The sequence below is a fragment of the Strongylocentrotus purpuratus genome, unplaced genomic scaffold (assembly GCF_000002235.5).
Source record: "Strongylocentrotus purpuratus isolate Spur 01 unplaced genomic scaffold, Spur_5.0 spur5_scaffold_18, whole genome shotgun sequence".
In the NCBI taxonomy this organism is placed as follows: domain Eukaryota; kingdom Metazoa; phylum Echinodermata; class Echinoidea; order Camarodonta; family Strongylocentrotidae; genus Strongylocentrotus; species Strongylocentrotus purpuratus.
The window spans coordinates 24,605,019-24,749,197 of NW_022145603.1; the positions used below are offsets into that span (position 1 = coordinate 24,605,019).

The 144,179-nt window shown below is 37.2% G+C and overlaps 5 protein-coding genes and 2 long non-coding RNA genes across 7 annotated transcripts in view; 4 read left to right on the top strand and 3 right to left on the bottom strand.

The window, feature by feature from the left end:
• The first annotated feature begins 22,025 nt into the window (after nt 1-22,025).
• Nucleotides 22,026-50,135, top strand: LOC100892036 (FAD synthase). Its single transcript, XM_030988871.1, has 8 exons — nt 22,026-22,353; nt 23,645-23,739; nt 24,754-24,877; nt 28,295-28,410; nt 45,980-46,120; nt 47,774-47,925; nt 49,110-49,198; nt 49,918-50,135. The coding sequence occupies exons 1-8, from the start codon at nt 22,206-22,208 to the stop codon at nt 50,133-50,135; spliced, it is 1,083 nt and encodes a 360-aa protein (XP_030844731.1). The 5' UTR covers nt 22,026-22,205.
• A 1,154-nt stretch (nt 50,136-51,289) lies between these two features.
• Nucleotides 51,290-55,659, top strand: LOC115925522 (FAD synthase-like). Its single transcript, XM_030989552.1, has 4 exons — nt 51,290-51,397; nt 53,488-53,589; nt 54,939-55,060; nt 55,499-55,659. The coding sequence occupies exons 1-4, from the start codon at nt 51,318-51,320 to the stop codon at nt 55,642-55,644; spliced, it is 450 nt and encodes a 149-aa protein (XP_030845412.1). The 5' UTR covers nt 51,290-51,317; the 3' UTR covers nt 55,645-55,659.
• Nucleotides 55,660-61,119: 5,460 nt separating this feature from the next.
• LOC100889294 lies at nt 61,120-64,600 on the bottom strand. Its single transcript, XR_004064605.1, has 4 exons — nt 64,565-64,600; nt 62,673-62,847; nt 61,948-62,009; nt 61,120-61,353 (listed from the first exon to the last, which is right to left on the bottom strand). It is a non-coding gene; the product is annotated as an uncharacterized LOC100889294 (long non-coding RNA).
• A 13,353-nt stretch (nt 64,601-77,953) lies between these two features.
• LOC575718 (gastrin/cholecystokinin type B receptor-like) lies at nt 77,954-87,571 on the top strand. Its single transcript, XM_776103.2, has 2 exons — nt 77,954-79,176; nt 87,376-87,571. The coding sequence occupies exons 1-2, from the start codon at nt 77,954-77,956 to the stop codon at nt 87,569-87,571; spliced, it is 1,419 nt and encodes a 472-aa protein (XP_781196.2).
• A 22,096-nt stretch (nt 87,572-109,667) lies between these two features.
• LOC100889660 (trichohyalin) overlaps nt 109,668-144,179 on the top strand; it is a 40,359-nt gene continuing 5,847 nt past the window's right edge. Inside the window, exons 1-14 of the mRNA XM_030989555.1 lie at nt 109,668-109,733; nt 110,851-110,970; nt 113,888-113,945; nt 123,959-123,981; nt 124,631-124,691; nt 125,585-125,683; nt 128,395-128,472; nt 137,630-137,749; nt 138,313-138,534; nt 139,134-139,177; nt 140,020-140,049; nt 141,431-141,476; nt 142,642-142,746; nt 143,257-143,376. Of these exons, the coding sequence (XP_030845415.1) occupies nt 110,888-110,970; nt 113,888-113,945; nt 123,959-123,981; nt 124,631-124,691; nt 125,585-125,683; nt 128,395-128,472; nt 137,630-137,749; nt 138,313-138,534; nt 139,134-139,177; nt 140,020-140,049; nt 141,431-141,476; nt 142,642-142,746; nt 143,257-143,376 (1,089 nt within the window). The 5' untranslated portion in view covers nt 109,668-109,733; nt 110,851-110,887. The remainder of the gene's footprint in view (nt 109,734-110,850; nt 110,971-113,887; nt 113,946-123,958; nt 123,982-124,630; nt 124,692-125,584; nt 125,684-128,394; nt 128,473-137,629; nt 137,750-138,312; nt 138,535-139,133; nt 139,178-140,019; nt 140,050-141,430; nt 141,477-142,641; nt 142,747-143,256; nt 143,377-144,179) is intronic.
• Nucleotides 119,042-121,555, bottom strand: LOC115925525. Its single transcript, XR_004064763.1, has 2 exons — nt 121,222-121,555; nt 119,042-119,680 (listed from the first exon to the last, which is right to left on the bottom strand). It is a non-coding gene; the product is annotated as an uncharacterized LOC115925525 (long non-coding RNA).
• On the bottom strand, nt 121,721-123,874 carry LOC115925524 (putative nuclease HARBI1). The gene is made up of 2 exons (XM_030989556.1): nt 122,639-123,874; nt 121,721-122,168 (listed from the first exon to the last, which is right to left on the bottom strand). Exons 1-2 carry the CDS (start codon nt 123,625-123,627, stop codon nt 121,859-121,861), a joined length of 1,299 nt encoding a protein of 432 aa, XP_030845416.1. The 5' UTR covers nt 123,628-123,874; the 3' UTR covers nt 121,721-121,858.

Consider the following 144,179-nt stretch of genomic DNA (forward strand, 5'->3'; position numbering starts at 1 on the left):
GGTGCATGGGTATCGGCGCGGATTCAGGATTTCTCAGGGGGGCCCCAAACTTGAAATCAATTTGAAATTTAATGTGCTGAAATAAAAAAAAAAATCGTGCCGGCCGATATTTCACTCAGTGGTAGAGGGGGAAGGGGGGGGGGGGGGGGGGGGGGGGGGGTGGGGGGTAGAGAGCACTATTTTTTTGTTTGGCCCTCGAAAATTTGAAAAATCACCCCCCCCCCCCCCCCCCCACATTAATCGCCAGGGGCTAGCTGGCAATCGACAGCTAGCTGGCAATCGACAGCTAGCTGGCAATCGACAGCTAGCTGGCAATCGACAGCTAGCTGGCAATCGACAGCTAGCTGGCAATCGACAGCGTAGCCTGGCGGCGGTAGCGGGTAGCCCCAAAGCCATGTCCATTTAAAAACTGCATTCAAGAGCCTCTTATTGCTAGGTTTACAACGTTGTTTTACATTTGCAATTATAATTTCCTAGTTTTATTCACTCTCTACAGTCCCGTACTATCCCCTTTTCAGTCTGTAAACAACTTTGCAACACGAAAACAATGATGAACAGGGTTTTACTTCTCGTATAAATCTATTAGAAGTGCCCTATGTCATTTTGCACGAAGTGATACAAAGGGCCTTTTAAATTTAAGTCTATTGAAAGCATTCCCCCACCTAGCCTGTATGACCGAGCAGAATCATTTAGTGCTCAACAATAAAATCCACAGTCTTGGCTAAAGAGGTCCATTATTTGTTTGTTTATTTAGTTATTTTATTTAATTGACATTGTACAGTACTATTAAATATCAGGTATATTGGATGCTCTGTTTTAAATACAGTCAAGATTGCCGAGCAATGAATTACATCCTGCTTCTTGTCCTCAAACCATATCTTTCTGGTTTTTAAAACGGTATCATTTGAATTTCCATTTCCAAGCATTATTTTGAACTGTCCCGAAATTGTTTTCCTTTCTTGAAATCAGACTACAGTCCCTGTCCTAGACAAGGAAACAGAGCCTCTACATAATAGACTTCGTTCGTACGCCATTTGCTTTGAATATTCATTCATAGTATTTCGATAGCATTACGTCATCTTTCATACGCCTGTCCGGCATGCATTTCGAGGAACTTGTACTTTTCTATCGGTAGCGTACATAGAGATACATACTACTAAGCAAAGAGATTCGATCATACACAGTATGTCCTTCGTAAGAGGACTAGAGGGCCAACTAAAATCGTGACCTTTGACATTTCATAGGTTTTGCATTGGATGAATTATTGGGGTTTTGTCCGATTTGAACGACGGTTTTGGAGGGTCAATGAATATTCATAAGCAATGACGTAAAAAATACGCCAACTACTGTTCGTTGATTGGCCATCGACAAAATGTTTTATGTATTAGGTAATGCATAAAACATTTTTTTCATTCCCAGAATTCCCTACGATTTGAGCACGAAAATGGCGGTTGTATGAACTGCGACTTTCAAGTTATTCAATTACGAACAATGAAACATTTTTCTTTTAAGTGAATTTCTATTATAATAGAAGTTTGTCAAGTACATCTTAGTGAAGCAGAAAATTTCAGGCGAACATTGACATCGAAGTGATACCCTATGATATCAAGAAAAGTAAGTAAAAAAAAAAATGACTTCCATCTACCAAAATTCACTAACTCATTTTTGCAAAATAATCAATTAGATATCAAGGTCCTCACAAATGGAACTCCATGTCAAGTTATTTAAAGGGTATTAAGAACCAGAACGCATTTAAACTTAAACTGAAAGAACAATACTTGCCACTTATTGATTTATTGAAATACATAATTGACTCATATATTTTGTTAGCATGAAACATTATTATCATTGTATTGTATTGTATTGTATTGTATCGTATTTCATCTTATTGTATTGTATAGTATCTGTATGTTCTTATGTTTGGGTTGCTTGTTTACAAGTTTTTAACTTATTTTAGCAATCCCGGTATTTATTTATAATGATTTCATTTGTAATGATTTCATTTTGATGTTTTTATCTTTTGCCGAATAAATGTGAATTTGTGTGAAGTAAAGATCCATTTTGTTTGAAGGTCTCTGAAATTATTGTGATGTGTTCGTCATTGCAGTGAGCGGCTCCCCGCATTGTCACAACGTATTACCCGGTTAACCCCCCTACCCCATCCTCTTTTCTTTCTTCTGACCAAAGAATATTAACTGATTGAATGAACTCTAATTTAAGTCATCGACGGTAATATTTTTAGAAACAATCAGAATTTTACCGTAGGTTATTTCATTAGAGCGCATCTCATAATTTTAAGTTCAGTTCATAGCTTGATTACCGATAGTAATCGGTCGTAGATGTGGATCTGTTGTAGACTGCGCAAATGGCTCATTGCTAGTCCAAGCCGATGAGATCTCGTCGAGCAGAATGTGATTTTCAATCCGCCGGTGCTAGCCGGCTGAAACACCAAGAAGCGACTGCGTTTCCTGAGCTGGCGCGGCTATGACTTTACAGTGTGTTAGTGTTACAGTAAAGCCTAGATCTAGACTAGTATTCATAGCATATTCTAGCCTGAATTTTCTGTCTCTTTCGTTCGTTAGCCTCTGATTTGGGTAGGGTCGGCTCCTCTCTTTAGCCGACCCTACCCAAATCGGAGGCTAACGAACGAAAGAGACAGAAAAATTCGGGCTATGCAGGCCTAACTTTAGATCTAGCAGTTGCACTGTCTTAAGTAGATCTAGAAGTCTATAGAATTCTAGACCTAAACAGCATTTAACCCCGAATCTAGTAGGCCTATAGATCTAGGCCTAGATCTAGGGCTAGATTCTAGGCCTAATGTACTCTAACAAAAATTCTAAATAGATCTAAATCAATGCCTGATGTAGATTTCCTCTAGATCTAGGTGGATCAATGTGGAAGTTTAATATGGAGGGGGGGGGGGTGCACAATCATTCTGTGCCCCCTTTTTAAGATGTGGCATAGCCATAGGGACGGGTCTAGATCTAGGTCCAGAGCCACCTACTAATAATATTAAAAATAGGCAATTAGATCTAGATCTATAGCTTGTAGCATAGACTTCCAAAGCCATGGGTCTAGGCTCGTTTTTGATTCACTAGACTAGACTAGTCGTGCACATGTGTCATTATTGTGATCCAGGTCCAGATTCAGCTTAGTTTTAATGTAGATCTAGGCTAGATCTACCAACGACAACAAAAACAAAACAAAAAGGTGTCTCCCCCCCCCCCCCCCCTCCCCACCTCCCACTTCCCCTGATTTCGCTCTTAGTTATGTCATTGTGCCTTGTTTGAAATAATTAGTTTATTTTCAGGATTTTATGCCACTCCTTAGTTTTATGTTGGTGAGAATTCTGGATCCAACCCTACATATGACATGGATATTTCTTTCTCTAAAGGACATGAACAAAGTTATAAACAGATAACTTATGCATGCATTATGATATTAGCAGGAACCTTACTAAGTTTCTGTTTTCTTTTAATTGTAGATGCTATGGAACAAAGAAGCAGATAATGATCACAGAAGTGCAACAAAGAGCACCAGGACCTGATCAACAAATGTATCTAATCAGGAACAGGACACCTAAGACCTAAGTTGAACTTTGGCAAGGTATGTTTGTATGAAGTTCGAAAATATTCAGGCTGTATATTAAATCTAAGCCCATGCGAACACCACACTCGACTTGGACTATATACAAAGATTTGGGGAACTGTCATCTTGTGTTGCATTATATCTTGTAATTCTCAATTATTCTCTAGCTTTTTATTTAGGTGACAAACTATGGTGTTGCTACAGTTTATTCTCTCAGCATATTAAAAGATGTACTCAAAGGTACTTTTCCTAAATATTACATTATATCTAACAAACTTTTGTTCACAAAAGTCTAGCAAATAATAACTTAAAATAAATTGGAAATTACTTTTAAAATAATTGGAAATACATTTAAACCTTTACTCTTCTCTTCAAAAAAGGCCCTATCAGATAGACATAAGTTTATCATTTTTTAATAAAATTAAAATGCAACACCACTTGTAATCTTTAGTATTAGTTCATCTTCGTGAAAGGCTACAACGCCTTTTGAAGATTACCAGAAGAATAAGAAGATATATCGAGGATCATGAAAGTAATCATATCTTCTTTTAAATGCGTGTACATGGAATATAGTTTTTTGATATTTAATCTTAAGTCAAGTTCTGACAAAAATATTAGGGATGCTGTACTGGATAGTAAATTGAAGGGGGGGGGGGTTATAAATTATGTAGTTCAATAGTAATACTGTAGTAATATAATTATACACTGTCGCTCATAAAGTTGGAATATTTTTGTTTTACCCTAATTTATGGAATTATTTTAAATATAATTTAAAAATAATAGATCTAGATAATAATATACATTCTCAGATCTTATTTTTAAATTATTTATAAAATAATTCCATAAATTGGGGTAAAACAAAATATTCCAACTAATAGTAACAATAATGACAATGATCATGATAATAGTAGTAATAATAATGATAATACAGATAGTAGTAAAAACAACAACAATAATGTCCAATGTAAGATAAAGTACTCATAAAACTCAGTATATACCTGTTCTTTACATAATAAAATAGCATGTTGATATTATTGAATATTTTTTTCAAAATCTACAGTAAACTTTTACAACTGAAAAATTTGAATTCAAGAGACAGCCCCCCCCCCCCCCCCCCCATCCATTTGCCATCCTTTTGTTGATGTCATGTTGGATTTAAAAAGATCTTTATAGAAACAAAAAAAATAAAAAAAATAAATGAGTTCATAAATGTTAATAAATTAGGGGAGCCTTCCAAAGTTGCGACTGTGCCCGGACGCGTCGGGGCGCGATGAATAGAACAGTCGCGTCCCAAGAGACGCATTGAGGCGCAAAGGGGCGCGAAGGGGCGCAATAGTCACCCTCACCTGATTCTTGCATATGAAAAGAAACCGTCTATTGTTAGTATAAACCCGCTCTATTCTTCTTGCGCCCTTTTGCGCCCCACCAGGCGATGGGAGATTATCTCTCCCGTCATTGTTCTCGCTCGTGATGCGCGGTACAGCTTAAACTTGATATACAGAAAGTATTTCTCGGCCAAAGCCTGTCTTCCCCTCCTCCGGTTTTCGTTCTGATAAACTTTCCATTGTTTGTACAAAATTGATGTATTCTTCTCGCGTCGCGATCTATTCTTCTCGCGCCGTTTTGCGTCGTAACGGGCGGGGTATTACCTTTCCAATCATTGTGGCGAAGCTTTGCGATGTACATTACTACAGCACAGCATGAACTTCTCTGGTGGGATCGTCTTTGTTTTGGGGGGCAATCAACACACTCGTTCATCTTGATCAGAATACATTATGATTTATTTTTGTTGGGTTTAATACGCCTCCTTTTAATTTTTGTGACGACTGTATGAAATGTGAAATAAAGATGACTATGTACGATTAATGGTTGTTTAATTGCGAGCTTAATTGTCCCCAACAACAAAAAATAAAAGACGAATGATGTGAATGACTACATGTATGCGGTTATAGTCGGCAAATTGATTACTGTTTGAGTCGCTTGTGTATGTTTGTAATTTGAATGATTATCAACATATTTGTTTAATTCCCACATCGCGATATGATTCTAGCATCGTATAATGGACAAAGGAATTATCTTTCTCTCCCGTCATTCATATTCACGCTACGCGTTGCACATCGCCACAGCCTGAGCTTGGAAGAATTTATATTTTGTCAGTCAAATCCTTTTTTTTCTCCTCCCATGACTTGGTTCTAATAAATTGAAGGTTTGCTTATTAGGGATAAGAAGGATAACATCAAACAAACGATTTACTCAAGATGACGCTCTTTTCATTTCACCTCGCTGTTTGATAAAGTAGAGTTTTACGGAGCGAATACAAAAGAAAAGTTCGCTCTAAGGCCAAATAAAAAAATGTTTTATTAGTGTCCTGTTTTTTCGAAAACTAGGAAGGAGGAGGCCCTCTCTTTTCTTTTTTTTTTCTTTCAAAATGGCCGCTCAAAATGGCCGCTCGGTACATTTTCCTGACAGTCGGGCTAGTTTTCAAGATGGCCGCCGACATCTTTTAACTTTTTAAAAAAAATCAGTAATAGATACATTTTAGTATTGTTTTTCATGTTTTTTTTTCAAAAATTATTTTAAAAAAAAATTAAATAAAAAAAAAAAATTAAAACAAATTTCCCCCAAAATAAAAAAATAGGAGGCGGCCCCCAAAAAGAAGCAGCCGGACGCTAAACATGAATATTTTGTTAAGTGGCCTCAGGGAAAAAAAAAACATAAAATGCCGTGGCAGGATTTCACGCCCGAGATTTGCTTTCGAAAATTGCCCGTCCAAAGGCGTTTTAAATCATAATAATTCCATAGCTCTTTTTAAAAGTGGAATAAATAGACAAAAGAGTCCGGGAACTATATCGAGATTATAAAACATGTTTGTCATGAAGATGTAAACAAAAAAGCGTAGCCTGATGGTGATAAAGTTGAGCAGCAATTGGAAATGCAATACAAAACATTAATCAGTTCATGATGATAATTAATCATTCGACACAAATACAAACATTGATTTCTGCTCTAACATTCGAATCATTTATTCGTAGATTTATATAATTAAGTGGCGAAAGTGAAATTTTGTAATCTTAATGCACAGATACAAAAAAATACCAAACATGTTTTGATTCTTATTCTAAAAAAAAAAAAAAACCGGCAAATTTTAAAAGATCTTTTTAAAAGGAGGAAGGCGCTATAGCCCAGTGGTAGAGCAGAGCAGCTCGTAACCGGGAGCTCCCAAGTCGATATGCTATTGTAAGGCATAACTCAACATTACATTTCGTTCGGAGAGGATCTTAAACCCGCCGGTCCCCTGTTTGCGTAATTCAGAGCATACACATGCTTCATATAGCAGTCAGGAAAAAAAAGCGAACGGTACAGGAAGCTACCTTTTATGGATATGCCTAAATTGAAGGTTTGGCTTAACTAGGGAGAAGAAGGATAACATCAAACAATAGATCTACTCATGATGACGCTCTTTTCATTTCACCTCGCTGTAAGATAAAGTAGAGTTCTATGGAGCGAATACAAAAGAAAAGTTCGCTCTAAAGGTAAAAACATAGAATGCCGTGGCAGGATTTCACGCGGCCGAGCAAGACTATTGTTTGATCGCTATAATTGTCCGACTTGCTATAGATTCTTGTTTAGCTACACATTAAGGTTGCGTATTATGTGTGTGTGTGAGGGAGGGGGGCGGCGAAGTGAACGGCCGGACCCCAAATGGCAGAGGTCAATCACGAGGGCTCCGCTCGCTAGTTATAAGGACCGCTATTCATTGGACAACTATTCATGAAGACCGCTATTCGTAATTTGAGAACATGGTCATTATGTATAAGGGTCATGAATTCGTAATACGACATCCCCCCTCCCCAAAACTAAATAAATAAATAGAAAACATGAATAGATTAATAAACTTAACTAATGATACAATAAAAAATAATGCCCGGTGATTGGGAATAGCCGCCTATGAGCGGAACAATGGGCGCAACAACTATTAGCTGCTCAAAGAGCTGTCTTTTGTCATTGCGTTGCAAAAACAAAGTGCTTTTAAAAGTTACATGTACTATAATATCCGTATGCTATATAACACCCAATGTGAACATGACGTGTTCAGGCCTTATAACTATATACAGTGCACGTTAAAACAAAGACTTTACTAGCGCTAGCTAACACATATGAAACGTCAAAACGTCACGAACATTGAAGATAACAAATTGTTGAGACAAATGACACCACCAATAAAGTTTCTTCGCGAAGAAATATTCGATCGAATTTCATGTTTGGAACAGATAGGCGATTTCGAATTGTTCCATCTACCGAAACGTTTTGATGATGCAGGCTCCCGACAATACGACTATCATTTTTGTAATATCTTTAATTTGCAGATGTTTGTTTTGTATGACATATTTATAAACGCCCTATAATCTTATTTCAAGCAGAATCTTTCAATCTCTTTGATTATAAGTATCATTTTTAAATCACGGGTATTTAAATACAATAGCTGATTTTGCGAAGATTTAGAGAACCTACGTTTCTATTCTTTAAATCGATCTTGCATGAGAAAGAACAGAGTGATGATATAGATATATGACCTATTTTGATCGGATGACAGAACAAAATAAATGTAATATGAAACAAATAATGTGTCAAAACATACAGAAGGAATACAATTATACATATCGTTTTTGTTTTGTTCGTGAAAAATTAATATAATACAAGTATTGAACACATTAATGAACAGAAATGAACAATCATAACAACGTCAACGCCTACACAACTTCGATGTTTGGGAGGAAAATAACAATCAGAACAACAATCTAAATCAATGTCTTGTACGTAAAATAATAATAAAACATATCAGTAGCCAAAGTGAAAATTTTAGAGTCAAATCTTTCAAGACGAGAGCGGACACACACGCGGGGATTACATGAATAACTAATGCGTAGGAACGGGCGCGAAAGCTTTTCAAATTCACAAATTCACATTCACAAAAAGCGCTTCGCCTTTAAGCGCACCCCTCCCCCCCCCCCCCCCCAACCCCCGAATGAGTGTTATGTAGGGTACGCATATGCATTTTCCCTCCTTTTGAAAACAGTCCCGTAAGTCCGGTGTGTCAAGTCAATACGGGCCGGATTTGTGTGTACTAGACGAGCCGGACTTTGGTGCGTGAAAAGTACCCCTTTACCAGCCCTTTACCAGATAGTAACAATGAGTCTCCAAACAATAGCCAGATTTGATATTCATATTGTGAGCATGTGCTTAGTTATATCAGGATTCCCTGGTTATATTGAAGACGTGGGCTAATATCTGTTTGCCCAGTACTTCTCGCTGATTGTTTGACCAACATTAAATTGCTATTGTCCAGCTGAGTTTTCTAAAGGCTTTTCTACCCTCGGCGCTAAAGGGATTGCGGAAAATTTCAACACTATTTGTGTTTCTTGATGACCCAGTAGAAGAAGAATAAGGGCTACCCTGCCCCCCCCCCCCGAAAAAAAAATGTCCCAAAACAACCCAATCATTATTAATTCCGTTTACCAACACGTGCATGATGGATCCCCCGGATGGATCCTTATTTAGACAGTGAGACAGTTCTGTTACGAGAAGCAATTCAACGAAATGCCATGGCTTGTATTTGTTCTAGAACGTACTACGCTCTTTCGATAACATGTGGCCCCTATTCAGCACAATATATACGCATTTTAGTTATTCTTAACAATGACCTAGATCTAAAACTGGCCGCGGATGTAACCCCCCCCCCCCCCCCCCCTTCGTCGCAAAGAAATATTCGATAAAATTCTTTGACACAGAATGATAAACTAATTTCTTCTTGAGATATGTTTGGGGTGAAATTTCAAACATCATTTCCTGGTAACTCTCTTCTTTGTTAATGTAGCTCTATTCTTACGATTTAGGCATAATTTACTATGTTGATTTGCATTTGATAATCTCCCTGGGAGTTTTGCGATATCCCCGATGATACGGGTACAGTGTATTTAATTTTGTTCGTAACATTAGTGTTTTGCAAAGAAAGAACATTCTGAAAATGAGCGTCTTCCTTCTAACGAAACATATTGATGATGTTCCCGACAATACGGATATCATTTGCTTAAAAAAATCGTAATACAGATAAAACGCTTTTTAAATCCAATTCAAGGAGAAACTATGACATTCTTGATTAAGTATCATTTTCAACATCACGGATTTTAAAATCGTTCTCTAATTTTAAGAAGATTCAAAGGATCTATGTATTGAAATAACAGACTGATGATATAATTATATGATTTATAATGATTATACGACAGAACTGTTTACAAGATGCAACAAAAATTGTTTTTAAAAAAAACAAGAAAATCGAAACATGCGATAACATCGCTATAAGGAAATATAAAATTACAATTAAAGTGTCAAAACATGCACGAGGAAAACAATGTCAGAGAGAGTGGGGTAAGTATAAAATAAATTTGTTTTTTTTGAACAAATCAATTTGTATTAAAATTGATACAGTATATTGAACACAATCATGAACAGAACAGGAGGAGATGAAAAAATGAACAATCATGCCAACGTTAACGCCTACAGAACTCCGATTTTGAGAGGAAAATAAACAAACATTGTAACCAATGTCATGTACGTAAAATAATATTAAAACAAATCAGTAGCCAAAGTAATGCTTTTCAGAGTCAAATCTCGCAAGACGAGAGCGACACACAAGCGGGCACTACATGAATAACTAATGCGCCGGACCGGGCGCGAAAGGGCGCGAAAGCTATTCAAAGTTTAAGCTCCCATTCACAAATGTCAAGTGCTTCACCGGGGCGCGCCCTGGCGGGGTAATTTCGTAACAATGAGACTCCAAACAATAGCCAGATTTTAATGAGCTGGCAACCAACTGAAGTCCTCTCCTATCCGACGCAAAAAGGCGCTAATGGGCGCATAAAGGCGCCTCCTTTGTTCTCATATCCTGCTCTGCGCCCCGACGCGTCGCGGCACAGTCGCAACTTTGGAAGGCTCCCCTTAGTTGATACTGCTTAATTCTGTTCTTTTCATTTTCTTATTTTGTGAAATATATGTGATGATGCTGGTGATTATGATGATGTAGGCACTCTGTAATGATAATGCTGTATGACTGAGGTGAGATGGGGTCTGATGCAGTCTTGTGTAGAATTGAGTATGGTGTTCGACCTTTTGATGTTTGTTTATATCTGGTATCAGCGAGATAGATTTAACCATCTTTCCTAATGAGAGAAAGTGGAAATGTAACAAGAGAGTGGGCAAGACTAATGTATAAATACAGTATAAAAAATGGTTTACAATAAAGATGAGGGGGGGGGGGGTTAAATAAAGAATAAGTCAATGCCAAATGATGAAAGCATATAGGTAATTGGGGTGTGGATGGGGGAGGGAGGTTAATAGACCCTATGGAAATGTCAATATTGGAAGGGGTCCCTGTATTGAAAATGTTACTGTTTGGGGGGGGGGCAAATTTCCCCAAAATCAGTGACGACGAATGCAAAAATTTAAATTTCATTGGGGATGGGGCACAATATGAAGAACATTGAAGTCGAGGTGAGAATGATTCATTATTTGGACACTTAAAATATTAATATATCACTTGTTAAGTCCGCTAAATGATCAGTGCAGTTTTTCTGATTTAAAAACTATTTAAGTTAATAAACAAACAAAAAAAAGGGGTAAAAAATGAATTGAGGTACAACAGTGAAATGGGGTCATTATTTTTGCCTTTTAACTGAACTGAATTTTTAAAAATGTACTTTCCATCGATCCTGGTGACAGTGAAGTTTGTGGCCCTAACTAAGTCAACCATTTAAAAGTTTATTACCCCCCCCCCTCCCCCCCCCCAACACACACACCTCCACAACTCTGCATGACCTTTGTTCTACATTTATCCGGCCCAATTATAGCCTTTAGTCAAGGCACTCGTGCTGTATTTCCCTAAACGCGCCTGAATACATAGACTAATCGCGCGACGACTGTGATCTGTGGGACGAGGTGCGTCAGCAGCTCGGCCTTTACTAACCTGAGTGGTTGTTGTAGTTTATTTCTTTTGTTTTGTATTATATTTCCGCTCCCGAATCAGGAGATAATTAGATGCAAAGTATCTTACCCAGAAAAACCGGCCAAACCGCCCCTTCCAATCCGACGCACCAATCAGAGTAGACGATTCGAGAAAACTTCATGCATATTCATTATCAACATGTATAATCATAAATACATTTTTGAGCGGTTACAGAACGACGAAGGAGATCTCTTATCAAAGAGCCTTGAATATGCGGTCGAAAGGTTGAAATTATCATCTTTTAAGGAGTTACAATCAAAAGCTATAAAATCAGCAGTGAAAGGGGAAGATGTATTTGTTAATCTTCCAACGGGTTATGGCAAATCTGCGATTTTCAAGCCATTTCACTGTGCAAGGACTTCTTTGTGCGGACGACCACAGTCGCTGCCAGCACACCATCCCCATCGGCGTCTACTCCCGAAGCTGCCCAGAGTTCGGGGGCCGGGAGGTACTACTCACACCGCACTGCACTGTCCATTGAAGTTATCGTTTCACCTCTTATATCTTTAATGAAGGAATGTGAACCAAACTTGTCACACACAATAAAATGATATATTCAGTATAAGAAATAGCTAGGAAAACTCTTGCACAGGAACCATGCAGAATGTACTGCATAGAAGATATCTACCCTTTTTTGCACATCTATTACATTATAGACCTAAGCAGAATTACCAGAATTTGATGTCCTTTTCATTATTTTAATTCACTTGCATGCAGCTAGCTCAGCAGCTAGCCCTGCAAATTCAAAGCTCCATGAACGCATCGTTTTCACACGTACACAGATTCGAGTGTTGTACAATAACAATTCCGACCAGCTGATCGTGCGAACCACTATGCGTAGGTTAAAATGAAAAACAAGGGAACAAAATTTTACTATAAATCTACTAAAGTAGCAAATAATAAATACCCTAGTCAATAAGTAGAATATTGTTTTTGATAAATTCATATTTTATTCGAAATTGAACTAGATATTATTTTATTTTTTTTAGTACATTTGAATACCGATTCCCCCACAATTTCATGGACGAAGCCATTTTAAACACCGCGCGGTTAAAACAATTAGGATTGGCCACGATCATCACTAGCTGCTGTATATGTAAGACCCTCATGCATAATTATGCACATAATGATGAGCTCCGCAATTTAGCAAAGGCCAAGCCGCTGAAGCGGCTCGGTCCAGCAATCACTGCTGTAAAGCCACACTGCGTTAGTCTATTTTCAGACCCTGCTCGGCAGACAAGCAGCGCGCGAGGCCTTGTCCAAAGGCTAGCCCAATTAAGGATTATGTCGATATAGTAACGCATGGGCATTGTCTTTTTTTCATTGCGATAATATGCTAATAAGTGGAAAAGAGTCATGAATATTCAAAATTTTAATTTAAATATTTTGCGCGCTACGCGCAGTCCAAAATCCCCATTTCGCTGGTGCACTAACAATTTGTCGTCTTCATAGGCTAATACATGAAAAGTGGAAGCAGTGTGCACTTTTGACCCTCCAAAATCTCCCCATGGCTAGACGGATGCAGAAGCGGAGTTGAACTAATATACTAAGTATATATCTCTATGGTAGCGTATGGACATGAATAAACATGATTATATATGACGTCATGATACGTCATCTGCATTGCTCAACTTGCGCTGTGCACTGCACTGCGGTTCAGTAGCTTTGTAGCAGTCCTATGTATTCACTGAAATATGTTTCCTTGTCTAGAAGTTTAGTCATTGTTCTTAATCCAGCATTGCACAAGCCTATATATCCAAAAGATAATATGGAACTGTCAATGACTTCATAATTTGAATTTATAGAATTATTGATAGATAATTATGACTATTGATATGTAACCCGTGGCATAGTGGCAGGGGAAACCACTTTTAAATTATTATGCCAGGGTTCAGGTAATAATAATTATCAAAGGATTGACTGGCTTTACTCACATAGACCACCACACATTCTCACGTCTTATGTTGAGGTAAGTAGACTTTTAAATAATGGTCGATAGGAAGTATAATTATATTTACTTAATACATGGTCCTTTAAAAAATATATAAGTATAACATTCATCATCATCAACAACAATCAAACAGCAAAATATCAATCTCATTTTAAATCTACTCACGGTACCGCTACTTAAATCAAGCGAGGGGGTGCGCGCGAGAGCTCTCTAAAAGTTCAACAACGAACTGGATCCGATTCGAAGTGCGATCGTGGTTGTCGTCCTCTGGATGTCCAGTTGCAACTCCCTAGCTACGTCAGTCATGCTTCTGGGCCCGTATTCAATAAACTTCTTAAGCTTGAAATCTAAGTACTTTTTCTTAAATTTTGGCTAAGAAAAAATCTTAGCCAAAAATCGTATTCTATAACAGCAATGGGGACTTAAGAAATTTGCCTTAAGATTAAGAAGGATTCTTAGATTTTATCTAAGAAAAAGGACTTAAGTAGCATGTCGTATTCTAATACAATCGAGATATCTAAGATAAGTAAGAAATCTACCCTATATTTAAGCATACTACGAGGATGCTTAAATGGGGCTTTGGCACCGGCAGCTCAGTGATGCTGCAAGCAACCGCTTCGGGTTTCGATCAAATGGAATAAAAACAATGCATGCAGCGCGCGCAGCGCGAGCGCAGGTTATCAGTTGACCTAACAACGTAAGCTTCGCGTAATATACAGCGTCGACGGCGCAGCGCGCAGGAGCGCCATAGGCTCTTTGTACTTGTACTAGTATGTTTGTTTGTACACAACTAAACGAGTAGTAGCATAAGTATGCATAACACTAAATCATGACATGGCTGTCGTATATAAAGAAACCGTCTCTTACTTTATTAGTCTTTAGCGCTAAAGTATGGAAACAGGGAATAATGTGCAATCGGCATAATATTAGGTGAGACAAAATTTGTTATAGGGTCTAGTATGAGTCTGATAAAGGTTACATCTAGCCATTTGATTAATTTTAGGCCATCATAACAGTAGACGATGTAAAACAATGAAAGGGTAGCTCCAAATCCAATGCTATAGCTAGCGCTGGTCGGCCGGCTAGCGACGGCGCTCCCTTCATACTCACAGACCTGCGGCTGCGACATAATAAGTAAGCCTGGTTGGGCTCCTCGGAGTTGTTTGACAGAAAAGTATAAAAAGCCTACAGTGGATGTTAGATCTAGCCTCAGGTGGTCTTGACTAGACTGTTTTAGTGTCAGTTGGTCAATCCCGAAATAATTATGTGAGCATCGTTCCTCCCTTACGCTCTCCCATACATGTTAGTGTATAATTTTCGTGCGGTGCGATTTTTATTTTAACACGCAAATTACATAGGCAAATCGAGTTGCAATTAATTCGCTCGAGTCGACCACATCAACTTTCCCACATGACGTCATCGGGTCTAAGAATTTGTCTTATCTTTCGTCTTGGCTAAGACAAACTGCTTTACGTGTTTAGAATACGGCTAAGGCAACTTTCTTAACCTAGACAAATTCTTAGACATTTTCTTAGACTTAAGAAAAATGTCTTAGAAGTTTATTGAATACGGGCCCAGCAGATGATTAGGCAATCACCACGAACACCGTCACTGCAACTTGTTGAATCAATGAAGTTCTGTCATTGACTTATGAAGTTTCGTTCAGCATTCTGTGGCCGTCAACACCCCTTTATATCGACTAGCGAAGAACGATGCTTTGTAGTTGTATTCTGATATGTTGCTCAGTAATGATCCCATTCTGATTCCGCTTCGGAATCTGAGTTCTTAGTTCTGGGCTCTGTCACTATTCTCGGTATTGATTCTCAATCTGACTGATATAGTTCTTCTCAATTCTTCTAAAAGTCTGAGTTCTACATTTCGATTCTCAACCCGACTCTAACAATTATTCTTGTCAACTCTTCTCCGTCGATTATTCTTCGCCGATCATTCTTCTGAGGAGCTCTCCTCCTTACACGCACTTATACCACATTTACAATACATGGACCAGTGTAGGACTTTCCTAAAATGTTATTGGACAACAGCAGTGGCGTACCTGGGGTACTCCGTCAGGGGGGGGGGGGGGGGGGCAAGCGACCGAAACAAACAAAAAAGGCGATGCTAATTTTCACTTCTGGCGAGCGAGCGAGCAAAAAAAAAATCTTTAAGTAACGTTTGGTATATAGCTGGTATTGTTGCAAGTTGGGGGTGGGAACATTCACTTGTTAGCGACGTTAATTTCATTTCTTTGCAAACGAGTGTAGCGAGCAAGAAAAAAATCACTTCTTTTTTAATAATTGCCACTTAAACTTGGTTCAATTGTCCCATGCAGTGCGCGGGAACAATATAATATTGTTCCCGCGCACTGCATGGGACAATTGTGTTTAGGGTGATTTTATACCCATTTTAGCTAGCGAGCGAAAATACATCTTTCTCTCAATGAATTGCTATATAAAATTTGTTTCATTGTTGCAGGTAGGGGGCGGGCACAATCATGTTTAAGGCAATGTCAATCCCATTTTGGCGGGCAGGCAACCCCCTACATTTCTCTTTTTAATGATATTGTAGCAGGTTAGTGGTGGGCACATAATTCCACGAGCTAGCGAGCGTAGCGAGCGAAAAAAAAAAATCACTTCTCTTTCATAGGGAAAATATGGTACATAAAACTTGGGTTCATTGTTCCATGTCAGGGACGTGATTATTAAAAGCGGTGTTATTTCTATTTTTGCGAGCGAGCGTAGCGAGCAAGCAAAAAAAATCACTTCTCTTTTATAGGGAAAATATGGTATTTAAACTTGGGTTCATTGTTCCATGTCAGGGACGTGATTATTAAAAGCGGTGTTATTTCTATTTTGGCGAGCGAGCAAAATTTTTGTAATGATAATTGGTTCATAAATTTCAGATTTTTTTGTGTTTTTTTGTTTTGTTTTGCAGGGCAGGGCTTACACAACCATGTCTAAGGTGATGTTAATTCCGTTTTGGCGAGCACGAGCACACCAAAACTTCTTTGAATAACGTTTGGTACATAATTATTAACTGGTTGTTGCAGGTTGGGGCGGACACGTTAGCAGTGGCAACTCCATTTTGGCGAGCGAGCATAGCGAGCAAGCAAAACAAAAATTTCTCTTTTAATAGAAATTAATAAATAAACTTGTTTTTATTGGGGCAGGTCAGGATGGACGCAATCGCGTTTAACGCGATTCAATTCCTTTTTGGCGAGAGGGCGAAAAAACTCTTCCATTTTTAATGATATTGTTGCAGGTCAAGGGTGGGCACAATTGTTTCCAAAGCAATGTCTATTCATTTTATTTGCGAGCGAGTGTAGCGAGCTAGAAAAATGAATTAGTCTCTTTTAGCAACATTTACATATACAGTGCGTCCCAGAAAAAAACGAAACCGAGAAGTATCGATGTTCTATCATAACTTAATCACAACTATAATTAATGAATGATACATATTTGGAAAGCTTAGAGTCTCCTCTTTCATGTGATGCTACTCAGATGATGCATATTTCACGCATGAGTGATTAAAAGCAATTTGAAGGAAGGAAACCAACATATTGCTCCGATTGTCTCATTTTCGCTCGCGTGAACATTGCCAGCACAAACCACTGACCTCTACCTCCTACACGGATCATCGCACATTCCCATTCACTATACGTTACGTACTAAAAGGCTGTATTGTCTGACCGTTCATGAATATTCATGTTTTTGCTAAACTCGGCAAAATGTTTGCTTTTACTAAATGGAAAAATTACGGTGGGGGGTTGGATGAAATGGACAAAACGAAATAGGCAGAAGTGATCTATGATAATTCATGCTTTTTATGTTTCGTGTGCTCGACCTATAATCTTCAAATCGCTTGGTAAACTGAGTCCAAAGTTAGACTTGTTTCACATGTGTTTTATAGGCAATGACGAGCTTGCAACCTATTTTGAAAAATTACGGTGGGTGAACTTTCAAAAGTCAATTAGACATGAGGGCTCCAATGAAAGAGCTAGTGATAACGTACGTCGGGGTGGATGTGCTTTTCGTTTAAACAAAAAATAAATTTTTAACGATTTTTAAAAAAAACGTCCATAGGCTAACATGTTAGGCTGCTGAATCTGACCATGCTCTGACGATAGGGGGCGTTGTGAAAGGAGACTAAACGGAGCCATATGAAAGACATTTGGCGGGCGGTATCTAGATTTCGAGAAAAAATTCACATTTCTAGAAAGTTGAGTTTCTGCCCTTTTATATGACACCTCAATCAGGAAAAATGAGCGAGGAATGACAAAGTTCTGTTTGTTTAAAGTAGTGCTTGCATTTCCATAATTTTATTAAACGAATTCGTTTTCACTGGCTGCCTGCCATATCAATAAACGAAATTAACAAAAGACTTAACTCCGTTTCATTGACAATCAGCCGTAGACGAGAGTCTTCATGCATGGCTGATTGTCAACGAAACGGAGTTAATATAAGTCTTTTGTCAAATCTGCTTTTTGCTACGGCAAGCACCCAGTGAAAACGAATTCGAAATTCAGATACCGAAATTCAGATACCGCCCGCCAAATGTCTTTTTGGTTTCCTTCCTTCAAATTGCTTTTAATCACTCATGCGTGAAATATGCATCATCGGAGTAGCATCAACTGAAAGAGGAGACTCTAAGCTTTCCAAATATGTATCATTCATTCATTATGGTTGTGATTAAGTTATGATAAAACATCGATACTTCTCGGTTTCGCTTTTTCTGGGACGCACTGTATTGTGTGTTATTGTTGCCATGGTTGCAGGTCGGGGCAGGCACAATTGTATTCTAGGCAATACTAATCCTTTTCTTTTTTCAGGGGGACGAGCAAGTGAAAACATTTAATACAAAATAGGCTAGCAAGCAGTTCGCGCCAGCGAAGAGTTTCGAATTTGTTATATCACTTATATTTTCCTATTTTCATTTGTTTTAATTTTTCAGGGCCGTATGCGGAATATTTTTCTGGTGGGGGAGGGGGAAAGATGCGTTAAAAGTTTTCGAAGAATCTCAAAAGCAAAAGGATCGAGTGAAGGGAGTTCGAGCGACCGAACTGGTCAAGAGGGTACTTTTGCATTTTCAAAAGTAGAATTGAAGGATTTGGTATAGGCCTACACTACATTTTCAGGAAAAAAACTGTACGTTTTCAAAATATCTGGGGTCAACTGCCCCCCCCCCCTGGTGCGTACGACCATGGTCTTTTTTTTAAAAATTTCCCCATTTTTATTCGTTTCCTTTTCTTTTCCCTTTTTCTTTCTTTTCTCTTCTTCTTCCTTTTTTCTTTCCTTTTTTTCCTTTTTTCTCTTTCTTTCCTTTTTTCTTCCCTTTTCCTTTTTTCTTTTTCTTTCCTTTCCTTTCTTTTCTTTTCTTTCCCCTTTTTCTTTTTCCCCCCCTGGAGCCCGTCAGGGGGGGGGGGGCACTCTGCCCCCTGCCCCCCATAGGTACGCCAGTGGGCAACAGTTTGAGAAAGTGGGAAGGGTCATACAATATTAAATTCCCATTGGTCAACAGGTCCACTTCCTTTCATGTTCCCCCCGAACTTGAATTCAGGGAAATCCTACCAGTCCTACAGTATAGCCCGAAACATGACTCATAACTTTGATGGATTAGGCCATTTGACCAGTCTGTATTCCTGGCCGAAACCAAAACAATAATAAAATGGTCAAGGGTGTATTCCTCTTTTGTTATGTACATAACAAAGAGGAATACAGCCATATAATGATACTGAGAATCATGACGCCTACTACTTTGAAAACATTGAGAATGGCTGTGTAGAAAGACATATTGCCCCCAGGGGTAACATAAACTCACCCCTGACCATACGAAATTTGAAAGGAAATGGACATGAGAAAAGCACCTAACTAGGAATAACAAGCACTACGTGCAAAACGAATGCGATTTTCTGACGAAGATAAGAAGAATATTTATGGGGCAGAATGTGAACGAAAACAAGGCAATGACGAAGGTCGTCATCATTGCAATAACATGCAGCCTTTTCACACACAGCTAAAATTCATCGTATCTAGAGATGATTAGTATAAACGTGTTTAACTCAACAGTTTTAAACATGTTTATAGAAAATTTTCCCTGTGTGAACATCGTTTATACGATGTTGGGATAGATAATAATTTTACCCCCCCCCCCACCCTGAAAATGATCTCCCCCTAAAAATTACCCAACTTATTATCGGGGTTGACTTCCCCTTTTATTGTTCTTGGTTGTCCCGGGGGGGGGGGGGGGGGGGGTCAATGTCCTATATAGGGGTTAAGTTTCAGAGATGGGGGTAATCGTCATCGGGGGTAATTTTCTGGGCGTAGTTTGAGTCGTCGAGGGGTAATTGTCATTTGGGTAATTATCCTTGGGAGTAGTTTTCTGGGGTGTAATTGTCCTTATTATGATAGGCGAATAAGGTGGGAGGCCGGGATTGAAGCCCCCCCCCCCCCCCCCCCTCCCCCCGAAGAATGTTGCAATGATGTTTGGCCGTTCGTTCGAGCAACCGACAATTTCGGGTAACGATGTGGTCTATTGATTTGTAATTTAATGTAGGCCTACTAGTCATGAAGTTAAATTTTGTGACAAAATTAGATATGATTGATATTAAGAAATGCTTGAAGTTCGGTTCTCCGACAGTGATCCCAATGACAAAAAAATAGGTCCGGCTTTTAAAAAAGTTGCCAGGGTTGGTATAGATTTGCAAAAAGTTTGTATTCATGTTGTGTCGCCTTTTAATCCAGCGTCGTGGCTTTGTAGCGAAAAGAGTGCTTGTTTATAATACGATACAGGATGTTTCTTCGATTACACCCCTCCTTTTCCCCATTTTTCTTTTAGTCTCCCTCTTCAATTTTATATCCTTCTTTCTTAATACTTCTATGCTTTAGGCTATAATTATTTTTCAATTTTTTTTCAATTGTTTGTGTGTTATCTAATTTTACCAACATGACCAACATGAATCATGACATTTTCGCTGCCATAAATTTCCCTCAGTTGACTGTGAATAAAATAAATATAGGGGTAGAAACTAAAATCCCAGTCTGTTGTTTCATGTGAAATAAACCTATATGAATGGCTATCGAAAGAGTAGTATAAATAATACATTAAGGGCATACGCCTGTCAGGCCTTTCAAATTGCTAAGGTGATTCTTACGTTGTTAGTTTTGCGAAAGTTTTATGGCGAATAAAAGGTGAACATTTTTCATCTCTATCCATAACATAAATATCTCTCGGCAATAAAATGAATGAATATTGAATAAATAAATAGATGAATGGATGAATTTAACATGTAGCATTATGTAGAAAATGTGGGGGGGGGGCAGTGGCGGATCCCGGGGGGCCCGGCCCCCCCCCCCCCTTGAGAAAAAAAATCATGTAAAATCACGTGATTTTTACCTTTTTGGGGGGTGCAAATTGAAATTTTTTTGAGGATCAAAAAAAAAAAAATGTGCTCACTACCCCCCCCCCCCCCCCCCCCCCCCCATGGAAGTGAATCGACGACTTCGTTTTCAAGATCATTTCGGAAAGTTTTATCTTTCAAGTTGAACTATTATTATTGAATGCATAAAATACTGCATAATTTAGAACAACTAGAAAACAAAAAACACAACAACTTGAAGTCTTGAACAAATAATCAAACAGGAAACCACATTTGCGTCACATAGGCCTACCCTAAAATTGTAATGATGATGATTAAGACGATGTCGGCGATGATGATAATTCCTATGACGAAAATGCTATGCTTTTCCAACCAATATCCTAAAAATATACGCTAATTTATTTTTTAATCAAGATTTGAGAGATGTCGAGAATAATTTGCAGTTTAAAAAAAAAATTTAAAAAATGAAGTGCCATTACTCTCTTTCCAAAGTGTTTACTTTAATAGTGGTAGTTTTTTTTTGACAAAATGTTGTTATTGTGGATTTTTTTTTCTTCCCCTCTCCCGATTAGCGATAGAACACTTGATTTGAAGATTTGACTGAACACATTATTAAAACATCATAGACAAGTCGCAGGATTTTCCAAAGGCAGTAAAAAATTGTTTTTCCAGATCAGAAACTGATAAATAACAGTGCACTTGCATTAGGCCTACAGAGGCAAGGGAAGAAATAAAGAAAGAAATATCAATTATCAAAATAACATGTAGATCGAATTCTACTGGGAAGCAATTTGATTTGGCCTAACGTGTACCCGAGATGTTTCCTTTTTCTATACTTTTGATGCGCGCCCACCATCGGGCGGAATTAGGGCGGGTCTAGGCGGAATTAGGCAAGAAAAATGCCTCACGCAGACGGCGCGCTACGGACAATCGCTTATGATTTCGGGCGTAAGAATGGCATAGCTAGATTTGCTAGAATTTCGGCAACAAATTGGTATACATTAGCGCCTGTATAATTCATTTTCAGAGACGTTATCTGAGAAAAACTGCCCATCGGGCGGAAACCGGGCAGGGTACGGTACGTCAATAAAATAATTTTCCTTCTTTTTTGCGTGTTACCAGTTACCATCAAGATAATATGTAACCCCTTCACCGGCGTCAATTCTGCTCATGATACTCTAAAATTCCGAAAGCATAAATATTTTCCAAGGTTGGGGATTCTGGTGTTGTTTGATATGATTCTGATGAGTGCATTTACAAGTTTAAGACGAGTTTCAATCCTTAGTCGCCATTTTGTTGGCGTTCAACAAACGTCTAATCGACTACGTGCTTTGAGCAGGATGGCGGTGAACGAAGACGGGAAACCTACGGCGGGGATCATAAGTGAGTATCCGTCGTGTTTCGGTTGCGGTGGAGGAATTTGTGGGGCGGGTGGAAATATCAAGTGAGAAATTGTGGGTGCTTTGTCTGCTTAAAGTTAAGAGTAGGCTTATGCGAGATGATTTTTTTTGGGACAGAATATTCTGTTAGTTTAGTTTACTTTAGATGTCAATAACCAGTGGTTCTCCTTTCCTTCCAACCAAGATTCAAGGTTGAATTTATCATAGGCCTAATGATTGAATGAATGATTGTTAGAAAAACACACTTTTAAACCTGTTAAATACTAAGATCACATTTTTTTTGGGGGGGGGGGCAGGAGGTTTATTCATAAACCGGGAGATTCTACATCGTTGGCGGGAGAGCGGGAGGAAGGCGTGGTGGCGGGAGTCTCCCGCTACAAGCTTTTGGGACGGCGGGAGAATGATCGTGGTAGCGTGAGACTCCCTCCAAATGTGGGAGGGTTGACAGCCCTGCAGAAGTTGATTTCCAGGGACAGCAAATTTTACATGTGATACCAATGCATATGATTATGATAGACTAATTTAGTAGATATTAGCACGAAGACTAGTCCAAGTCAAGTGACATTCCTGACATAAACCTCATTCCAACCACTGGGCCATCTACACATGGGAATCCAGACAAGTTTCAGATCCCAAACATATTGAAAGACATTCTTTCCTGATGTAATCAGACTATGGAACTACCTCCCCTTGAGTATAGTCAACAGCACCTCCTTAGTGATCTTCAAGCAGGGGGTGCTTCGCCACTTTGTTAAGCCTCTTCTGTTTTTTAGCCGCACATACACTGTACATGTAGTATCAACTTGTGAGATTTTTACTAGCACTATTCATTTGGGCACTCGTCAAGCACAAGTACGATAACTAATACGCCAACGGCGGTCTGTACTTAACCGGAAGAAGAAGAAGAAAGAAATGAACAACACCTCAAGTTCATTTCACTTCTCTTCTAAAGTCCTAGACTGGTCTAGTCTTCAAGTGGTTTCTTGAAACTTGGCACAATTACAAATTTTTCTTTTTTATTCAAACATCAGAGGAACATTATTCATTAATGCTTAATGGGATCTTCACTGCATTTTTACACATTTAGACTGTAACTATTTTTGTTGTGGTTTACAATACATTTTGAGTGGACTTGGGATGTTATAACTAGTTTAAGTAGTAATTTATTGATGAATGTGGAGAATAGATCTTGTCTATAGACTTTTTTTGGAGAGTGTTCCTAAATCCTATTTCTAAATGAGATTATTGATCAAACTGTTATATTTATTTTCCAGTCATTGGTGATGAGATCTTGAAAGGCCAAACACTTGATACCAACTCACACTTTATCTGCACTGAACTCTACAAGCTGGGGGTCAGAGTTGAAAGGGTATGGATGATGTGTCATATAATTTGTTTTACTATTCCTCGGAATGGGAGACGGTTTCGGTGATTAGTCTGCCTGCCCCATTCCTGGCACCTTGTAAATGCTCATGGGAATCATGATAATGTTTTTAAAAAAAATGATTTTCATCCTTTGTTTTGTCCGATTTGTTCTTCTATGTAATTCTTTTGTACACTTTGTTTTGCTGAATAAATAATAATAATTATAATGGTAATTGCAAATGTAGCTCTTCATAGATCATGTACATCATGGTCTACATCATTTTACATGTATATAGAACAATATTTATGTTACTTCTAATACCAGGGCTCGATACTTTCAAGTGCCTAGGACACACAGGCTGTGAAATCTAAGTCTGCACCCCCCCCCTCTCTTTTTAAAAAGTTTATTCAGAAGCTCAAAGGCAAAGACAGAAAATAGGAGCTGATGCATACAGATGCTAAATTTTCTATGTTTAAATCATGATGTACTTCATTTAAAAAGATAATACTTTTGATGTTTATGTAATGAAAACTTTTTAAAAGCCACATCCTACAATACATTCTCACGGAATTTCAAAAGTAACAGGCTCAAGACCAAATGGCAGTCTATGGAAAACTTGGGAAAATATTCTGTCAAGACTTTTGGACCTTTTTTTGTGGACATAAGAGATTGGATGTCCTGGAATAGGGAAGTAGAAGTAATTGAACATCCCACATTGTTGGAAACACAGACAATAAAAAGAGAGTACGGTATGAGGAATGATAAAATGTGTTAATACAGTCAAACCTGCTTTAGCGACCACCTGTATAGAAAGACCATCTGTCTATAAAGATCATATTTTTTGTTTCCCGTGAAAGTGGTTTCTCATCGAAACATACTAAAGGAACCTGTGCATAAAGACCACCTGCCTGTAAATACCCCTTTTCTTGTCTCCCTTGAGCGGTTTTCATATACAGGTTTCACTGTATTAAGTTTGCATACAGTGTAACTTATTTTCCTAACAAACATTTTCTCTAGGTCTCTGTAATCCATGATGATTTATCAGTTATTGCTGAAGAGGTTGCTTCTTTCTCCAAACGCTACACACATGTTATCACATCAGGGGGCATCGGGCCTACGCATGATGATGTCACTTTTGAAGGTCAGTTAAATTTCTCTTTGTTGTAGAGGTGTTGTGGTCCATTGGATGTGGGAGTGTCGTGATGCAAAGGGCGAGGGTTCGAATCCCGACACGGCACTAATATCCTTTGGCAAGGTATTAACCTGCACTTGCTACTCTCCACCCAGGTGCTAAATGGGTACCCGGCAGGATGCCACTGTCATTGTTGGTCAAACAGTTTTTGAGTGTCAAGTAACGCCTGGCTGGAATGCTCCCCAGGGAGTGGAGATTGTGCACACAGTGTACGCGGGCAATCTCTGAATCCAATGACCGGGGTAATAGTATATTTGTAAAGTGCTTAGAGACATTTGTATTAAGCGCTATATAAAAGCTAAATATTGTTATTATTATTATAAGGCTCCGGACTGTGAACCACAAGGTACAGGGTTCCAATCCTGCCGCGGCACTAATGTCCTTTGGCAAGCCATTAATCTACATCCGCCACACTCGACCCAGGTGTAGTAAGTGGGTGCCTGGTAGGATTCATTCCTTGAATGCATTGAGCGCTACGGTTGCAGGAGGTAAAGCTAGGGGTAATAATATCCAAATTCCTTTGGACTTGCATAGAGACGTTATTATAATGCGATATGTGCTACATGAGAACAGCGTATTATTATTATTATTATTTGTTGTTGAACAACTACACAATATTCCACTCTCCTTTTCACAGGACCTTCTTGATACATGTATAGTGATTCTCCGGCGGGACCTCTAATTACTGAGGGTGTTTCACAAAGATCCTAAGTTGAACTTATCTCTAAATTGGACCGAACAATTATTATTATCCTTGAAAATAGTTTGTAAAAGTTATTTCAAAAGGCATACCATGTTGATTCAAATCATTCATATTTTCTATTATGGGAGATTTCATGTTCTTGATGTGGAATTTACGAAAAGTCTAACATACTTGAATTTTCACTTTTGAATATATTTCATTACAAGGCTACAAATGGCTCTCCATAATATTTAAGTCCAACTTAGAGTTAAGTTCGAAAAAGAATCCTTGTGAAACACCCCCTGGTCTATGGGAGTGGTTTAAGGAGCTTGACTTGAAGATGCGAAGGGCGAGGGTTCGAATCCCGACACGGCACTAATATCCTTTGGCAAGGTATTAACCTGCACTTGCTACTCTCCACCCAGGTGCTAAATGGGTACCCGGCAGGATGCCACTGTCATTGTTGGTCAAACAGTTTTTGAGTGTCAAGTAACGCCTGGCTGGAATGCTCCCCAGGGAGTGGAGATTTAGCACACAGTGTACGCGGGCAAGCACTGAATCCAATGACCGGGGTAATAGTATATTTGTAAAGTGCTTAGAGACATTTGTATTAAGCGCTATATAAAAGCTAAATATTGTTATTATTATTATAGGGCTCCGGACTGTGAACCACAAGGTACAGGGTTCCAATCCTGCCGCGGCACTAATGTCCTTTGGCAAGCCATTAATCTATATCCGCCACACTCGACCCAGGTGTAGTAAGTGGGTGCCTGGTAGGATTCATTCCTTGAATGCATTGAGCGCTACGGTTGCAGGAGGTAAAGCTAGGGGTAATAATATCCAAATTCCTTTGGACTTGCATAGAGACGTTATTATAATGCGATATGTGCTACATGAGAACAGCGTATTATTATTATTATTATTTGTTGTTGAACAACTACACAATATTCCACTCTCCTTTTCACAGGACCTTCTTGATACATGTATAGTGATTCTCCGGCGGGACCTCTAATTACTGAGGGTGTTTCACAAAGATCCTAAGTTGAACTTATCTCTAAATTGGACCGAACAATTATTATTATCCTTGAAAATAGTTTGTAAAAGTTATTTCAAAAGGCATACCATGTTGATTCAAATCATTCATATTTTCTATTATGGGAGATTTCATGTTCTTGATGTGGAATTTACGAAAAGTCTAACATACTTGAATTTTCACTTTTGAATATATTTCATTACAAGGCTACAAATGGCTCTCCATAATATTTAAGTCCAACTTAGAGTTAAGTTCGAAAAAGAATCCTTGTGAAACACCCCCTGGTCTATGGGAGTGGTTTAAGGAGCTTGACTTGAAGATGCGAAGGGCGAGGGTTCGAATCCCGACACGGCACTAATATCCTTTGGCAAGGTATTAACCTGCACTTGCTACTCTCCACCCAGGTGCTAAATGGGTACCCGGCAGGATGCCACTGTCATTGTTGGTCAAACAGTTTTTGAGTGTCAAGTAACGCCTGGCTGGAATGCTCCCCAGGGAGTGGAGATTTAGCACACAGTGTACGCGGGCAAGCACTGAATCCAATGACTGGGGTAATAGTATATTTGTAAAGTGCTTAGAGACATTTGTATTAAGCGCTATATAAAAGCTAAATATTGTTATTATTATTATAAGGCTCCGGACTGTGAACCACAAGGTACAGGGTTCCAATCCTGCCGCGGCACTAATGTCCTTTGGCAAGCCATTAATCTACATCCGCCACACTCGACCCAGGTGTAGTAAGTGGGTGCCTGGTAGGATTCATTCCTTGAATGCATTGAGCGCTACGGTTGCAGGAGGTAAAGCTAGGGGTAATAATATCCAAATTCCTTTGGACTTGCATAGAGACGTTATTATAATGCGATATGTGCTACATGAGAACAGCGTATTATTATTATTATTATTTGTTGTTGAACAACTACACAATATTCCACTCTCCTTTTCACAGGACCTTCTTGATACATGTATAGTGATTCTCCGGCGGGACCTCTAATTACTGAGGGTGTTTCACAAAGATCCTAAGTTGAACTTATCTCTAAATTGGACCGAACAATTATTATTATCCTTGAAAATAGTTTGTAAAAGTTATTTCAAAAGGCATACCATGTTGATTCAAATCATTCATATTTTCTATTATGGGAGATTTCATGTTCTTGATGTGGAATTTACGAAAAGTCTAACATACTTGAATTTTCACTTTTGAATATATTTCATTACAAGGCTACAAATGGCTCTCCATAATATTTAAGTCCAACTTAGAGTTAAGTTCGAAAAAGAATCCTTGTGAAACACCCCCTGGTCTATGGGAGTGGTTTAAGGAGCTTGACTTGAAGATGCGAAGGTCGAGGGTTCGAATCCCGACACGGCACTAATATCCTTTGGCAAGGTATTAACCTGCACTTGCTACTCTCCACCCAGGTGCTAAATGGGTACCCGGTAGGATGCGACCGTCATTGTTGGTCAAACAGTTTTTGAGCATCATGTAACCCCTGGCTGGAATGCTCCCCAGGGAGTGAAGATTGTGCACACAATGTGTGCGGGCTAGCACTGAATCCAATGACCGGGGTAATAGTATATTTGTAAAGCGCTTAGAGACATTTGTATTAAGCGCTGTACAAAAATTTAATATTATCATTATTATTATTATTTGCAGGTGTAGCCAAGGCCTTTGGAGAGGAGATAGTCCCACACCCTGAGCTGGTGAAGTTATGTAAAGATTACTTTGGTGCCAACAGCTCACTGGACTCACCGCAACTCAAGATGGCTCTGGTAAGAGGGAAAAAATGAGGACAGAGGAGCTAGGGTATAGGGAGGGAGAGAGAAAGAGAGAGAGAGAGTGAAAGAGATAGAGAGATGTGAGAAATTGATAAGCGGAGACAAGGTAGAGAGCGAAAGACAGATTGGAAACAGAATGGAATAAGGAAATGACATATTGTTAAAAAACTTTGCGTTTAATTCTGTATACTTTAACAGATTGGACTGGCTTTGTATCATAGCTGCCCAAAATGTCCCATTTCTACCAAGCACCCATGTCAGCTGCCTAAATGCATAACTGCACAATTTCTCTTAAAATATAAAACATCATTTTGTAGTCTTCATATTAAGCAAAGCTCATGAATACCCTGACAAAGCACATAACTGCGTCAGTCAGAAAATAAAGTAAGTAACAAACATCAGTATTTATTAGTCTTCTCCATAGCATTGCATATCGATGCAGTAAAAATAATGAGGAAGAATCTAACGACCGAACGACCGCACTGAAATTTTCTGAAGCTTTTCTGAAGCAAAAACTGCATTTTATGTACTGGATTTTATTTACTGGAATTATTTTGACTTTATATCTGCAATTGCATATTGTGATACTTTCTGGATGATTTCATGGATTTCTAACCTCAAATTTATGGATTTTATGTGGTTTCGTCAAAGTTTTGCGACTACCCCAAATGTGTTGGCTATGTACACCGTACAGCTGTCGTAGACCCGCACTTGACAATATATGTTCTGGAACTTCTGGTACGTAACTCTTGAACCTGGCCTGTGCATTTTGTTATAATGTGATATTTTTGACAATTGCATTTTGGAATGCACCTAAAGATTATATCCTGGGTCAACTACATTATCTGACTTTTCACCTTTCTTGATATTTATGATTTTAATGAACCATTTCATAACACCGCTTATAATATCTCTGCTATCCCAAACTTCAGCTTCCTGTGACTTTTATGTTACATATTGCAACTTTGGATATACATAGGCCTTGTCCGTTGTCTGTGTATTGGCTTAATTTTCCACCATATCTTCATATTTTACTTCATTTTGTCATCTAAATCGCAAAGCTTCTACACCCTTTTGCATTTTACCGCCATCATGCCTTCAGATTCATCACGTGATACGGAGAAATCCGTTGCTAATGACGCTATCCAGCGGTACATAAAGGGAGAAGAATTTCTTAATTCAATCCGACAAACAGTCCGTGAAGCCCTTCATGAAGAGATCAACGTGCTTTTGAATAGAATTGATATAAATGAAGGGAAGATCATGGACCTAGAATGTTGTTTCAATGAAAGGGAGAAGGAGATCGTTGATCTAAAAAAGTTGATTGAAGACCAACAATCATCGCTGACCAGGGTCCAGCGCACAGCCAACATCCAAGAACAATACTCGCGACGCAATTGTTTGCGTTTTTACGGTGTCGCACACAAAGAGGGAAAGGACACTGATGACCTCATTTGTGAGCTTGCTCGAGAAAGGCTCAAAGTGACCTTGAAGAAAGAGGACATCGAACGATCACACCGCCTGCCTACAAAGACTACGGAATCTGTGAATCCCCCTGCCCGTTCAACAAGAAGCAACAAACGCAATGACGGAACAAAACCTGACGTCATCATCGCTAAATTTGTGTCGTACCGTATGCGGAGTCTTGTCTTGTCAAAGTGACGCGAACTGAAAGGCACAAGAATGGGGATCGACGAGGACCTTACCAAGACAAACGCTAACTTACTAGCAAAAGCGAAAAATTATGAGAAGACACTTACCGCATGGTCTTCCGATGGCAGAATACTCGGCCTCTTCCCAACAAGTGGAGGCAAACAAATTAAACGATTAATTACGAGCGAAAATGACTTAAAGTGACTATTAAAGACTTTTCTCTAGCACTGAAGCTATCACTGACTCTACAGAGACCCATTTCCCCATTGTTATCAATCATGCAATTACTGTGGTGCATTCCAAATCTGCAGTACTCTGTACTCTTAGAACATTTTTTTTTTTTTTTTTTTTATGTAATAGTAGTAATAACTTTGGTTTTGTGAATATTTATTCTTGTGTATTTATGTGTATACGTGTGAATGATGACCCTTCGGGCATCATATGAACGTGCGATCAGTAATGTTGATTTGAGTACAGTTTCCCATATTTTGTCACCTATGATTGGAGATAATGAGACGTTTGGAATAGATCAATCTTTTTATTTGCCTGATGACCTTAATTCTACCCTTTTGAAATATTCTTTGAACTCGACAAATTTTTCCATATTACATATGAATTGTCGTAGTATTCTAAGTAACTTTGATGGTATTTCTGCTTTGTTAAATAGTCTGAATTTTCAGTTTTCTGTTATGGGCGTAACTGAAACTTGGCTGAAAGACAACTCATTATTGTGCAATATTCAAGGTTTTAGCTTTTTACATAATAGTAGAGCTGAGAGGAGAGGAGGGGGTGTTGGTGTGTTCATTCGGGAAAATCTGATTCATAAACATAGAGGTGATTTAGATATTAACAATGGAGTAATAGAAAGTATATTTATTGAAATAGAGAATGTATGTAATAAGAACATAATTATAGGAGTAATTTATAGGCCACCTGATCAGTCTGTGCAAGAATTTTTAGATATAACTGGTTCAGCTCTTCATAAAATAAACACACAGAATAAAATTGTATATCTGATGGGAGATTTCAATATTAATCTATTAAATACCACATCTTGTCATAAAGCTAATGACTTTTTAAATATGCTGGTAACTTTTTCTATGTATCCACTCATTCATCACCCTACTCGGGTGACCGATCGTTGTGTTTCTTTATTAGATAATATTATTACTAAGGGGAGCCTTCCAAAGTTGCGACTGTGCCGCGACGCGTCGGGGCGCAGAGCAGGATATGAGAACAAAGGAGGCGCCTTTATGCGCCCATTAGCGCCTTTTTGCGTCGGATAGGAGAGGACTTCAGTTGGTTGCCAGCTCATTAAAATCTGGCTATTGTTTGGAGTCTCATTGTTACGAAATTACCCCGCCAGGGCGCGCCCCGGTGAAGCACTTGACATTTGTGAATGGGAGCTTAAACTTTGAATAGCTTTCGCGCCCTTTCGCGCCCGGTCCGGCGCATTAGTTATTCATGTAGTGCCCGCTTGTGTGTCGCTCTCGTCTTGCGAGATTTGACTCTGAAAAGCATTACTTTGGCTACTGATTTGTTTTAATATTATTTTACGTACATGACATTGGTTACAATGTTTGTTTATTTTCCTCTCAAAATCGGAGTTCTGTAGGCGTTAACGTTGGCATGATTGTTCATTTTTTCATCTCCTCCTGTTCTGTTCATGATTGTGTTCAATATACTGTATTATACAACACCTACGTGGATCCTTGTTATTTGATTGGACGATTGTTGGTCACATGATATTCAATAGATGGTATATTGCACGGTCGTGCATTTTTGGTTATATGCGCCGTGCATTTTTGGTTATATGCGCCGTGCATTTTTGGTTATATGCAGACTGCGTATCTCTCTGCTGCATGTGCGCGCGCGTATCCCTGCGTGTATCTGACGCGAAGGCAATCTGCATGTAATTGAGAAGGCTTGACTCGAACTTTAATTTATCTTTATAAGGAGTAAAGCATAATTTGTTGATTAACGTTCTATTAGGTCTTCTTCGATGTTGTATAAAACAAATAATGAATGTTTTTCATTCGTTTAATAGTGCAAATATTTTCATTCGTTGAAAGATTAACGTTAATTCTATTCAACTCGGCTGACGCCTCGTTGAATAGAATGTTAATCTTTCAACTCATGAACATATTCGCACTATTGAACTCATAACCATTCATTATTTGTATATCAATTTTAATACAAATTGATTTGTTCAAAAAAACAAATTTATTTTATACTTACCCCACTCTCTCTGACATTGTTTTCCTCGTGCATGTTTTGACACTTTAATTGTAATTTTATATTTCCTCATAGCGATGTTATCGCATGTTTCGATTTTCTTGTTTTTTTTAAAAACAATTTTTGTTGCATCTTGTAAACAGTTCTGTCGTATAATCATTATAAATCATATAATTATATCATCAGTCTGTTATTTCAATACATAGATCCTTTGAATCTTCTTAAAATTAGAGAACGATTTTAAAATCCGTGATGTTGAAAATGATACTTAATCAAGAATGTCATAGTTTCTCCTTGAATTGGATTTAAAAAGCGTTTTATCTGTATTACGATTTTTTTTAAGCAAATGATATCCGTATTGTCGGGAACATCATCAATATGTTTCGTTAGAAGGAAGACGCTCATTTTCAGAATGTTCTTTCTTTGCAAAACACTAATGTTACGAACAAAATTAAATACACTGTACCCGTATCATCGGGAATATCGCAAAACTCCCAGGGAGATTATCAAATGCAAATCAACATAGTAAATTATGCCTAAATCGTAAGAATAGAGCTACATTAACAAAGAAGAGAGTTACCAGGAAATGATGTTTGAAATTTCACCCCAAACATATCTCAAGAAGAAATTAGTTTATCATTCTGTGTCAAAGAATTTTATCGAATATTTCTTTGCGACGAAGGGGGGGGGGGGGGGGGGGTTACATCCGCGGCCAGTTTTAGATCTAGGTCATTGTTAAGAATAACTAAAATGCGTATATATTGTGCTGAATAGGGGCCACATGTTATCGAAAGAGCGTAGTACGTTCTAGAACAAATACAAGCCATGGCATTTCGTTGAATTGCTTCTCGTAACAGAACTGTCTCACTGTCTAAATAAGGATCCATCCGGGGGATCCATCATGCACGTGTTGGTAAACGGAATTAATAATGATTGGGTTGTTTTGGGACATTTTTTTTTCGGGGGGGGGGGCAGGGTAGCCCTTATTCTTCTTCTACTGGGTCATCAAGAAACACAAATAGTGTTGAAATTTTCCGCAATCCCTTTAGCGCCGAGGGTAGAAAAGCCTTTAGAAAACTCAGCTGGACAATAGCAATTTAATGTTGGTCAAACAATCAGCGAGAAGTACTGGGCAAACAGATATTAGCCCACGTCTTCAATATAACCAGGGAATCCTGATATAACTAAGCACATGCTCACAATATGAATATCAAATCTGGCTATTGTTTGGAGACTCATTGTTACTATCTGGTAAAGGGCTGGTAAAGGGGTACTTTTCACGCACCAAAGTCCGGCTCGTCTAGTACACACAAATCCGGCCCGTATTGACTTGACACACCGGACTTACGGGACTGTTTTCAAAAGGAGGGAAAATGCATATGCGTACCCTACATAACACTCATTCGGGGGTTGGGGGGGGGGGGGGGGGGAGGGGTGCGCTTAAAGGCGAAGCGCTTTTTGTGAATTGTGAATTTGTGAATTTGAAAAGCTTTCGCGCCCGTTCCTACGCATTAGTTATTCATGTAATCCCCGCGTGTGTGTCCGCTCTCGTCTTGAAAGATTTGACTCTAAAATTTTCACTTTGGCTACTGATATGTTTTATTATTATTTTACGTACAAGACATTGATTTAGATTGTTGTTCTGATTGTTATTTTCCTCCCAAACATCGAAGTTGTGTAGGCGTTGACGTTGTTATGATTGTTCATTTCTGTTCATTAATGTGTTCAATACTTGTATTATATTAATTTTTCACGAACAAAACAAAAACGATATGTATAATCGTATTCCTTCTGTATGTTTTGACACATTATTTGTTTCATATTACATTTATTTTGTTCTGTCATCCGATCAAAATAGGTCATATATCTATATCATCACTCTGTTCTTTCTCATGCAAGATCGATTTAAAGAATAGAAACGTAGGTTCTCTAAATCTTCGCAAAATCAGCTATTGTATTTAAATACCCGTGATTTAAAAATGATACTTATAATCAAAGAGATTGAAAGATTCTGCTTGAAATAAGATTATAGGGCGTTTATAAATATGTCATACAAAACAAACATCTGCAAATTAAAGATATTACAAAAATGATAGTCGTATTGTCGGGAGCCTGCATCATCAAAACGTTTCGGTAGATGGAACAATTCGAAATCGCCTATCTGTTCCAAACATGAAATTCGATCGAATATTTCTTCGCGAAGAAACTTTATTGGTGGTGTCATTTGTCTCAACAATTTGTTATCTTCAATGTTCGTGACGTTTTGACGTTTCATATGTGTTAGCTAGCGCTAGTAAAGTCTTTTGTTTTAACGTGCACTGTATATAGTTATAAGGCCTGAACACGTCATGTTCACATTGGGTGTTATATAGCATACGGATATTATAGTACATGTAACTTTTAAAAGCACTTTGTTTTTGCAACGCAATGACAAAAGACAGCTCTTTGAGCAGCTAATAGTTGTTGCGCCCATTGTTCCGCTCATAGGCGGCTATTCCCAATCACCGGGCATTATTTTTTATTGTATCATTAGTTAAGTTTATTAATCTATTCATGTTTTCTATTTATTTATTTAGTTTTGGGGAGGGGGGATGTCGTATTACGAATTCATGACCCTTATACATAATGACCATGTTCTCAAATTACGAATAGCGGTCTTCATGAATAGTTGTCCAATGAATAGCGGTCCTTATAACTAGCGAGCGGAGCCCTCGTGATTGACCTCTGCCATTTGGGGTCCGGCCGTTCACTTCGCCGCCCCCCTCCCTCACACACACACATAATACGCAACCTTAATGTGTAGCTAAACAAGAATCTATAGCAAGTCGGACAATTATAGCGATCAAACAATAGTCTTGCTCGGCCGCGTGAAATCCTGCCACGGCATTCTATGTTTTTACCTTTAGAGCGAACTTTTCTTTTGTATTCGCTCCATAGAACTCTACTTTATCTTACAGCGAGGTGAAATGAAAAGAGCGTCATCATGAGTAGATCTATTGTTTGATGTTATCCTTCTTCTCCCTAGTTAAGCCAAACCTTCAATTTAGGCATATCCATAAAAGGTAGCTTCCTGTACCGTTCGCTTTTTTTTCCTGACTGCTATATGAAGCATGTGTATGCTCTGAATTACGCAAACAGGGGACCGGCGGGTTTAAGATCCTCTCCGAACGAAATGTAATGTTGAGTTATGCCTTACAATAGCATATCGACTTGGGAGCTCCCGGTTACGAGCTGCTCTGCTCTACCACTGGGCTATAGCGCCTTCCTCCTTTTAAAAAGATCTTTTAAAATTTGCCGGTTTTTTTTTTTTTTTAGAATAAGAATCAAAACATGTTTGGTATTTTTTTTGTATCTGTGCATTAAGATTACAAAATTTCACTTTCGCCACTTAATTATATAAATCTACGAATAAATGATTCGAATGTTAGAGCAGAAATCAATGTTTGTATTTGTGTCGAATGATTAATTATCATCATGAACTGATTAATGTTTTGTATTGCATTTCCAATTGCTGCTCAACTTTATCACCATCAGGCTACGCTTTTTTGTTTACATCTTCATGACAAACATGTTTTATAATCTCGATATAGTTCCCGGACTCTTTTGTCTATTTATTCCACTTTTAAAAAGAGCTATGGAATTATTATGATTTAAAACGCCTTTTGGACGGGCAATTTTCGAAGGCAAATCTCGGGCGTGAAATCCTGCCACGGCATTTTATGTTTTTTTTTTCCCTGAGGCCACTTAACAAAATATTCATGTTTAGCGTCCCGGCTGCTTCTTTTTGGGGGCCGCCTCCTATTTTTTTATTTTGGGGGAAATTTGTTTTAATTTTTTTTTTTTATTTAATTTTTTTTTTTAAATAATTTTTGAAAAAAAAACATGAAAAACAATACTAAAATGTATCTATTACTGATTTTTTTTAAAAAGTTAAAAGATGTCGGCGGCCATCTTGAAAACTAGCCCGACTGTCAGGAAAATGTACCGAGCGGCCATTTTGAGCGGCCATTTTGAAAGAAAAAAAAAAAGAAAAGAGAGGGCCTCCTCCTTCCTAGTTTTCGAAAAAACAGGACACTAATAAAACATTTTTTTATTTGGCCTTAGAGCGAACTTTTCTTTTGTATTCGCTCCGTAAAACTCTACTTTATCAAACAGCGAGGTGAAATGAAAAGAGCGTCATCTTGAGTAAATCGTTTGTTTGATGTTATCCTTCTTATCCCTAATAAGCAAACCTTCAATTTATTAGAACCAAGTCATGGGAGGAGAAAAAAAAGGATTTGACTGACAAAATATAAATTCTTCCAAGCTCAGGCTGTGGCGATGTGCAACGCGTAGCGTGAATATGAATGACGGGAGAGAAAGATAATTCCTTTGTCCATTATACGATGCTAGAATCATATCGCGATGTGGGAATTAAACAAATATGTTGATAATCATTCAAATTACAAACATACACAAGCGACTCAAACAGTAATCAATTTGCCGACTATAACCGCATACATGTAGTCATTCACATCATTCGTCTTTTATTTTTTGTTGTTGGGGACAATTAAGCTCGCAATTAAACAACCATTAATCGTACATAGTCATCTTTATTTCACATTTCATACAGTCGTCACAAAAATTAAAAGGAGGCGTATTAAACCCAACAAAAATAAATCATAATGTATTCTGATCAAGATGAACGAGTGTGTTGATTGCCCCCCAAAACAAAGACGATCCCACCAGAGAAGTTCATGCTGTGCTGTAGTAATGTACATCGCAAAGCTTCGCCACAATGATTGGAAAGGTAATACCCCGCCCGTTACGACGCAAAACGGCGCGAGAAGAATAGATCGCGACGCGAGAAGAATACATCAATTTTGTACAAACAATGGAAAGTTTATCAGAACGAAAACCGGAGGAGGGGAAGACAGGCTTTGGCCGAGAAATACTTTCTGTATATCAAGTTTAAGCTGTACCGCGCATCACGAGCGAGAACAATGACGGGAGAGATAATCTCCCATCGCCTGGTGGGGCGCAAAAGGGCGCAAGAAGAATAGAGCGGGTTTATACTAACAATAGACGGTTTCTTTTCATATGCAAGAATCAGGTGAGGGTGACTATTGCGCCCCTTCGCGCCCCTTTGCGCCTCAATGCGTCTCTTGGGACGCGACTGTTCTATTCATCGCGCCCCGACGCGTCCGGGCACAGTCGCAACTTTGGAAGGCTCCCCTAATGATGTTACTAATAAATTAAACGGTGCTATTTTAGTTGATATCTCAGATCATTTTCCTGTATTTAGTGTTCGTCATCATAAAATCAAGGAAAAGAAATATGTAATAAGCAAAAGACAGTTTAATGATAGTAATATTTTTGAATTCAGTAAACGATTGCAAAATGTCAGATGGAATTTGAAATCAAGTGATTGTAATGTGAGCTATAGTTGCTTTTTGTCAAAATTTATTCGCATTTATGAAGAATGCTTTCCTTTGCAAGAAATAAATGTTAATAGACGTAAGCATAAACCATGGATAAATAAAGTATTGATGAAAAAAATTAAAAAGAAATGGAAATTGTATGAAAAATCTTTGAAAAATTCAACTGAATATAGGAAAAGAGTTTACAAACAATACAGAAATAAAGTTACAAATGAAATTAAGAAAGCTAAATATCAATATTTTAAGGATAAATTTAATCATGATAAGGGTGATATTAGACTAATTTGGAAGACTATTAATGGAGAACTTGGTACGAAATCTGTCAAACATTGTGTTGAAAAAATTGATGTAAATGGTTCCACAATTACAAACAAAGAAGATATCTCTAAAAGCTTTAATGAATATTTTGTTAATATTGGTTTCAATCTGACAAACAATGTGCAATATTCCAACAGTTTCTACAATGATAATGTATTTGTTAATGACAAATCAGCATATTTTACTCCTATATCATGTAAAGAAATTATCGATATCGTTCGTTGTTTGAAGAATGGTACCAGTGCTGGTTATGATGATATTAATATTACTGTTGTCAAGAAAATTATACATTTGATTTGTGTACCTCTTTGTTCTATTTTCAATTCTTGTTTGTCAACTGGTATTTTTCCTAATCAAATGAAAATAGCCAAAGTTATTCCAGCTTTTAAAAGTGGTGATCGCACTAATGTACATAATTACCGGCCTATTTCTGTCCTCCCTATTTTTTCTAAAATTTTTGAAAAGTGTTTATATAAGCGTTTAAGTACTTTCTTAACATCGTGCACTATTTTGTCTGAAAATCAACATGGTTTCCGAACGGGACACTCCACAACGACTGCTCTTCTTAATTTCATTGATAAAGTTTCTTATGCAATTGATTCTAGACAGTTCACAATTGGTTTATTTCTTGATTTAAGTAAAGCCTTTGATACTTTAGATCATGTAATTTTGTTACGTAAATTAGAGGCCTATGGTATTCGTGGAATTCTTTTGCAATTATTTAAAGATTATTTATCAAATCGTCAACAATTTGTTTCTATTCAAAATCAACAATCTTCATATTTGCCCATTCGTTGTGGAGTGCCCCAGGGTTCAATACTTGGTCCTTTACTTTTTTTAATTTATATTAATGATATTGTGAGTTCATCTGATTTGTTACATTTTATATTATTTGCAGACGATACCAGCGTGTTCATGTCTCATAATAATCTCCGTACGCTAGTTGATTCATTCAATTCTGAAATAAATAAATTAAGTGAATGGTTGATCAACAATAAACTAGTTTTGAATGTTGCTAAAACCCAATATATTGTATTCACTAAACGACGTATTGAAGATAATTTTGCAATCAATTTTTATGGTCATCAAATTAATCGTACTTCTTGTGTGAAATTTTTAGGTGTTCATATCGATGAATCTTTAACATGGCATGAACACGTTGGTGTCGTATGCAATCGTGTTGCCAAAGCTGTTGGCATTATTTACCGTTTGAGACATTTTCCAAGACATATTTTAGTTATGTTATATTATGCATTGATTTTCTCCCATGTCAATTATTGTAATATTGCTTGGTCAAACAATCATGATTATTTTATTACTAAACTATTTGTTTTGCAGAAAAAAGCCATAAGAATAATTTCTAATTCACCATATCATGCTCATACTTTGCCAATCTTTTCCCAGTTAAATCTCCTAAATGTTTATGACATTAATAGATTGAATATTGCAATATTTATGTTTATGTGTTCTAGAGGCTTATTACCATCTCCAATTACATCAAAATTTATTTTAAATAGTAACATACATAATTATAATACACGTAATGCTGTTGAATACCATCTGCCAAAAGTTAGAACTAATATTTCAAAGTTTATTATTTTTTATAAAGGTCCTCATCTATGGAGCACGATTCCAAACCATCTAAAGAATCAACCTTCCTTAAATAGTTTTAAACGTTCCTTCCGATTGTTTTTATCAAATTTGTACTCAACAACCTGAATATCATAGTATATATACCGGTATATGTTACTTTTTTTGTATAATGTTTTCCTTTTCCGTTTTACTGTTTCTACCTGCTTTCTTTTTCTTCTTAATGTTATGTTAATTACGTACTTGTTTAGGGGTCAACGTTTAACAAGGCTAAATGCTCTTTTTTGTTGACCCCTCATTCGACATAAATTTTCTTTCTTAACTAGTTTCCTTGTTATTTTTATTGTATTCATATTATCTGTAATGTTACCCTTCTACATGTATTTATATATTTCTCTTTTTTTTTTAATACTCTGTATGTATTGTATATGTTTTTTATGAAGAATGAAATAAATACCATACCATACCATACTTCTAGCAGTTTCAGTCTTCAAAATATCAGCTGTCATTTCAAAATTTCAGGACTATGAGTACAGTGAATGTGGTTGTAGTGTACATGGTGTTATGCCACCTCGCCAACTGTTATACTGCCATCTGTTGTTGGATAATAAAGACTGTCTTCAATATGGCCGATATCAGAGTGTAGCTGCTTTGTCATTTCGTGTCTCAATACACCACATATTTTGGCGACGAGGATGGGATTCAGGGAGTCCGACGTCGGGATCGGAAGGACAGCTAATTGCGGTTCTCGTGGGTAGTAGAAACCTACATTTCATTCGATTACGACTCAACGATTGTGGTGAGACTAATTCCTGATCGAAAGTTGACATTTGTAATTTACTGCACGTGTACTGTATGACTGAGTGAATGATCTGCAGTGCGGCATGGCGAGGCCGGGATTCATTGGCCAGATTGGGGAATATTTTCCCAAAAGAGAAGAGTATGGGAACTATGTAAGAAGATTCCAGATATGGAAAAAAGCCAATAAGATACCAGAAGGGGACGAAGTAATAGTCTTCTTAGCCATAGTTGGGCCTGAGGCGTTCGAAACGGTGTCCAACCACTTTTGTCCAGACGACCCTAGCACCAAAACTTTCAAGGAATTGAATGAGGTATTGGATACCTATTATGGTTCCAGTAAGAACCAGATTGCACTCCGTTTGGCGTTCCGACAATGTCGTCAAGGAGCAAAGGACTCAATAACAGAGTACATCCTTGAACTGAAAAAGCTGGCAAGGCATTGTGGGTATGGGGAACATCTAGATACCAACCTTCGAGACACTTTCGTAGCAGGTCTGCGAAGTAACAAGGTGCAGGCGAAGCTCCTGGCCAAAGGAAATGAGCTAACCTGGAAAGCTGCAGTTGACGCAGCAATTGCGATGGAGCTGGCAGATGCAGATAGCTTAAAACTACAGCAAGGGTCAAGCAGCAGTCAGCGTTCAGCAGAAGTGCATCGTCTAGAAAGATCTCAACCTAGGGCCCCCCAGCAGGAGAGCAAATGTTACCGATGTTTAGGTTTCCATCAACCAGCTACTTGTCCCCACCGGCAGACGACCTGTTATAGTTGCGGGAAAGTAGGGCATCTGAAGAGGGCATGCAGAAATGCAACATCAAGCTCCAGTTACAGCAAAGGACGCGGGAAACCATGGAACGCAAGTCGCGGACAGTCCAACGAACCATCGCACGGACGCGGTAGAGGTCCAGGTCCAGGCCGTGGTCGTGGGTATAGTCAGCAAAGTACAAGTCAAGGAAAAAAGGACAGTAGATCGAACACACATCTGATCGACACAGAAGTCCAGGATGACAATCCTACATTGTTCGCAGTTGATGAACAAGATACTAGTATGGACTCAGACTCAGTTCCTATTGTTGAATTTGATATTTCTGATCATGTTGTGCCATTTGTTGTAGATACAGCAGCAGCTGTTTCAGTAATTTCAGAGAAAGAGTACAACAATTCTCTAGGTCACATTCCACTGCAAAGGTCAAGTATGAAACTAACTTGCTATGGTAGAATACAAATACCAGTTTTAGGTAGGATACAAGTGAGAGTACAGTACAGAAATTCTGCATATTACTTACCATTGGTAGTTGTATCAGGTGACAATGTCGCCCTGATGGGTAGGAATTGGTTGAGAAGAATCAGGATAGATTGGGGAGAGTTGTTTGAGATAGGGCTTACTTCAAAAACCCCAGATCTTCAAGAAGTGTTGAAACATCATGAAGATGTGTTCAGACCAAGTGGTCCAGGTGATAAGATTAGGGATTTCAAGGCAGAGGTAAAAGTGAAAGAGGAGGTGCAACCTACCTTTTGTAAAGCTAGACCAGTTCCTTATGCCCAGTTAGAAGTTGTCGAGAAGGAGTTGGATAGGCTAGGAAAAGCAGGGGTGATAAAGAAAGTGAAGAACAGTAGATGGGCGGCCCCAATAGTTACTGTTCCAAAGTCTGATGGGTCAGTCAGATTATGTGGTGACTATAAGCAAACAGTTAACAAGGTATTAGAGGAAGATGTTTACCCATTACCTACCTGTGAAGATCTGTTTGCTAATCTAGCTGGTGGCAAGGTATTCAGTAAGATTGATTTGTCAAATGCTTACTTGCAGTTAGAATTGACTGACCAGAGTAAGGAGTTACTTACAATTCATACACACAAAGGGCTGTATCAGTATGAAAGATTGCCATTTGGGGTATCGACTGCTCCGGCAGTGTTTCAAAGTGTTATGGATCGAATCTTAGGTGGTATGAAGGGAGTGTGCTGCTACCTAGATGACATATTGATTAGTAGCGAAAATGAGGAAGATCATATCAAAACACTGAATGAGGTGTTAGGGAGGCTCCAAGAGTATGGTGTCAAGGCGAAGAAGGAAAAGTGTTCCTTTATGGTTTCTAGAGTAATATACCTAGGGCATGAAATTGATAGTAAGGGTGTTCATCCTACAAAGGAGAAGGTAGAAGGAATCTGTGATGCAAAGAGACCAGAGAACAAAGATGAGTTGAGAACTTTCATAGGCATTGTGGTGTATTATGCTAAGTTTGTGCCAAATTTAGCTAGTACATTTGCATCATTGTACCAATTGCTCAGAGATGATGTCGAGTGGAATTGGACCACTGAGTGTCAAACTGCTTTTGAGAAGGTAAAAGAAGTGTTGTCAAGTGATGTAGTATTGACGCATTATGATCCGAAGAAACCGTTGGTTTTGGCTTGTGATGCATCCCCGTATGGGTTAGGAGTAGTGTTGTCTCATCTCATGGAAGATGGAGAAGAAAGACCGGTAGCTTATGCATCACGTACCCTTACCAAATCAGAGCAAAACTATTCACAGATTGAAAAGGAGTCTTTGGCTATCATCTATGGGGTTACCAAGTTTCACAAGTATTTGTACGGTAGGAAGTTTACGTTGTTAACTGATCACCAAGCCCTGACTATCATCTTTGGATCTAAGAAAGGGATTCCATCCCTGGCAGCTGCAAGGCTGCAGAGGTGGGCATTGATTTTGATGGCTCACCAGTATGAAATCAAGTATCGGAAGTCCACAGAACATGCAAACGCAGATGTTTTGTCTAGATTTCCTGTCAAAAAGGAGTCACGTTTGGCTAGTGAATTACCAGTGAACTACTTCACATACACGAATGCTATGCCTTTATCGGCAAAGGATATCAGTGAAGAAACTAGGAAGGACTTGGTGCTCAGTAAGGTGTTGTATCATGTGATGAATGGGTGGCCAAGTCATTGTGGTGAAGACAAGTTACAAGAGTATTTCAATAGGAGAAATGAACTATCAGTAGACCAAGGTTGCTTACTATGGGGAATGAGAGTGATAATACCCCCAAAGTTCCGGGAACGATTGTTAGAAGAATTACATCAGGAACACACAGGTATAGTGAGAATGAAAGCTGTTGCAAGGAGTTACTTTTGGTATCCTAAGTTAGATGCAGACATAGAGAAACTATCACAAAGTTGTGAAGCATGTCTCAGGATGAGAAATGACCCCCCAAAAGTACCATTTGTGCCGTGGTCAAATGCACGTAAACCATGGGAACGTGTACATGTAGATTTCTTTGAATTGGAAGGAAAGGACTATTTGGTGCTAGTAGACACATATAGTAAATGGGTAAATGTAGAGTTGATGACGAGCACTACTAGTGCAAAGACGATAGAGACTTTGAGAAGTTGGTTCGCCGTTTTCGGCTTACCTGAAACCCTAGTGTCCGATAATGGTCCTCAATTTACTTCAGAAGAAATGGAAGTTTTCTTGAGTAAAAATGGGGTAAAACGTGTTGGTTCCACCGTATCACCCAGCCTCGAATGGGGCAGCAGAGAGAACTGTTCAAATAGTGAAAAGAACATTGCAGAAGTATTTTCTGAGTGATAAGTTGGGAAGAAACCCCCATGTGTCAATTCGACACAGGTTAGATAATTTCTTGTTCTCATATAGAACAACCCCTCAAACTGTTACGGGAGTTTCTCCGTACGAATTAGTGTTCAAATTCGCTCCAAGGACAAGGTTTAGTTTGCTTAAGCCAGATTTGAATACCAGGGTGACACAAAAACAAGAAAAAACGAGACAGTATCATGATACTCCAGGCATGAAACTGAGACAATTTGAATCAGGTGAACAAGTCATGGTAAAAAACCATAGAGGTGGGAAGGAACGTTATGTTCTTGGAGTGATTGTGAAAAGGCTAGGTTTTTATTCATACCTTGTTAGGATTGGAGGAAGACTACGTCAGTGCCACGTTGATCATTTGTTGGAAAGAGGTCCAGAAAGGTTAGAGCAGGAGGAAAGGGTCTCTGTTAACCAAGACCACTTAAATTCGGGCACAAAATTGTCTGGATTGCCAAGGTCTGTTGTACCAAATGAGTCTGTGTCTGGAAGGGAGACTAGCAAGTCACCAGTAGAGCCTAGTACATTGAGTGGTACTAGTGGTCAAGGTCAGAGTCGAGGTCAAGATGACCTTCAGGAAGAGAGGGTAGAGGTAAACGAACGACATGATGAAGAAAGCAATGTTAGAAGGTACCCAGACAGAAAGAGAAAGAAACCAGATCGTTTGGTAGAAAATATGTAAGAAGGAATGTAAGTTCATTCCATATATTATGTTTATATTTTATGTACCAGTTTGGTATATTATGGTTCTGCCACATTCTCCAAAGTTTTGAGAAAGGTGAACAGTGAACATTAATTGTTTCTTGTATTAAGATACTGTATGCGGTATGCATATAACATTTGCATGATGATTGTAGAAGTTAAAACAAACAACACAATTGAATAAGGGTAACTCAGTTTATTGCTGGTCTTACATGTCAGCCTAAACCCATTAGTTTTGTTACATGAATGTTCAGTAATGAAGAAGAATTAGAATCATAGAAAACGGTTTGCAAATGCACTTGTTACTAGAATAGGGTCACACTCACAGCAAAGTGTTTTGTTTCTACTTTATGGAACATCAAATTCTTTTTGGAAATTACTCAACATATATTTTGATAGCAAAATTTAACGTCGTCAGTTATTTGGCATAAGGTGGGCTGATTTGCTGATTTTGTTATTTTATGGAAATTTTGTGATATTAAAAAAAGAGGTTGCTTCACATATGTATGTTTCAATGGAAGTACAGTTAACCTCTTATTTTTTTTAGTGGGGGAGGAGTGTAGTGTACATGGTGTTATGCCACCTCGCCAACTGTTATACTGCCATCTGTTGTTGGATAATAAAGACTGTCTTCAATATGGCCGATATCAGAGTGTAGCTGCTTTGTCATTTCGTGTCTCAATACACCACAGTGGTCACAGACCTAAAGCTCATTTATTTGTGCAGTGTCAAAATGACGCACTGAATTGATACAAGCTTTCCTCAAATTTCAAGTTGACACTTTTATATGTGCAGGCAATGTTATTGCTTATTCCAAAAATGTGATCATGTTGTGTGTAGTGGGTTTATAACACTGTGTGCCCAAATGCATCTTTAATGCTATTAATACAATTCTACCAATTCCAATCTAGGTATATATAAAGTGCCAATATCTAGTTGCCTAATCAAAGGCACTGATGAGACTGAAAAACTACCAAAATGTCTGTTCATGATTCTAGTTGGGAAAGACAAAAAAGCAGTGACTAATTGTAAGCAATCTGAAATAGGTGTGTCTTTAGTTGAGTTCTGAAAGTGGATAACTGGTGACAAGAGCAAAGAATTTGGGGAAGAGAATTCCATAATCTTGATGCACAGACAGTAAATGAACGATCACATAGATGAGAGCGTGTTCGAGGACTCTCAAGCAGGTATTTGCCTGCAGATCGCAAATTAGTTCGAGTGTTATAAACAGTCAACAATTAAACTCTCTCCGTATACCAGGTTCCGAAGTCTTCGACCCTGACGTTCGGTACCAACCTCAAGACAGGGCAGAAGATGCTGTACCCAATCATCTCGGTCAAGAATGTCTACATCTTCCCTGGCATTCCAAAGCTCCTAGAGGGCGCTTTCCTCTCACTCAAGGTTCGTCATTGACTCTTATGTCATTTTTGTCTCGCCTGCGTAGCAAAAAGCGAGACATAGGCGCCGCTTTTCCGGTGACGGCGGCGGCGACGGCGACGGCGACGGCGACGGCGTCAACATCAAAAACTAAACCTAAGGTTAAGTTTTTGAATTTTTGGTATAATTTTTAAAGTATAAGTTCTTAGTCAATGAAACTTTGACTATAGGGTAATCAAGTATCCCCAATCATGTGAGTAGAATTTCAGATCACAAAGTCAAGGTCAAAGGTCATTTCAGGTCAACAGACTTGGACTATGTTGTAGCATCATCATCGAAAACTTAACCTAAGGTTAAGTTTTTGAATTTTTGATATAATTTTGAAAGTATAAGTTCTTGATCAATGAAACTTGGACTATAGGGTTATCGAGTCTCCCCGATCCTGTGAGTAGAATTTCAGGTCACTAAGTTAAGGTCAAAGGCCATTTAAGGTCAACAAACTTAGACTTTGTTGTGGCATCAACATTAAGATTTTCAAAATGCTTCTTCTTCGTTATTTTTCAACCGATTTTGATTCTGATTGTTTCATATGATAGGGCTAGGAGGGGATTTAAAATTTCTACACAGAATCGTGAAATTCATTATCTATGCTATGCTAGTTTATGCAAATTTATTCGAAATCACAAAAAAGGCTTCTTCTCCTTCATTTCTCGACCGATTTTGATTTGGTTTGCTTTATATCGTAGAGCTAACTTTGGTACACTAAACTTCTACACAGAATTTTGAAATTGTTCTCCATTAATTAATTATGGTAATTTATGCAAATTTATTCCAAAAATAACAAAAATTGCTTCTTTTCCCTCATTTCTTGACCGATTTTGCCTTATCTGGTAGAGCTAAATTTGGAACAATAAACTTCTACACAGAATTGTGAGATTTTGCTCCATTGATTATTTATGGTACTTTATGCAAATGAAATGAAATTATGTCCCTTCCAGGGCATCAAATTTCTATTTTTTGACCAGTTCAAAAGTGTACCACCTAAAATTTACGATATTTGTTGTTGTGAGATGCGGATGAGCGCTACGTCATTGACGTTCTGGTTTATCATATTGAATTGCGTTATGCAGGCGAGACCGCCGAGAGCGTTTCCCTTGTTATAACTCTTAATTGTAATGGAGGTTTTATTTTCTCACATTTCCCAATTTTTCGGAGGATTGTGAATTTAAGAACACAAGGAAATGCGCTGTGTGAGCATTTGTTGCAAGTAGCCTGTGTTAATTATCCCAAACACAAATACTTGCAAAAATAGCAGACTCACTGTCATCTGCGAAAATATGTGTACATTAAAATATTGGCCTACATAATAAAGGCTGAACCTCCTCAAATTGCTGTGAGACAAAATAAAATCTATGACACAAATCTATATCAATAAATATTTGTTGCTTAGCAAGATATTGATCTACATTGACCATTATTGACCCAGGTAAGGTAAATGGGTACCTGACGAGCATTAATTCCTTGGAATTGCTTGAGTGCTATACAAAAACCCACTATTGTTGGTGTTTTTTTTACTAATTTGATTACCTTCATTATCATTATTTTGATTATTATCATTAATATTATTTTTATTATTTTTATTATTAATATTCTTAAAATTTCTTTTACTTCTCACAGGAGAAATTATTCCAAGGATCTCCTGTCCACTTCCATCTTCGAGAGATTTACGTCGGCACACATGAGATAGCCATAGCTCCATACCTTAACCAGTTCAATGCCAAGTACAATGGAAAAGTACATCTTGGGTCTTATCCAAAGCTTAGCCACAGGTAAGGGGTTAATCTCATATATTACCATGGGTATAATGTAAATAATGCCATTTTTGAAGAATCCCATTTGATATTACTAGTTGTTGTGCATTTTTAAATAATATTTTTTAAGTCAGGTTTTTTGTTTTTGTTTTTGTTTTTTCTTGTTTGTTACATATACATACACATATATCATATTTTTTTTGTAATGGGGTCGCCATTGACAGGCCTATGGCCTTTGCAAATTTAGTCCCACCATATTTTTGTTTTATACTTTTTATTTTCTTTTTCAATGTATATGTTATTGTGATTGTTTTTTTAATTTGTATGTGAGAATAAAATGAATTGAATTGAATTGAAAAAGGTATACAGTGAAGACAGTAGAAGAAGGTATCTTGAGGAGAACAGAAAGAGCCATGATATGGAAGATGTGTGGTGTGAAAGAAAGAACACAAGAGCGCTCATGGAAAAGAAGGGTATGGAAGAAACTATGGTGGAAGTGGTAAAGAGAAGTGGATTGAGATGGATGGGTCATGTGTTGAGAAGGGAAGATGATGAACCTGTGAAAAGAGCATGGGATATAGAAGTGGATGGGATATAGAAGTGGATGGCATAAGAGGGGAATAGACCGACGATTTCATGGAAAGATATGGAGAAGAACGAAAGCAGAATGGTTGGTCTAAATGAGGAGGATGCTTGAGACAAGAAGTAGTAGAGGGAGGGGGTGTCATCATGTTGCAAAAGTCAGAAAATACTAACTTTAATTAAATGATGATGATTATTCACATTTATTAGCCAACTAGTGGCAATGTGCCAGACATGAGCGCTACACAAGACTCAACTTTTATTATTATTATCATATTACCATGGGTATACACACTAGCATATTTGAAAGAGGGGCTAGGGGGGAAATTACCCCTCCTGACGGATTTCTGACCAAATGAAAGAAATGTGTGTGTAATTGGGTTTTTACAGCTCATATCCATTAGATATGATTATTTACATCTGGGACCGACCTTTAACGTCACCAATTGGAAAGACGTGACTCAGTTTCTAATCAGGGTTGCCTGAGCCAGTTTATAGGCCAAGACAGAGAGCTGACCAAGTGAATGTGCCGCTAGACCAACTCACATCTCATTACGAAAATAAATGCAATGGGCTTCATTAATGTATATTACTATTATTTATTGTTACTTTTTTCAAAGTTACTACACAGTCAAGGTGACGTTAGAATGTGAAGATGAAGAGACGTTAAACGAGGCCCATAGTGAACTTCTCTCTTTGCTACCTCAAGGTGAGTCTAATGTGCTTTGCTCGCTCACTTCTCTTGATCCAACAAAAAAATTGGAAAATGATATTCGGGCTAAAGGTGTCATTCTATTTCGAAATAGAATGACACCAATAGCCCGAATATCATTTTTTTCGAAATTGTGATAGTATGCCTGCATGTACATGTGTGTTTAATTGTTCATGTAATTAAAAAAGTAGATTCAAGATTCAAGTTTTATTATCCATAATGATACAGAAAGTATCTTTGTTTCATACAACATAAACATAGGCATAAAAGCCGGAAAGGGTGTTGAAATAACGTTAAAACAAGAATGACTCAACACCATTCAGCTCTCAGCAGACTATACATACCAAGAACAGACATTTATTGTGAATTTGCTGGAATAATGTTAATCAATGTGTTGTATTGTGTCTCAAGCATATTTCTAAATCTGTGGAGGTGACATGGTATAATGGTTCATTCACTTGACTCACAATCCAAAGGTCGAGGTTTCAAATCACAGCCTGGCACTAACGCTCTTTGGCAAGACATTAATTCCCGTATTTCAACTCTTCACCCAGCTGTAAATCGGTACCTGATGTGCTAGAGAACTTCATATTTGGCCGTCGCTTTTGACCAAGGTAATAATCATGAAGTGCGAGGAAACTCAAGCTGTGACGAACATGTGCGCTATATAATAAAGCCACCTTTTAAAAATTATTCTCATTTCTTTCCGACCATAGAGCACATTGTAAACTTTGAGCTAGACCCTATCGGTAAGGCTCCGGAGGCCGTCTACAGCCTAGCATCTCTCACGGACCAAACTAGTCCTGGGACTACCCAACTAGAATCCAGCACAAGTAGTCCAGCCACCTGCATTGCCAGTGACAGTGCAACGGGATCAGAGGACCTGTTATCAGCTAGAGTCGCAGTAGCAGTTCAAGGTATTCAGGCCTCATAATTGGTACCCGATTTAAATCGGTTTCCTGATTTTTTCCTGATTTTTTCTTCCCCATTTTTTTTCTCCTCCATTTTTTGGTTCTTCCCACCCCCCCCCCCCCCCTCCCCGGTTTACCCCTATTTTCCCGATTTTAGATGCCATTTTTTTTAGTGCTCACTATCACCCTTGGGTATTATTGTTATTTCACATGATTAGCAACACAAGGAAAATAGAGAGGGAGTCTTAACAAAATATTTAAGCTCTGATCATCTCTACCATTGCTCGATCAAGCCTGGGAAAGATTATACATTTAAATTTCTTTCTAGTTTGATATAACACATATCCAAGCACAATAGGGATTAGTACCAGGGGGGTGTTTCACAAAGATCCTAAGTTGGACTTAAAAAATTATGGAGGGCCATTATCATCTATGAAAATATTTTTTGAAAGATATTTCAAAAGGCATAAAATGTTGATTCAAATCATTCATATTTTCTATTTTCAAGGAGATTTCATGTTTTTGATGTGGAATTTATAAAAAGTCTAAAAAAACTAAAACTTTTGCTTTTGAAAATATTTGATTTTAAGGCTACAAATGGCTCTCCATATTTTCTAAGTCCCAACTTAGAGTTAAGTTTGACTTCGGATCTTTGTGAAACACCCCCCTGGCATGGTAACACTCTGTAGGCACACTCAAGCCTTGATAACCCTCTCTTAACTTGAGATACTGTAGTGTCGATTGTATGTACTAGTACAAAAAAAAGCAAGTAAATTGTTTTAATGATATGTTACAATATATGAATGAAATGAATGAGAGAGCTTAAAGATTACTTTCAAACTATACCAGGGGGTGTTTCAGAAAGACTAAGATCGACTTTAAGTTGGACTTAACTATCGCAGGCCATTCATGCCTCTGTTTGCTCTTACCATTTACTGGCATTGGTCTCTCAAGGGACGTACAAATCATGGTCCCAAATCCACAGAATTCACATTTTGTGATAGTTTATTATTGAAGGAAACAATATTATCTAAAGATCATAATGTTGAGAGCAGCTAGTGGCATGAATGGCCTGCCATAGTTAAGTCCAACTTAAAGTCGTTCTAAGTCTTTGTGAAACCCTCCCCAAAACTTTACATATTATCTGACCACATTTTCTTTGATGCATTTACATAGTGATTGAGGAGGCACTTGAGAAGTACAAGATGGATGAGATATGTGCGGGATTTAATGGGGGTAAAGATTGCACGGCCCTTATACACCTCTTCCATGCTGTTGTTAAAAGGTAACGTAACCTTCATGCTCTGCTCCACGTTTGTGGAATTCTCTTCCAGCCTCCATTCGTTGCATCTCTGATATTACTTTGTTTAGATCAAAATTAAAAACCTATCTAATGGAAGAGACATATTCAACCTAGTTCTTAAATTGTAACCTTACCTTGTTATCTTATGTTTGATAATTTCACTTTAAATTTGTTCTCTTGTCATTACTCTGTTTAGTTTTACTTGCATCAATATTGTAAAGCGCTTTGATGTAAATCTCGTATGAAAAGCGCTATATAAGGAAAATTTATTGTTATTATCATTATTAACCAAGCCAAATGTAGGGGGAAGTCAAGCCATATCCTAAATACAAAAAGACATATAGCTAGTAACGTCAGTGAATTAAAAATTCATATTTGACCTATCTAACTGAAAATTTAGGTACGAAGGTGGTTGATGAATTTTTTTCCTTCAAATTTTAATGTTTGTTTCTCAACAGTTAATAAAAAAAAGTGTAAGTGTTGGCAATTGCAAAAGGAATGGTTGTTTGTTGTAAGTTTTCAATTGAATACGAGAAAAAGGTTGTCTTTTGTGGAATGTTCACAAAGATATCTAGTATTTATTTTGTTTTTATACAGTCCAGGGCCCCTTCTTATGAAGAGTTGATATTAACCCTACGTTAACTGGGGGGGGGGGGGGTCAATTTGACCCCCCCCTGTAGAAATTTCGCGACTAATCCGAAACCGCGGCAGATATAAAATTTTCCTTTCATGACTTTTTTCTTTTGAGTCTTACGCATCTTTTAAAACGATTTTTTCGAAAATCGGACGTATAGTTACAAAGTCACGTGACCTTTTGTCTCCGCATGTCAGCCCGAAAATCGCTCATTTTTGTGATTTGTGTACAAAACATACGGAAATGTCATTTTTCCTAAAAAGAGATAAAACATTGGTTATTTAGTCTTGTTTAAAGTTTAGGTGTTTGTTTTGGGGGCAAAATAGTTGAATTGTAGTTATAAATTAGATAAAACAACAAAAACAATAAAATACATAAGTTAAAAAAACAATGAAATACATAAGAAATTATCAAAACAAGAGATAACATAAGGAATAACCTGGCTCTTCCAATTTTTTGTGTTGTATTATTATTCCAAATGGTCTAACAAATATATGTAGTGAAAAAGTATGCTTAAATATAAATAATGTATGATTTATGGGCAAAAATGTGAATTTTATGACCTTATTTGCATAAATTACCATAAATATGCAAATGAGTGAATTTTTCAAAAAATTGAAATTACCATAGTATATATATACATATATATATATATATATATTCTATACACTTCACTTGACATGTATGCAAATTTTCGCGGCGATCGGCAGTGAAACGGCCGAGATCTTAGGGGGGGTCAAATTGACCCCCCCCCCCCCCAGTAAAAACCTGGTCTGAAATAGCCCAGTTAAAATAGGGTTAAAGGGCCCATGGCATCGAAAAACAATAGCATCATAATGTCAGACATGTCAGACTAAACTAATATTCTAGAATATACAATGGTATGTAATTTCCCCCAGCTTAGCACACGTTCATAATAGAATTGCATGCTTCCATACATATGTACAATACATCATTGCCTTTGTCTTCCTGGTGATGCTACAGCATGTCTGACATAGCAACTTGTATGTTGCTATTGTATTACATATTGTAACAGGTGGTGGACTTCGGCAAAGATACATATCACTTTCTCAAGTTTGCTCATTGATGACTGACAGATGATGCCACAAGGGGAATGAGATAGAGGGTTTTGGGGTAGAGCTTAATAGCAAGTTTGAAAAACAAATATTTCAACAAATATTTCAAAATCTATGAAACAAATTCAGAAGTTTACATATCAAAATATGAGATGTACGTAGGACCGCACACCAACAGGAATACACATGTATTTCAATGTCATGGGCCCTTTAAATAATAACTTATTTGCGTTTTGACATCAATCACAACTGTGTATTGAGAGATAAGTTACTGCAAACTTCTGTTTTATTAGAGAACTCTTTATAAGACGGAGCCCAGTTGTTTAATTTACCTTTTGGTCATTTTTTCCACTATGCATTAGGAAATACCCGGATTACAAAGGCCAGTTACAGGTCTTGTACATACAGCACCCTCACGGTACATTCAAGGAAGTGGATGAGTTTGTAGACGAGTCGGTAAAAAGGTGAGCTTAACTGGTTGGGTAATCAATGTCTCTATTTATATTTTGATTTAGGCAGAGAGAGAGAGAGAAAGAGGAGGGAGGAAGGGGGTAGGCATTAGGGACTTTTAGATTTGCACAACGTCAACGACAACGTGGATTGCTACGATCGACGTCCTTTTAATGCACTGCCTTAAATGGACGTCACACGTATCAGTCAACGCAATTCTAAGATTCCCTATTGTGAGAGAAGAAAGGAAGGAGAGGTGGATAGGGGAAAGGAAAGTAAGGAAGGATGAAACACACCCCCCCCCCCCCCCAAAAAAAAAAAGAAAAAAAAAAAAAAAGAAAGAAAGGCAGCCATAAAAGAGGTACATTGTAGAAAGGAAGAAATAGAGAAAGATGGGAGAGATTAGTAAGAGAGAGAGAGAGAGAGAGAGAGAGTGAAAGAGAGAGGAACGTTTGAAAGGAAGAGGCTTGCAAGAGAGTTAATGTAGAAACTGCCCTCCTCCCAAACAACCAAGATCTAATCCCATAACAGGAGAACAACCTATATTTTCCTCATGTACTGTGGTACAAATACAGAAAGATATAACAGAAATGAATGAATGAATATGGAAAGAGATGTGCTCAAAAAAGAAATATAACTTACAATAAGTTGGTCTGAGTTTACTCTTACCACAGTAAATAATTGAATCTGTGTTAACTTTAAATTTCAATATTCATTGAAAAGATTTCTTTGGCAAAGATAAAAGTTGATTACTGATGTCATGTTGACTGCAAAATGCAAAGATTAATTGAGTTAATTATTTTCTGTCACTATGTGTATTTTGTCCTCGGTTAATTTGTTTATGTTATATTCTTACGTTTGATGAGAATGATAATATCATATATGAACAATATAATTAATTTATACATCTAACAACTAATGTTTGTTTCCCTTATTAAAAATGCATTTAAAGATAAAGTTGAGTTTAGGTCATGCGATTGCATTATGAAAGAAACGGTGTGGGATCGATCAGGAAAGGTTGATCATCTAGCATATTGGTGTGTACTGCAATGATCTGGATTCATCAAAATGATAAGAAATTTGGCCCAGTCTTGGTAAACTAACAAGCACTGTACACAGACATATGTATATGGGACTACACAAACATATGGCATTAAAATCTATCCCGATTTTTATGCTGTTACGTGCCATATTTAGAATATTAAGGCATTTTGAAGAGCCATGTTTTCCAGGGAACATTTTTGAACTGATGTTCTTTCGCACTTGCCTACCGTAATAACAATAATGCTCACAAATTATTTTTCACCTCTTCCCAGAACTCAACCTTCTCTTTAAACTTGCTTCAACATATCTTTCCTTACAGGTACAACCTGAAGACCATTTTGATACAGGGGCGGATAAAAGATGCATTATGGGAATTGAAGAAGAGTAACCCGTCAATCAAAGCTGTCTTAATGGGAACGAGACAGACTGACCCACATTCCGGTAAAAAAAAAGAAGTGGATTTTCTGCAACTTTCTGGTTGTAGTGAATGCATATCACACCATTGCCCTCATGCCCTTCTTTCCTGGTCTTCTTAATGTGTCTATAAAATTGACTCGTATATCATTTTAGTACATCAATATTGCAAATATCTCACTTATAACAGATGCTCCAGAGTTAATTATAACAAATACATTTATATGAATTTTCTTGACCGATGTTATATTTCACCAAGGCAGATGTACAAACACTGACTTCATTGGCATTGCCCCCCACCTTTAAATGTTTTTTGTATTAACCTGTTGACTACTGAATTGTATAGGTGTCATAGGCTTAACACAGGGACCACCAGGTTCCCGTAAGCAGAGGGTTAAAACAGAAATACAGTGCCATATAAATGCTGTGAGTCATCAGATCATATCATTTCCCTTTTTCTTACAGCGAGCCTGAGTAACTTCTCCCCGACCGATGAGGGTTGGCCGGAGCTAATGCGGGTCAACCCTATGCTGTTCTGGAGCTATCATGATGTCTGGGTCTTCCTACGACGCCTATTTGTGCCTTACTGCAGGCTCTACGACAAAGGGTGAGGAAAGGAGGTCGTTATTGTTCTATACATTCCTTTATGATATGATATTATGTAATCTGTAAAGGCTTCCATGGTGATGATATCACTGAGCAGGGTTTGCAGTTACACCACGCATTCTTTTGACAGAGCTCGTTAGCCCTGAAAAGGGCCCACTCGTGCTCTATCTCTTAAGAATACATGGTGTAACAGCAAACCTTGCTCAAATTTAGGATGTTGTGTTGAAAACGTGCTTTAGTTTCAGATATTGTTTACTTTGGTCTGTATTCTAAAATTTAAATCCAATGCTGGGTGTAAGCTCAGTCTAAAATAAAGTTCATCAATGGATTAAGGGTGAGGAATTCTTATTATACTTATATATTATACTATCATACTAAAAATATGTCTGTATCCTAAAATTTTGCTGGGTATAAGCTCTGTCCAAGATCTAAGGTTTTCCTTTGCTTATGCTGACTTTAGTCCTTGTATCAGGTTAAACTGATTTTGTAGAACACAACCTTTGCGTTATTGTTTTAATTGTGTGTTTGTACTTAGGCAAGAAATTAAATAACCTTTCAAAAAAGCCCAGTTGGAATAGGGTTCAGATGAGTGGTAAATGATATTTGTTTTTAAAATTTGGGGGGAACATTGAAACGGACAATGCTCTCCCCACACCACCTCTCCCCTCTCCCCTATTATTTTCTCATAGAAGACCAGTTAGAGAGCTTTGATTGAACTTATAAGGTAGCTTTATTGAGGCACTGTGCAGTCAGACATCAAGTACTGGCATAAGTGATGGGTTGCAGGTCAATCTGGCGCTGCTCAGTGGCTGCCGGGCTCACAATCAATTGGGCATAAAGAATTTCCATTTCGGTTTAATAAAATTTGAAGTGGACTTTAAAAGATTATTATTATTATAATTATTCTATATTTAGTTATACATGCTATTCTGTATTTGCAGACTCTGTTAACCAGCTATCAATACAACCCCCATAATCAACTTTTCATTTGTTTTCAATCTCCCTCTCCCTCTGATAGCTACACCTCCCTTGGCAGTGTTTCCACCACTTCAGCTAACCCTGCCCTGATGTACACCACCGAGAGGGGCGAGATTAAGCACCATCCGGCCCACAAACTGGTAGAAGAGGAACAAGAGAGGTCCGGAAGAAAACCGTTCTCTCCCAAATGATGATGGGCTCCTAGTGATTTAGACAGAACAAGTATCTTATGAAACAGTTACAATTCATCAAGATGGTTGTAATAACGATTTGAAAGTTCTTGTATCACATCCAAAATGAAAGATTTAAAGCCCATCTGTACTAGTTTACAGAAGGGATTAGACCACCCTGCAAGGTCACTGATAGGTGGTTATCTCATCAAATCAGCTCTCAATTAACATAAGAAAAAGAGGATAATGGTCACCAATTAGGCATGGTTTGCTATATAGAGGGTGCATTTAGCTATAAGTAGTGCAGTGGGGCTTAACTGTAACAGTTTTGATGTCTAGAGTTCAGACAACTTCCTCATCTTCCTTCAGACTGCCAATTCACGTCTGAGGAAGATGTCTGAACTCCAGACATTGAAACTGTTACAGGTTGCCCAACCTAGCAACAATTACTATGTGCAAGGAGAAGTCCATCTTTGAAGACACAAGTATAAGTAAATTTTCCTTTTGGATGTGATACATGAACTTTCAGATCATCAGAACAAGTATATATCTTGAGATGTATCAGGTTAAAAAAAACCCATTAATTATGGGATTACATGTACTAACATATTCAAATTTATGCATGTGTCTTCCCGTATTCCATGCGAAGCAACTGTTCAATTCATCTGTTGCTAGGTTGGGCAACTTCTGATGAGCTCTTGAGTGATAAAAAGGACCATATATTAGGAAGTATGTATAGATTCATATTACAGTATACCTCAGATAGTATGTCTATGAAGTGTATCAAACATCCCCCCCCCCCCCCCAGGCTTCCCTGCATTCTGAATGCGTTGGGGAAGAAGTACCTCCCCAAATGATTGTGAAATTATCTTTTTGTTCTGTGTATAAAATGGTTCAACGTACACTGGTTTATTGCCTCTTTTGCTTTCCCTTTCCCATAATCATTTTATTTTTTATTTTACCACTTGCCTCGTCAGGCAAGTAAATCATAGAATCATTTACCCAGATACATAATCAATTTGTCCCCAATCTTTCCTATGAAATAAGTCTTCATTTGATAACATTTATTAGTGGTCATATGAGCAATGATTAATATGTCATCCGTTGAGAGTGAGAAGGGTGGTAGGTGCTGGTGAAAGTTTTAGAGCTCTTATCTCTTTTACAATCCTGTTTTTTTTCATGTCAAGTCACTTTACTCTCCCTCTTTCCATTGGTGTATTCTGTCATTGTCTCTATTACTCTTTTCTCCCTGCTATCTTTTTCCATTTTACTCTATACTTCTCTTTCTCTGGCCATGTCTGTCTCTCACTTTTGATCTCTTTCCTCATCAGAATCTTTCTCTCCCTACGTCTCACCACCCTCCCGTTTCAAATGCCTTTTTTTTCCATTTTTGTTATGCTATAGAACTCATCATTAATTTTGGGGCAGTTATAAGTGTGTGATTTTTCATTTAACTTTGTTACAAAGCATTTCATATACAGGCAACAGAAGAAATTTGTGGAGCACATTTTTTCATGTCTCATCTCAATCATGCATGTGGTATCTTACCATCACTAAATTGATCATTCAATGATGTTTTTGTTCATTCAATACACTATTTTGATCATTCAATGTCTTTGTTCATTCAATACACTATTTTGTTCATTCAATGCACTATTTTTATAGCTAATAATGAAATTGGCTGTTATTTTATACGATCCCCTTCCATGTGAAAATTTGAAGAAGTCTCTGAGAGTACTTTCATGCCATGTAACGGTAGTAGTCGTAAGTGAAGATAAGTTTTATGAAAACGAAATGTAATATACAAGAAAGTAATACTATGTATGAAAGTGTTCATGCAATATTTTTCAAGTATTTTTGGTTACCTTTGTATGAAGAAAATATTATCAGTGTAGAATATTGATTAAAGATATCTATGAATATAAAACAAATAAATGATTGTAGAGTTATTTGAAGTTGATCTTGTTGCTAAGACAATGCAAACATTAGGCATGCACAATATTGCTTGGCATGACGAAAACTCGTCGTTTAAAATTGAAACCCCCATTTGACTTTCACTTCTCCTAGAGCTAAGCCTAAAGTAAACACTAGCGCTAGATAATGTAATCCCCCTGCCGAGACCTTGGCGGGGTGATAGAGAGGGAGAAAGAGTGCTAATTTTCAGTTAAAATTGTTGTTTTATCGCCAATTCTGGGTCATTTTGCTTTGTTCGAACTTTCATTTTGGTCTCCATCTAAATTATAAGTGACTTTTGGACATGTAAATATCTTAAAACAAGTAAAACACATATTTCCTACTTCTCATTTCCTTTCAGGTAGAGCCCCAGTAAGAGTTTTTTTACACTATTACGTAAGATGATGAAGAGTACAGCTGCAATATAATATCATTATCTCTCACGCAGAGCTGCAAGGCTCTGTCCAAGTTTTAACGAGAAAAACAAAACGTTGATGGGATGACAAAACCTCGTATCTCAAAAATCATGAATTTTCAGGAGAGCGGAAAAACATTTTCTGTCTCAAGAGACTTAGTGCTGTGACACCGTCCTTTGTGTAGAATTTGTGAAAAAACCGAGACAGGAGGCGTTCCATGGATTTATCAGGTGGTGTCGTAGGCCATTAGGTACACAATTATGCAAACAAATCAAAATCTAAAAAAAATTGAGATTTTGTCACCCCACCGACTAAAAGTGGGTCTTGATACCCCCACCTGATTTACATTGGTTCCTGTGTAATAGTGGTGGGGTATAAGTTTAATCGAGTTTTTCGTTATGAATATGGGTATCATGACACACTCGTTTGACCGTACAGTAATTATAGTAACCATCAAAAATCGACCGGGAGTGAAATACCGGTATGCTAATTATGATCCTCGCAATCAACATCACGTGACAAGCTTTGGACCAATCACACCTTTATATCTGCATAAAGAGCTATCTAATATTGAAACCTTATTGACCTTAGAACTGGGAATGTCATTGTAAAATTTATTTAGAAAATTTGAATAAATTTGGTCTTGGAAGAGAGAAAGCAAGGTATTACATTATCAAAGGAATTGTGCAGTATCTTCAATAATTTATTTATTTTCTTTAAAAACAGTGACATTAACAAGTGAGAGATAATAATAATAATAATAATAATAATAATAATCTGTTTTTTTATATAGCGCTCAATACACCGATCTAACGATGTGCCTAAGCGCTTTACAGATAATGCCATGGTTCCAGAATAAGTAGAATTAAAGAACTGTCAGAGCAAGTTCATGCTATATTATATTAAAATACTAAGTACAACGTTCCAAGAAAAGAAAGTTTGAAATTCAACATCAGCACAAATTCATATTTGGCTATAAAAACAACTAACATCATTATTCTGTAACAGATTTTCTAATATCATTTAAATACAGTATACAACAACAATTTAATGTATAATTATGCTATAATTTATATTTCATCCTGTAAGCAAGCATTACTAATTTACGAATAACTGATGAGAAGGCACTTTTAGCTACAGAATTGGGAGAAAAAATCTGTATGGATTCAGCAAATGTCTGGCAAAATCAGAGGAATGGTCACATGAACATAATTCTTAATTTCTCATAACAAAATATTAAAACATCAAACACAATTCAAGAGTACATAATATGAAAGAATAGTATACATAGTGAAATAACCATGTCCATTGACACTACCACCCTTGTGTCAAAGCGATTATTTGTAGATTATTTGTAGGCCATTTTAAATAAATAATGACACAAAAAGAAATGGTTTTTATTCTTAACTTTGTTGGCTGTATATAGGACAGAATGGTTGAGTTTGGCCATTTGTTCTTTCATATATTCCCCCAATGAACTGCTATACATGCTGATCATGATGCATGTAAAGAAAATCAGAGAAATGGCTTCTCTCAAGAGTTTTTGCTTCATTGTGAGCTTGACATGTAAGATATTTTGGCATGGAATCTTGTACAGCATATGGACAGTGAAACGAAATCTCACACTGTAAAAGTGATCAATTTTAATGAGAGAAAAAACAAAAAAGACAAAACAAAAAGCTGAGATGATACAAAGCTTTTTTACATGATGGAGAAAATGCTTGTTTTCAACTTATAATTGATATCTTTATATACACTTCTCAAACAAAATATTTACAAATCCTTAGTACTACATAAATTACATTACATCCCCGAATATCATTCTTTATCCCCATTTTGATACAGAAGATCGTAAGTTTACAGTGGTAATTGTATTCTTTAAATTATTATCTCCAGAACTCTAAAAAATATGAACAAATCTAAAGTAGGAAACCAACACAGTTTAGACATCATATTTGAGACCTCATTCTTCACAGAACACTTTTTTGGGGTTGGATGTAGCCTCTTCCTCAGTCGCAACCTTTGGCTTCTTGGCCAGAGTCTCCCCATCTTCTAGCTCCTCTGTCTCTGCTGCGGCTCCCTGTGGATCCTTCACTGGCTCCTTGTCAGCTCCTGCAGGATCCTCTGATGTTCGAGTGCTGGTGGTGTTCTCCTTCACCTCTGGCTCCTGTTTAGCTGCTGAATCCTCTTGCGAATTCTAATCAGACATGATTGACATGATTGATTGATTTGAATTTTATTCCATTTCATATATCAATTGTTTGCACAATAAAGAACATAGTTGACAAAGTTCAAAATTATGAAATGAAGCAGGAATCTACTGGAAAGCATTATTGTTTTTATAGGTTCCCCAAGAATAAATATAATATGAATATTATCAGAATTTCAGAATGCAGGAGAAATCAAAGCCAAAATTGGATCCAGATATATGAAGTTATGACATGATAAAAAACAACAATTAAAACACCATACTGACTTGCAGATGTAAAGTATCAACAGTATTCAGATGAATATTGGCTAAGTATTTTTTAATCGTCTTGTTAAAGCCAGACATGATTTTTTTTCTTCCTTTCTTTATCTTTTATCAATTAAGTATTCATCTCTGTTACTAGGAATTAGAGGTCAAAATTCTCACAAAACTTTCCAAGTAATTTCATTTACGAACATGATCCCTTCGACCTCCCACCCTATTTAACGTGCTTGTCATTTCAAACTTTGTCTCAGGAAAGAAGCTGAGATGAAATAGACATTTACTTTCTCTTCATCATTTTTGAAGTATCTAGTTACTTACCGCTGGTGTAATGGTTTTATCAGTGCATTCTCTGACATCATCAGTAGTTTCTTTGGTTTCTTCTGTGAAAAGCAAACCAGACAAACTGTAAACATGATTTTCCTCTTTTGTCTGTAAATATTCCACATTTATATAGCGCTTAATACATCAACGATGTCTCTAAGTGCTTTACAGAGATATTAATAATCCAGTGCAGATACATGGTTGCATTCAAAATATATACATTCAAAACTACAAGATTAGTATCTGTTCTTCATAAATTGAATATGATTATTTTACTTTTTGTAATGCACTTCGAGAACCCATTTAGAGTTGAACTGTGCTAGACATATAACAGCTATATATTATTGTCATTATTACTGTATTATTCTTTTTTTTAATACAGCTCTTCTTTTAGCTCACAACTCAACTTGCCTTTGCGACTGACCCAAAAATCTTGAAATCTACAGTTGGCTTTAAAAGAAATAAATATTTAACCATTTTTGGGAGAAAAAAAATATTAAAGCATTCAATACTGAGAAATATCAGCCCGAAGAGGGAGGATTTTTTTTATTCTTATTTTTTATTTTTTTTTATAAGTAGATTATTAACAAAAAGATTTCAGACCTTCCGACCCATGTTTTGGCACCTATAAAAGGGCAATACAACATTTTTTTTAATAGACCTAATGGACTGATTGTTAGGTCTTGATCCGATCTAGATGACAGCGATCTAGATTGATATACCTTGCATGGCATTCTTGGGCACTGATGACGTAGCAGCTAAGTTAGCTGACTCTGCTGGCTGGCCCGGGCTATCTGCACAGTGTTCGGCAGTGTCCGCAGTTACAGGGTCTAGACTTGGCAAGTTTCCTGTCTCCACTTCAACCCCCATCTCTTCTACCGGTTGGGTATCCATATCCTACATGAATTCAATACAAAAATGCTAATAGTCTAATAAAAGTACACAAAAAGGAATTAGGCCTACAAACATATTAATATCTTTATTATATTTTTAATTATATTAAATTTCTAAACTATCATAGGATCTAGATATAGAATCTACATCATGTATGAATGAAAAAGGAACACGAAAATAAATGTAAAAGCTAACATATCAAATAAAAATAACTCTTTGACACTGACACTAGTGACAGACATGATAAAGATATTAAATGCAAATAACCAAGTAAATTTAAATATTAAAAGTGTCATTGAATAGGTAGGTCTAGACCAGAATCTATAGGGGAAGTGTAAAACGGGGTAGGAATTTAACGATGAGAAAAGAAAAGGGAAGGACAAAAATAATGGGGGGAAAGGAGGAGAATCTCAATAAAAAAAGAGAGAAAAGGAAGCTAGCATAGACTACAGAAGACTAAGATTAGATCTAGATCTAGATCTATGGCCTTTATGTGGCGCTGAAAGAAAGTTTTGATAATTGCAAGTTGCAAAATTTGTAACTGATATTTGCAATCAATTGCAACTCAACTTTCTTGCAACACCCCACTGGCACTAGATCTAGGTCTAGTAGACCCTACTAATTTCCTAGGATTTTGTTTCTCTCTCTCTCTCTCTCTCTCTCTCTTTTTTACTAATGAGGCGTTGACCGGGGGGGGGGGGGGCTGAAAGAAACTTAAGCTTGATTTAGATTATTTAGGGGATTTGCAATTGATTGCAAATTTATTGCCACGCCCCAGGTGGGAAGTGGAGAGAGATAGAAAGAGAACTAACGTTAGATCTAGCCTAATCTCTGTCTAGAGAGTAGGCTCTAGAGAAGAAAAGGAGCACACACAGATACAGCAAATCTAGTTTGATGATGGTCTAGACTACTAAAGATCTAGATCTATCTAGGCCTAGATCTAGAGGTCTACTAGGCTACTACTACTAGAGATGTCTAGACTACCTTATTTAGCTTTTAATCGCAACTCAAATACGCGATTCTGATTGGTTGAAAATCAAGTTGCGTTTAGTTTTTTGAGTTGCTTTTGTTTTAACCGCAACCTTATGTGCAAGAGTAGAGGGCCCAGGCCCCGGGGAGTGTTTCACAAAGATCCTAAGTAGAACTTAACACTAAGTTGGACTTAAAAAGTATGGACAGCCATTGGAGCCTTAAAATGAAATATATTCATAAGCAAAAAATTGGAGTATTTTAGACTTTTCATCAATTCCATATCAAGAACATGATATCTCCCATGATAATAGAAAATATGAATGATTTGAATCAACATTTTATGACTTCTAAAAAAAAATTACAAAATATTTTCAAGGATGCTAATGGCTTCCCATAAATTTTAAGTCCAACTTAGAGATAAGTTCAACTTAACTTTAGATCTAGGATCTTTGTGAAACACCCCCCAGATAACTCCCTCCCCAGAATCACACACACACAAGCGCAAACACGCACATGTCCAGACAAATAGTTTTCAAACAAGTCTAGATCTAACTTAGATCTATCTAGACCGAAGTTTCTGTCTGTTTCGTTCGTATAAGCCTCTGATTTCAGAGGAGCCGGCCCTACCCAAATCAGAGGCTAACGAACGAAAGAGATCTAAAAACTGTCCCAGGACATCCAGATCCATCACGAATCCCAGGTCTAATCCCGGGTCTAATTCTTATATTGATTCTTGTACGGTACTCACGTGCACGTGAATCAGTCAGAAGTCAAGGGCATGCAGGCGATAGAACTAATTCTAACTTTATCAACTGTTAATGTTCCTCTTTTCTAGTCACCGTTGTTCTAGATCCTTGAGCTGGGCTGGCAAATTTGAGCAACCTCGACCTCTTAAAAAAAATACAAGTTTTACCGTTAATTACGTACGTTTAACGTGTGCGCGTTCATATGGCGTTCGATCGATCGTGCGCTTAAATACGGTAATATAATGCGCGTCGCACGCGCGCGCCGATACTAGTATTGACCGATTTCTCGATGGCCTTGATCATTAGTGGCCGTTGATATAGGAGGGGGGGGGGGGATCTGTTTTCATGTTCTCTTTTTTTCTCACCCCCCCCCCTCCCCTCTCTTAGAATTAAGATACTAATTTCCTTTTCTCTTTGCTTAAAAAAAGAACTACTGTAATCATGGTATCAAACAATGATGATTTCTGATGATTTCATTGTTTAGTACCATGGTTACCATGGATGGTATAATTAGGACAAAAAAACCATGGTTAACATGGTTCTTTTTTAATTCCCCCCCTTTATTTTCTCAATTTATTAATGGGAGCATTTGTCACCCTGCCGATCACCTTCGGGTCCAATCAAGATAACTGATAAGTGCTTTACTCCAGATGCGGCGAAGTTTCATTATTCAAAAATTAAAAATAATATTTTCGCTCGCGGTCATCCACCCTATATCGACCTATTGGCCCAAATTCACAACAGAGGTTTAAACCTCTGATTTTCTGATTCACAATGGAGGTTTAAACCAGGGGGTTTAAACCCCCGGGTTTTTTTGTACCACTGTTGTGAATTCTGGCCATTGAGTTTACAAGCACTAGAGAACAAAAATTCCCAATATAATTATATATGACCAATAAACTAGATGAATAAGATTATCAAGGCCGTCGAATTTTGGGTGCGTGATGGGTCCAGAGTGATCTTGTGGGAAGAGAAACGTTGTGAAAACCACCACCACCACCACCATGAAAAGCTACCAATCCCGACCAAGGAACAGCTGCCCCCTGGCCATACATGTGATTGGAAGACGCCATAGGCTTCGCACAGGGGTGGGGCGATGTAAATACAACATGCATACATGGGGATATACCGACGACACAGACACCAACTGCGAGTGTGGAACATTTTGTGCAATCCATGTCACACCTATTAAGATGTCCACTCCTAATTGACCAATGCTGCCTGGAAGACCTGATGGCAGCAAATGAGAAGGCTCTTCAGTGTGCCAAGGCCTGGCAGAGCATTTGAGGACACGAAAGAAGAATACAAAGTGTATTATATCCTTTTCTTGAACATGATATTATTTATTTTTGGTGCTTGATAAATCTTTATAGATATTTATCACAACTATAACATTTTAGATGGTTACCATTTCGTTTTTTTTTTCTGTTTTTTTTTCTTCTTTCTTCTTTTTTTCTTAATTAAAAAAAAAAAATTCAATTATGAGTTCTGAGTTTTTGATCGATCGGATGGGTGGTACATGCACAACATTACTTATTATAGGCTCTGTATAAGCTTGGCTTGTTAGAACTCTTGTGAGTAATGTGCGGGATTCCATATCCTCAAACTGCTGGCGAACAGAGCAACAAGACCAAGCTCTGTAATTATTAGGATCTCTGTCCAGTAGTGCCGTGTTTGTGCCATCGAACTGGATCGACCAAATCAATTGTTTCATGCAATATTTTTTCCCGTAACATGAGAGTAATTTTAATAGTTTCATACTATTAATTGAATGTAATGTTAACTGTTATTGTATAATTGTTTTAAATGGGGGCACGCTACAAGAGTCCTATCTCGCACCCCGGGGCAACGTGTCTGACACGGCCGGTTGTAGCAACTACTCCGAAGATCAAGATTACATTAATCTTGATCTAAGGAGACACGAACGAACGAAATGTAGGCGTACTATCACCTCCTTTTCAATTCCAGTTTCTCTCTCTACCTCTTCTCCCTGGCTACCCCACCTCCCTCTCCCCACCCCCTCTCCCCCTCTCTTTCTCTCTCCATCTCTCCCTCCCTCTCTCTCTCTCTCTCTCTTTTTCCCCGGCTACACCCACTCCCGCCCCGCTGTCTCTCTCTCTCTTTCTCTCCCGCTATCTCACTCCCTCTCTTTTTTTTCCCCCGGCTACACCCACTGCCGCCCCGCTGTCTCTCTCTCTCTCTCTCCCCCTCTCTCTCTCTTTCCCGGCTACACCCACTCCCGCCCCGCTGTCTCCCCCCCCCCTCTCTCTCTCTCTCTCTCTTTCTCTCTCTCTCTCCCTACCTCTCTCTTTCTCCCTGGCTCCACCCACCCCCCCTCTCTCTCTCTCTCTCTCTCTCTCTCTCTCTTTTCTCTCTTTCCCCCGTCGGTAGTGAGCCGTTTCATTTTTTTATTGCAGGCAACTTGTAGCATATACCAAGCCCTGATGATAATTATACTATAAATGACCAACATTACCCATGCAAAATCTAATTAAAGTGAGCACGTTCGGTATGTCTTTCCACTGAATAACGCCCTAAAAACCTAATTAAATCCAGCGCATGAATGACTTTCGTAAAGGGTATATGCCCTAATGTAGAATGAGTGTTGCATTTAATAATGAACTGTGTCATAATCATGTTAAAGGGAAGGTTGAGTTCTGGGAAGAGGTGAAAAATAATTTGTGAGCGTTATCATTGTTATTATGCAAGTGTGGAAGAACATCAGATTAAAAATGCTCCCTGAAAAGCACGGCTCTTCAAATGCCTTAATATTCTAAAAACGGCACGTAAGTTATGTAACAGCATAAAAATCGGAATGGATTTGTTTGCAACATGTTCGTGTAGTCCTCTTTATGTGTACAGTGCTAGAATATAAACTTTACCAAGAGTGTGCCAAATTTCTTATCATTTCATGATTCCAGAACCTTGCAGTACACATGCACCAATACTTTTGCCAGATGATCAACCTTTTTTGATCGATTCCACAACGTTTCTTTCACAATTCAATCGCATGACCAGAACTTAACTTTATCTTTAAAGCCCAAGTCCACTCCAAAAATAACTTACTTTCAATATAACCAGAGAAATCAGAAAAAGCAATCAAAACAAGTTTGAGCAAAATCGGATAACTAATAAGAAAGTTATGAACTTTTAATGACATGAAAAACTTTGAAAATCACTACACAAATTGGCAACTCACTCATGAATCTGTGACGTATGGTCCTCACTATCCACTAATTATTTTCTTTATATTAATAATATAAATTTCCTATTTTCACCCTTACCCTTTCACCCTCAATAATTATGAAATACAATATTCAGACAATAGTATTCTTCAAAATTCATAAAAGTTTTTGGGAAATGTCATGCACGCAATATGATACAAATCATATAACCAGGGCAAAGACATGAGGAAATCAAGTTTTGGGGGATAAAAAGGGAAATTAATGGGATTAAAATATATAAAGCAATTGATAAGTTGTGAGGACATGACGTCACAAACTGATATCCATCTTGGCAATTTGTGTTGTGAATCTCATTGTTCCATAGTTTTACATACTTTTTCAAAAATTCATAACTTTCTTATTAGTTATCCGATTTTGCTCAAACTTTTCTTGATGGGTTTGTCTGATTTTTCTGCTTTTATTGAAAGTAAGTTATTTTTCGAGTGGACTTATCCTTTAAGCAGTAGTGTATAGGTAGGGGTTGCACCGGCGGGTGAACCGTGTCCCCATTAAATGGTGAACACAAATAAAATAAAATAAAGTAAATGAAAAGAGGGAGAGAGAGAGAGAGAGAGAGATGACTCGGCCCCTCCCACAGTGAATTTGTTAATTTTCATTTTTATCCACCTCTGAATAGTCCGTTGCGCCCCTCCCCCGGCATCGGTTCTGGTAGATTTTATTTTAGGGAGGGGGGCGGGAGGGGCTTGCATCATGTATAATGTGCCTCGCAAATTATTTCTTTTTGAACCGCCACTGCTCCCCCGCCCCTTACAATGCCGGAGCATGAATAATCCTTGAATGTATGTACCCTCGTTTTGCCTGGATGGATGCATTATTTTGATTGAGGCACAGACAGACATGGTCAGGAATGACATTTCGCATGAACTCAACACGAAACCATCGTTTGCAATTATCACAGAATTTTATATTACGTATCTACCAAATTAAAGACTGAAGCCCTAGAAATGACAACAACGAAACACGACGCATAAAAAGTGACCTACTTCATTATACATTTTTATACAGAAAAAAAAATCTATACTGTCCATGCGATAATATAGGGACCTGTAAATCAATCCATCATTATAGAAATGAACGTATTTTAGACCTAAATCTCGATACAGCTTATCAATAATATTCCACCTTGAACTATACAGTGCGTCCCAGAAAAAATGAAACCGAGAATTACCGATGTTTGATCATTACTTAATCAGAATTATAATCGATAAATGACACATATGTAAAGTTTAGATCCCCCTCTTTCATTAAATGCAACATAATTATGATGCATATATCACGCATAGTATTTGAAGAGAAGGAACCAAAAAGTCATTTGGCGGACGGTATCTGAATTCCAAAGAGAAAATCACATTTCTAGAAAGTTGAGTTTCTGCCCTTTCATATGACACCTCAATCAGGAAGATGAGCTAGGAATAGCAACGTTCCGTTTGTTTAAAGTAATGCTTGCATTTCTATGGTTTGATTAATCGAATTCGTTTTCACTGGCTGCCTGCCGTAGCAACAAACGGAATTGACAAAAGACTTAACTCCGTTTCGTTGGCGATCAACCATAGGCGAAAGACTTATGTTAATTGAGAGCTGATTTGATGAGGTAACCATTTAATAATAATAATAATAATAATAATAATAATAATAATAATAATAGTGGCTACTTGTATAGCGCACAGGTCCACCTTTCGGTGCTCATGGCGCTTAGAGAAAAGGACATGACATAAGAAAGAAAAAATACAATGAACCGAAAAACAAAATTCGAAATTCTCCTAGACATGGTAAATTAACTATGCAGGGAGGTCTAATCCTTCCAGCTTAAACTAGTGCAGATAGGTTTTAAGGAAGAAAGTTTTTTTTTATTCTTACATAAAAGTGAAAAGGGTCCGTTATGAAAGGATTCTTTGCTTGTAATGTATTATTCAAGAGGAGGGAAACTTGCATGTCTACCGGCCTCGTGAACTGTATACATTTTTGATATAACTAACGTCATACGAAATAGACAACTCAATACATTATTGAAAAAGAAAGTATATATTATACATGCAGCCATAATGAATATTGGTATTCTAAAAAGGAAAATAGGGGCTAGTGAGGGGGTGAATGTGTCACAAAATAAAACATAATGAACATATTATAATAAATGCCTAAACTTCTAGTTCAAGTTCAAGTTAAAATGTATTGATCATGCACAAATACATGGCATAACAATCATTTCCCTGCATGTGTTTCTTCAATAATATATAGTATCAATGTTCTATCAATGCACACCATTACACAGCACCCATGATTGCCAGCAACACACGACAGTATCCAGGGGCGTACGCAGGATTTTTTCAAGGGGGGGTTTTAAAATATTTAGTTCCCGAAAATTTGAAAATCGCGCTGGCCGAAAAGTCGCTCAGTGGTGGGGGGGGGGGGGGGGGGGGGTAAAAAATTTGCAACGACTCAGCTAGCCGAAAAGTCGCTCAGTGGGGGGGGGGGGGGAAGCGCGGACACTTTTTTTTTTTTTTTTTGGTCTCGAAATTTAAAAATTTGACATTTTTCATCGTTGGGGGGGGGGGCGTAGGTCACCTTTTTTAGGTTAGCCGTGGGTATAATTTTTTTATTTTTTTTATTTTTAAATTAAAAAAAAAAAAAAAAGGGGAGTTTTAGGGTTTTTTTTAGGGGGGTTTACACACATAAAAATACCAAAGGGGGGCTTTGAACCCCCCCCCCCCTGCGTTCGCCCCTGACAGTATCACTCAAAGAAGTTGCTGGCTATCCCATCCCGCACCCAGCTCTACCAGAACTCATTTCCCCCTCGGACAGTAACTGCGTGGAATGCATTTTCAAAGATCACCCTTGACGCTACTTCACTGGAGGGCTTCAAGGGAGCGCTTCCACCAAGCATCTAGACCAAGAACTAGATAGTTTATTCCTCAGCACTACATCCTGACTTATGGATCCTGCTGAGTATCATCGTAGAAGTAGAAGTAGAAGTATCAATTTATACTTGATTATTGATTGGAAGGTTTTTGCAGAGAACTGATATCTATAATCACAGTTTTATGTTGAATTTGAAATGGGTTACAGTTATAACGACTTAAAAGACATGTACAAAAAATGACCAAGAATGCCAAAAAAACGATTGTTATTATGATACAGGAATTGTCAAACTACTACTATCATTGAACCTACACTCCTGAGCGGAATGAATTTCAACCTGCAAAGATGGTTGAAATAAAACACTCCTTTATTGTTAGCCGAAAATAATGAAGACTTTTTGGAAAGTAAAGGTTAAGTCCTTGTGTCGGCATCCACGGCCCACTAGCTCGTGCTTCTCAGACAAAATATAATTAAGAGACTAAGAAATCCAAAGTTGCTATATACGTATGTCACTGATACAGAATATCCGTTAGTTAAAAGTATCTCGACATCACTTGGTCGACATACATGGTGTTACTGTGTGTCATCAGCAAAAAGATGAAATGTTCATGGTGACGATAACTGTTTCCGCGTAGTAATGTGAAATTGTTAAAGCAAGGCAATGAATCTAACACGGATTTCTGTGGTACTCCGAATTCGAAGGAACTAAGATTATGATATATACATGTACCATTGCTACTACACAACGGCTCAGATCTTCAGGAAAAAAGTACCTTGTCGATTGCCTGGACAATGTCCTTTGTTATCTGCAGTACACTTCGGGACAACAATAGGGACTTTTAGATTTGCGTGGACTGATACGTGTGACGTCCATTCAAGGCAGTGCATTAAAAGGACGTCGATCGTAGAAATCCATATATTGTCTTCGTGCGAATCTAAAGTCCCTATTCATCTGCGATAGGTTCCATCAAATAGCGGAAAGTACTTTCGCTATGGGTTTTGATGAAACCTTCAGATCTGTACCTTGCGTGAGGTTTACCGAACTTTTTACGTGATATATGTTTGCCATTAATTGTTTACGTCTACTGAGTGAGTTTCCAGTCATTGGATATGACATGGTGATAAACTGGGAACACTATAGTTCAGATTCTTTAGGAGTTAGGAGAAACTTTTCCCAGTTTGAAGAGTTCATCCTAACGGTTCTTCTATACCCGACAAAGCCGGTTAAATCGTAAAAACTGCCAGCACAGTCTCCTCGCTTCTGCGTTCGTTACCACGTAAATTGTGGGCTGTACCCAGGCGTTATTTGCTGAAAATTTGTCTAGGACCACCACGTAATAATGATCAATATCCATCGAATAGTAGATAACATGTGGTGTCCACAAGGCGCAGAAGAAAGCCGACATGATTATGACTGTGACGTATCCTTTCAGTCGCCATTTTGACCGTCTGTCATCAAGAACCACTTTGAGTTGGCGGCCGGATCTATTCTGCGCCTTTGTATGACATTGGTGACAAGCTTCACGCGTTGTAATGCATGTGTGATCAGGTTTTACTGTGTGGGGGGCTGTCTCAAAGTTTGCAATCGCTTTTGTCTTCTGACGCACAATAAGCAGTAACTTGATGTTGATTGCGGACGTGAACGTAAAAGTTGCACAAGCAGGGAAAATCTGATAAAAGGTGTGGACTGAAGAAAGCCAGTTTGATTTTGCACTCAGATCCTTGGTGAAGCAACGATCTACCAGAAGATTCATGAATATAGTCTCAGGAATTGGCAGATAGATACTGCAGGACACAACAATTGCTAAAATTGTGAATGCAACCGTCAAACCAAAACGTCTTATTGTTACCAGCGTGTAATATCGCAATGGTCTTGTGACGAGGATATAGAGGTTTAAACTGATGCCACAGAATGATGCCATTGCAATCGAATTCGAAACGTGATAAACAAAAGGGAAAACCATACTTATTACTTGGCATGCCTTCTTACTTTCAACTGTAAACCACAGAATGTTCCAAGCGCTCCAACTGATTCCAAATGTCATGTCCGATGCAGCCATTATTGTATAAAGAACTCGCATTTGATCTTGCAGTTCCCTTTGCTGTCGTATTATAAACAATATTGCAGTATTCAAAATCAAACAGAGTACAATCGTTATCATGTACATTGTGCTCTCAGGCGCTATTTTCTCCGCTGAAACATTCGTATTATTCAATGACTGTGTATTCTCCATCTTATAGCTATATATATATATATATATACAACGTCAAAATAGCAAAGATCTCTTGAAAATCTCAACAGGCAGGAGACAGATATTCTTTAACAGACACTGAGTACGGTTAAATGAGCCATTCGAGACAGACTCGATTTTATCATTTTTTAATGAATACACTTATCATCGAGAATGTACAGTATGGGCTTTTTTCGAGTTGACATATGTACGCTCTCAGTAATACCATCAGATAAGAAAAAATCAAGCAATCCGTCAGGAAGAAAATTGTATTGACAGTATATGTTGACAGATCTTTCCCAAACATTATTACATTTTAACATTGACAAAAGCTGACGAGTGCCGCAGAGGCGACTGGATTCCATTTATTTTGTCATGGACAGCTTGTATTCATAAGACTTTAAGTACGTGAACAAACAAAGATTCTCGACGCCCCTACCTCATTCAAATCGATCTCCGTTTCATTCTCGAGTGTTTTTCAATATGCAGGTTTATTCTGCAAAGGTTCCATCGTGCCTTTTTCCAGACAAATATTACTATATGATATACCATCCTGTGTGGCTGTGCACGCTATAATTAAAGATGAAGTTGAGTTCTGGTCATGCGATTGCATTGTGAAAGACACGGTCTGGAATCGACCAGAAAAGGTTGATCAGGTAGCATATAAGAATTTGTGTGTATTGCAAGGTTTTGGAATCATCAAAATGATAAGAAATTTGGCCAAGTCTTGGTAAAGTTACAAACACTGTACACAGAAAGATGTACACTGTCGCTCATATAGTTGGAATATTTTTGGTTTACCCAAATTTATGGAATTATTTTTAAAATAATTTTAAAATAATAGATCTATATAATAGTAGACATTCTCAGATTTTATTGAATAATAATTTGACAATATGTGTTTTGCGTGACTGCTAAAGCATGTGTATGCTACTATGCTTATCAACTAGGGGCCCTACGCCCTTGAGTCATAAATGACAGTAATGAGGATTATAAGATGATGACGTAGATCCTAATCAAATGATTGGTTGAAAGCGTACACGTGACCAGGCATTTATTTTGCCTAACGCGTAATTTGGGTAATGACCGGTCATTACCCAGTGGTAATGACCGGTAACTACCACATCTAGCTAAAATTAACGCAAAATAAGCGCGACACAAGTCAGAGGTCTAATATTAGACGCGCGCAAGGCAAAGTACGCCTTAATTTGCGCTTATGTTAAACAATGGGTTATGTAAATGAGAATTTAAACAACGGGTTAGATTAACCCCCTTTGTGAATTCGGACCTTTGAGTTTAAGATGAGGGCGATTGATCAAATAACAAGGATCCACGTTGTAATTTTATAAAACAAATAATACACATCATTTTGTTCGGGCATTAGTATAATTACCCATACTCGGTACCTTGTGTGGGTAATTCTTACTAATGCCCTCATCACTGCTGTGTATTATTTGTATATTAATGCCCCACAAAAGGGCACTAATAAAGCATATCGACACGGTTTTAATCCTGGGGCCTCACAGTTACGAGGCCATTGCTTTGAAACTGCCCCGTACCCTAGCCCCTGCTGCGTACTGTCATGGTTCAGTGACAAAGCAATGGCCTCGTAACTGTGAAAAAACTATGTAAAAATGTGTAGAACAGGTGTCACATGCATATTCACCTGTTCTACACATTTTTACATAATAGCAGTGAAGGGATGTTCCTTTGTCTACCTGAGGAACTGTAGAGTTTGATGTTTGCGGGGCACATACATGTAATTGATCGACGTCCTGGGGAGGGGTCTAAAAACGTTCAACCGATCTTGGAAGAAAAACAATTGGCACGTGCCCCCCCCCCCCCCCCCAGTAAAAACAATCATACAATTATTATTATTATTAACATTAACATTTATTTCCTTCTCAACAGTACAATATGAAACACAATGTATATATATACATGATATACGTAACAATTATTTCAACATAGAGTATGCAGTAAATAATTCAAATACGACAGGAGGCGAAAACCCGGAAAGCATAGCTTGAGTTGGGAACGCCCATAATAAGTTAACTCAGTTACCGAGAAAACATTATAGATATTATTATGAAAATTACATTTTATATAACAGAACGTTCATAGGAAAGAAAAAATAGTAAATGAAAGAGGGGAAAAAAATGAGGAGAGAATTAAGTATAGGAATTAAAATCAGTCACACCAAAATTAGCAAGTCACACTGTAAACAAATAATAGTCGAAATAACTCAATAAAATTGAGGAAAAGAATTGCCTTATTTTTATTAAGCAAATATTACCTACGGCATCTTAAGTAGAATTTACTTATTTTGCTGAATAAATGTTTACTCAGTTAAATCGAGTTACATTAACGTAAATAATTGAAGTATTGTAATCATTTTAGATAATTAAAAAAAGTTATGATAGGATTACATATTGCACGATTTGGTACCCATCTAATCTAACAAGTAACATCCACTAATCATTCACTAGTTCTATTTACGATTAATCGCTAATCACTAACACTACTTCTATTTAAGATTTAACCGTATATATATATATATATATATATCTACCACCATCACAAACTATTACATACGCTTCAATTCGACACATATTGAAAGGCTCCAAATTTTATATATACTTGATCGTAGCATCTTAAAAGGAAAATTGGTTGACAATTTCCTGAAATATCAAGTTTTGATTTGTTTTGAACTGGGTAACAATTAAAAATTGTCTTGTCTTTGCTTATCCATGTTAAATGAATTAGTAAATGTTTTAAAGTCCTTAAATTTTCATTCAACCACAAAAAAGAATTGTTTTATTTAAAAAAGAGTTTAATTTGGTCTTAATGAATATTCATAAATTATGTGAATATTTCTATTACGCACTGCATCGGTCCTTACTTTAAAAAGATAAGAATAATCAACATAAATTGTCTGAGTAATACGTATAATTTCTGATTTTGAGTTAAAATTACTAAATTAATACAAGCTGAAATTACTTAAAGTTCTTATGTATTTGATTTTACTTAAATATTCCACGTATGTTCTACTAAATTAAAAGTTTGAGTTAGCAAGACTTAAATTTAGTAAGTAAGTGGCAAAACTAATGTTTTCAAGTAAATTCTACATGGAAAAAATACGTAAAAATTACCAATGAACAAATTCTTTTTTACAGTGCAGGAAAAAACACCTTATATACAATTGAAATTCACATAATTTGAATTATAGTTATTATCTTTCAGTTGTCTTTACAATATGAACATATTTTTCCTTAAAGACCGTCAATACTACTGGGCCAGAGGGGATTATACCACACAGCAAGGTCACTGACAGGTGGCTATCTTATCAACTCAGCTCTCAAATTAACATAAGAAAAAGAGGATCATGGGGGACCAACAGGCACCGATTGGGGAGGTATTCTATATACTTAGAGGGAGCAAGTAGCTACAAGTAGGACCGTGGGACTTTAATGTAGGTTTTGAATTAGTCAAGTGTGCTTTTTTTGTTCTTGCATCAAGAGGTGAATTATTCCATAATAAAGGGCAGTCGTAGCATAAGAATGCTTTGGATATACTCAACACGGCATTTAGGAATTACGAGATCACGTCTGATATATTGCCTTGTATTCTTATTACAAGCTTCACTTACTTCATGAAAGAAATTTGAACATCAAACGAAAAGATCACGAGATTAAATTATTTTCCCTTTATTTTTAGCTCATCCTTCTCTTTAAAATACAAATTTCACTTACTTCATGAAAGAAATTTGAACATCAAACGAAAAGATCACAAGATTAAGGTTATTTTCCCTTTATTTTTAGCACATCCTTCTCTTTAAAATACAAATGACAAAAAAACAAAAAACAAACAGAAAGCTTTCAGAGGTGTTTTCCTTACAATCTTAATGGAGATTGATATAGCGACTATTCTTGCGACCTTTATAATGTTATATACCAGATGGTGTAACGTCATATTCAAAGGGTAATGAATGCTCGTTAGCGGGTAGTGACAGGCAGTCTTACATCACTATCATGCTTCGAATCAGAAAATAGATATAGAAAGATGGATTGTTTTTAAAGGAGCTATTAACCATTACATTAATGTTAAAGACAACATATACATTCTCGGGGTTCAAGCCCCCGGAGATTTGGGGGGGGGGGTGTAAAGAAACGTTAAAAGAAGAAAGGGATATGAAGAGAGAGAAAGAGAGAGAGAGAGAGACAGGGAGTAGGAGATTATGGTGAGTATATCAAGAAAGTATGAGAGATGGATTGGAAATGGCAGGAAGAGAGGAAGAGTGAGAGAGGAGGGCGAGGGGGTGAGATAGAGAGATATCAATGTGGAAAATACACTTGTGAACTTTTACTTTCTTTTTTTAATTGAAGCTTGAAACAGCAAAGGCCAAAGCGCTTGAAAGCAAACCAGATTTATCTTTCCGTGACACTTTACGATCCATAATTATTCTTCAAACCGAAGAAATTTCGACCTAAATAATGATACCAATTTAATCTCTATAGCTGTCTAGAAAATAATTCATGAACAAGATCCAGCTGAAAGGGAAAATAGAGAGAGAGAGACAGAGACAGAGACAGACAGAATGGGTGGGGGAAATAACGAGCGAGAGGATGGCCACGTGACCGTCTCTCTAAAGAAAAACGTAGACATCGAGCTCATTAGCTGTCGACTTATCTGGGTGCAGTAATATATAAAACATACAACCGATAGAAATCGCAGAGAATTATGACTGTGTCTTAAGCAAAATAATCTTACTCTCTCCCTCTCTCCTTTCAGAACTTCTTGTCTGTCCAGTACGGTTAAAAAAGATGCCACAGTCTGCATTCATTAATTGTTGATAGCTCAACACGATAAGACGTTTTTTCCCGCGTATTTTACAGCGCCATTATTGTACAGCGACAATTTTTAGACGAATATGCTGATAATAGTAATTGTTACTCTTGATGTGTTTGTCATCGCTTGTTGAGACAACATCTTTTTTTTTTTTAAACGAACGAAATAGAATTACATCGTGTATGAGAGGGATGGAGTAAATATTTTTGAAATGGATGTGACAGCAATAGTGGCTGTTTCTCTTTTTACCATCATCTTCGCAGTCGGGGTGCCAGGAAATTTTTTGGTGGTTTGGGTGTTCGCCAAGAAATCACGTAAAACGACGACGTCTTTGCTGATTCTGAGCCTCGCCATCATCGACCTGTGTGCCTGCTTGATCGCTCCTGTACATCTAGTTCGAGCTCTCGGCGGCGTCTTTATCAACGCTTTCGTTTGTAGGTCGAGCATTTATGGGAGTCGTGCCTTTTCATTTTCGGCGCTCTACCTGACATCCTGCATCGCTCTTGACCGTTACATGGCCGTCTGTAGACCCTTAGAGACACGCTCAAACCCACGCAGGGTCACTGCTGTGATCCTAGTGAGCATAGGCCTGGCCGTATCTGGTAACTTTCAATATGCTTTATATGTGATATTGTTTCAGATCGGTCCGGTAAAGAAGTGCATTTACCGAGGGGGACCCGACTGGCTGGATTTAAGTAACGAGATCTTCACATCTGCATCCTACTTGCTAGCATTGATTATCTGCACATGCGTCTATGTCCGCATCTATCTGGAAATTCGCAAACATATTAAGGTTAGGGCAGGTCTTACAGGAAAAGAAGTCCAAGTACCCCACGGTACAGCCAAACCAGCCTGGAACACAAATCAGTCTTGTCTTCCGCAACAGAGTGGACCAACAGCGGATTGTCCTACAAACCAGGGAAAGGTCACCACCGCTCCAGCTCCAAAGTTGCAGTCTCGCGGCGGCAGCAGTGGGATACGACCAGGCGCAACAACCAATGGAAACCCACTGAAAAACCTGTCCGAGGTAGGAACCACCCAGGTCCTGCACATCAAGGTACCCGAAATCTTGCCAGCTATTCCTTCTGCTGCGGATTATTCGTCTAATCCAGCTTCCGTCGGTCAAGACCAACCCAATGTTCCTGCGAGAAAAGACGCCGGTCAGCCTTTCCATCGCAATCGGCAGAAGAAAGAACGCGTCATGACTCGGATGTTGCTCGGGACCAACCTCATCCTCATCCTGTCCTGGCTACCATCTTTCATCCTTACCAATATTCCTGATGAAGCAGTGGCTGACTACCGTAGCACAGCATCTCAGGGCGGCGTTATTTCGTTCTGCTATCATCTGCGCACACTTAATCACATTGTCAGTATCTTTGTCTATGCACTCCTGAACGCAAACTTTAGAAAAGATTGCAAGGCCATATTTGCTAGGTGCAAAAAATTGAGGAACAGATGAAAAGCACACTTTTATGATTTTATTTCCTCCCAATACAATTGTTGCATCCTGCCACATGTACATGTATATAAACTGGCAACTTCTTTTGATGGAAACATGAGGGTTGTTTCGTTTTGTCGCATATTACCAAAAATACATGCACTACACTAGGTGATTTTTCATATAATATGTATTTTGGTGTTGATTAGGGGAGTTAAGTGCTCCCAGAGAATTTAGAAATCCCCAATATGCGGGTAGGGAGACGGGTCTATCAATAATATTTGTATATCTTAGTATATTTTTTATTACACTTTCAGAATATTTTTTTTCTGTTTTTATAAGTTTCAAATTTGGAGAATGCACCCATGCAACGTTGTCAAATCAGGAACTTTAATGATTTTATTCATTAATCGTTTGTATTCACGAACAGTACAATGATAGGCGTCATCAGAAAGGAGCTAGATTTTGTGTCAGTTCTGCCCCTCCCCACCCCAGTATTGTAATTCATAGCATTATGGATCAAAACAGCTGTTTCACCTTGACCAACATGACAATTTAAAGATGAAGTTGAGTTCTGGTCATGCGATTGCATTGTGAAAGAAACGATGTGGAATCGACCAGAACAGGTTGATCATCTAGCGTATAAGAATTTTTGTGTATTGCAAGGTTCTGGAATCATCAAAATGATAAGAAATTGGCCAAGTCTTGGTAAAGTTACAAACATTGTACACAGAAAGATGTATATGGGACTACACGAACACGTGGCGTAAAAAACCTACCCCCCGGAGTTTTACGATGTACATGACATATTTAGAATATGAAGGCATTTAAAGAGCCATGCTTTTCAGGTTACATGTCTCATCTGATGTTCTTCCACATTTGCATAATAAGAATGATAACGCTCACAAATTATTTTTCACCTCTTCCCAGAACTCAACCTTCTCTTTAAGCCAAATATGTATTACGATTATCATGTCAGGTTAACTGACGATATTAGATTGGTAGATTTTGATGTATAAACAATGGTCCTAGTAAGATAGACCTGAATTTTATTAATGCCCTGTCAATATTTCATTATGCTTTACACCCATTCAAGGAATTCCACTGGTTACCTTTATTCATGTGCAACAACGCACTATGAATTCAAGGTCTGCTTGTCTGTATTCAAAAGTCTATACCGGTCTATTCCAACCGGGCATGGTGGCTCAGTCGTTAGAGCGCCCGCCTCATGAACGGGAGGTCGTGGGTTCGAACCCCGGCCGAGTCATACCAAAGACTTATAACAATGGGACCTTCTGCCTTCTAGCTAGGCGCTCAGCATATTAGATTGGAGAAGGATAGTAATAACATATTATGTTATGCAGGGCCCGCTGGAAGAACAGTTTCATAACTGAAGTGGCTACCCTGGGTAAATAAAAGTTATTATTATTATTATTATTATTATTATTATTATTATTATTATTATTATTATTATTATTATATCACTTGGCACCTGAATATCTTAATGTTACGCTACAAATTATACTCCAGCTTGTAACCTTTGCTCAACAACTGACAAGATATTAACAATTTTTTCCCAAATCCAGACTCTCATCAAGCGAAAAAACGTTTTACAGGGGTTGCCTTGGAAACGTGGAACAATATGCCACTTTGCATTATTAACACGTCTGGCCTCTTCAAAAGATCCATAAAAATACCTATTCCCCTGGTAACGTAATGTGATTTTTCCAATTTCATGAGTCAACGTGTTTTATGTTTCGCTTTACACTCTGGAATTTTGTAAGCGCCATTTGGAACATTTTCCAATTAAAAATTTGTTCTTCAAATTTATGGATGCTTTTTCCCCAGGTGTGTCTGCAGTGTTGAAGCATTTAATTTACCTGCGATTACCCTTTGTTTTCAATTGCCAGAACGCAGAAGGTTTCGCATAAATGAAATAGATTTTTCAACCGCTATATTTTAGTACTTTTTAATAAATGAGTTACAATTATAGTTACCTTATCATATATTTTTCACCAAATGTAATTTTTACCTTCTCGGCTATGACTTTCCCCCATTGTAAAGTAAAGGTTTTGATATTGAATTAAAAAGTATTTCCAATTAAAGCTTGGTGCATGCCTGGTACATGTACAACTTCGCCTGATACGTCAAATTTTCAAGAAAATGGCTGCGCCCATGTCATGCTAAAAAGCATTACATCATGCCAAGAAATTTTCATTTAGTTATCACTTGTACACGTTCGTAAGATTTATTGTCCATCAAAAGGCAGGAATTTATCTCGTTTTTCAGAATACCTACACTTTTTCTTTGGGGTTAGGTTTCCATTAACTGGATCTTCCTTGCAGAAACGTAGACAAAGGATTCCTGCCTGGTTCCTCAGATGCTGTTTTACAATATACCATGTATACAAAATATACTTAGAAAATCAATAAATAGAAAAAATATGTAGCTTAGAAATTATCGATTTTGGGGGGGAAAAAAGGAGGAGAGGAAAAGTGGAGGAAAATCGTAGAAGGCAAAAAGCAAGAAAGATACCAAAAAAAAAGGAAAATGAATGATTGCACTGAAAATCTCTCGAAAATAACATCATAAATAACTGTACATCAACAATTTCACTTCTTATTTTTGTGTGCCGTAAATAGGAAGTGTCAAATTACAGCTTTTAGGATTGCAAAATGTTACTATTTTTCACAGATTAAAACTGCTTTTATACAATGTAAGCAAATTTCTTGACACAAATAGGCTTTTGTATTCATATCTATCATCTTTTCGATTTTTCCCTCGTTAGTGCAAATAAAAAGTGAAATATTTACGATATTTCTTTGTGAAAAAAAAATCACTATACTCAACCTTTCAATGATGTAGAGGCGGCATCGAACCTCGGACATCGATGGTAACATCATACCTGTACATTCTATTGTGTAACCTTAGAAAACGGCAACTGCTGGGAATAATTTGTTGCCATGCAGACTCCAGCTCTTAAAACTCATTGTTATTATTATCATTATTTGTTCAATTATTATCATTATTAGTATATAGTAGTAATAGTTGTAGCCGAAGTAGCTTGTATAATAGTATTATAATTGTTGTCATAATCATCGTTATAATCGTTGTAAATACTATCTGCGCATGGGCAGATAATAATAATAATAATAATACATAACATTTATTAGGCGCTTAATACTGATGTTTCTAAGCGCACAGTGTTCTGATTAAGAGAAGACTATAACCCGTAGAATTAAATTAAATTAAAGGTCATTTGTGATAAAATTGTAAAACCCACCGAGATGAATGCCTGATCATAATGTTATGTAATCATTATTCCTGTGTGCACCTACGGTACATTCTATGATACAAGGGGGCAAAAAAAAAAGCTTTTCATGAAGCACATACATGACTTTGGCATTGATTATTCTAAAATACACAAAGTGGGACATCTCCATGAGTAAAAGATCTGTGGATATTTAGTGTCATTTGACCCCTGTGCTAACTTCGAAATGGTCTTGTTGAGCTGTTCAATTATATACAACCTCACTACCTTAATCTGACCTCACCTGTATGACAAATAGTAAAAACGCTGATCTTCTAAAAAAAATTATCATCACGCTATTGGCCAGTCGATATATAAAGTGTTTTGCAGTTTCGTATCTGATAACGTTACGCAGGGGAAGACATCATTTCATTAAAAATTATAAGAAGTCCATCAACAAGGAGGAAAGGCAAATTATAGTTCGTTATTTCGAGCTTCATATCAAACATAGTGTATGGACGCACCTTATTTGTGAAGAATACGTGAGAACCAATTCAATTACAAAATGCATTTACTTCACTGCCATTACAACGATATATTAACTATTGATTCGTTTATAGTCAAGAAAAAGCCGGGGAACGTTTTTGTAATATGCTTTTTTATCAACGATCAGTGAGAAAAATATTTTGGTGAAGTTCTCGTAGTAGTATTTTTTTTCATAGAACAAAATTCAAATGACCTGCAATCTGAATTGATTGTGTGAAAAGTGCAACAGGAGACGGACAGTTTGCTGCCTCTCTCCGTCAATATTGCCGCTCCCTGTTGTGATGTATCGATTACCCCCGTCCATTATCTGTTTGCTATAGTTCCATACAATCTGTGAATGAAAAGAAAGCAATTAGAGAAGCACGTAGGCCTACTTATCTTATGATCAAGAATGGTTAACACTCGGTTTTGGAATTCTGCTGGATTTGGTTTGGCGATCTGTTTGCCAAGCAGGTATTATCACTTAACATCGCATGATGTTGTCACGTAAGAAATAAACGCCATTTAATGTGAATCTCTATCAGAAAGTACATGATAATTCACAGTGTGTATTCAATGTATAATAGAGACAGAGGAGAATGTGGAAAGTGTGGAAAGTGTATATGAAAAGTATAGGGATGTTGTGTTAATACTAATTTTCTTATTCCTACATTTTTCGAAATACAATAACTGAATAACAAAGAACATATAATCGTAAGGTATACTATAACATATACAAACAATAATAACTTAATGTCAAAAGGTTATTTACGTATATACTATTATGATAACGAACTTAATATTTCTATAACTTATTATTTTTTTAATTTAAAGTATTATCCGAACTCTCTGTGGAAAATGTGCAGGAGACCGCAATCATAAACGATGCTTGACTAGGATGACTGCCTTCAAAGGAATGATTTCAAAACAAAATAAAGATACATAATAATAATAATACATGAGATTTATATAGCGCCATTATCCATTTTAATTAAATGCTCAAGGCGCTTCAAAATATTAGGGAACACATAACATCATGACAAAGAATCGTGTACATTTACATAAGAAAGAAAATGCAAAAATGAAAGAATGAATGTCTGTCTTCAAAACGCAAAATTAAATATAATTTATAATGGGGAAAAATACTTCGGAAAACATTTTGAAGAATGTGGTAACAATGTGAACAGTTGAAACAGTATATATAAACAGTGTAGGGAATTGTGAAAAGTGTGAAAAAAATGTTAACAATTTGGAAATAATGTGAACAGGGTGTGGAGCGTGTAAACAATGTGGAAATAATGTGAACAGGGTGTGGAGCGTGTAAACAATGTGGAAATAATGTGAACAGGGTGTTGAGCGTGTAAACAATGTGGAAATAATGTGAACAGGGTGTGGAGCGTGTAAACAATGTGGAAATAATGTGAACAGGGTGTTGAGCGTGTAAACAATGTGGAAATAATGTGAACAGGGTGTGGAGCGTGTAAACAATGTGGAAATAATGTGAACAGGGTGTGGAGCGTGTAAACAATGTGGAAATAATGTGAACAGGGTGTGGAGCGTGTAAACAATGTGGACATAATGTGAACAGGGTGTGGAGCGTGTAAACAATGTGGACATAATGTGAACAGGGTGTGGAGCGTGTAAACAATGTGGACATAATGTGAACAGGGTGTGGAGCGTGTAAACAATGTGGAAATAATGTGAACAGGGTGTGGAGCGTGTAAACAATGTGGACATAATGTGAACAGGGTGTGGAGCGTGTAAACAATGTGGAAATAATGTGAACAGGGTGTGGAGCGTGTAAACAATGTGGACATAATGTGAACAGGGTGTGGAGCGTGTAAACAATGTGGACATAATGTGAACAGGGTGTGGAGCGTGTAAACAATGTGGAAATAATGTGAACAGGGTGTGGAGCGTGTAAACAATGTGGACATAATGTGAACAGGGTGTGGAGCGTGTGAACAGTAAGGAGAGACTGTGAATAGTGTGGAAACATTTGAAACAATGTGGAATTGCATGTGATGTGGTAATAAAATGAACAGCCTGGAGAGTGTGTGAACACTAGGCAGATAGTGTGAATAGTGTGGAAATAGTAATTATATATACTGCTGGAACAATGCGAATAGACAAGTGTGAAAATTACATTTAGAACCAATTGAAAACAATGTGACCGTGTGGAGATGGCTTAAACAACATGTAAACAGTGTAAAGCAATTGGCAATTGTTAACGGTGTATTAAGTCTGATAAGTGTTAACGATGTGGGCGCAGTGTGGGAACGTTGTAACACAGTATAAACAGCTTGAATACTTCAGTATATGTAAATTATGTGAAACTTGAAAGAGTTAGATAATGTGGAAATTTTGTTTGATATCTACGTTTCAAAACCACCGCCCCTTTGATGGAAACATAGCATTGCTGTTGCGCCGTCTGCAGTTGAATGCTATCGTATAACCTAATTTTAAAAGTTTTTTCTTTAGTATTACATGGTTAATAGCTTTGTTGTCCCAGTTGTCTTTGAAAATAAGTTGAAAATTTCATTAGTGTCATGTGAGGATTTGAAATTTATTATGTCTGATACACAGATTTAAAATCTATTTAAGATAACAAAATCATTGAAGGATTTTCTAACACTCTCTTAAAGGGATGGTTGAGTTTTGTTGCAGAGGGTACGTGTTACACAAAATAATTTCTGTTGGTGAGATAATGAAAAACTGAGTGTCAAATTTGAAACACAAAATCATCCTTGTTTAATCAAAATCAGTTCAGAGACGGCTGAAATATCCATAGATATAACCATTTCATTGTGGTGCCCCACAAAATAATATTCGGTAATTTTAAACCAGCCAATGCCGGTCCTGTATTAATTAACGGTCACCACATTTTTTTAAAAGTGGAGCTGAATTGGTATGATCGTATTCAATCTAAATTCACACATTTTGGGATCTAAAATTACCTTCATAGCAATTTTAGGTTCTAAAAGGGCACTAGACATGTCATATAATAAGAATAAGAGCAATTACCATGCAATTTGATGGCATTTGCGGTCTTAAACAATAACTTAACTAGCCCTTTAAATAGTTTTTCCCAATTTTGTAGAAAATCCTTTTGTTGCCGTGAAACTGATCGCGTAATCTTGCGGCGCATAGTTGCAAATCCATCCCGGTAATCTGGGTTTTGTATACTATATAATTAAAGTCAGTGCTTATAGGTTAAAGAATCCAATGGCTTATGCGATAATGGGCTCTGGGATGTAGGATGAAGACTTAAATAAATCAAAATCGGAATGGCGCTGCTCGGTAGTGATGGTTGGTTCAGCAATTATCCATGTTAAATTAAAAAAAACTAATCCATCAAGATTTAGGCAGCTGCGGTTCTATAAAATATATATATTTATTAAAAAAATTATGTGGGGGGGGGGGCTTTGTGGGCGGAGGATCATGTTGGTTTCCGCATTATTTTCATACTCGTGCCTTGCTTAAATCGTGTGTAATTTTTTAAAAAATCATCTTTTTTGGAGGGGGCGCTTGAAAATCCTCTACAAACCCAGCTGGATTTGGGTTATTATCCCGTTCATATCAGAAGCCTTCCATTACTTTGTTATGCCAATAAGGGCATAGAATACTCATTATTTTAGAAAACATGCTAATATTAATTTCATAATGGAAAATGTTGAGAACTGAAAGCCACAAGGGGAATTAAAATAAAATCCAATTTTATAGATAATGAAGGGATTTACAAAAGATTTAATCAAAAGATAGCAGAAATTTATAAAAGAAGTTGACTGGTAAACGAATGAATGAAATCGACCAAAAAGTAAGAAATTTTGGAATTTTATGGGCAATTAAAATCGTTAGTGTCATGGTGACGAAGTGCCGGGCTATTTTCCAATTCCTTTCAACACAAAAAATGACTTAACTGTCAATTTGTCAAAATCTATGAATCAGGAGGGTCTTTCCTTCTTATAGCACCTATTTGGTAGTGCTCCATGAGAGAGGCACTTCGGAGAAGAACAGAAATTAATGACATTGTTTGTACATTACAAACGGAGAGTTGTCCATGACTACATCATAACCCATGACTAAATCGCCAGTTTACACATTCACAACTCTTTTATTTTAAAAAAAAAATCAAAGTGGACAATATAATATTTCTAACATAGCAAGCAATGAAGGTAATCTTACCAATTGAACAAATAAAGAATAAAAAGTACGATATACTGCATGAACACCTATAGGTAAAAAGAAAATTGTTTTGTTTTATTCTACATTGAGTAGGCAGTGTAAGAGATCATTTCTTTTTTCAAACCAAGGGATTGTTGGCTTGCAATCATTTATTTAGTTGACCCAGGGCAAGACACCTAATGGAAGGGTGCTACGCAGAAACCCGCACCACCTCGATGATATTGAGCCCTTGCAGGCGTATCCATCATGATGAGGAGGCAACCCAGACACCCAATACTCCTACACGCGAAGAGATGACGTTTGATCCAACCTCCGATGGCGGACGTTCTCCAACCCCAACCCCCTGTGCCAGCCCTCCAGCTGAAGTAGACCACCAGCAGACTACCCGCAGTGGCCGTGTGATCAAGAAGCATGAGAAGTTAACTTATTGAAAGATTTTTTTTTTTTTGGAAGATAGCAAAAAGGCAAAAAAGCAAAACAGAAATGGAACAAACAACCATAATGACTTTCTTCTTCCCATTAACCATTAACCCAGGTGTGCTTCTCTGAAATGAAACATAGATAATTACCTTTAATGAGAAAAAAGAAATAATGGCCGAGGGTATATCCATTAGTTGGTAATTGAATAGCGTCATCGTCCATGGAGATGTAACCTAAGAAAGATATTATTCTTATTCCATTTACAAGAGATTTTAAAATAATATGGATTTTTTTAGTGCATACTGTCAATGGATGTCCCTGTAGACATAATTATAGTTCTACATCATCTGTATGCATTAATGAATAGGATAGGAATTATTAGGATCTCTGTCCAGTAGTGCCGTACGTGTTTGTGCCATCGAACTGGATCGACCAAATCAATTGATTCATAATATATATGCAATATTTTTTCCCGTAACATGAGAGTAATTTTAATAGTTTCATACTATTAATTGAATGTAATGTTAACTGTTATTGTATAATTGTTTTAAATGGGGTCACGCTACAAGAGTCCTATCTCGCACCCCGGGGCAACGTGTCTGACACGGCCGGTTGTATAGCAACTACTCCGAAGATCAATATTACATTAATCTTGATCTAAGGAGACACGAACGAACGAATAGGAACGAGGCCTTAATGATACTCATTTCCTTCCACAATGATTTTGAAGCTGAATGCAGTGTATTTTTAAGCTCTTGCCAACCAAGGACAACTATGGTAAGAGAGAGAGAGAGAGAAAAAAAAAAGAAGAGGGAGGAGGAGGAGATGGAGAATGTGAATGAGAGAGACAGGGACAGAATGAGAGAGAGAGAGAGAGAGGGGGGGGAGAGGAGATATAGAATGAGCGAGAGAGAGAGAGAGAGAGAGAGAGAGAGGGAAAGGTAGGGAAGAGGAGATAGAGAATGAGAGAGAGAGAGAGAGAGAGAGGGACAGAGTGACATAGAGAGAGGGACAGAGTGACAGAGAGAGAGAGCAAGGGGGTAGAGATAGAGAGAGAGAGAGAGAGAGAGAGAGAGGGGGAAGAGTAGATAGAGAATGATAGCGAGAGAGAGAGAGAGAGAGAGGGAGGGAGAGGGAAGAGGAGAGAGAGAGAGAAACAGAATGACAGAGAGAGAGAGAGAGAGAAGGGGAGAGAGAGAGAGAGGGAGCAAGCGGATAGAGAGTGAGAGAGAGAGAAGAGAAGATAGAGAATGAGAGAGAGAGAGAGAGTGACAGAGAGAGAGAGAGAGAGTGACAGAGAGAAGGGGAGAGAGAAGAGGAGATAGAGAATGAGAGAGAGAGAGAGAGAGAGAGAGAGTGACAGAGAGAGAGAGAGAGAGAAAGAGAGAAGGGGAGAGAGAGAGAGAGAGAGAGACAGACATACGGAGAGAGAGTATTGATTACTCTCACATTATAACGCACTCATCTGAAATGATTCTTCACAAGAAACGGCCATAACGCCATTACAAAATATTCAACGCAATTTTTCAATTTTTAATATGCACTATCCTTTTTGCAATCATTATCTGTTGTCCTACGATGTCAAAATAATAACGCACCCGTCTCTGACGCAGTCCTACGTTATTAATAACGCCTCCTGTACAATGTAAAATAATAGACAGCATTGAGGGCACTAATAAGAATAACCACACAAAGGTACCTTTGGAACAGTCTAACAAGCCCGAGACGACAGCCGAGGGTGTTCGAACTGTTCTGAAGGTATCGAGTGTTACCCGAAAAAAAATGATGTGTATTATTTGTTTTATAAGATTGTGTTTTATTTGTTTTATAAAATGATGTTTAATAACATGATTTTGATAATGACCGGTCATTATCAAAAATTACGCGTCAGGCAAAATAAATACCTCACATGTACACTTTCAAGCAATCGTCTGATTAGAATCCACGTCAGCATCTTATAAACTATTCTCATTGAGGCACAATATTATGCGTGATACTTCTCTTTAACAGCGTTATTTATTTTTTTCTCTGATCGGTGTACTCTCCACTATAAAAGGTTTTCTACCCCGCACTTAAAGGTCACAATCTGATGTGTCATCTTGTATAATCATGACAACGTCACCCCGTCTCTCTCTCTTTCTCTTTCTCTCTCTCTCTCTCTCTCTCTCTCTCTCTCTCTCTCTCTCTCTTTCAGAGCTTTCATCCCCGTACCTGTGGCTATTCAATGATTTAACGTCCTCTTGAAAAATAATTTGCTATCATAATTGATACTACAGAAGAGCCATTTTGAGTCTTTACAACGCGGATTACTTCCTCCAGGCGCGTACGCAGGGGGGTGTTTGGGGGGTTAACCCCCCCCCCCTTTGGTATTTTTATGTGTATAAACCGCCCTCAAAAAAAACCCACCCCACCCCCCTTTGGGTTTTTTTTTTTTTTTAATAAAAAAATCTTCATAATAGCTAATTGTGCCTGCCTGATAGTTGGTTGCAGGGGCGGCGATCCCGGGGGTGGGGGGGGACCAGGCGCGTACGCAGGGGATGTTTGGGGGGAGTTAAACCCCCCCCCCCTTTGGTATTTTTATGTGTATAACCCCCCTAAAAAAAAAAAAAAAAAATAATAATTATTCCCATAGCTGACCTAAAAAAGGAGACCTTACCCCCCCCCCCCCAACGGAGCAAAATGTCAAATTTTCAAATTTCGAGACAAAAAAAAAAGTGTTCTCTTACCCCCCCCCCCCCCCCCCCCCCCCCGCTTATTCAGCGGCTGGCTGAGTCGATGCGAAATTTTTGGCCCGATTTAAAAATGTTAAACCCCCCCCCCCCCTTGAAAAAATCCTGCGTACGCGCCTGGGGTGGACAGTACGTCCCCCTCAATTAATTTAGGGGGGATCTTCCCCCTCCCCCCGTAAAATTTGAAAAAATGCACACAAACAAATGGATAGCATTCTGACTAAAGACTTCAACACACTTTTAGGCTTTGGAGGGTCCAGGAGTGCAGCGTTTAGACTAATACAAATGCAAAAATCTTGTCGCTCTGTCGCTACGCTTCCTCGCATAATATCCTTTAAAACGTAGAAGTAAATATTGTAGAAAATCTGTATTCCAGGAAAACAGATTCCCCCTCGCATTTCGCCCCCCCCCCCCCCTCCCCCGGTCATGGAAAGAAATCGCCGTCCCTGGTTGATTGGTTTCCTTTTGGCTCGCCTTTGTGTGTGTGTGCATGTGTCTTATTGTTTGTAATTTGGGGCACGTGATCCAGGTTAAATCTATAGAATTTGTCGGATTTGCTTACTCAAGGTTTTTAAAATCTTTTTATTCAATTATGGTCGACAGAAAGAAATAATTTAGATGTCAGTCTGGACTTATTTTTGTGTTCAATTTGACTTCTGACTTGTTCGAATGAGCTTTAAAATGGCATGAGGTCTACTTCAGTAGCTGACGTCATGACAGTAGGACTGGGAAAAGGAATGACAGAAATACATTTTTTTTTTATCTTTGGAAAAATTATATCGACATGTATTTTAGAAAAGTTAAATAGTAACTTAAATCAATTCAATGGCATATTGTTGTTACGTTATTTATATCATGCACTATTATAATAAAGTAAATAGATTCATCTGAATCTCAGTCTAACATGGAAGACAATTTCATAAATGTTTATGATCATAATATTTTATAAACAAAACAGCAATAATCCACAGCGTATACATGTGACCAGTGCCATCTTCATCTTGGCCATAATTATCCACATTACGAAATACTAACCCAGCTCCATATCATAAATCGGGTGAGTGCCGACAAAACTACTGGAAGTCGGGTACTGGTTATTATTCAACCACTATTGAATAATATTGCATAATTTAGTACAGCATAGAAACTAGTCACGGTCAATCTTTGGCTTTGTTACGTACATAATCGAATTCGACAAAAACTCGAAGACATAATACAGAGTGATTACATTTTCCAATTAAATTGGGTATACATTCGTCAGCTCATATCAAATCTTGATTTAGTTAAATCAAAACTGACAAACTGGTAAACTTATCCGGTATGCATCTCCAAAATATAAAATATGGTGATATACAACTACGCTAATGGCATGAAATAACAGGAATCTGCATGTTGACATAATGATCCATTCTTCTATTCTTCTCGTCTAAACTATCTCCTTTGTCAGTGATGACATTGACAGTTATACACTTCATTGAAACTACTGCCGAACATGTGAATAAAATGTATGTATAGACACGGGTAAATGCGTGACGATATTCCTTTTATAACAAAAACAATTGTTCTCGTACACGTTTGTTCTACATTTTGGAAAAAATATAAGATATAGGGCATATATTATATACACTATACAGGTATGCTATTAGTGATAAGCTAAATCTATTTTCTTAATTTTATGAATAAACGAATTTGTAATCATTTGAGATATGAAACACAGTTAAAACCCGGATGCTACGACATATACTCCGGCGACGATTACTCCACAGTCGTGTTCCTATACACTAGCTATATTCATAACGTTAACCTTGTATCAAACACTATACCAAACTGTAATCTAATCCTAAACCTAAACCTACCCTACAACCAAACTGCGATCATAATCAAAACCCTGTATCTATGATAAAATAATAACGTCCGGATCAATTTTCCGGGTTCCTTACATTACAGATATTTTTTAGAGTTCAGGTATGACGTAATTCTCGTCATCGAGTTCGTCCGGGGCATTTCTTCTTGCTTCCTGCCCCGCCTGTCGTCCGCGCACTTGCCCCACTGCGTCATTTCGGTAGAAGGAGCAAGGAGTTACGATCTCTTGGTAGGAATGAGATTGGAAGGAATTCGGGCATTGATTTCTTTCTCCGTTCGGGCTCAGGTATATGCCTTGACAGGAATGACATTCAGGATTCGTCCGATCAATACCGTTGTACGGTTTCTGCTTAGCAGTGGGCTCTTTAGAGTTCCTCAAGGATCGTCGAGCTCGTCTGAAATGTCATACAAGGATACAACGATTCTGTTAATAAAAATTGTGACTACAACGGAGAGTGCACTTCTATTTAATACAACCATTTCATCATGTTGTCGTATTTCCATAGATGTTACCAATACAAGGAGCGAGCTCCTATTGACCCAATAACAAGTTCGTAGATACCAAGCACGTAGCCAGGATTTTATTTTAGGGGGGGGGCGGTAATGAGCACGCGAAACGTGTGAATTACTTACAGAGCGCGCGAAGCGCGCTCCCTGGGGGGATTGGTGCAGGGTGGGGGGGGGGGACTTCGCGCGGGAAAGCTTTGACGTTTCATTAAATTATTAGAGAAAGAAGACGATTCGTTGTACCTTTCTCGACTCTTAATCCTTGTCTAAATTCAGTTTCTTTTGACGTTTCATTAAATTATTAGAGAAAGAAGACGATTCGTTGTACTGTTCTTGACTCTTAATCCTTGTTTGAATCATGTTCCCCTTCCTCCGCACATAGCGCGGAAGCTCTGACGTTTCATTAAATTATTAAAGAGAGGAGACGATTCGTTGTACCATGCTCGACTATTAATCCTTGTCTGAATTCAGTTCCCCCCCCCCCCCCTCCCGCGCGAAGCGTGGAAGCTTTGACGTTTCATTATATTATTAGAGAATGTACCGTTTTCGACTCTTTTTCTTCCTACGTCCTTTTCCTTTCTTTTTTCTCTTTTTTGTTTGTTTTTGGCCGGTGTTTTTTTTTTTGTTTGGGGGGGGGGGGGGCAGTCTGTGCACAGGCAGATGAAGGTCTGTACCACAATTGTTAAACACTTCGGAAAGAATACAAGATAATTATGTACTCATGAAAGTCTTGTAATCGTTATTAATTTTTTACACCGTCATGACGGTACATTCTATGGAAGACGGGTGGAAGTGGGACTACTTCATGTGTAAAAGATCTGTGTTTAGTTTGGGGTCACTTGTAATACATGTTAACTACGAACTGGTCTATGATATTGTTAGGAAGTGTATTAACTCATACCTTGATAAGTAAAGCAACAAAGAAACTATAACACTATAGATGAGCAGGATTCCACATAGAGTTCCTAGGACCGCGGCCGTCACTCCTTTAAGTCAAACAGGAAAAAAGGGAGAAAGGAAAAGAGAAATATTAAGTAACAGTAGTAGTAGTAAAATACTACTTAAATAGCTTGTTTAGCACAAGGCTAATCTGCCACAAGCTCCATAAAATATATATATTAATGATAATAATAATAATAATCATAAATAACAATGATAATATCAACAATATTAATAATGGCAACTGCAGTAGAAAGAATCAGTGCGTGGTAGGCCTATCAAAGGAGACAGGTAATTTGAGTTGAATGATGCCTCTTGATTTTTTTTTCTCGAATAAAAGTCCAAACTTTAAGAATTTAGAGGGAATAATACAGCATTACATTACATATTGTTGCATAATTGTTTTTCTCTTTACCAAATATAAAACGCGTGAGGCCGTGAGCACGTTCTCATACACTGGAATATATAGAGCATAAAGGTGAAGGCTATGATAAAGGAATAACAAAGTCCCCTTGATAAAATAAAAATATGAAAATACTTTGTAATACAGTACTACCTTTTTCGGTGATAAAGGGCGGTGTAGGTTCATGCTGAGTTATCGTTGACTGTTGCCCAGCTGCAAAATAATGACAAAACAGGACTCAGTTTCAGTTTCAGTTTTTATTTTTCATTTCCAACAGAACAGTAATTTTGACAAGAAATCAGATATACAATTCAGCATTCAATAATAAAATACATTTTATATGGTTGTGAAATAGAAAGTATACATACATATCCAGTATAATGGGTTTTATAATTTTTCTTTTTAGAGATAAACCTGTGGAAATGGAGCGGGATCCAATGAAAAGCAGAGCTTGTAAAATGTGGATCCCTCAAAATAATGACAAACATAATTTTTGTAACATGTAAATATATCGACGATATGGCGATGCAGAATATGTTAACAGCCCACGAGACCGACAATGTTGGTTTCGTGAACTCTTCTGAAAAATTGTTGTCAGAAAGACTCAGAAGGCCATTGAGAGCGAGAGTAAGTCACAAGGTTGACCAGACCGACCTTGTCGATGTTGGGGGGCTGTTGGTCTCGCGGGCTGTCGGTCTTCTGAGATGACTGTCTACTGAGTTGACCCGGAAGAAGAATTGGCAAGGTACAGACCGCATGATGACAACAAAATGTAAATGTAAGATCTTTATGTAGAAGAGGGAAATATGGGACATGGTCATGGTGGTTCATAGTTATAATTCTAGCCCTACTCAATATATTAGAATAGTTAAAAAGGAAAGAAGAATCTCCGTCACCAGAACCAGTTTTGCAGTGTTGCTAAAATGTGGTACATGGAGTGAAATTAGACATTCGTACTACAGTCAATTGATTTCAATATTTTGTTTTAGTAAAAATGGTTAGTTCATTCATGCATCCTATAACAAAAAGAAAGAAAACAACAGCAACTGCAGTAGCAATAACAGCAACAACATCATTATTCACAACAACAGCATCACGTGACATAGTGGATTTAGGTTTATCGGATTTACTTATCTTGTAAAGTGCTGTGGTGTCTATAGGGCACTTTTTAAACTATTTATTTTTCATTGGTAACTCTTTAAAAAGAAGAAGAAGAAGAAGAAGAAGAAGAAGAAGAAGAAGAAGAAGGAAACGGTGCTGCTTGATTAGTTGTAATTACAATTTTACAAATTTACCTAAGATACTAGAGAAACCTGACTATAGTGCCTCTTAGCCATTTCGATGTTATGCCCTTCTGTCTTGTGTTGTAGGCAGGAGACCCTGTGATACATGTTAGCGTTTTTTTTAAACCATTAAATACGAGGTATTTTCGTCTGCCAAAAAAAAATCCACGTTGACTTAATACGGTGTTTGGTTCACTTGGAATTACTTTTTTAAAGATGGTTTGAACATCAACATGTTCAATCACAGACACACCAAAGTATAACATTGTTGTTAATTGTTTAAAACCATGATAAAAGGCCGGGCTAGCTTTAGGATAAAATATTAAGTTACCATAATTCGTAGAAATTGCCATCACGCTAGTTGACTTTTCGGTCGTCCTTTGCTTTCTGGGAGTAACATAGTTTTCAGGACCAGGAAGAACTAGAAACAGAAAACAATACAGGAAAAAGGGGGTCTTGCAGTTAGTCCCTAATAATTAGTAACGATTCTAACGAAGCCTACCCAATCCTACTTAGTATTCGTAACTTAATTGCCCTCCATGACTTCAAAGTTTCTCTAAAAACCCATCTCTTTCTAAACAGTGCTATTTAATCATTTCAATGTAACGTAATAATTTGTGTTCCTTCAGTTTACTTTATTTTAGTTAAGAAAGTGATATGTATATGTGTACAGCCAGGCGCGTACGCAGGATTTTTTCAAGGGGGGGGGGGGGGGGGGGGTTAACATTTATAAATCGGTCCGAAAATTTCGCAACGACTTAGCCAACCGCTGGTCTCGAAATTTGGAAATTTGACATTTTGATCAGTTGGGGGGGGGGGTAAGGTCACCTTTTTTAGGTCGGCCGTGGGCATAATTTTTTTTTTTTTTTTTTAAATAAAAAAAAAAAAATAAAAAGGGGGGGGGGGGGTTTAGTTTTTTTTTTTAGGGGGGTTTACATACATAAAATTACCAAAGGGGGGGGGTTAACCCCCCAAACCCTCCCCCCTGCGTACGCGCCTGTGTACAGCGCCATGAGCGTCAGAGCCTGGCGGATACCGGCGCTATAAAAATATCCATATTATTATAAAAACCAAATCTGATTAAATGTGTGTTACGCCACCTTACGCTGCCTATGCTAATTTGTGACTCTTTGCTATAGGTTTTGCTTTTACCAGTGTGGTGGCACCGGTATAATACAAAACCATGCCATTAAAGTGACTGCTCCCTAATTTAGGTTTTTATCGTTTTCCTTCATGTGCTGCCAGCAGTAGGATTATGAACCCATGCAATTAAAAGACTGGTAACCCATTCATAGTGTATGTTTGTTTTTTTTTCCCTTCAGCGGTAGGATATACAGTTTACAACTAGATTAATAATAATAATCTTTTAAAGTCCACTCCAAATGTTATTAAGTTAAACCGAAAATGAAAATTCCTTCAGCGGTAGGATATACAGTTTACAACTAGATTAATAATAATAATCTTTTAAAGTCCACTCCAAATGTTATTAAGTTAAACCGAAAATGAAAATTCCTTTAGCCCAATAATCGTGAGCCCGGCAGCCACTGAGCAGGGCCAGATCGACATTGCTCTTTCCCTTATTCATACCCCTTTGCAATTTTTTTTTGTAAAGGGGGGGGGGGTGTTTTTTGCGTTTTACTCAAGATAACAAAAGTGGACTTGTTGAATTTTATGTAGGGCCTTTGCTTAAATTTCGTTAAAATTATAAGCTACACAAATATAAATCAGGACAAATCAATTTTTCACATACTTCACAAGAAATGCAAAAGTTGGTAAGGGTATAAATAATTTAGTTGTTAACTGAATTGTATGAACCCATGTAGTTGAAATGGCTGATGGCTCCTATCGATCTAGCGAGTAGGAGCGGGGTAATTTTATCCCCATTAAAGTGGTGGCAGATATGAATCTATGTCAATGTCCGAGGCTGGTGCTTCATCCTTTTTGGGTAGGGTTGGAATTATAGGCGTCGGGTCGTTCTATTTCCCTAAGATGGTTGTGCCTAGGCGCCTAATGTAGGGTTATTCTGTCTCCCTTGGCATGTTAGCAGCGGAGTAACACATAATTCAAAATTCTGATGCCTTATCCCAAATTCAGATTTCTCGGCATCTCATTGGCCTGCCGTAAAAGCACCCCTTCCATACCTTCGCGGCAATCATTTGAGTCTCTCTATATAATTATATTAGGCCTATATAGTTTTTCCTGAAGACCCTTAAGAATTGGCCCTATTATTTGAATTCAAATACTACTACTGCTACTTCTACTACACTAGTTAGTATGATAATGATAATAATAATAATAATAATAATAATAGTAATAACAATAATGATAATAATAATGATAATAATAATAATAATACCAGCAACAGTAATGTCATCAATTATACTTACGATCAAAAACAGAAATTCCTCCGAAATTGCTACAGACAATCCTGCTTTCAGACTCAGAGCACGGGCATTTCCAGTTCGTATCCATGCAAGTGTAGTTTGAGCTAGCATTATTTCCGCAGAAACAGTGCTTGCCATCACCGTCGTGACTGACGACAGGTACACCAGCGTAAGCGTATTGGTCGCCCTCTTTGCAGGATGCAATACACAACTCGGTTGTCAGATTAGGGTTGTTCTTGGAATTATAGAAATAGCCCAAGAGTTCGAATTGGTAACAACAATCTGTTGAACATGTTGAAAGGTGATGAAAATAATTAAAATAGCCACAAGAAATATAGTTTTATAGCAGTGTACGGAATTCGACCTCCCCCCCCCCCCTAAAAAAAAGGGGGCGTTCACAACTTTTCAATTTTGTATTTTGTAAATGCGAACCTTTCATCGAGGGGTTAATGGTATTTCTGGGTATAACCCCCCCCCCCCTGCGTTCCATGATACAATCTTTGTTTGGTATCTTTATTTGCATGACTGAACACCAGACAATGAGAATGCAAAATCCAATTTGCGCTTTTTGGCAAAGTGAAGAACAAAACAGCATTCGAAATAAGAATTCAGTTCTACCAAAGGCGTAAATCGCAGGTAACGGGCCGGTGGTATATACATCTCCCCACTTTTCAAGAAGGGGGATGGCCTGTACAAAATTAATACACCTCAACTTTCAATACAGGGGGGGGGTTATACTTAGTTGTTGACAATTTTATGATAAAAACCAGTTTACGTGACTTTGAAGTTGTAAAAATATTCTTTGAAATAATGCTAAAACACTACAAAATAGATTAAGTTCGTCCTATAATGTGTGCGACTTTTTTCTCTTCTCTGAAATATCAAATTCAACAACAATTGTATTTTGGATCATGTAGAAACATCTCCTATTTTGGGAAGGAGGGGAACAGATAGTCGCCACTGTGGGGGGGGGGTGGCCTGACCAAGCAGCCCAATTCAAGTTCGAAGAAACTGATTTTAACAGGCAGTCAATGAATATTCATGAATCCTATTGTGCAAAATGTGGAACATTTCTCTCATTATGCAAATTATTCTAGTACGATAGGTTTAGAACGCATCTCTATAAAAAAAAAAAAAAAAATCAGTGCGATTATTTTTAGCTGAAAAAATTATGGAATGTATTTTACAATAGGTGTATTTATATGTCGTTTATTAAATTTAAAATTCACTGATACCCTCTCTCTTTTTAAGTCGTGCTGTATCCTTGAAATCTGCAGTAGTTATTTTTTGTTAAAACATAAATACATACATGTATATTGTACATATATTATTCCAGCATTATGACACATATTTAAAGAAAAGATGATGGGAATTTGTTGTGTTACTATAGAAGTTAAAATCCATAATTATATAGAAAGAAAAAACATGGCATGTCTTTGTGTTGTCGTATACAACAAAATCTTAAGTTACGACTACAACCGATTGAAGAGGGAAAAATTGCCTGTAATAATGATAGTGATGATGATGATGATGATACGATCCTACTTCTACTATTAGCTATACGTATACCATTAGTACTGAGTGCTAGTTATCATAGTAACATTAATGATAATAATGATGATAATAATAACAATAGTATTGATAATAGTTAAAATAATAACAATGATAATTGATGATATCAATACAAATACTAATAATATTAACTAACGATGAAATGGATTGCAAACAAATTATAATTGTATTCTTAATGATGATAACGATAAAAGTAGTGATAATAATAATAATAGTAATATGAATGCAAATATAATGATAGAGGCGAAGAAAATATCTCCAACTTACCAAATGACTGCCCTTCAGACTGAGATGTATGAGCCAAAACCAGTATTATCGGTACAATGTAGAACAGCATGCGGTAGGTATCCATAGCTAATTACAGAATAATCAACAAAATAATTAAAAAAAAATACATAGAGATTGGATTATTAATTTAGTTTTTTCCTTTTACTTGCCCGATGTTTTACAATAGTCATATAATCAGTTGGTTCCTCTTATTTTCTTTTAGCAAAATGACGTCAAGAGAATGATCAATACTGCTCAATGAAGCAATATCTCAAATGAAAATGACTTTTCGCTTTGGCAAAGATCTTTATCTTTATTACAATAACTGACAAGGTAAAAGTGGCGCTCCTTGCAGTTACTCGCCTTATATCCCAATATAGCACCCTTGGAGAGCTGCCAAAGGGATTACCCAGTATCCAACTAGTACCAAGTACCAACAGATCAATAATTGCCTTCTACAGGAAATGACAAGTAAAATACAAATGTAGATATGATTGCCTTATTGGTACAACATGAATATCACCATGACTATGTTGTGCACTGAAAGTAAAGCTAAAGTAAATATTTGGACCCCAGTATTGAGCAACAATATTTGATTTCCTCTATTGCTTTCAATCCTGGCTTAAAGCTGTAAATACTTTCACATTTAATGTTTTCTCAACTTACTCAACGTGTGACGTATACTATCTGTTTTTAGCGAAAACGACTCACCAAAAAACGTGATGACCGTTTTTTATTTTGTTATATTTTCTATTAAGTCATTATTATTATTATTATTATTATTATTATTATTATTATTATTATTATTATCTATTATTTCGGACTTGTGCACCTCCTCCGCCAAAAAATCTTGGACCCTTCCCTGCCCCTGATACAAGTTGAATACACTCCTTGAGGTAATTATGTCATTTTGGCCCGGACATTGATTGAAGACATTGAAAAATACTTAATGCATGTTTTTCTCCCAAAGTCGAACCATACATTTATGTTCAAGGAAAATAAAATGATTAACTAAACTTATAATAAATTGCATTGTTTAGTACAGGAAAGGAAAACAACAAAAGAATAGAAAAGAAAAAAAAAGAAAGAAAAGAGAAGAGAAGTAAAGAAAAGAAAAGTAAAGAAAAGTAAAGAAAAGAAAAGAAAGGAAAACAAAAGAAAAGAAAAAAAAAAAGAAAAAAAAAGAAAAAAAAGAAAAAAAAAGGAAAAAAAAGAAAAAAAAAGAAAAGAAAAGAAAAGGAAAAAGAAAAAAGAAAAGAAAAGAAAAAGAAAAAAAAAGAAAGAAAAAGAAAGAAAAGAAAGAAAAAGAAATAAAAAGAAAAGAAAGAAAAAGAATAGAAAAGAATAAAACATGATGCCATCATATTTAATACATAATTTTATAGTTTCAGTTTTCTTACAGATGTTACTTTTTGCAGATTCATCTTCACAATCTCGTTGTTTCTTTTATATGTTTCCTGTAAAATGTTAATGTTGACTTTTTCAATTTCATTGTTGATGTTAAATACGATGTAGGCCTACACTGGTCTTATAAAAACGTTTCATATAGTGTATCGGTCGGTACAAAGGATAAATTCACACGTATTTCTAAAGTGCGTCCAAGGAAAAAGAAAAGAGTTAAAAAAAAAAAAATTCTCTCCCAAAATAAATGTCAACATATTTCTCCCCCAAAAGGCATCTTAGTGGATAGCTATAGGTCTGTTCTATGAAATGACACCAACAAATCTGACATTAATTATGCTTGAGTGAGCAAAAGCCCTTTCGGTGATAGGATGGAAAATATTTACTTGACGACAGGCGCGTACCGCCTTCCTCCTTCCTCCTCCTCCTTCCCTATTCCTTATCTCCAATTTGAAATGCAATTTGTGCAACCTCACTTAATCATTTTCTCGCCTTCTCCTTTATCTCGCTTCAGATGACCCACTCTTCACAACCTGTTTACACCTTTGCTACTTCCAATATACCTACGATATTTATTTACATGCAAATAAATCACTCAATCTGAGAGTCGAGACACTTGTAATAATGCGTACGTGATTCTTTTTATACCCCATGCATGGGTGTCGATCCCGGGGGGGATGGGGGGATATATCCCCCCCCCCAATATTTCAGGTGGGGGGATGGCCTGTACAATCATCCCCCCCCCCCCAATAATTCACCATAAAAATTTTAAAAAATGAAGAGAAAAATTAATGAGAGCCCGATGAGAATAGTTAATGGTTATTACTCGCAAGATGACCATCAATATACACATTTTGCTATCTCATTTTCATAATACATATGTTTTGTATAGTCACTAATGGGCCTAATTAGTGGCCGTTAACACTAACAGTAGTATACAATGCCTTTCCAGAAGCTATTGCGACAAGCATTGCCGGGAGATAACAAGCTACCCACCACTCGGGCTGTGCATGCGAAGATTTGAGAACGAAGGTTCCATACGTACATCATGTGGGGAAACTGAATTCTGACAAGGATTAATATAGAGAATAGTACAACGAATCGTTTTCTTTCTCTAATAATTAAGTAAAACGGCAAAGCTTCCGCGCTTTGCGCGGGAGGGGGGCAACTGAATTCAGACTAGGATTAAGAGTTATAATTAAATGAAAAGTAAAATTACACGATACAACGAATCGTCTTCTTTTTCTAATAATTTAATGAAACGTGGAAGCTTCCGCGCTTCGCGCGGGATGGGCGAATATGATTTCAGGCGTGGATTAAGAGTAATAATCAAATGAGACGTCAAAGCTTCCGCGCTTTGCGCGGGAGGGAGGAAACTGAATTCACACAAGGACACGATACAACGAATCGTCTTCATTCTCTAATAATTTAATGAAACGTGAAAGCTTCCGCGCTACGCGCGGGATGGGCGAAAATGATTTCAGACGTGGATTAAGAGTAAAAATCAAATGAAATGTCAAAGTTCCCCGCTTCGCGAGGGAGGAGGGGGGGGGGGAACTGAATTCAGTCAAGAATTAAGAGTCGAGAAAGGTACATCGAATCGTCTTCTTAAATTCTTTAATGATCTAATGAAACGTCAGAGCTTTTCCGCGCTACGCCCGGAGGAAGGGGAACTTGATTCAAATTCAGACAAGGATTAAGAGTCGAGAATGGTACATCGTATCGTCTTCTTTCTTTAATAATCTAATGAAACGCCAAAGCTTCCGCGCTACGCGCGGAGGGAGGGGAACCTGATTCAAACATTAAGGATTAAGAGTCGAGAATGGTACATCGAATCGAATCGTCTTCTTTATTTAATAATCTAATAAAACGTCAGAGCTTCCGCGCTACGCGCGGAGGGAGGGGAACCTGATTCAAACTTTAAGGATTAAGAGTCGAGAATGGTACATCGAATCGTCTTCTTTCTTTAATAATCTAATAAAACGTCAGAGCTTTTCCGCGCTACGCCCGGAGGAAGGGGATTCAAACAAGGATTAAGAGTCGAGAACGGTCCAACGAATCGTCTTCTTTCTCTAATAATTTAATGAAACGCCAAAGCTTCCGCGCTACGCGCGGAGGGAGGGGAACCTGATTCAAACATTAAGGATTAAGAGTCGAGAATGGTACATCGAATCGTCTTCTTTATTTAATAATCTAATAAAACGTCAGAGCTTCCGCGCTACGCGCGGAGGGAGGGGAACCTGATTCAAACTTTAAGGATTAAGAGTCGAGAATGGTACATCGAATCGTCTTCTTTCTTAATAATCTAATAAAACGTCAGAGCTTTTCCGCGCTACGCCCGGAGGAAGGGGATTCAAACAAGGATTAAGAGTCGAGAACGGTCCAACGAATCGTCTTCTTTCTCTAATAATTTAATGAAACGTCAAAGCTTCCGCGCTTCGCTTGGGAAGGGGGAAACTCCTTCCTCCCTGCACCCAACCCCCTAGGGAGCGCGCTTCGCGTGCTCACTACTCCCCCCCCCCCCTAAAATGAAATCCTGGCTACGCGCTTGGGGATGGGGTGCAACCTGCCACACGCTTCTATCTCTTGGTTGCTTTGATCCATTGCCGAAAATATTTTGGCACCTATCATCCCCCCCCCCCCAACCACGGATACAAATCGACACCCTTGACCCCATGTAACTATTCTTGTGAGCAATAACGTTTGCATAATTTTATGTACTACGTTAACTTACAAATTATTTAAATGAATTAAAATATGCAGTAATATATAGAAAATGAATTCTGATTAGTATTAAAACACTTGCGGGAAGCTAGAATTTTTTTAATTTTATTTGTATAATAATAATAATAATAATAACGTTTTATTTACCCAGGGTAGCCACTTCAGTTATGAAACTGCTCTTCCAGCGGGCCCTGCATAACATAATATGTTATTACTTCCCTCCTCTTATGTCTTTTTGTCCGTATGTCTCTCTGTCTTTTTGTCCGTATGTCTCTCTGTCTCTCACTCCCTTTCCGAAAATTTCCTCGTCGTTTCGTAATAATTTCATGTGTCATTGAATATCCGAAGAAAAATAATTACAAAGAAAATTTGATAAAACCATTTCGACGTTAAAGGTATAAACCAGTTTTGGAAACGCCCCCCTCTCAAAAAGAGAAATGGAAGCTCTAATAGTACCAATCTTGTGAAATAATACGTTTTGACTAATACGTGATGATACAATTTGGCCGAGAAACCGCCTACTAATTGATATATTTTGTAAATTATCTCATCTATCCGGCATGGATAGATATCCTGTAGTCCCATATACATCTGTTTGTGTACATTGCTTGTAACGTTACCAAAACTGGGTCAAATTTCTTTTCATTTTGATGATTCCAGAACCTTGCAGTACACAACAATACTTAAAGGGATAGTTGAGTTCTGTTGCAGAGGGCGCTACACAAAATAATTTTTTTGTGAAATAATGAAAAACTGAGTGTCAAATTTGAAAGAACATAATATTTAAATGACAAAATCATCTTTGTTTGATCAAAATCGGTTCAGAGACGGCTGAAATATAACGATTTCTAATACTTGTGTACCACCACAAATATTAGATATTTTGAAAAATTTGAAAAAACCTTTAAAAAAAAAAAACGTAATTAACGCCTTTTACGTCGTATTTCAGCCAATGCCGATGTTGTTTTTTTGTTGTTGCAATTTTCGTGTTGCTTATATTACGCACAACCAGCTGGCCCATGTATTGTTATTTTTAATTAAATAATCAATTAACGGTCACCGTGACTTTTTTTTTTACAGTGGAGCTTAATTGGTATGCTTGTATTGGCTAAATTTCACACATTTTGGAGTCTAAAATTACCTTCAAAGCAATTTTAGGTTCTAAAAGGGCACTAGAAATGTCATAGATAAGAATAAGAGCAATAACCATGCACTTTAAAGGCATTTGCGGTCTGAAAACAGAACCTTTTCTGATCGATTCCACAACGATTTTTTTTCACAATGCAATCGCATGAACAGATCTGGTCTATACCTTTAAGTGTCAATAATAACGTCATTCCCTCTCTCTCTCTCCCTATTTTCCATTCTCTTTCTCTACCTCTTTCCGAAGCAGAGTTTTCATCTCTGTAGTATAGCGGTCATTCATTGAGTGTTATAATTTGATTTCTCTAGGAAGAATAATTAAATAATATTTTTAACTGATACTTTGGAGGAGACATATTGGTCTTAATTGTTTTTTCCAAGGTTCCCATTTCGCCTATTTCTCATTACACACCATCACACACATATTCTACTTTCTCTTAATTTCGCATTTCTCTCTTTCTTTCCTCTTTTTCTTTCTTATTATCACAATCTTCCTTCTGCCACATCCTCATTCTTTATCTCCCCCAGCCCCCATCTCTCTCTCTCTCTCTCTCACTCACTTTTTTTTTTTTTTTACCTTGTAATATAATTTTATGTAAGGATATACATAAATCGGCCCCATCTCTCTCTCCCTATCTCTCTCTCTCTTTCTCTCTCCCTCTCTCTCTCTCACTCACTATTTTTTTTTTTTTTTTTTACCTTACAATATAATTTTATGTAAGTATATACTTTTACCAAAGATATAACGTAGAACGCCGCGTATATAGCGCTTTTACTTGTTAAATTTACATTAAGATTTCCATACTCTGTCATCATCAGGGAAGCTCTGACCTACATTCCTTCCCCTATACCTCTGTTCTTTGTACTTCTTTTGTTCTATCATTCTACATTCACCTACAAGCCTCCTCTTATCTATTCAACCTTGCCTGCCATGGCAACATCTCTCTCTCTCTCTCTCTCTCTCTCTCTATAAATCCCCGGGTCTTGACTATATATCAAACATCTGACTCACAAGACACCTGCCACTCTCTCTAATCCTCCACTGAAGCGACTTTACTTCTTGCAAATTTGTATTGTAAACATGTCGGCCATAATTATTGGCAGCCATCTTCGAAGATGCATCAAAATAAAAAGTAAGTGCACCTCAAGTTTTCAAACATGTAGAACTGAATTTGTTAGTGTTTACACCCCATTCCAGATCAGGATTCCTTATCTCCTTTCTTCCGTTTTTCTATCTCTCTATCCTTTTTTTCTCCCCTCTCTCTTTCTCTCAATTTCTATTTCTTTATATAAGCCTTCTCCCTATACTTTCTCCTTTTCTCTCTATTTCTATTTCCTCCTCTTTATCTAGCTGTTTATTTTTCCATTACTTTCATTTTAATTTTCTCCTTTCTTCTCTATTATAATTATTTTACTTTAATAGTAATAATGGTGCCTTTTTATATAGCGCACATGTCCGTCACGTTGTGACGCTCCTGGCGCTGCCCCGATTATTACCCTGGCTTTAGCAAGGCAGCCACTGCGGCGCACTAGCATTTCAAGGAATTAATTCCTGCCAGGTACCCATTTACATCACCTGGGTTGAGTGTGGCAAATGTAGATCAATGTCTTGCCGAAGGACTTTGCCTCTCCTTTCTTTGCCGCTAAAAACGGGGGAAAAAAATGAAATACCATTTAGGCATACAAACACAACTTTAGAATAAATAATATATATAATATATATACATATCGAACCGAATTACACACAATTTGGAAGAAGAAAAAAAAAATAAAGGAAAAAGCTAAATAGGTCTATGTAATTCTAGAAAGGGTTTGATATTCATTTTCAACGATATGATGGTATTCCACTATGTTTTTACTCCCGCAGGAACACTTTCTCCAGGATTTGTTCCGTCAAAGATAAGCTCAGGGTTTGATGTATAATTGTTATTTGGTATTGTTCTAAGGACGTCAAAATGATTATTGTCACAATTGTCATGGAGATGGAGGGAAAGATGCTACCCTATGCTTTGAAGTTTTAGAATGTTTTAGAATGTATTTTCAGTTTTGTTGTTCCTGTACTTGCCCAGGATATGTTGTTATATGTATTTAAGAAAGAATTAATTAATTATATAGCATCATTAATAGTTTTCGGGGAGAATACTATTTAGAAGAATAATCCGAGAGAGAGAGAGAGAGAGAGAGAGAGAGAAATCAATCTTCATTCTTATATATCTGCTGCCCTCTGTAGGAAGAATCCCTACAAGGTATGGAGCTCTATTTTTTTTTATTTCCTATTTTATTTTATTTTATTTTATTATTTTTTTTTTTGGGGGGGGGGGGGCAGGGGAGGGGACCCGGGCCCCCTGGATCCACCCCCTGACGTACTAGTAATCTAAGGAGATTGTGTCCTGAATATTATTTGCCTCGGTATCAAATTTAGCCCTATAGTTAATATATTAAAAGAACCCACAAAAGTCAGATAACCTTTTCATTTTTTCTCTCTGAAAACTTGTTCCCAGCAAATAAAAGCATTTATCGATATGTTTTTTTTGTCTGCTTGTTTTGTTCTTCGTTTGTTTTCGATTTTTGCTTTTTCTGTTGTTTTTGCTTGCTGTTTGTTTGTTTTTGTGTAACAGATTTTTCGGGCCAATGGCGCACCCCTCCTGGAAAAAAATCACAATCGTTCTTTACTGTGTACTTTTTTTTTTCTTTCCAGCAATAATTTTTTAATTTTTTATTTTGTAGCATTCTTTATTGCATTCATTCAGTACAAATGAACAAAATCATACATATTAATCGATATACATAACATATCAAAATGTTAAGAAAATTGTACAGCCCTCAGAAATACAAAATAATAGTTCAATAGTAGGCTACATAATGTCTTCAAATTATTCATTCTGAATGCATATTATAGATTTGTTTTTTGTTTTTTGGTAGCATAAAGTTCATTGCATAGTACAAATGAAAAGTTATACATCTTCATTTTAATTGATATTATAACATATCAAAATGTAAAGAAAATTATACAGCCCTCAGAAATACATAATATAGTTGAATACACAGTATGTCTTCAAATTAATTATACTGAATCATATATTATAGATCAAAGTCTTCCCCTCCCCCTCCCCCCTTCCCCCGACAAACATACAAACAAACAAAACAGAAAAAAGAGAAGCGAAGAGGGCAGTATCTATTATAGCGGCAGAGCGCCATCCATTATGTTTTCACTTTCATGCTGATCATCTGTGACACTTTCAAATGCCCTTTAACAAAAAAATATTAGTGTCGATGTATTTCGCTCTGTAGCAATCTTTCTCTCTTGTTGTTTACTTTTAAGCAACTTTTTGTATTTGCCTATCTTCAGTAACTGTTGTTTCCTCTAATCAGGGGCGGATCTAGGGGGGGGGGGGGGAAGGGGGTTCGGCGGTTTTACCCCCCTCCCTTTGGGGCCAAGTGAGAAGGGAATACATGATGGTTCACGAATATATCACAGCTCGGGCAGTTGACCCGACTTAAGCAAGTAAGTAAGCAAGAGAAGGGGCGAAAAAAAAGGGGGGGGGGAAGAAGTAAACAAAACTGAAGAAGAAGAAAGAAAAAGAAAAAGAAAAGTAAAACAGTAAAACGGCGCGGTTTTAGGAAAATCCTGGATCCGCCACTGGTTCAACCCCCTCGACCCCGGCCCCCCTGGAAAAAAGCTAGATCCGCCCCTGCTAATCCAAGTGTGAACTTAAGTTCCGAATCATGTCCTTAAGAATGGGAAGATCGAAGATACACCGTTCCCATAATTTTGTTACCATATATTTCACATTTAAAAAATATGCCTATAAGTTTCCTCATCTTTACCGCAAAATAAGCATTTATTATTCGATATGAATTGAAACCTGTATACAGTCATGATGGTTCACGAATATAATAGTATAGAGCAATTTAAAATGAAATTCTCTCAATTTATTATTCAATGTGCTTTATAATCTAGGACGAAGAAAAGCCTTTGTAATTTCTTTTACCGACATAATGATAAATTATTGTAAATTATGAAAACTAATAGGAATGTCAGCCATATTTTGTATGTACGCCCTATATAAATTATTCGAACAAACTGATTCAATGATTCAAATTGAAAAGTTTTCTTTGAAAAATAAATTCTATTTTTAGACCGTCAACTATTAGGTATGCTTCATTAAATCGATTTTCCATCATCATAGTTCAGGCGTGTCTGCATACATTTCTTTAATTGCTATTTTCTCTTCATTTAGTCCCATATATCTATAATAAGTATCTGACTTCAATTTTCCTTCTTTGTCTATAATAAGGTACAATTTATAGGTATTTTTAAAGAAAAGATTTTCATGAAAATATATTTGTCCTTTTTTATGAATAAACCTAGTGTTAAAGCTTATCTGCCATAGTTTACAGGAGGGATTAGACCGCCCTACAAGGTCACTGGACAGGTGGTTATCTCATCAACTCAGCTCTCAGTTAACATAAGAAAAAGAGGATCATGGGGGACCAATGGTCACCGATTAGGCATTGTTTGTTATATAGAGGGTGCAAGTACCTACAAGTAGTGCAGTGGGCCTTTAAGGAAAATTTCATTTTTTTAATAAGGTGCATGATGTGCATCCGTTCCAATTCATATCAAACCAAATATTTATCATTTCCTGGTAGTATTTCGGTAACTGTATGTTGATCATATTAATATTTACATTAGAAAATTAAATTTCCTCCAATTGGTCCCAGTAGAAAATTAAAGTAGCCTACTTATTCCATTTCACCAGCATCCATTCACCCTTTGTGTACCTTCTCGTCACAAAGTCTACTCGCACAGTTTGATCCGACGGTGGGTCCGGGTGATCGCGATCGCAAACTTTATAACAAAAACACCTGTTCCGCCGTGACGTAAGCTAGATATACCGTACCGTGAGTGTTGACACCGGTCCGGTTAAGGAAAAAGACATTTCAATCTATTAAAAGTAAGTATAATACTAAGTATTAGCTCAGCCTTGAATGTCTGATTATGAGTGCATGGTTTTTAAGTTAGTGTGCCAGAGTGAGTATAGGGCAGAGATGATAGTTTATACGATATTTTGGTGATTTTTAACGCACGACTTGCCGACTTGCGAACGAAGAAGTCGGGCCTAGAAGTAGAAGGCGGCCCTGGCAGTGTAGCGGCACCGGTACGATGCGTGAGTCCTCGCTTGAGCGCTCGCAGGCTAGGCTTTGAGATTCTTCGATGCGATTGATTTGTGTGTGGGCGCGGTCGGGCATGCAGTGAATAATATTTCCAAATAGGCCTTCAGACAAGTTCTTTTGTAAATAAGCAGTGCATTGCAATCACAGTGGTCATTGTTGTCTATTGTGCATTGTAAGTCTAGCCCATTTTCAATTGAGAGTCAAAACAGTGATTAGAGTATAACTGTTATGTTAAGAATCAGTTTATATGAAGGAGTTGTCGTGGTTCATATTGTTTTGACATAGACCTATTGTTTGTTGACATCAAAGTAGTGATATGATCTGAGCTGAGAGTAGATTCTTACTTTACTACATGTACTAGGGTCTACTACTAGTAGTACTAGTCTCATGCCTTGACTTGGTCTAGATTAAATGTTAGATGTTTCAGGAAGGACGGAGAAGATTTTTTTACTTGTTCATCTTTTAGGTCTACATGCATTACACGTCTTCATCCTTATCCTCGTATTCATGGCTTGGTTTATACAACAGAACTTATACTTTGTTGACATCCTATTATGCCACATGCACAGGGTGAAAAATGATATGTTATTATTATCATTAATTATTATTATTAATGCAATATTATTATTATCATTAATTATCAGGATTATTCCTTTGATTATTATTAATTTTATATTATCATTATCATTATCATTATCACTATCATTTTCATCATCATCATCATCAACATCACTGTTATTATTATTAGTACTAGACCCTATGTTATTATTATTATTACAATGATTATTTCTTTTATTATTATTAATTTTATTATTATATAATCATTATCGTTATCATTTTCATCATCATCAACATCACCGTTATTATTATTATTATTATTATTTCCCTTCGTGGCAGTTTTGTGATTCCGTGGACCGTTTAGCACCAATCAACCATGAGTTTCCAAGAGGAATGGGAGAGGAAGAAAGAGGAAAGACATCGCAAACGCATAGAGTCGATGGATGGAGGAGTTACAAAGTAAGTTCAGCTACCGTTAAGCCGTTGACTACTGAGTTATCTTATTCCGATAGGCTTAACACAGGGACCACCAGGTTCCTGTAAGCAAAGGGTTAATACTCATACCTTTTACTGCCAAATTATGTACGATTATCTTTCGAAAAGCCAGACTCGAGGCTGAAGAATTAACAGTAGCCGCTAATAATAATGTGGGATCAGACATATATGTACAGTGTACATGTACAACTAGTTTTGCCACTTTAAAAACAATTCTATATAATTTACCTCTTCGGTTCTCCCCCAGTAATGTAAAAGGATTAGTTTCTCAGGCATCTGTTAGCATTGAGCTTTTAATTACATGTTTCATGATATAAATGTCTGCAATTTTCATTCATTTAATGATGACGTTTTTGTAGTTAAATGCTGAACATGTTACAGAAAGAGCATTTGATTAATTTAAATATTGTTTTCATTCCTGCTATCACTGGACTAGCAGGCGATACATGTACTACACGTAAGTACATCTACTGTACATGTATAGCCTAAATTAAGCTTGGGCAAAGCGACAAGGGGCACATTCCGGATTCCCCCTCCCTCACCTGCACCAGACAGACAAAGCAAAAAAAGAAAAGAAGGGTAGAATAAGAAGAGAAATGGGAAAATTATGAGAAAATAAAGAGGATAGGACCCCTCCCACACCAGGCATACCCTTCCCCTCATGTTAGAGACATTGTAAATGAGCATAGCATATCATGAGAGACCAGTGTGCACCCCCTCCCCCTCCCCCTCAAATGGCTTGACTTCTAGGCACTGCATGTGAGAACAAATAAAAATTGAATTATGCTGTTAGTGTTAGACCCAAACTGTAAAATATTTATATCTGAGGAGCATGAGTGAATGGTTAATTTTTGGGGAAATTTATCTGACTTTATTTGCCTAAATCTTGACAACCTCTACTACATATATCTACTATGACATAACATGGCTAAAATTGGATATTTTATCCCCATGATGGCTATAGACTTAATATTTTTGATTACTATGATGGATACTCTTCAAGATGCAGGCCCACATGGGTTTATTGGAATACAGCTTATGATGAGAAAAATGATAACATCAAAATAACATAAAATCCCTCACACCAAACCCTAGTCACTTGATATACGATGTACATGTACATGTAGATATTCAAACTGCCATGTTTCTTTGGAATATGTACATGTACAGTATGTGGTACATGTATAGGCACTCATGTTGTGCACTGTTCATGTATTTGTGACGAATGGTGACTGGCTATCCACTGTTTGTAGCATACGACCACCAAAGCCTTCAAAGAGTAATACCTTCAACGTATTGTACCAGCTCTCACTGAATCTGTGTCATTCTTACGGTACACAATAGACCGGTTTTCTAACATATTCAAATTTTATGTATACTTCTAAACAAAGGTTGTTCATGACAACCTGAAAGTTTGCTGATGCTTGCCCGGTATTGCAACACATAATGTATGCAGACTGGATTCCAAGTATTGTAGTTCATTCATTAATGACAGGTTAATGGAATAACTTGTCACTACATGTACATGTAGGTCCAAGGAAAGAAGTATCCATACATTTTAATATGTTAGTAAACCGGTAATCTTGTTGGTACTAATCTCTATCACGATAGTGCATGTTTACAATAAAAATGGTGATGTGTTACCTTTTGCTACAGTATTCAAACACACCCTGATACAGTTTAGGATTTAAAGTGTTTAAATGTCAGCCAACCCTAATGTAAATGGAATGAGGAAGATTTGTGTGAAGTGTTTGCTAAGACGCAAATCACCACCAGTGCAAACGTACATTTGTTTGTAGATGAGTTTATTGTGGCAATAAGCAAAGGGATGTGAATGGATGGAAGATTGCAAGGGGTGGTGTGAAAATTTAGAGTGTTTTTAACCTGTATTTATATTTTACTTGTTCAAAACGGCATACTTGTAAATCAGGAGTGCCTATGATTGTTGCATGTTTCTACATTGATTTTGTATACAGTGTACATATACATGTGTGTTGTTATGCACAATTAAATAGTTTTAAAAATGTTGGATATGCTAGATATTTATAGACAAATATACTCCTAGTGAGCTTGAATGTACAGTACATGCCTTTTTTTATAAAAGAATTTTGTCTCTTTTTCTCTATTTATGATGAGGCACAAAACTATAACCATATAAGCTTCCTGTCTGTACAGATTTCAATGTCAACTTTTCAACTTTTGACAAATAATTTCTTTCTTTAAAAATATCATTTTTGTCTGCTTTTTGTATAAGTTACAAAATCAGAATTAATTTGTTTGTTTGTCAGCAGTAAAAAAATAAAAATAGTTAAGTATTTACAGTTGGACCTTGTTGATGGCTGAATACGGTAATTCCCATAGAATCTTATACAGACCACAAATGATGAGAACTTTTTTTTGTTAAATGTAATTTTCTCATGTCATTTGAATGTGTTTCACAATAGCATAGTACATAATGTACATAAACATAATGAAATATTTTTGCAATCAGCAAATCTTCAGCCCTACTTATTTTCCTTTGTACAGTACTTGTGCATTAATTACCCCCATGTAAGTTTAGTGATTTTTTTCATATAACCTCATATCTTTTTCCCTATGAGGGGTCTACATGTAATAACTGCATGTACATTTTTTACAAATTATAGATTACACTGTTTTCTGTACAAGCAATTACATTTATATTTTCTTTTTTTTTCCCTTTTAATTATTACTACTGCTGCAGTGCTGCTGTTGTTGTTGGTATTTATTATCAAAAATGATATTAGTAGTAGTAGTGGTAGTATTACATGTGAATTCATGTATCATTAATGTGTACAATTCAGAAGTACATAAGTTTACCACTATCATTGTTGCTGTAATTCTTAATTTCTTTTTCTTACAGTGGTTCAGTTTCCCCAACCACCAAGACCTCTCATGTGATAGTCCCAAGTGTACAGCTGGTATGTATGAAATAGTCTCTCTCTTTCTCTCCTCTCTTACTATCCCTCCCTCCACCTCTATATCTTCTCTTTGCCCTCATGTTCTTGCATTATCTCCCCTCTATCTCTCCCCCTTTCTCTCCCCCTTCTTCTCTCCCCTCCCTCTCTCCCCTCCCTCTCTCCCCTCCCTCTCCCTCTCTCCCCTCCCTCTCTCCCATCCCTCTCTCCCCTCCCTCTCCCTCTCTCCCTTCCCTCTCTCCCCTCCCTCTCTCCCCTCCCTCTCTCCCCTCCCTCTCTCCCCTCCCTCTCTCCCCTCCCTCTCTCCCCTCCCTCTCCCTCTCTCCCCTCCCTCTCCCTCTCTCCCCTCCCTCTCCCTCTCTCCCCTCCCTCTCTCCCTCTCTCTCTCCCACTCCCTTCTTCTCCCTGTCCCCTCTCTCTCTCCCCTCTCCATTCCCTCTATTCTCCTGTCTCCCTCTATCTCCCCTCTCTTTCTCACCAGTTTTTTTGTTCCCTTTCAAATCTTAAATCTCTCTTCTTTGTGTAGAGATCTTTTTTTTTTTTTTAATACTTATCTGCCTTTCTTTAGACCCTTCCTCTATCCTCTATATCATTGTTTTTCTCCCCCCCCCCCCTCTCTCTCTCTCTCTCTCTCTCTCTTTCCATACCTCCCCTTCTATATCTTTCATAGCTAGGCTCACCCCCTCTATCTCTTCAGTCTCTCTTTCTCTCTGTCCCCTCAGACTCCTCCTCTCCTTTCTTACATTTCTATTTCTGCTCAACTTCTACACTCTCATGTAACCAACCATCTTGGGAGTGTGTTCGGTATGCATGATATGTTAACTTTCTTCTCACAAAACACACAGATTCAATTATTGGCACTGGTTCAGTTTCACAGTAGGCTCACAAAGGTCAATATTAAGGTCACCACTCCAGACAGCTTTGGGTTTCAGTCTGACACTTTTGCGTTTTTGCTATGTACAGTGTACAGTCAACATACATTAGACATTCACTTTTTGGAGTACCTGTACATGTAATGATATTTAAGGCAGAAAAAACAATGTAAATGTACATTTTTAATGTGTTCGAAGAGCTTATTTACAAAACAAATTAGAAGAGGTCAAGCCCCACTGTCCTTGTAGCTACTTGCTCCCTCTATATAGAAAACTTCCCCAATCGGTGCCTGTTGGTCCCCCATGATCCTCTTTTTCTTATGTTAGTTGAGAGCTAAGTTAATGAGATAGCCACCTGTCAGTGACCTCCCTGTGTGGTCTAATCCCTTCTGGCCCAGTAGTATTGACGGCAACCAAAAAATTACTTTTTTTTTACGAGGGCTCTTTTCAGATTTTCCCTTAAAAAAATAGCCCCCCTTAATTATTTTGCGGTGGCTATTTTGGAGCTCAGGGGGGCTTTTTTTTTTTAAAGGTTGAATTTTTTTAAACGCGGTTTTACCTAATTAAATTCCAAGCAAAGGCAAATATAGATACAATTGTAGCGTACATATGTCATGTAGAGTATTGCAGACATTCAGATACCCATGATTTATTCACTTTGTGTAAAACGTGTGGCTTTATGATTTACATATACATGTAACTAAAACTTGTCAAAAGGAGTGTTTTGTTTAACTGTTCGTTTTTCATATCCTAAGAAAATAATATCACTGACACGCGGGCTAGGAATTAATTTTTTTATGGGGGCTACTTTTCCCCATTGCCTAAAAAAAACCAAGGGGCTACTTCCTTAAAGCCATATTGTAAGCTGTAACTATAAGTTGTGTTTTTTCTTAGCCATCATACTACTAGCAACCAAATTGGTAGGTAATATGTTATTTAGTCTTTTTTTCTGTCCCAAATTTAATTGTTATCATGGACAATGCAATCCCATTAAAAAAAAATGTAGACCAACTCCCTTTAAAATTGTGTTATTTAGACCATTTATAACCATTAAATGTGAGTAAATATTTTTACTGTTGTCCCACATACCGATGTAGGGTCTATTTGTTATGCCGAAACATGCAAAATCATGGCCTTATTTTTTTTTTATAGACTCTAATTCTAAAGGCCAAGCCAAAGCTAGTTTCATTTCGTAGACAGAAATTGATGTCATCATCACTCATGACAATTGGCCTGGCATCGATCGTATATAAATAATTTAATTTAATTAAACAGTTGTAAGAAAGATTCTGAGGAGTAGGAACATCCTTTAAATATTTATTTACGTTTTTTTATAACAAAATTCAATTTCTGTGTACGAAACTTGCTTTATACCGATTTTACAGGAAAAAATCCAGTATTGATTTTGCACGTTTCGTTATTACAAATATATCAGTATGTGGGACAACAGTAAAAATATACTCGCATTCAATGGTTTTAACTTATAAATAACACAATTTTAGACGGAATAACATTTTTTTAATGGGATTGCATTGTCCATGATAAAAATTAGGGCCAGAAAAAAGACTAAATAAACATATTACGTACCAATTTGGTCGCTAGCAGTTGAGCTCTCGTCACTCGCAAATACTTATTTGCTTCATACAAGGAGCGTGCGGGCGCGCGCTGGAGGTGAGCTAGTACGTTTCTGTGTATTGTGAACGTGTGCGAACTGCGTATGCATTCATGCTGTGCACGAAACTACATCGGGGCCGGTGGCCTGTCCGGCCGCCGGGAGCTTAGGCGCAGGCAGTCGGATACCGCTGTAGATCTAGCTACAGTAGGTACGACCGCCAATCCGCTGCAACTCACAAAACTTTTAAAATGTTGATGGAAGTTTCTAGTTTTGGAGTTGGTAGTTGGAACGGAGATTTCACTCAGACACATCAATAAATTGGTTTATTAATTCATAGGGAATATCAATTCATGGCGGGGGCGATTTTTCAAGATATATTGATTTTTTTTTCGCCCTCGTCTTGATTTTTACCGTGGCGATTTCAGAGGTTTAGGGGGCGAATCGCCCGTCGCCACCGTGTATTTTTTTCGTTGATTGACGGTCTTTAAGGTCACCACTCCAGACAGATTTGTATTTAAGTGTGACATTTTGTACAATCAACATGCATGAGACATTTACTTGAGTACAAGTACATATAAATAGTGATGTTTAAAGGCAGTTAAAGTCCATTTTGAAGACTTGTGCAAACTCTATCGTACATACTGTATATTGTGTGTGAAATTTTACAGTTGCAGATTCTGAAACTTCCTTGTAAGAAATGAAGATATAGCGCTGTGTTCATATTGTCGCAGAGGGAGCTATTCTTAAATCAACAGATATAACAGTCAAATTGATTTAGAATTACCTACAAATATTTTCGAGTCTAGAAAATGAAAAAAAAAAGGAATCAAACATTCAAAATTTATTTATTGAAAGCAGTTCTCTTTTTTTTATTTGGTGGAAGGTTTCTAATAAAAGACCTCTTCAATGGATTCATTGAACTTCATGTGATTAGGTCTCCAAAAGGACAAACCATCGTTAAAACAGGAAAAAAAATATACATGTAGTACAATTTGAATGTGTTCTTATAGCCTTTGGGGGGGGGGCAGAAGAGGAGGGGAAGTGTTGAAGTTTTAATAGTAAGTTACATTTTATGCTTGGAGCAGATAATATTTCCATAAAATCCTTTATTTTAACCAACTCTTGTCTTGCAAAAAGAGCTTGGTAATGTGTTATGCCTAGTTGACACTTTCACGATTTTCGGTTCCCGCATAGTTCACGCACTGAAATTGCATCATGCGTGCCAATGCGTGGACACTTGCGGGAAGGGGCGGGACGATGCGCGGCAATGCGCGGCAATGCGTGAAGAGCGAAAAAATTTTTCAACATGTTGAAAATTTTGCCACGCACTTCCCGCATTGCAGCAGTGCGTGAACTGTGCGCAAACTATGCGCAAACAAGTCGTGCCAATGCGTGCCAGTGCGTGGCGTAAAAACAGTGGGTACCCCACCCCCGGGAATGTGGCACGCACTTCACGACTAGTTCACGACATGGTCCCGCATAATTTGCGCAGTGGTTGCGCATCCTTCGCGCACTTTCACGCAAGGATCGCGCATATCAGTCACGTGATGCGTTTTGTCAAAATATTCTTGTTTGAGCCAGCAGCAAAATCATGGCTTCATCCTCCTCATCAGATAATGATGGGACAGAGAACACAGAGCATGAAGAGAAAACTAAGCGAACAAAAAGAGCACGTACATCTAAAAGGGATGTCCCAGAGTACAAGTGGACCGAAGACGCTGTTCAATTAATAGCCGATTTTGTGAAGGAAAATGCAGCACTATATGATAAGACCCAGAAAGATTACATGAATGTTGCTACGAAGGGAAGGATGTGGGCGAATGGCGGTAAATTATTGGATCCACCTGCCACTGGTAAGTTCTCAATTTTGATGGTTGGTTAGTTAAGTTCCATACCCATGTTTTAAAAATCCTCCTTTTGTTTTTTGTTGTCTGCATTACTAGTTAATAAGAAAGTAATTTACTGGGAAAATAATTGTTGATATTTTCCTTTATAGAAATTAAATGTTTTTATTTTTTATTTTTAGGGTTAAACTTCACCACACAAATAGCCTATTTATTGTTTTCCTTGTTTTTAATGTAGGGGACCAGTGTAAGAAGTTGTACGAAAATAAGCGAACTCGGCTAGGAAAGATATTGAACAAGGAGAAAAAAAGTGGATCTGGGCAAACCAACAGAACGACACGTGATGATGAGATAGTGAACACGTGGGGATTTCTGAAGCAACACATTGTTCGTGGCAAGACAACGGCAAGTGACACGGTAGGTATATAAATGACCAATTCACAATTTTTATATTGAAATATTAGAATAACCTTGAAATAACCTTCAGAACCCTTTTCATAATTTTCATTTTGATGTTTCTTCACCTTACAGTTTGATAGAGAAGGGGAAGTGCACGAACGAGAAGATGATGAAGTTTCTATCATGTCAGTTTCAGAAGATATGGATAATGAGACCTTGATCCCGTTGAAGGATCGGGTCCCAAAGTCGGCACGCTCCGAAGCCTCTGGAACTTCTGGCAGTAGAACTCCAGCTTCTCGATCAAGTACTGTTTTGCAGAATAACCTCGACGATGCTCTCCGTCAGGTAGGCATTATAGAACTTTTTTTATATTTTTTTTTAAACAATTGAATACATTACCTAAGCCGGATCCGCTTTCAATAGTTCCATTTGGAAACTATAGAAATTAATTCACAACAAAAAGTATCTTTGAAAATTAATTCTTCGACAATCGATCTAAATTTGTTGAGTATATGGCAGTAAATGACAGTAATCAGACCCTGACTTTAATTGCCTTACTAAATTACATTTGGTTATATTGTTTATGCCTTTCAGGTTCTTTCAAGAGCGGATAATTTGGGCCAGACAGCTGCTTTGACAGGTCAAAAAAAGATCGTCCATGATTTTGCCTGTCTTCTGGAGGGCCATATGCAGAAAATTCCAGAGCAATCGTGGCACAGTTTCCAAATTGAATGTCTGCAACTCGTTCACAATTTCGAACAGCCAACCAGGCCAACTCAACCATGTCAACAGCAACCCTCGTCATGGCAGTCAAACCAGTGGCCAATCAATAGTCATTGGTCCAATTTCAATCAATGGTCTCCAGCAAGTCCATCCTTCAACAATGTTGGGATGCCAGCCGCGCCTTCAGCTGTGCCTGTACCGATACCAACGTCTTCTCAGCAGTCCACTGCTTCGACCCCACCCTCCCGACGTAGTAATGAGATGGTTTCCTCGGTTCTGGAAGAGCTTGGAGAAGAAAAATAATGTGTTCAACAGCAGCCGGTGATTAAGAAAAGGCAATACTGGTTGCAAAACTAACGTCTTCCATATCGGGACACGCTTTCAGTACTTACCTTAATTCTTACATGGTAAAAAAAAATTAAAGTAAAAAGAAATTGTTATTTGTTGTTGCCTTTGCAAGGAATTTTATTAAAAACCCACTCGGCAAGAAAACCATTTATTTATACATTTGGAACAGAGGTATAATATTTTCTGAAACGTAAACCAGAACTACACACTGAAGAGCAAGGGTAAAATTAAGTCGGAAAATATATTCCAGATTTTTGAATGTTCTGAGTTCCAGGGAGAGCTTCGATGGATATTCTCGATTTAGACATTTTGACATATACTCATGCATGATGCTTTTATCAAGAAACAAAATGAAAGGTTTACTGAGTGGAAGATTAAAGTTAATGCATCTTTTTGGTTCCTACGTTTTTACATTTTGTTCTAGTAGTTGATTAGTTCATGTTACTCACTTGTTACAACTTTAAAGTGTTCAAAATATCATTGAGAAATCTTGGTAATTATAACATGTCTATAAGGTAGTTCAAATTGGAGATTCAGTTGTCAGTCACCATGAAACTAAACGTTATCCTGCAGACTTATTTTCTTTTCTTCATCACACGTTATTTAAATTGCATTTATGTGAGCATATCCAGAATGCCTAAGTTTTCTACTCGGTTATGTTTCTTTTATTAAAAAACACGCAATTCGTGCATTCTGATTGCTTCTGATTACAAGTCTCTTATTACACACAAAAAACAAAACATGTAAAGTTGTTTATATTAAGAGTAACATATTGACAAATCAAAGGCTAATCAAAGACTGCAAAGATAGGTGAATATCAAGGCCTTTAATAAAATGGGTAACTATAAGCACTTGATATTTTTCATTGGATTTCAAAAATGATTGTTAAGTTTCCGCACAATTCGTTCAAGTGCACCTATTCATACGAGATAACACCGTCAACTGTTTGACTATTACATATATACATATGTTAATAGCATCTTCTTAAACGATGTAAAAGCATGATCGTATCAATAAATGATATTCAATTTCCCAGTTTTTCCTATCTCTCACAGATGTTTTGTGTAAAATACGATTGATGAATGGATACAATAATTCATTAATAAAGCGCAAGCTGAACGTCTCCAACGTCAGTCTACCGTCTGATCCGCGTTCAGGAAGCGTTTTTAATTTTCAAAAACGCTGGGCCGACGCAGGCTAAAAACGCAAAGGTGTGACACAGCCTGAACACGTGACTCTTGGTCACGTGTCATGACGTATGTCATGCACTTCCTGTCTGCTATAGCTTATTATAACTTTTTGTTTGTAAGAATCCGTTTTAATCCATGAGTGGTTATTTTTCAAAACATTCAAAAGGTTGAATCAATAAATGTATCTGTACCCGTGTTTATATCGACCCCCAAAAAAACCAAACTGTTCTTCTTGCGTTAAAGGGTTGCAAAGGGGGGATTTAAAAACAATAAGATATAATAAAATACCTGCAGAGAAGTGCATGGCATACTTCATGCCACGTGACCCAGCGTTGCCAGTTAGCATGATAAATAACTTTTGCGTTATATTCATGATAACTTTCTTATTTATTGTCCGATTTACTTCAACGTTTTTGGTTTTGTTTTAATTGTTTTGTTTTTCGTCTGATTTATCTGCTTTTAATCAATACAAGATTTTTTTTTCTGGTGCGGACCCAGTCTTTAAATGTGCGTTCGTGTGTATGTGTGTGTGTGTGTGTGTGTGTGTGCGTGCGTGTGAGGAGTGGGGTTTGTGCAAGCTTACTAGAAATACGAAATTTCTACATATGCCCCGACACCAACTGCATCATGTTTAAGTTCAACAACAAAGCTTACCAAAACCCCTTAATTTCCTGACAACATTAATTGCTGATACACTGTAGAATTTTTGTGTACATAAAGACAAACACATTATAAACACTGATCTCATATCCTAAGTTTAAAATCAGATGTACAACAGACAGTTGATATTGGAACGATGTCGGGCCTTGTTGAAATACATAACCATTCAAGAAATAAAATGTCATTTGTGTCAGTGTCATTTGGCATTTTTTGTGGAATTGAGCTAGTGCTATACTGCATCACAATAATGTCATAGTTAATCTGCTTAGGTTATCATCTTTTCTTGCCAGGAAACTGCTCCAGCGCGGGAGGTGTAATAATGTGATAGATATGCACGTTGGCTCTTAGCTTCCTTGATAGAAGTGTTTCCTGTCGGAGCTCTCAGACCGTGAAACACAGGGTCGTCTCTCCATGCACCAGGTATCATCGCATGCGTAGATGGATCTTCATGGTCTACATCTCCTGATGCCAGTGGGTACCTGGTTAATATCAGATTATGTAGGACGCAGGCACTCATGATGATTAAGTTGGTAGTTTGGGGCTTCTGCGGAAGTGTAGTCAGGAAACATCTGAACCTAAATCAAGTAATACCATAAAACAAGAGCCCATCAATATGAAATATATATATATATTTTACGATCTGTACATATGAATCTTGATTTTAAAATAATCACGCTTCATTTGGAGTAAAAACAAAATATTGTACTTGTTATTTGGAGAAACTAGATATACTGAATACTAAAGAAAAAGATCACTATAATAAATACAAACAAAATGAGAGCATCTGCTTAGTGTATCATTTCAGATTTGTTAGCAATTGCAGTCTCGCATGGTATTTTGTGCGTAAGCTGCAGAAATAGCAACATGTGTTGATAAAATAAACACCATATAAAAATTCTACGTTATGCTGGTTAAAACAAAGTGGGTTATTATGATAACAACTCCTTTCTGGGGGGAAGTTAAATATTTTTATTCAATGTGCTTGAACTTTTAAAGCAATAGGCACTGAGAATGGAAATGAATACAGAAAGAAAGGGAGACCTACCTGTGAGCCAAAATACCAAACGAGTTTTCCACTACTCGCCTAGCTCGGCTTAGTCTATAACTGAAGATGATCTCCTCATGAACTTGGGACCTATGTGAGAAGGGCTTCATTAGCCAGGGCTTCATCGCAAATGCATCGTCAGCCACAAATTGGAAAGGTATGGGCATGTCATCATTGGGCATTGGTTCCGGTGGCGGCACCCCTGCTCTTTCCCCTTCTATGGCATCATACAAGTTGCAGTTTTTCCAAGTTCCACCATCTGAAGAGCCACCCTCTGCTCCAACATCCACATACAGAAACTTATATTCTGCATCTGCTACAGCCATGAGAACAATACTATGGAAACCTTTATAGTTAAAGTACAAGGACCCAGACTTTGGCGGCTTCCTGATTGCCACGTGTTTGCCATCGACGGCACCAAGGCAATTATGATAGTTCCATCTGGAACTGAACTTCTTGGCCACATCCTTCCACCCATCTTCAGTTTTTGGACAACTGAGTACTTCCTTTTTATACACTTCAATGAGTGCATTACATACTTCGGGAATAAATCTCGATATGGTGCTTTTCTCAACTCTAAAGCTATACTGTAATGTAGCATATGAATTTCCTGTTGCCAAGAAACGGAGAGTGACGGCTAGTTTCAGTCCAACTTCTAGTGGTTCTCGCATAAACGTTGTTTTCTTCTCCAGATGAGGCGTTAGCTTTCCAACCATTTCCTCAAACAGATCAGGAGTGATTCTCAAGAAATTCTTATAGCTCTTTTGATCCTCCCTATGCAGCTCTGCCAGTAAATGATCAAAATGTCCGTGGATGTGGCGTCTTGACAGCCAATCTCTCACCCACAATGTCCTCCTTTTTCTTTTTCCTTTTTTCTCCTCTTCTCGTCTTTCTTCAAGATCTCTTTCTTGTTGATAAACTATTAATGCTCCTGCAGCTACATATAAACACCTTCTCTGTTCTAAATTAGCTTCTTCAGAATTCAACATCTTAATGACGATAGTTATGCTGAATTAATGAAAAACACGAGAGCGAATAGACGTCTGCCTTGTTTTTTGTGATAGTTAACACAATGCGCAAACTAGTTGTGAATAGTCGTGAACTATGCGTGAACTATGCGTGAACTATTCGTGAACTATGCGTGAACAATGCGTGAACAATGCGGGAACTATGCATGACAGTGCGTGTCACTGAAGTGGCACGCACTGTCACGCACTGGCACGCATTCAATGCAGGGCAGTGCGGGACCAAAAATCGTGAAAGTGTCAACTAGGCATTACAGTACTAAGTATTTACTATTTTTTTCTTTTGTTATTACAGAAACAAACTCCTAAGTCACCAATGTAAGTAATGTTTGTCATTAAGCTTTATTTTTGGTAGGAATTTATCAAATCAGTTTCAGTAGCACAATATTTATTGATGTATAAGATGCCCAATATAAACAATGTTATATTTTGTATTCATTTCTCATCCGGAGTATAAATCTAATATCTCCTTTTATGTTTACATAATCATATTTTGACAAAGTTGACAATAAGGACAAAATCATTGACAAATGAAATCAGTGATTATATTAATGTTGTTCAAATTTGAGCTTACATTTCTTGTAAAATGCATTTTACTTGTGCCCTATTAATATACATTGAAAATTGTTTGGATTATGGTACATGTGTACATTTTTGTCTTTTCTTGGAGATGCTTTCACTAATAAAGCTACAGCCCTTTGCATTGTGTACTCATGATCTAATATAAGCTCCATCTACGCTCTAATCTGTATTATATTTTTTAGATACATATGCTATAGGGTTAGGATTATAAAAGCAGTTTGGTTTTACGGAAGGGTACCGTCCAGATATAGTGTTGTGTCCATGGTAGAAGTACGGACTCCGGTTTAATAGAGGGAATGGACAATACAACAGTTATCATCAGAGCATACATGTACATGTGTTTTTGAACCAATTTGATGAGATCTTTTGTTGTTGTTTTGAACAGGGTGGCAAAGAATGTGAGTAATGGAGAGAAAACACTCAACGAAGCAGAGAAGAAGGCTGAGGTAAGAACAAGTATGGAGTATGTTCAAGGGCAATCCAACCTTTGTAATAAGTTCATACGTGTATGTATGAAAGCAGAGAATCAGAAACGAGGGAATGGCGAAAGTTTGAAATAAATCAGACTATTAATAAGAGAGTTATGAATGTTTGAAATTGTAGATCTGTACGAGTCTGAAATTGGCAATTTGGTTGGTGGATTGTGACACTTTCATGGATAATTCTCCCATTTGTCAGGTACAGAAATATCTTTTCCCCCTGTTTGTATCTTAAATGCCTTGTACCTTGGGGCACTAAGAATTTTTGAAATATCTTTCTCTGTTTTTTGTCTGATTTCATTCATACTTTTACCAATCTGTGTCTCTGATTTTGTTCTGCTTGTAGATGGGTAGATTTTTGGGACACAGAATGAGAGAAATATGTTGGTATAGTATTTGTATTTAGTATAGCATTTAATGGTTGTGTTATGTGAGACCTTGAATATTCAAGGTCTGGCACTTCCAGGGTTGTAAGATCAGCAATTCAATAAAATATGCAAAAAACACAACAGAACAAATCAAACAAGCAACTGCCCCCCCCCCCCCAAAAAAAAGAAAAAGATATTAATAATAATAAATAAATACAAATAAATAAATAAATAAAATGAAAATTATAACAAATTAAAAAAAGGACAAAAACACAACAACTAAACAAATACATAAAAAGTTGAAATAAATAAAATGAAAATTGTGAAAATAATTAAAAAGATTAAGAGAAATACTGTTTGTCATTGAAATGGATTTGTTGGCAAATATACTTGTCTAACTGGACTTTTTAAAAATTTTGTTATGTGAACAGAATATTGATTTCAACTGTTACATGTATTTCTATCTTGGTATTCATGTATTTGTTATTTCAGGAGTTGCGCCAAAAACGAGAGCAGGAGCGTGTGGAGGCAGAGCAACGAGTGCAGCAGGAGTTCACCATGACAACCGTCTCCATGACTCCAGAACGCAAGGTTTGTACTTTAAACTAGTCACACAGGAAATGATGATATTCATTTATATCGCAGGTATTTAATTGAGATTGAATTGATTTATTGACAGAGACACTATAACACTAAACCACAATACAATATAATGGTTTTTCGGATCAGTGACGACTCATGACTCAGTGACTTGTAATATCCTGTTGAATCGGATAGGTAGTACTTATTTATTCAATCTGTAATAGCAAATCAAAAGGAGAAAAAATTTTGATATAGTATCAATTAAAGGTATTACAAAGTTTTGGTATGGGGTCATGAATTTAGTTCAAATTAACATAGAGGAAGCATATGCATTCCTACAATATTCGTTGATCGTTGTCCCGGTTGAAATCGAGTCTAAAGTTATGAAATTATAAATAATAAACCCTTTATGTTGTATAGCTCCTTCTCAAGGTCAAGATATTAATTTAGCAATGAAACCATGTTTCTTGACTAAAATCGACCGATTAGCTATTCCCGTTTGGAAATTATATATCACAACTACATATTCTGAGATTCTCATGGTGGCAGCTACCATTGTACGGCCGTAGGCGCTATTTGAAATTTATCAAAATTTACCGGGAGCACCGGTAAATTTTTATATTCAATTTTTCTCGAAAACAGAAGTGTTTTAGGGGTTAATTTTTTTTAGTGCTTATAATACATCCACAGGGGCATCCAAATATATCAAAATTGTAAAGATTCACTATCCACCCAATTTTCAAAATTTCCCAAAACTTTGTATTACCTTTAAGTACCAGCCATGAATATACATCGAACAATACTGAGTTTGAAATGGTATCAATTGAGTACAAGCCATGAATATACATCGAACAATGCTGAGTTTGAAATGGTATCAATTGAGTACAAGCAATGAATTTACATCGAACAATTCTGAGTTTGAAATGGTATCAATTAAGTACAAGCCATGAATATACCGGTACATCAAACAATGCTGAATTTGATATGGTATCAATTAAGTACAAGCCATGAATATACATCAAACAATAATGAGCTTGATATGGTATCAATTAAAGGAATTGGGTAACTTTGTCTCAGATTCTTAAACAAAATCCTTGATTTAGCTCATGCTGCAATGATAATTATAAACCTTTAGGTCAGTCGGGAACCATACGACTTTTACAAGCCGATTGCCTGTCTGATTTTCAAGATATTTATGATTAGAAATCAAAATCAAATTTTGTGTTCTAATGGTTTTCATGACACTACATATTGTAGAAAATGAGTATCGTATAACCGGTCACTCAAAGTTTTTACTTTTTTGAGGCACTTCATGAACATTTTGAAGCGCTTTTTTTTTTAGGGCTTTAATATTACACCATATCGCAGACACTGATAACATGTAGGGCCATGCATCTCAGATTTAACATTGTGAAACGATGGTCTTAAGTACAAATCATGAATATACAAAGCACAATGCTGAGTTTAATTTAGTATCATTTAAGTACAAGCCATGAATATAAAATGCACAATGCTGAGTTTGATAATGATATGGTATCAATTAAGTACGAGCCATGAATATGAAATGCACAATGCTAACTAATGCTGAGTTTGATATGGTATCAATTAAGTACAAGCCATGAAATTGAATACACATCGAACAATGCTGAGTTTGAAATGGAATCAATTAAGTACAAGCCATTAATATACAATCCACAATGCTGAGTTTGATATGGTATTAATTAAGCACAAGTCATGAATATACATCAAACAATGCTGAGTTTGATATGGTATTTAAGAAATAAGAACAAAGTTTTAGTAGTAACACAAGACAGAATGTGTTGCAAATGCCACTTGGTGAACATTTGTAGGAATTGATTTAAAACAAAAAAAATCAAATACAAAATATTCAATTAACAATAATAGTATAAAAATATAATCTAAGTAATTTACATAAAATATAACAACTCAAATCCAAAAAACATAAAAATACATATGTAATTGAAAGCTTGAAAGTAATGAGGTAAATCAAAGACTCAAGATGAATGCAATGACCAACTATCATGAGCATTCATGCTTGAGTCGATAGCAGCCAGAGAAGGGGGGGGGGGGCACATGAAGTTGTTATGTACGATAATAGAGTGTTATGGCAAAGATTTATTCCAGAAAGTATCTAAATAAAAAGTGGGAATAAAGGGAAAAGAAAGAAGAAGAAAATTGCAAGTGTGTACATGTGGGTGCGTGCAGATAAATTAAGTGTTCAATTCGTTTTGTTCATGAACTGGTCATTTTAAATTAATTTATATAAACAAGTTCTGCCTCCCCCCCCCCTTGTTAAAAAAAATACATCTGCATGCACATATATACAAACCATATCACTACTTACATTATCTAAATTGTTAAAAGTTGTGATTGTGCCTTCTTGTGTACACACTTGTCAAAACACATAAACATTTTTTTTTTTTGCAACCAGATTATCAAAATTACATCATATTAATCCATTATGATATGATGTCCTTGACAAGATAACAGCATTGTTAGCAATTACAGATGTTAATATACCAGGTATGTATCTACAGTATTCTTTCATTGCAGAACTCTTATTTGGCTCAAATGTGTTTGAACCATCCTGCCAAGTACACAAGTAATACATTCATCGCCCCCCCCCCCCCCAGTTGTTTGAACTCTGGTATTCAAAAGTTCACAATAATCCACACTGTTTTGTTTTGTTCTGTTGACAGGAGGAGATTCGTAGAGCTCGTGAAGAACGTGAGCAACAAGAGAAACAAGAGGCTGAAGAGCGGAAGGCTAGAGCTGAGGTGAGATTTGCCTTTTGAAAAAGCCTTGTGACTCGGCTTATGTTTCATGTCAATCAGTGACTGAGATGAGTCTAGCCGGCGAGGAAGAGAGATCTAGAAACCTGGGGTGAACGCGCGATAGAGTGGTGTTAGCCACGAGGCTATTTGGTTTCTGGCTTTTACTGCTCTTCATGAATTATTCGTAACTTTGGATTTATTAACCAATCAGAACGGCCATCTCCCAGTTGGCTTTGTTCTTGATTTGTTCATTATCAAAACATGTAAAGGTAATGGACGTATTACGTCTAAACTTGTTTAAAACAAGTTTCGCTTATAGAGATGAACATACAAATGATATATACAACATATCACACAAGGCCTTCTCTATATGCCAAGGTGAGATAAATGTCAAAGTGGCATTAATGTCCTTTGGCAAGACATTGCTCTACATATGCCACACTCAACCCAGGTGATGTTAATGGGTACCTGGCAGGAATTAATTCCTTGAAATGCTAGCCTTGGCAGCCTTGCTAAAGCCAGGGTAATAGTCGGGAGCGCCAGGAGTGTCGAGACTGACATACGTGAGCGCTATACAAGAACCCACTATTATTATTGTTATTATTAATGAAAACTTGGCAAATTTACATAACCTTGTATAATACACCGCCCAATAGAGACAATACAGTGTAAATGCACACCTGTCCTGATTTAATCAGAATATTCTGATTTCCTGAATTTATTCTGTATGACCAAATATATATATTTATATAACTTTCTAAGTAAATCCTTGTCATTTGATTATCATGGTAACATGATATTCAATAAATAATTGATTAAACAAGCATCCATTTTTGGTTATATTCGCCATTTATTTTTGTACAATTCAGCGTGCATTTCACCCGTTTTTGGGGTTATATATATTTTGATATATTTTTTGATATATTTTTTGATATATTTTTGATATATATATTAATGTTTTTATAGAACAAATAATGAATGTTTTTCATTCTTTCAACAGTGCAAATATTTTCATAAGTTGAAAGATTAACATTTTATTCCATGAGGCATCATAAGCATTCATTAGGGACTTTAGATTTGCACGCTAACAGCTTTGACTGCAACATGTGACGTCATTTTAAGGCACTGTGCATGCGTCACGTCGTCTCAGTCGGTGATCGAGAATGCGTCAACCTTAATTTTCCTAAATCTAGTACGGTACTAGTATATGCCGCGTGCGCTTAAAATATACAGTTCCTCAGGTAGACATAGGAACATCCCTTCCCTGCTATTATGTAAAAATACGTAGAACAGTTGTTACATGCATATTCACCTGTTCTACACATTTGTACATAATAGCAGTGAAGGGATGTTCTTTTGTCTACCACAGCAATTGTTGAGGGTAGAATGATGAGGAACTGTAAATTTTGTCCTCTTTCTTTGTACGTCATGTTCATAGTGTGTGTTATTCCTGAATGCATGTATATCATCGAGTGCAATAGGCCATTTTCGTAATGTAACCAAATTTAATGCATAAGTCTTTGTGAAGTGCCTCAATACAAATTATTTCATTCACCTGATAAGAATAATAGCGTTTCAATAGTCAGAATGCAAATGCATATATATTAAGTGTTGCTAGGTAGGTCAAGCCATAATGTTTGTCCAACCAGGCAAGAACTACATGTATTATGTATGAAGTTCGGATTCTGTCTATTGAAATACTATTATTCTTAATATCAGGTGAATGAAATAATTTGTATTGAGGCACTTCACAAAGACCTATGCATTAAATTTGGTAACATTACGAAAATTGCCTATTTAAAAGATTTCTAATTGTAGTCAACATGGGCAGTTGAGTATGTTGACACGCATGATCAGTCGGCATTCGTCGTGTTCTCGTCCACTCAATCTAAAAGTCCCTATTGAGGCGTCATAAGCATTCATTATTTTTATGATGTTTATATGTACATGTATCTATTTTTTTTAAATCTAAATTTGGCTTGTTTTACCATCTGCGGCGATTTGAGAGTTCACGTAATAGGATTTATTAAAATCAAAACACATCAAAAGGTTGTTTAACGAACTTTCACAAGAACCCTGTTTACTTATCAGAACATTGTGGTCTCACATTTTTCATCAGTTGGTATATCCTTTCCAACATGCCCATTTCATCTCTTTGTGTCATCATACTTCTTTTTAAGCAGCTTAATTTCCTTATCCTTTCTGATGTACTGTACTATACAAAAAGTAATAAGAACACTCATAAAGCCAACAATTGAACACATGGCGACATTAATAATGTACAGAGTGGTCTTGGAACATACATTTTTGTTGGTAGCCGTGTCCTTTGTTGTTTGTGGACGGGAAGGAAGGATTTCATCCTCCAGTCTGAAGTTTGTTGTTGATTTCGAGTGTTGTGTAGGTGAGACAGTAGTGCTCGGGTCTGTAATGTCTGTTAATGCTATGTCCTGTATGGGATCCCATCCGCAATCCCTGCATTGCTGCACGGTTTTTGTGTGGTCCAAGGCGGATGAACAACAGTGTACAGAAGGATTCGCTATTCTTGCCAGTATGACCTGACTTAATCGTCTACCATTTTCAACAGGGGTTCCTAAAGGGGGTAGCCTCACGCCGTCCTGGTAACATATAATTTGGCCTGCGAGATTTCCTGAAGGAGCAGTGCATTTTAGCTTGATCCATGTCCCATCGAGATGGTTGCTACTTGATTCACAAGAAACCTTACCCGGAGGGTAGCAAACACGTAAATATATTTTAGTGTACTCTGGTAGCAGTTGACTATGGTTATAGACCGAGAGAATATAGTTACCTACATCAATCCTTGAAACAGGGTTGATGATAAGGAGGATAAAGCAAGTAGCATCATCGTCACTTTTTGTATGATTTGCAAGCTCATACCTTGGAGGCAAAGGGTTTGATTCGTCTGAACTATAAAAGGGAGCTCTGTAGCTATGTTGCAATGTGGTCTTTGTGATATCACATGGGTATGAAAAGTTCAGTTTTGCTTCCTCTCCTACTCTGACATGCAGTATTGTACAGACACTTGGTCTGTTGAATGAGAGAAAAATAAGGACAAAGACGTATAGGCTCATTTTACCTCTGGTTTCATGGAAAATGCACATGATTAAAGATACTAAGGAGAGGCAAAGGATTACAAAAAGTAAATGTGCCAACGAAATTGTTCCATAGCAAAACAGAAACAATACACATGAAATGTGAGTAATTTCAGTTTGGAAAGCCCATAAAGAAAGAAAGAAAGAAAGAAAAAACAAACAAATAAATTGTTGAAAGACAATGAAAAGTGAAAATTGCTCAAGAATTCTTGTGTACAAGTACATGTACCCTGCATATCATCAAGAGTGTGAACAACAATGTAATTTTTACTCTATATCTAATAAACAAGTTTATTTTAGGTTGTAGTACATGTACATGTAGAACTCAGGAAATCAATTTTTACAGTTCATCCAAAGCTGTCTTCTGCTGATTTGTCACCTTCTCTGTATGATGATCCTTTGTGATGCTGAATGTATTCAGTGTGATTCATAAAACAAAGTATAAGTATGAAGCTTGGCTCCTGATCCTTCTGTTTTTCGCGACAAGGAAATATTGAGATTTGTCCGTCTGATAATGTGGATTCCAACGTTTATCACTGCTCTCAAACTAGCACATCAGTCTATCATCATAATCTGCTACTTGAGTGAAAAGTCAATTATTATCCAGTTTATTTCTGGAGGTTTATTCATATACCTGTAGCTGCATTTTATATTAACGTTTTCAAGCTTGATTGCTATTGATTTAGCTGTCGGTATCCAGTATAATTTTTCTCAGGAGAAGGAGATAGTTCCAAGTCTTGTGATTTCCAGTGCACACAGACAAATCTTCAGTTCTTTGAGCACATGTTTGAAAGATGAAGGCAGTATGCAAGAGTCTGCAGAAAAAAAAGGGAAATCCTTATTGTCATAATTTTTGCAACTACTGATTTACATGTACACTGTCACTGTACATGTATTTGGTAAAAGGCAAGAAGTATTTTCTTACTTGAAATTTTGTGGGTATTCATGTTAAGTATAGCCTTCATAATCTTTCACATACACAATGTGTATTTGGTGATTCAAACCAATCTCTCAGAGGTTCACAATCTGTTAATTTATTTAAAAAAACAATATACTTTTTTTAAATTTAAAAACAAACAAACACATGTACAGTGTATTCATGTACTTGTACCTGACATTTTAATGCATTACTAAATACAACTTTGTAAATGAAAATCTGTTCAGAGTCAGAAGGGTGTTAATGTTATTAAGACAGAACTAACATCTTTCTAGGCTGCCTCTTAATAGCAGATCTCTCTTCGCCACGAGCTGCCCCTTTTACCCATGAGCTCGCCACGAGCATATCAAGTTCCTAAAACCTTTTTCAAGGTCATGGGGTCATCGTGACGTCATCCAGGCGCCATTTTGTAAACATCAGGTCGTTATCATATCTCGATAACGAGTTATCAAAAATCAACCATATTTAATATACATCAACTTCAGGTCAAAGGTCAACAAAAAATGTAATTAAATATCCGCGCGCGCACCTCGACGCGCACGTACGTGCGCATCAAAATTTTTAAATGCTCCAATTCGTCCCCAATTAATTTTGCATACGTTTCAGGCCATTTTAAGCTTTTTGCAAAAAAACGCGCACACACGCATGCGTGCGCGTTTTTGCACGTACTTGCATTTCGCAACGTCGAATCGCCAAATTTTCTCTGTTTTTTTCAAGCATTTTGATACCTTGTTCACCTTTTTCTGACCATTAATAACGGAATGAGCGTCCGTTAAGATACGCATCCGTGCGTGCGAGCTCTTGTGATACATAACATACATGTGCAAAAACATGCCTATACAAAATTCATTGTAACTCTTCTGAATGGATGGATACCCCCCATTTTTTTCATATTTGGATAGATTATGAGTCGGAGATATGATTTCTAGTCTCATTTGACCCTCAATTAACTCATGACGTCATCATAATGGCCTCCGAGCACAAAATTTCAATTTGCATATTATGACGTCAGCAGATTTTTGGAAAATTGATTGTATCTCTGTAAAAATGGATCAATTTTCTTCAAAATTTTGATATGTTCTAGCTGGGACAATTCTCTACAAATCCGGTCCCCACGATTTTTCATTTTGACAAAGGCATCATGGCGTATTTGGGCGATTAAAGGAGGCATGTCAATTTTTCACATTTTGCGTGTATTCTCTAAGGGACATGACTTTTTCTCAAAACTGGATTCTACATTCCCGTCTTTCGCGAGCTATATCTCCGTCGTTTTATCTTTGTTTACGCTGAGCTTTGAGTATGTTGTAGCTGAGACAATATGCTATCATAAGCGTGCCCTTTATTTTTCGATCAGATGCCGCGATCATGCTCATATTTCACTTACAAAGTGGGATTTGAGAATTCCATTTTCCGTTTACGTGTAATCTCTATGGGAAATGTTTTGGTATATCGGTAAATCACTTGACTTCTGACCTCGAGGTCCCTGGTTCGAGTCCAGGCGTCTCCAACAATTTTTTTTCTTCACTTTTTTTTTCTTTTTGACCTTTCACTGTACCATCTTCTTTGAATATTAAAACATGTACAATCGCAAATAATGTAATAAACAACCATATTTACTTTATTATTACCCTATTATCACTTGATCCATTACTTTTTGTGTGTAATCCTTATGGGAGATGACTTTTTCTCAAATCTGGATTCTACATTCTTGTCTTTTGCGAGCAATATCGCCGTTATTTCGGCTTGATTTTTGTTGATTTTGAGTAAGTTGTAGCTGAGACTCTATGCTATCTAAATCTTCTCTCATTTTTTTCAGTCTGATGTCATCATTGTCTGTTGAAAATTGATGATAAAATGGCTGCTACAGGGATTAAGATTCCTCTACCGATTTGGAGATTTCAAGACAGGGGCCAAAAAAACTTGAACTTCAGATCTAGCATTCACCTCACTACTTTAGCAGTATTTTCCTCTCATCTGAACAATGTTTTAAAGCCCCTTTAAAGGTACGGTAATACAAAGTTTTGGTATGGGGTCATGAATTTAGTTCAAATAAACATATTGGAAGCATATGTGATGTTATAATATTCGGTTGAAATCGAGTCTAAAGTGGTTTCAAGGAAAATGCACATGATTTAAGATATTAAAGATTAAAAGACTTGGAAAAGAATAGAAGAATTATGTAAACAAATTAAAACAAAAAGTACAAGTGATACAACAAACTTTTGTTCGGAAAGCTCTGCAAAGAAACCAAAATGTTAAAGAGCTTTAACACACACACAACAACAACAACAACAAAAATACCAACAAATATCCTTACATAGAAGAAAATGTACAAAGAGCTTTACATAAAACAGGAGAAAATTTGAAAATTGGGAAAGAGTAGGTACTTTGACAAATTTACATCCACGTATACAAGTATGCTGTTGTATGTAAATAAAGATAATATTTATTTTTTAGACGGCCTTTTAAAGTCAGTGTTTGAACAGAGTAGGTTGGCTGGGCCAAGACTGGGCCAAATTTCTTATCATTTTGATGATTCTAGAACCTTGCAGTACACACCAATACTTATATGCTAGATGATCAACTTTTTCTGATCGATTCCACAACGTTTCTTTCACAATGCAATCGCATGACCAGAACTGGTCTTTACATTTAAAACATGACTCGCCCTGGCTGGCTGTACACATACGTGTCTCACCAATTCAAAGACCTGCACATAGATTTACATGTACTGCATGTCCATCTGCCTTAATATAAAGAAGAATTCTGCATCTGCTGCCCTTTACTATCCGTATTGGGGATTTAAAACACAAATATCAAGAAAAATCTTCTGAAAAGTAAACTTTCCCTATCAAAAACTTGGTATAACCTTTGTATGGTTTAGGTTACTACAGAACTAGAAAAAGTAATGAAAATGAACAAAACGAGCTTACCACAGTCGATCAGCGCAGAGTCGCGATGTTAGAGGATGACGTCTGTGTGCATGCTTGAAAGCATTAGCATACAGTACGATGGTTAAAAAGAGAGAGGGAAAGGGAAACCCCATCCCTCATTCCTATCCCCTGGCTAGGAATGATTAATAGTGACTCACACCTTTAATACATTAAAATGCCTACATTTGGTACTTTAAAGGCATCGTTTAACAATGTTAAATCTGAGATGCACGGCCCTATGTGCTATCAGTGTCTGTGATAGGGTGTAATATTGAAGCCCTTAAAAAAATTGCGCTTCAAAATTATCATGAAGTGCCTCAAAAAAGTAAAAAATCTTTGACCGGTTTTACCATACTCACTTTCCCCAATAGACTGTAGTGTTATGAAAACCGTTGGAAAACGCAAAATGAAATTTCGATTTCCAATCATAAATATCTCGATATTCAGACAGGCGATCTGCTTGTAAAAGTCATGGGATTCCTGAATGACCTTAAGGTTTATAATTATGATTGCAGCATGAGCTAAATCAACGACTTTGTTTAAGGATCTGAAACAAAATTACTGCTTCCCTTTAAAAGGGGACCTATAGCTTCACAAGCTCTGCTTCTTTTATAGGTTCCTCCACTTTTTCTCAAATTATGATGTACAGTAAAAATTAGAGAATGATGATATTTTCTACAGTTCTTTTATAATGATGCAATGTACATGTATATGTTCACTAAAGAATTATGTACATATGTACATCATTTAATAATTGCAACATTTTTATTGTACCAGTTTTGATAATACACCGCTTTGTTTTGTTTATGTTTTATTATACATGTATATGTATTTGAGAAAGTGGAATAAATTGAACCATTGAACCTTTGCTTAATTTAAAAGAAATATTACATACATGTGTAAGGGTCACACTGCAATATGAAATGAAGGAGGAAAATGCAATTTTCAATTATAAAAGCCTAATGAAATAGGAAGCTGTATATTTTTTGAATCTTTCTTTTAAATGCTTTAATTGAGACAGCTAATCTCTATTAAAGGATACTCCCAATCTATAACCAGCATTTTATGTTCTTATGCAGTGGCTTCAGAAAGTCTCCCAGACTCCTCTTAATCAGTTGACTACTGAATTCTCTAATTCCCATAGGCTTAAAGGAAATCCCACCCCAAGAAATAACTTTACTTATTCTGAGAGATTTATTATATTCTTGCCCCTTAATCTACAAGATTCCCCACTGAAGTGTATTAAAGAGGCATAAAACAAGAATAATGCAATTTTCTTGATAACATGACGTACTATGTGAAGTTGTTCATCAACTAAATATATTCAAATTTATGGATTCTTCCCAGGTGTGTGTTGTGTTGAAGCATTTCATTCACCTGCTATTATCCTTTGTACTATAATTGCCAGAACACAAATTGCATAAATAAATTGGTGCTCTTCTGGCGTGAAGGTTTCCCATAAATGAGATAGATTTGTCAAATTCTTTATTTTTTTGTTTTAATGAACTAGTTACAATTGTTCCCCTGCTATATACTTTCTTCTCCGCTATGATTTTCCTCCTTGAAAAGTAAAGGTTTTGCTATTGATTTAAAAAGTCTTTCCGACTTAAGCTTGGTGCATGATACATGAACAACTTCACCTGGTACGTCACGTTTTCTAGCAAAATGCTGCCCCTTGTCATGATAAAAGGCATCACATCATGCCAAGAAATCTTCATTTATATATATCTCTGGTACATTTTTGCTTGTACATCAAATAGCAGGAATACATCTCATTTCTCAGAATACCTACACTTATTCTTTGGGGTTCAGGTTTCTTATATAACAGGGACCACCCGGTTCCTGAGGGCAATGGGTTAAGAATATCATATATCTTTTTGTCTCCAGAACTTTCATTGAACGTGATCATTGTAATATGAATAACAAGAATGTGCAGAGTGCATAATTTGTTTTCTTTATATATTGATTGGCTTTAATTATTTTTTGTGTGTCTTTTCTTCAATTTGGACAGGGCTTTTAAGTGGCATGTTGATGCAAAGGAGAGTGGAAGGATATATTCTCTTATATTTGAAAGGGTAATGCCAGCTGCATAATCAGAGAATGGATTTTAATGATTTACCCAATGGGCGATTTGATATTGACTTCACTAGTTTTTGTTTCTGTTCAATGCTTCTTTTTAGGAGGAAACTCGTAAGATGAGAGAAGAGATCCAGCTTCGTCGTCAGGAAGCCGAGGCTAAACGCAAGAAGGCAGAAGAAGAGAATCAGACGGTGTATTCTATTCCAAAGTACAACATAGCTGTAAGTACATTTAAATACACGAAGGAGATATCGTGGTCCAGAAGGGAGTTAAATCTATCTTAACCAAGTTGTAGATTCCGACCCAAAGTACACTTTATGGTTACAGGGAGTATGGAGATTAATTGATATTGTTTTCTTCATATTTTTGAAAGTATAATAATCATATTAATGGTAATGTTGGCGATGATGATAATGATGGAGACGGTGATGACGGCAATGGCGGCAATGGCGATAATGATAACAATGATGTTGATGTTGATGACAGTGATGTTGATGATGACAGTGATGTTAATGATCATGGCGATGATGATGATGATGTTAATGATGGGGATGATGACGATGGCATTGATAGTGATGACGATGATGATGATATGGTGGTGATGATGTTAATGGTCTTGTTGATGATGATGATGATGATGATGATGATGACAAAGTCTTATTTTCCCAGGGTAGCCTGGCAAGAAGATTTGGCGACAAAGACTCAAATATATTCTTGAAACAATAATTCTGTTTCAGATGTCTTGCATCTTATGCTATTTTATTCCATTCTTCCTCATATCCAGGAAAACATCGCTAGAGCTAAGCAAGAGAAGATGCAGACTTCCGCCGAGATGATGGCTGAGAGGGAGAAGAGGGTGGAGGAGAACATTCCTCAGATACGCATCAGCGCCCACGACTCTGAAGAGCGCCTCCGTGAGATCGCCGAGATCCTCCACACCAAGCTGGTGGAGGTGTACAGTGATATGTATGACCTTGAGCAGAGGAAGGAGAGGCAGGAGTACGATGTAAGTACATAGTGATGATTATATGTTTGTTTGTTTTGCCTGACTGCTCAGAAAGTATTTTCTGGTATTAAAGCAACCAGGGGCCCAGCGGCTTTAAGTCCTCCCCAAGGGACTTGGTCATGAGGATTAATGCCTTACCAAATAGCACTATCGCTTAGACTTGGTTTTGGTCCCAGTACCTCCCCTGTTACAAGACCTCTGCTCTACCATGGAGTCATCGTGCATGATCAGTTTTTATTTAGAACATATCAGATTTTACAATGCCTCTTCGCACTTCAGAAGTATCCTTGTTTTAGTGAAGATGTCAGCCATTACTGTTTTAAAAGTGCATTCTCGTCAACATGTTGATCAAAACTATACAAAAAAATCTCCAAAAAAAATAAAATTAAAAGATCAAAGGAAAAGTAAAGTAAATTCTCTCGTATCAAATTTCTTACTTCTTTGATATCTTAAGTTATACACTGTATGACAATCTTTACATCCATTTCAATTCTCTGGAGTTCATTAAATGTTATCCTTAGTTTTACATGTATAGTGTTATGAATGAGAGGTGTACCCATGCTAAGTGATTGTTTTTACTACTTTGATATATCTTACAGCTTAATGAGATGAATGCTCGCATCAAAGATCTTGCCAAACACAAGTAAGTATTCTGTAGTATATGATAAAGACTGATATTTAAAAGGAGGAAGAGAATAATAACATCCATGTTTGTAGGCAAAGGGGGATAGAGAGAAGAGAGAAGAAAATGTATCAGACAGTTGAGAACTAAACGATTCATTCCCTTTAATACCAATTTTTGTAAGAGAGAGATAGAGAGTGAGTGAGTGAGTGGGAGGGTAAGAGAGTGAGTGTGTACGTGCGTGCATGCATGAGTGAGTAAGTGAGTGAGTGAGCGAGAGAGTGAGTGGGTGGGCGGGTGGGTGAGTGAGTTAGTGAGAGAGTGAGTGAGTGGGTGGGTGGGTGATTGAGTAAGTGAGTGAGTGGGTGGGTGGGTGAGTTAGTGAGATAGTGAGTGAGTGGGCGGGTGGGTGGGTGAGAGAGTGAGTGAGTGAGTGAGTGGGTGGGTGGGTGGGTGAGAGAGTGAGTGAGTGGGTGGGTGGGTGATTGAGTGATTGAGTGAGTGGGTGGGTGGGTGAGTTAATGAGATAGTGAGAGAGTGAGTGAGTGAGTGTGTGATTGGGTAGGTGGGTGGGTGGTAGAGAGAGAGTGAGTGAGTGTGAGAGAGTGAGTGGGTGAGTGAGTGAGTGGGAGAGGGGAAGAAAGAGAGCTATGGAGGGGATAGGGGTCACAGATTATTCCCCCCCCCCCCCCCAAATACAGGAAGCCACACAAGTACATGTCCTTATATTTCGCTTCTCTAGCTACAAGGCGTGATACATGTATTTCTGTATATCCTTGGGATTTTAAGTTATTTATATCTGCCATGAACATAATCTTTACCATCCCATAATTATGTGAACCCACTTATTTCTCACCACACAGGACTGTTAAGGTTACCCCTGTCGATCAAGGGTAAGTGTCTCTGTTTCCTTCTCAATTGTCACTTTGAATTCCGAACCTATTTCAGAACAATCTTAGTGTGTTTATTTAGTGGTAGGAAGCAATAATGACAGAGGTCTTTTTCTGAGCATTCATTTTGGGGTTTATTTGGAATTAGAAGTTTAGAAAATCAAAACCTTAATTTTACTTTTTTTTAGATGGGTATCATTTGGCATGTGCAAGTGAAGCAACAGAAAAATAAGAAGGAGAAAAAAGAACCAACAACAACAGCAGCAAATGATAAAGAAAACAGTTTGAAGTACGAAAATGCTTAATGTATTATTTTAAAAACATTTAAGGAATTACTTTTACATAATTATATATGTCCTTGCATGGTATTATGGAAGGGAAAACTCATTCTCTTTTGCTCCATTACATATGATTTGGTTTCGTAGTACTGCTTGTGGAATGAGGGTTCTAACATTTGATTGTTTATTGTCTATGCACAGCCAGAAGGGCTTTAACTTTGTGTGAGAGTGTGTCAGTAAACGTTCTTCTGGCTCCAAACTGGCTCCATTACTACATAATTCATTGATCAAGTTCTGCTTGCCCCTTATATTAATCAGTTTCTAATATAGTTCATGAATGATATTGTGTCATGTGAATGATCTGTTGTTTTCATTAATGCATCTCACTTTATAATGTAGTTACTATACACAATATCAGAAATCAAGGCATTGTGCATTGTGAAAACATAACCAGCTGGCCCTGTGCAGCCGAGGTGTGCACATCGCACAAAGGACTCTTTATCTTGTGATTTCTAACGTACCAAGATTATTATTCGAACTTAACTCTAAGTTGGACTTAACTATTATGGAGAGCAATTTGTAGCCTTAAAATAAAATATATTCAAATAAAAAATTCAAGTATTTTAGACTTTTCATAAATTACACACATCAAGAACATGAAATCTCCTTGATAATAGAAAATATGAATGATTTGAATTAATATTTTATGCCTTTTAAAATAACTTCTAGAAACATATTTACAAAGATGCTAACAGCTTTCCATAACGTTTAAGTCCAACTTATAGATAAGTTGAACATAAGGATCTTTGTGAAACATCCCCCAGACTATGGATTTCTCACGTACATATAGAACATGAAATTATATTTAGATTGTTGATAGCTTGTAAATGAATGAAACTACCTATTTCCTGACATGATTTAATTCAGGGTGTTATTTAATTTGGCATGACTTGGTTGGTTCCATGATTTAATATGATTTGATATTATGTTTATGTTTGTTATGATTTGATTTGATTTTACTTGATTTCATGATGTGCTATGATTTGACTTGATTTCATGATTTGCTATGATTTGCCTTGGATTGTTCATCTAACCACTAACTATAGGCATGTCAGCATGCTGAAGGAAAAGGGATTCACGTTTGATGACAAGGTACTGCTATGTTCTCTCAAAATAGAGTAGACTGGTTTAGATTTTTCTTTTATGGTAATCCAACCTTATTACCAAGTTACTCTGAATTCTTCTTTTATTTGCCATCAAGTTTTGATAGAGGTTAGACAAATGAATTTAAGCAAATAAAATTTTATTTTTGGTTAGGAGACGAAATTTCATTTTTTTTAATTTTTTTTTTTATACACAAGAATAATATTGGTAAGATTTCAATACATCTCAATTTTTTTTGATTATCTGTTTAATTTGTTTTTATTATTCTACATTTTTTATGTTCACCTAAAGGTATTAATTCGCAAATAAAAAGAAAGTAAAAAAAACGGGGCATGATTGATCAGAAGTAAAAACTATTTAATTTGTAATATTTCATAAAGAAATCTTCCATAGATATCAAGATATTACTACCAGAACTGTTTTAAATACTGGTTTATTGGAATAAATGAATTCCTATTATTATCAAACGTCCCTCTGAAAGAAATATTCTATGTGTTATATATCAGGAGGAAATTTTCCCCAAACGTTTTACTGCTCTTAATTTTTAAAATGTATATCTTACTTAGATATGAATGAACCCCAATTATTCTAAAAGTATGTTGTGAAATTTGAAACTATTTTTCACTTTGTAAAATTTGCGATGATACAATAAATATTTCGTTTAAAGAGTATTTTGATTATGTATCTTAAAAGATTTGATGGATAGATATGAAAACACCCCAAATATTTTGATGGAAAATATATTTTCTTGGTTTTAAGTAAGATTTTACTTCTCCTTTATTCATGTATGTAAATGTCGACTCACTTTTCAGAACAAAATTTGCCAATACCAGTTTTTGATTTGTACCTTAAAAGAAATCTGTCACCAACGAAAATAAAACAAAATGTGCTTCCTCTATTTTGTTCCTTTGCTGTTTAGATTGATGAAATGATATGTTAATGTTAGAATAAGTTTTCTATTTTTTGTTATAGATACATGTTCAAGAAGAGGTGTGTTTTGGGTTTTCACATTCACTGCTCATACTTGATAAGTCTCTCTCTACTCAATGTGTATTGATCACCAAAGTCTTTATTTTTATTACACTCATAAGTTTGTTTCAGCCATTTATTGACATTCCTTCATAAACTGTGACATTGCTATTTTGTATAATAGGCTGCCAAACAGAAGCAGAATGTAGATCTCAAGGCAAGCCTGCCCTCTACTGGTCACATTGCAGACAGGCTTCAAAAGCTTCAGAACAACCTCAAGAAGGATGCGGTAAGGCAATGATCACACACACAGAGGAAAGACTTTAGAGTAACGTTTTATAACACGATTTTATATTGAGCTGGGATAAGGAATGAAGGAAGTCCTGTTTACACTCAGAGCTAATATATTGAAGTATCGTTTTATATTTATATATCTCCTTGCACTGTGGTAAGGAAATTAAAGAATTCATGTTCACACTCACAGCAAATATATTAGGAGCATTATTTTATTTTATTCTGATTTTTTATTGCTCTTTGGTAAAAGAAATGAAAAATTTCATGTACACTATTGTGATGGAATAAATAAAGTCTAACACATATTGCAAACGTTTGAGGATAACATTCCATAATATTGATTTTATATTCTTCTAAATCAGCATTTATTAAACAAAAAAATTAGGACATTTTATTAGTTTCAAGTTCGCAAATCCATACATTTAATTAACATATATGTGTTTTACTTACCCAATTTCTGTTCAATTTGTGATGAATTCTGTGTTTTTAAATAAATATTTTTCAGGAGACCCCAGACAAGAATCTAAAAAAGGAGCCGATCAAGATAACATACAGCACTCCAGATCAACTGAAAGAGGACCTAGAGGCTAATAAGCGAGATGCTGAGAAATTCAAACAACAGAGGGTTAGTTCTTACCACATTTGAAGGAGGAGCAAGAGGGGTGGGGAGGGGGTGTAGGGAGGGGCGGCCGTGGGGGCTTGTTTGCCCCCTTTGACAGATTTCAGAAAAATTCAACCATTTTCGTATACTACAATTTAGCAGGTTACGGGGTTATTTGTAAGTCCTTAAATAAAGAAACACTCACCTACACACTCTCACTCACCCTTTCACTTCTCACCCACTCACTAACTCACTCCCTTTCTCACTCTCACTCACTCACACTCACTCAATCCCTAACTCACTCACCTCTTCACTCACATACCCCCTCACTCACACTCATCAAATAACCCACTCCCTCACTTGCTCACTCTCTTACTCACTCACTGTCTCATCCACTCACTCACTCACTCCCTTTCTCACTCTCACTCACTCACACACACACACACACTCACTCCATCACTCAATCCCTTTTACTCAATCACCTCTTCACTCACATACTCCGTCACTCACACTCATCCATCAACCCACTCACTCATCATCCCACTCACTCAATCTCACTTACACTTGCTCACTCCCTCACTCACTCTCTTACTCACTCACTCACTGTCTCATCCACTCACTCACTCCCTTTCTCACTCTCACTCACACACACACACTCACTCAATCCCTTTTACTCAATCACCTCTTCACTCACATACTCCGTCACTCACACTCATCCATCAACCCACTCACTCATCATCCCACTCACTCAATCTCACTTACACTTGCTCACTCCCTCACTCACTCTCTTACTCACTGTCTCATCCACTCACTCACTCACTCCCTTT

Excerpts from the sequence above, each read along its gene's own strand:
- LOC100892036 (XM_030988871.1), top strand. The coding sequence starts at position 22,206 with ATGATTCTGATGAGTGCATTTACAAGTTTAAGACGAGTTTCAATCCTT. Across the intron at positions 24,878-28,294 it reads TGATGATGTCACTTTTGAAG|GTGTAGCCAAGGCCTTTGGA; the intron begins GTCAGTTAAATT and ends TATTATTTGCAG. Across the intron at positions 47,926-49,109 it reads TATCCAAAGCTTAGCCACAG|TTACTACACAGTCAAGGTGA; the intron begins GTAAGGGGTTAA and ends CTTTTTTCAAAG.
- LOC115925522 (XM_030989552.1), top strand. The coding sequence starts at position 51,318 with ATGGATGAGATATGTGCGGGATTTAATGGGGGTAAAGATTGCACGGCC. Across the intron at positions 53,590-54,938 it reads GTAGACGAGTCGGTAAAAAG|GTACAACCTGAAGACCATTT; the intron begins GTGAGCTTAACT and ends CTTTCCTTACAG. Across the intron at positions 55,061-55,498 it reads ACAGACTGACCCACATTCCG|CGAGCCTGAGTAACTTCTCC; the intron begins GTAAAAAAAAAG and ends TTTTTCTTACAG.
- LOC575718 (XM_776103.2), top strand. The coding sequence starts at position 77,954 with ATGGATGTGACAGCAATAGTGGCTGTTTCTCTTTTTACCATCATCTTC. Across the intron at positions 79,177-87,375 it reads TGCAAGGCCATATTTGCTAG|GCGTATCCATCATGATGAGG; the intron begins GTGCAAAAAATT and ends GAGCCCTTGCAG.
- LOC115925524 (XM_030989556.1), bottom strand. The coding sequence starts at position 123,627 with ATGTTGAATTCTGAAGAAGCTAATTTAGAACAGAGAAGGTGTTTATAT. Across the intron at positions 122,169-122,638 it reads TTTGGTATTTTGGCTCACAG|GTTCAGATGTTTCCTGACTA; the intron begins GTAGGTCTCCCT and ends TACTTGATTTAG.